The following is a 144,179-nucleotide window of genomic DNA, read 5'->3' as shown; positions in this document are numbered from 1 at the left end:
CCCTTTAACACAATAGGTAGCACATTTTATATACTGTTCAGAACCTTGATTTTATTTTCACTTGATAGTCTGTCTTGGAAATTTTCTGGTAACATTACACACAGTACCTATTTTCTGTGTTAGTCTGGGTCCTCTGAGGAGCAGATGCCAAGGCAGTATTCAACATGAAAACCCAGGTCAGAGGAAGTGGGAAGGGGCGGAGAGGGACAGGAAGAGTTCACAGACCTCAATACAAGTCTGACTCCAAGTGAGAGGAACGGAAGGGAAACTGTGTCTTAGACTGTGATCAAGTTTGGCAAGACCATTGGGGAGGTCTCTTCCACAGAGTCACCATCTGAGGAGTCAGAGAATCCCAGGAATGGGCCTGCATCAGTGTCCCTCCCCCACTGTGCTGGTCACTGGCTGGAAGCAGCCAGAGAGAATGGGCTCCTAGGGAAACTTGAGATGGATTTTAGAGTGCAACAGCAGGGGGAGGGGGCTCAGTGAACTGGTCCCTTGTACTGGAGATCTGCTAGGGAGGTAAGCCCACTTTTCCCCAGAAACCTTCCATTTACATCTTGCTGTCCTGAACTGAGTCAGAGGAAAGGTGCCTAGGATGCTGTGGAATTGAGCACTCTGTTTAGGGAAGAGGATATGATGTCACACACAAATCGGAGTACCATTAATTAGCAAGGAGCACAAAGCCAGTTGGTGTTGGTGACTGCCACACATTTTAGAAAAGTTTGTTGGATGAATTAATGAAGGTTTAGGGGCCTGAGCGTTAGAGCTCCACATACATTTAAGGCTCTTTCTTGGATAATGTATGTTCCTCACACCACCAGCCACCTCACTTTGTGTATTTCCTCCAAAACAAGACAACAAAACAAAACAACAAAACAAAACAAACACTAACAGTAATAACTTAAACAGGTTTAAAGCTAGCTTTCCTGAAGCATTTTATATTCATTGTCAATCATTTTCTATCTCTCTAGGTTTCCACATCAGAGACTTTGAACTACTGTTTACAGGAATCTGGTATTTCTAGTTTGCATTGATAAATTTAGGCAGTAGATACATATGTTTTGAAATAATAGGATAGGGTAAACATGAATCTAAACTCTCCAGAGTAGCTCTTGCCCCTTACTTTCCTACTTGCGATTCTGTTTCATCACAAATACATCCTGTTTTGAGGGCTTTGGAAACTGGTATCCCCACTGCCAGGAATAGTCTTGGGTTGTTGGGTGTTCTACAATTCAACTCAATTCTGACACTATCTACCAGGAGATAGCATCAGATCCTACAGGTTCAGGACTCAGTCCCACAAGATTGCCCTCCATTAGTGCTTGTGGTTGTAGACCTGAGGTTCCAACAAACCCTGTCATTGGTCTGATTAATTTGTCTGAGCAGTTTACAGAACTTAGATAAAATGTTTACTTACTAGATCACTGGTTTATTATAAAAGAACTAGAGGCCCAGTGCACAAAAATTCGTGCACTCAGAGGAGGGGGTCCCTCAGCCCAGCCTGCACCCTCTCACAATCCATGCCCCCTTGGGTAGTGTCCCTGGCCTGAGATCAGGGCCTATTGGGTCCTTCCTTCCCCCAGCTTCAGGCAGCTAGTCCCATCCCCACCACGACCACTGCTTGCTATCTGTGTAGCACTGCCAACCCCCCTACCCCTTCCTCTGCAACTGGTGGCCTCCCTTTGCAGGCAATAGGTGTGGGGTGTGATGGCTTGGCTGGCCTGGGCCTCCCTCTGGGTGATCGCTGGCCGGTGGCACACCTGCCACAGAGTTGCCACCAGTGGCCTGGGCCTCCCTCTTTCTTTATTGGGGGATGGGGTTGTCTGCCTACCTGATCACCCCTAACTGCTTGTAGTGGATGGGGCCAATCCTGTGAGGGGCCATCTGCCTACCTGACTGCCCCTAACCACTTGCTTGGGAATGGGGCCAGCCTGGAGAGGGGCTGTGGTGGTTCTGGTCTCTGGTTGTTCTGGTTGTTATACTTATGATGGTTGGCCTTTTATTATAAACGGAACAGCCAGGTAGAAGCAATGCATAGGGAAAGGTATGAGGGAGGGCTCAGAGCCTCCATGCCTTCCCCAAGGGTTGCCACTCTCCCAGCAGCTCTATGTGTTCACCAACCAGAAGCTCTTTGAACCCCATCTTCTTGGGTTTTTATGAAGGCTTCATTATATAGGTGCGGTTGATTAAATCATTTGCACTAGAGACTGATTCAACCTCCAGCTCTTCTTCCCATCTTGATGTCAGGGAAGTTGGATAGAAAGTTCCAATCTTCTAATCATATGATTGGTTCTTCTGGTGACCAATCCCCTTACTTAAGTAATCTAGGAGCTTTCCAAAGGTTACCGCATTAGCATAAAAGAACCTCATCATCCCCCTCTGTCATTTTTCCTTCTTATGTCTTTCTACCATTCCTTCTCCCTCTTCCCCCCCCCACACACACACTTATATATTTCACTAAGTAGCACTGGGTGCCTCTCAGAGATTTAGTAAAACCTTTTGAAAAAAGAAAAATAATTATTATCTTATTTCAGAAGGCTGAAATTCAGGTAGACTTTGAGGGGTCCAATATTGTACATTTAGATAGCAAAGTCTTATTAAATTTAATTAGTAGCATATGGAATGAAGAGCATGAACTTTGAGGTAATACTCGCAAGGTTGGATTCCAAGTTCTACCCCTTATTCACTGCATATCCTTGAATAAGCTAGCTTCTCAAGTCTCAGTTTTCTTTTTAAAAATGGAATGAATGACAGTACTCCCTCATTAAGATTTTGTGATAGCTAAGTACTGACATGCTATCTAGTGCCCATCCTGTGGTGACTACACAGGAAACATGAGCTGGTGTTATTAAGTGTTCTGCGAATGCAGGCCAAGTCTCTCCAGGATGCCCCAGCTCACTCAGACCAGGAGCACTGTGCCTTCATGTTGCTGCTGGTAGTGGAAGTAGGAGTAAGGCGTTAGATTAGTAAGGAGTGGAAGCTGTCTTGAAGCAAGATAGGGACAACAAATTGTCCTGGTCAGATGATTCAGCTCATTGGAGAATCATCCCTAATATTAAAATGTTGCAGGTTCAATCCTTGGTCAGAGCTCAAACCTAGGTTTCAGGATTATCCCAGTCGGGGTGGTCAGGATGCAAAGGAGAGGCAACTGATGGATGTTTCTCATTCTTCCTCACATTAGTGTTTCTCTTTCTCTCTCTTTCCCTTCCTCTCTCTCCAAAAATTGGTGAAAACGTATCTTTATGTGAGGATTACAAAAGAAAGAAAGAAAGAAAGGAAGGAAGGAAGGAAGGAAGGAAGGAAGGAAGGAAGGAAGGAAGGGAGGGAGGGAGGAAGGAAGGAAGGAAGGAAGGAAGGAAGGAAGGAACGAAGGAAGCCAACATGTGTAATTCATCAATTTCTGGGTTCTTTTGGGCAGAGGATTGAGTTACATTCTATTACAAACCCCAGGCCATATGAAGCCTTGCCTGATGACTTCTAACCCATGGCAAATGCAGAACGCTAGGGGTTGGACCAAGTTTAGGGTTATTTCCACCCTGAATGGGACCTATCATAACCAGTCAGTTCTGTTCAAACTTGGGCCACTTCCCAAGTAAAAGTGCCCCTGTGCAGGCAGGTGGGATATTTTCAAATACTCTGGAAAGGAGATTCCATCAGTTCCTTGAATAATCTCAAACACCTCTAGTAAGGAACCCATTATTTCCAATAAGGGGCCTCTGATTTTTCTATCACCTGCCTAGATGTTGTAGACCAGGTTAACCTGCTGAAGCTCTCTAGGTGATTTTTTATTATGATATGTAGGCTTAATGGGTAGTTTCTAATCTGAGTGTTGGATGTTAATGTTACCGGGAGAAGCAGTACAGTGTTTGCAACTTATATCTAGTGTGGCAGCAATTCTGAGAGGCACCTGCGGGTCGGTGACATTGATTTCTATGAATCACTTTATTCTTGTCAGAATTGATCCATCAGCCAGGAGCCACCTCATCCCTGGATGCGAGTTCATCATGTTTCCATCTTCTCACCTCTCCAGCCCCTCCAGCCTGTCAGGAGGAAACGGGTTACCTTGGAGACAGGACGTTTGGAAAAATGTATGAAACCACTGCCCCTGGTTCCGTTATTAGATATCTTATATAATTCTCTATGTGTAGTTTAAAACTGCTTTAGAAAGGATGAAAATGAATTTCAAATGGATAGTTATTTCTTTAGACATGGAGATATATATGTGTGTCCAAAGAAGTTTTTAAAAATCTTTTTTTTTTTCATTTTAAAAATAATAACGTAAATAATTGTCTGGGTTGCCCTGGAGATCCATTTTAGTGCAGAGAAGAGAGAAAGGATGAGAGAGCCTTTCAGGGTTCCTTTCAGCCCAAAGAGCCCAAGTAAGCAAGTTTATAATGGGCAGAAGCCTACGTGAGTTCAGGCTACTTTATTTCACTATTTTGAGAAACACTGCATTACTACAATTTTCTTTATCAGGCAAAAAATACATTTTCCTTAAGTTATAAAGCATTTGTTTTATTATTTTAGCTTCTGTATGCAAAATTACAAATATAAGGCTCTGATATGTATGTAATGTATGTATTAAACATGCATTTTTATTTACGCTATAGGGTGACATCACACTTTGGTTTTACACGTTTTTCCCTTTGTCCTCTCTCTCCTTCTAAAGGGTGACTTTTTTCTTTAGATCACTTGTACATTACCAACTGACCACGGGCCATTTTCCAGAATTAGGGACTTTTCGAGTAAAATGCTTATGGAACCGTTAACATCAGACAGTGGCTGCATTCCAATAATTTCCTGGTATGATAAAAGGAGGGTCATGCTTCCTTCTAAGACAGGGTTGTTTACACAGCCCAGGGAACGCCTATGTTAGCTGTGTTTCTGCAGAGGGATTGACCCTGCAGGCTGTAAACCATTAACCACAGTGTTCCTTGAACCACAAGGAACAAGCACGATCTCATTAGGGAGCTTTTGCACTTTAATTCTTGTCATTGAGTCTGCAATTGACCCTACTGCGTGTTCCATTCAGTGCCTCAAAGTAAGGTCATTAACAACCAAGGGTGAAGGGCTTGTGCCATGATCCCCTTAAATAAGTGGCTTGAGCTTAAATGCAGAGCCATGGGATCTTTTTCACCTACATTTTTAACGGATACTCTGGTGGAAAGGGAAGCCCTACTATCTTCTCTATAGCCTGCATCTTTGCTCATGCCAAGGGCATTTAATCTCTTTTTCAAAATTACTTTTACTGAGATGGAAAACAAAATGACTGCATCAGAAAGAGGAATTCAATTCTATCCAGTGAGTTCACATGATATACTTTCTACACAGACTTCATTGTTCTCACCGCTTAAAGGAGGAGAGAGGGCTGCACCATTCATGGAGCCTCAGTGTGTACCTGGTGGGCACTACACAGAGCATTTTACATGTCTCGTGATTTTGTCTACACAGAATATTTTCAGTTGAATTTTAATCGATCTATTTTATAGATGGATAAACAAAATTCTAGAATAGTTAACTTATCCATGTTGAAAGAATTTAAGTCAACCCGAGCCTATAGCCAAGCTCTTTCTACCAAAGCGCACTGCCTGCCATGGTTAGCATGCAGGGCTGCTGGTGTCCAAGACCTCATCTATCTTCCTCCCTTCTCTCCCCTCCTCTCCTTTTTCTTCTTCTTCTTTGTCTCTATTTTGTTTACCAAATATTTCAAGCATTTCAAAGATTAGAAAATAGTATATCAAATATCTGTGTTCTGCCCCAAACCAGAGTTTATATATGTTAGAATATTTCCTTTGGGTTTTAAAAAATATAATAAAAATATCATATATTTGATGAAAGGCACTTTTTCTCAAGTTTTGATCACATTCCTAATAAATGAACATTATTGCAAAGTTAGCATGTATACTTATAGTCCATTGTTATATCATCAAAACATATGCATTTATCCAAAAGAATCAAATATTTTTGCAATGTTTAGTATAATATGGTGATACTTAAAATTTTACATGTGGGTGCTATAAAGTATTTATGCTTTACTGAAACCTTTAAAATAAGTCAACATTATTATTTAGAGGTTTTTTACATGTAAATGTAGTTCCAGTTCATTTATAAGCATACAACAATTATGTAAGTATATAATTCATAAATGTTTAATTTATAAACATGCAGCAATTTATCCACTCTTTTATTGGCCTTCATTTAGATTGTTTACAGTATTTCCTTATTACCAGTAGTACATAATTTACATGATTCCTTATGCCCCTGTTTAAGTTCCTCTAGGACAGATGGCTTAAAGTCAATTTGGTGGATCATAGAAGTGCACATCTTTAACTTTACCAGGTATTGCCAATAGCCCTACAGAATGTTGTGTCGATGTTAATAGCCTCACTAGCAATGTATGAGAATCCCCATGTGCCCATATTCTAGTAAATTATCAGTATTATCAGGCTTCTTAATTGTTCCCAATCTCTAAGAGTTGAAATAGAATTTCATGTATTTAAATGTGTTTCTTTAAACATAAAAAAGGTTTAATATATTTTCTTAATGTTTTTATAGATTTTTAGAGAGGAAAGGAGGTGAGGGATAGAAAGATAGAAACATTGATGAGAGAGAAACATCATTGCTTGGCTGCTTCCTACATGGGAGCAGCCAATCAATGATGTTGGAGCCTGGAACCCAAGCATGTGCTCTGACATGGAATTAAACCATGACCTTTTGGTTCCTTGATCAATACTCAACCACTGAGCACACAGGCAAGATTTAACATCTTTTCATAAATATGGTGTCTTTTCTTCTATGTGTCTTACCAGTTGGTATATTTTATTATTTTTTTCTGAATTATTTACCTTTTTCTTATTGTTTTATAGGAGTTCTTTAAATATTTTGGACATTGATCTTTTATAGGGAATATATATGCAAATATCTCCTTTTCTGTTGCTTGTATTTTCACTTTGTTCATGATGTTTGTCTTACAGAAAATTTTAGTTTTAATATAGTCAAACATATCAAAACAACATTTTAGGTCTTCTGTGTTTTGCTTAGGAAATAATTCTTAAGCCCAATGTTATAAAGCTATTTTAATGTTTTCTTTTAAAATTTAAATTTTTGTCTTTCCTTATCTAGGGGATCAATTTATCTAAAAATGATTTTTTTAATAGAGTAAAATCAGGTTCTTTTCCCATATAATTCATCCTCAGTTCCAACAAGCTTCATTGAAGTTAACCTTTTTCATATTAATTTGTACTGCCATCTCTCTCCTGCATAAAGAGGGCTACTGCTCTGCACAGGTCTAGCAGGGCAACATTCACATCATATTCTGTGTGAATGGCACAACCTTGGGGCACATAGATTATAACACAAATGGTGTCCCTGGAGCTGTACAATGAGGCAGCCCTATATAAATCTCTAATATATGTGTCGGTTGGTATATTCCCTATCTGGGCTGCTAATACAAACTACCATAAACTCTGTGGCTTAAAATAATAGAAATGTATTGTCTCAGTTCTGGAGGTGAGAAGTCTAAAGTCAAGGTACTGGCAGGGCCATACTTTCTCTGAAAGTTCTCCAAAGGATATTTCTGTCTCTTCCTATGTTCTGGTGGCTGCCAGCAATCTTGGTGGGCCCTTGGTGGTCCCCCAGAGATTACAGTCCTGTGGATGCATGACTCCAATCTCTGCTTGCATCATCACACTCCCCCCTGAGTGTCTGATCCTCACATGCTCCTCGGATGGGAAACCAGTAATTGAATCAGGGCCCAGTCTACTCTAGTATGATCTCATCTTAACTATTTCCATTTGCTAACTATTTCCAGATAAGTTTACATTCTGAGGTTCTGGGTGGACATGGATTTGGGTGGGGAGAACAGTTCCAGGTGGTAAAGTTTGTTTTGGTGCAATTTCTGTGCTGTTGGCCTGTCAACTTCTGTGCCGAAGCCCCGTTTACTGCAGGTTTATGGTAAGTCTTTACATAAGGCAGAGTGAGTCCTCACCTGTCTCCAGTCTTACTCTTCTTCAAACCTGGCTTTTCTGTGCCTTCCATGGAACCATGGAATCTTATTCTGAAATTTTTGGTTGAATTTTGAGGTTAACTTGGAATTGAAAAGCATGTTTATGATACTATATATAAGTAGTTCCATTTATTTAGATCTATCTTCTTGACCTTTTATATAAGTTTCTCATTTTCTCTGTACATGTTTTTTTGTTGTTGTTTTTAAAATTTTCCTCCTACATAACTAATGGTTACTGTTTCTCTTGTAAGTGAAATACTTCCCAGTGTTATTTTCTCATTTAGCTGTTGCTGACATTCAGGAGCACAATTGTTCTATGTGCATTTATCTTGCATAATATCATTGTTAAATTATCTTATTGGTTCTAATCATTTTCCTCCAGATTCTCTCTGATTTCTTATTAGAAAATCATATTGTCTATGAATAATAATTGCTTTTCTTTTCATCCTAATAATTATTTCTATGTTCCCTCATCTTTTTGCATCACCTGGGACCTCCAGGAAATTTTGCATAGAAGCAATGGCAACAGGCATTGCTTGCCTATCACACATTTTTACAACAATATATTACTGCTCAGAGATTTTGTGTTGTCACAGTAATGATTCACAATCAAGTCTTAATATTGTTTACCCCTAAGTTTCTGCCTTTCTTAGCCCTTCTCAGCATCTCCAATTTACAGAATCAGTTATATTTAGTTCTCTACTACCAAATCCAGAAATTTATTCCAAGGCCCCTTTCCATCTGGGGACTTGGGATTAAATGTTTTCCTGAGCCTGTGGTGAAAGCCTCTGATCCTCAGTCTTTCTTTTAAAACCTTTGTTTCCTGAGAAACAAACAACTGCGAGATGATCCTGCCCGAGTGCTCTCATTCTGGGTTTGGTGTCCTGTTACTCTTTGCCAATTCCCATTTAGGGGTAGACTAAGGGTATTAACCTGCTTCACATCAGAAGGACTTTCTGTAACCTGGATGCTACTATCCATATCTCCCATCCGGCTACACATGTCTCCAGTGACATGTTAGTAATAACCAGCTTTAATTTTTCACCCCTAACATACCAGGATGTTAGGAACAGTGAATCACTATGATAATAAATAGCTACTGATGAATCGCTCCTGGCAGGGAGGCGGGTAGTTAGATGCTGTGATTGAGACTACATATCACTTCTCTGTTCCCCTCACTAAGCTTATTCTTGATGTAGCTGATCTCCTCTTGGATCTCTTGAGACATCAAAGATCTTGTGGCCAAGCTTCTGCAGGTGTTGGCAACAGCCAGATAAATCATTTGAAAGGTCTCCATTTGTAAAGAACTACACTGAAAATAATGATATGGAATTACAAGTGCTGCATTATAAATATCATTAAGTAATGACGAATTATTTTGCTTAGTAAATTCTTACTACCTTTAATACCTCTCTTGTTGCTATATTATCATATACTAGTATAAAGAAAAGCAGCTAGTTTGAAATTCAAGTTGGTGTTTTATATTTTTCAATGTATATGTCTTTATTATATAAAACTTGAGGTCCAGTGCACGAAATTCGTGCACAGAGGTGGTGGTGGGGGGAGGATGTCCCTCAGCCTGGTTTTGGCCTGCAAAAACCAGCATCCCCTCACTGGCCTCTAGCCAGAGGTTCCTCCCCTCCTTCCGCACAGCCTCTGGGAAGATGCTTGTCCTGGGGCCTCCTCAGGGCCCCTGCCCATGATACCCTGCAGCTGGGTACTCAGGTGCTTGGGCTTTTATGTCCAGCTTCCTTGCCTGGCTGGGCATCAGCTGCCATGGGAGCCTTGCCTCAGGAGTCGCCCCCTTGGACCATACTACTTGCCAGTGTGTGTGTGTGTGGGGGGGGGGGGGGGGGGGGCGGGGGGGGGGGGGGGGGGGGGGGGGGGGGCGGCCTCGGCAGCAGTGATTTGATGTCTGTAGTGTGCCTGTCGAACACACACCCCCTGCGGCACCGCACTGATCCTATCTGGACTGCTGCCAGGGGGCTTTCATCTGCAACTGGAGCTGCTAGCTGCAGGAGTAAGACCTTGGCACCCATAGGGTTCTTTCAGCATTTTATGGCCGGCCAAGCTGTGGACGCTGGGCTAGCGACCTCACAGTCCTCTTCCTTCCTGTAGCAAGGCAGGCCAGGCACCCCAGAGGTCCTTTCCCTCCTACAGCACAGCCGTGGCTCAGATGCTGAGCTGGAGCACTGGCGACAGGAACTCAGTCTCCTGCTCCCAGTCCTCTGACCAGAGACCCTTCCCCTCCCTCCATGGCCAAGGAGCAGATACTGGGCTCCTGTTGCCTGGGTGATGCTTCCAGCATCTGTTATGGGGGCCTCCATTTTTGTCGCAGAGTGATGGCTAATTTACATATAATTATTTTATTATATAAGATGCTTTCCTATGTTTTCACAGTTTCAGAACAATTATTAGTACAACAGATTCAATCATTATAACATAGATAAAATATTTTTATATGTGTGCATAGTCTCGAATAAATTTACACTAAAGCTATAGAGAAAACACTCTATTACTTAGCATGTATTCACTAATTAAATAAAAGTATTTTCATTAATTTTTTTCTTTTAATCAGTTTTTAGTTTATACTGTGAGTGTGATGACTTTATTGAGTAATGACTTTTGATTTTCTAAAAAGGATACGGCTCACTGGAATTTTACCTAAGGTAATATAAAAAGACAAAGAAACAGAAAGAGCAGGACAAATTTGATATTTCTGAATGATATTAAGATGTATTTCCATTGGCTCATTTATAAAGGTAACTGCCATAGTGACACCTACAGAGGCAGAATTCCTCCCTAATTGAAGATCACCCTCTTGTTTTTTAAGAATCACCCAGGTCTAGATTTCAGAGACGGTTCTGTAACTTACCAGCAGAGAAAGCCAAGATAATGTCTTTTCTCACTGTATCCCTTTCCTCACCGACACATTAGGACTGCTGAAATTTTATCTTAGTAGACTGTTATAAGGGCTAGAGATCACTTATGAAAAGATCTGCACACACAAGAGGCACTCGATTAATGATAGTGTTGTCTTCTAGCCTTTATTAAAGTATAATTCAGCTTTCATTTTCTTTTATTAAAGACTGAAATCTGAGTCAAATCCATGATACATTTGTTGCATGCCTGTGTGTCCAAGAAATTAGGCACTAAGGCAGTGAGCAAAGACATGTCAAATGTTGTCTCTTTCCTGATAGTTAACATCTAGTTGAAGAAGACAAAATCAGACACACAACAAGAAAACTGACAATCCAAACCCTTAAGTGAGTGCCTAATGAGTTCTTAGCACAACGTAATCCTCAATTAATATATACTGTTCTGAATAAATAAATGGTTAGGGGGAGAGAGGATAAGTTTATTCTCAGTTGGTCCTAGGGTTTTTACTGAAGAGGTGAAATTTTAAAGAGAAATCTTTAAATAGAATAGGTTTGATATACAGAGAAGAAAAAGAACATTCTTTCTAGTAAGTGTGCAAAATTTAAGTTCATTTCAAGAAGTTGAAAGCCAATCTATTCATCTGAATACAACAAAACAATGATTTTATTGACCTATTCATAAGAAGTGTGAAACATCTTTGAATGAATAGAAACCACATACATTGTCTGAGAAGCATTTAAACAATACCAGTGTCTTGAAATTCATATTTTCGAAAAAACAGATGCTAGATTAAAAAAAAATGTTTTGATCTAATAGATTAGCTTTCTTTCAGAATTTCCTCAAGTAAAAATGTATAAAGACTGGCTATAAATCATGTGACATTTATCTTTCTCTGTCTGGCTTATTTCACTTAGCATAATGCTCTCCAGGTTCATCTATGTTGTTGCAAATGTTAAGAACTCCTTCTTCTTTACATCAGTGTAGTATTCCATTGTGCAGATGTATCTCAGTTTTTTAATCCACTCATCTGCTGATGGGCACTTGGGCTGTTTCCACATCTTCTCACTCATTTATGGAAAATAATGAACAACATAAACTGATGAACAAAAACAGATCCAGAGACAGAGAAACATTGATCTGAACATCAAACCTCAGGGAAGGTAGGGGAGGGTGGGGATAAGGGGGAGAGATCAATCAAAGGACTTATATGCATGCATATAAGCCTAATCAATGGACACAGACAACAGGGGGGTAAGGACATGAATAGGGGTGTTGGGGGACAATGGGGGAATAAGGACAGGTATGTAATACCATAATCAATAAAGAAATTAAAAACACAACAAAATGAAACAAAACAAGACTGGCTAGAAAATGATTAGGAATCATGATGAAACCAACCTATAATTATACATTAAGATGATCATTAATTTGCAGTGCCCATTTCCAATCACTTGAAGACCCAAGTAGACCTACTGCTTGATTTTAGTACCTCCTACAAACCAAATGTCCCCTATTTATTATTTAGGTGAGTTCCCATATTGGTCCTTCATATTTGTTTACAACTGTCAACTTAGGGCTCTGTCATATTCTTCCACTATTACTAAATCTGCTTTTGGCCAAAGTCATCTTCTCTCAAAGCCAGCAGAAGAAGCTTTATTCTTGCCATTCCTGATATAGCATTCATGAGATCACTGGTGTCTGTGACAAGGAGACTATTCCTCTTTCAACCCCCCTCCCCCCTCTAAAAATGGTGCATACAGCTAAATTTTCTTTGGAGATGGGAGAACAGTCTTCTTCCTGGATCCGAGGCATATTTTGTTGCTTAGACTCCAAAGCAACATAGCTTATGTTTAGCAACTGAAAAAGATTCTTTCAGTATTTCCTCTTCTCTTTACCTCCTACATATAACTCTCCATTAATTCTGCCAACTAAAATAAATGCTTCTAGCAAACCTACAGACAGATAAACATATGCAAGCAGGCCAAAATCAGCCATACCAGTTGCATTGAATCAAATAACACTTTATACATGATACTTTCTCTATCCATATATAGACAAAGAAAATGCTGTGATGTTTTCTTTCAAGAATTTCTAGCCTCTTCCTACTACTCAACCCTCAAAGGGATAAAATATTAAGGAGTTTGTCCTGGCATGAATTTTTTGTGTGCACCTGCATTAAAAATAATTCAGTTAAAAAGAAACATTCAGCACATGCATAACTCAATGACTTATTCAAGGGAGTTTCCAAATGTAAAATATATATCTTAAAAGAAAAACAGTAAACATTTTAAAAGAATGCATGCTGTATTTTTCCCTAATGTCTAGCTTCAAAGTTTCCCAAAACATTAGAATCAAAGTTTTCATCAATGTAAATCAATGCGTTTATTTAAATTAGAAGTTTTTCCTGTGCAATATTTGGCTTACCCTTTTGGCTCCTAAACAAAAATTCTGGCAGACAATTGCAGAGGTGATACTACTTTATGATGCTAAGGAATTGAAGGCATTAATGAGGTTTCTAGTACTGCTAGGATCATGACTCTATTGTGGTAACATTTATTTATAATATCCAGCTTACTCCCCAAAAGTTATGTAAACACACTGAAAATGATCTGTAGCAATCTTAAAAAAAACACACAAAAAAACCCAAACACAAAAAAATAACAAGACAAAATAAAATAAAAACAAAACAAATGATTCAAAATTTATCATTCTCTCTCTCAAACAAAATCTACATTAAAGAGACCTGGGTCTTGAAACATCCTTTGGAATATTAAAAGGGTGATATGTGTTACTTGGTTTGATTGCAAGTTTCAGGAAGAAAGATCACTAAAAAGGAAGATGCTCACTGCTCATTGTTCTAGTAACAATAGACTCAAATGAATAATTGCATAGCAGGCGATAGGGTTTCATTTTATCATAGAAATGCTCTTAATTAGACTTGCTAAATCAGTGTATGTCTCAGCTGAATTGTCCATGTATTACTGATAAACTTTATTGGATTATTTTACATATCTTGCATTCATCTTGGTCTGATCAAGGCTCAGTTTGTATAGACATCTGCTGAGCATGGTTGGTTGGCTGGTGCACTGGAGTTCATCAGCCCATGATTCTAATTCAGGGTGTCACTGAGGTATGAATAGATTAGGTTATTCTGCAGCCCAGAGGTTGATCCTTTATTAGCTCCTTAGTATTTGATAATTACAATGAAGATCACAAAACTGCAAGATCTAATTAAGTTTGGAACTTTCCGAAATTGACTTTCTGTAGAAAATTTCATGCTGAATGAATGTGACAATCCAGAAAATTAAAGAAATAGCCTCTTGCATGACTATATTTCATTTGCCTCTTTATACACGGGAAGCAGAGAATCCTGGGGCTAAAACCAGGCTGAACAATTTCCTAAATTAAGAACAATTTTGTACATGGCCAAAATTTTAATGTCTATTCCCATCCAAGAAAAGTTTGTACATAATAATGCTTCTCATGGGTACACTTTAATTTCCCAAGTATTTTTACCTGTATTATTTTTACCTGCTTTATTTTCACATCTCTCTGAATGAGGTAGTAGGGATGTTATGACACTACCTCATGTAGCTGTGTGACTGTGCACTGAGGTAGTGACTATGGGTTCAATTAGTAGAAGCAGAACTTTTTGAGCCACCGCTTCTTCCTCTGAAAAGTGAGGATAATAACACTTTACAGGGTTCATGGGAGGATTAGAAATGGTCTCTAATGAGCCTGACCTTTCTGCTATCTGGTTGTGTCGATCCTTCCACCTATTGGGCCTTATTGTCTTTGAGCTGGAATCCTGCCCTAGGGAGTGTGCTTGTTTCCTGGCCTGTGTGCCTAATCCATCCTGCACTGTGGGATGAAGTCAATGTGAGCATCTCAACAACAATATTTGCTCTTAGGATTAGGTGTTGCAGCAAGCAATTTAGCTGTATTTTCTCTCATGAATACAAATGCAACCAAGAGTGCTAACTCATAGTCCTGAGATTTCATATAAAGTTTGTTCAGAAAACTGATGTAGTGGTTTATTTTACCCCTTTTTCTAATTGGTAGGCAAACAGTTTCTGATGGGGCACTGTATTTTTGATAGCTCTGCTTTAAATATGTCTTTTATTCTCTGCTTCTTAGCAGGCCTCATCCGAAATGTTTTGTAGGTTACATTCTGACTGCTCAGTTTCATTTTCCTCCTTTTCTCTTGATTTGATCATAGCCTAGATGCAGGATCCTCTGATCTAAGGGACCTGAATTATTACCAACACAGGGTGTTTTGAGAACCTAGGAAGAACTCCTTTGATAAGAAAGGCCTCCTTCGTGTTCAACCCTCACCCCCAGCCTTTCATCACTGATATGAACCAACTCAAGCAGAGATTGATTCTTTTGTCATCAACAAAAACTTGTTATCACTCATGTCTATTTTATCCTTGATGGTTTGTTAGATTCTCTGAATGGAGCAGAAAGTTGAGGAAAATCTCAGTGTAATACAGTGCAGAGCAGGTGGATTTTCATTGTGTGGAGAGAGTGGTAGACCACAGGAGGGTTTTGAATTCACCAAAGAAAAACAACCTCCATCAAGTACTGGGAGTGAGGTCCTGGTGGGTGGGGAATTCTGGTGTTCAGAGGGAGAGTGGGGCAACTCTACAATTCTGATGTCCTTCATTATGATGTACTTGGGCCACTCTTGCCATCAGGCTTTCTGGACACACACTTTCTACCTTGGGAAAACCTGGAGTCCCTTCCACTCACTTTCTCCCTCCATGTGCTGATTCTGCTCTGGTTTATGTCATTGTCTAAAATAGGCATTGGCTGACCGTGTGGGGAGCTGTATTCTATTCTTCCACTTTCCCTACTTCTCACTGTCCCAAGGTATTTGTTTTACTGTTATTCTGAGAGAATTGGGGAGGAAAGAAATTCAATGCCTTCCTTCAGCCTTCACACTTTTCTTTCTGCTCTGTGTTCATCTCTGCCTTGGGAACCCTCAGCTGTCACCCAAATTTAGCACAGCCTTTATTTTTATCTGAGAGACAGAAACACAATTCATTTTATAATTCCATACATTAGATAAGTATGTCCAGATGTCTAATTGTATTATGTTTGCCATTCATTTATTCAACAAATATTTATTAAACATCTACTCTGTGCCAGGCACTACTTAGGCGTTGAAGCTATATCAGTGAAAAAAATGCAAATAAAAGCCTTTTCCCTTGTGGCTCACATGTTCTGTATTTACATAGAACTTCTATACAACAGGGACTTTTCACAGACTTCACATCGCTGGTTGATTCAGTAATTATGGGTGGAAACTCTGATTTTCCTCATATTGCAGATGAGGAAGTTGAGGAAAGTGACATGCCCATTTCACAATGCTAGTAAGCAACAGGGCTAGGATTTCAAGCTGAGCAATATGAAGAATATTGAGAGTGAATGGTGTTTTCCTATTTTAGATATATTGTGATACTAAGGTGCTAATGGTTTTCCAATGATACATGGACATTTTCAGAGCAAATGTAGAAACCATTTAGTTTCCTTTTTCTATGTATCAAAGTGTTGAGCTCATAAAAGTGTCAAATGGAAGAGAAATAAAAGTCAAAAGTGTATGCTGTGATTTCAGATAGATTGGGACATAAAATGTCTAAGACTAAGTGATTTTCCTCATAATTAAATTAAAAAATTGAGAACCAGATAAATTCATGACAGCCATATTTTAAAGATTCCTTGATAACCTGTCAAACCTTATGAGCTGTTGACCAAGGCACCCAAAGTCTATCATGCAGTGGGTTATTCTCTTAGAAGTAAATAGCCAACCTGCTCCCAATATTTTGTGAATTGCTCTGCAAAAATAATTCTTACAAAAACCAAATATGTTAAAATATCCCTCAGATCAGAGAATAGTTCCTTAATTTCCACTTTTTGTAGTTTTTATTACCTAGTGGCCCAGTGCATGAAATTTATGCATGGTGTGTGTGTGTGTGTGTGTGTGTGTGTGTGTGTGCGCGCGCGCGCGCGCGTGTGTGTGTCCCTCAGCCTGGCCTGAACCCTCTCCAATTTAGGACATCACTCACACAATCTGGACCTGACTCCTAACTGCTTGCATGCCTGCCTGCCTGATTGCTCTTAACTACTTCTGCCTGCCAGCTAAATAGCCCCCAACTAACCTGGACTGCTGCAACCTACCTCCTCTGCCAGGACTTGCTTTCTCTGCACGAGGCAGCAGAGAAGCTGGGACCCGCCTCCTCTGTGCCACACAGAGCTGCAGGACCCCTCCAGGCCTTACTGTGTGGAGCAGCCACCAGGCCCCATCTCTGCTGTGCACATGGCCATCTTGTGGTGGCCATCTTGTGATGATGTTGCATGGGAGGGCCAAGTAGGTTTTTATGAGTATAGATGAGACTTTACTAAAAATAAAATATGTATTAGGAAGAGTTAGAACTGTTATCAGTGAATCATTTAATAGTAAATTATAAGGAAATTGGAAAAGCCAAAGAGCAGAATATGCTTAGAAGATATGTTAATCAAAGACTGAGGAGAAAATAAAGTTAGAAGAATGACAAGAGTGTTAACTTTCCATCTTGCCTTCAGACCTCACTGACAAAAGTTTTGTCTGCCTTCCCCCCAGAAGATAGAGCTCATGAGGCTGAGGCTTCCTTCTGCTGTATCTTTTGTGCGAAGCAGTGTAGGCACATAACAAATGCTCAATCAATAGCTGTTGAGTCAATGGCTCAGGGAACATCAACAGATTAAAGGAAATAGTATATAACTGCTGAATAAAGATTCCATTGACATGGTTGTGAATATTTAAGGAAGATGCCCTTTCATGATCAAGACAGTTACCACACCAGGTTTTAATAAAATGTAATGATTATCGTCTAAACCATGGGATTTTAAGCTCAGTAACAGGAGAAATGGTGTTTGTTTTCCTTTTTTTCTTAAACCCTTATTGATTGAATGAATAATAGATGAATTGGCAGACAAAAGCAGGAGAAACAGTGAATTAAGTGGTAAGAAATATGCATTATTGTTATAAGTGTCAGCCTAGCCATTTTATTTGGAGAATAGGAAAAAAAAATATAGAAATGTAGGAAGAAAAGTACATTATTTTAAAGCTCTATTTTAAATCTTTATTCCTCTGTGCTTTGGATTCACATCTGTACAATGGATTCCAGATAAATGCTCTTTGACTGCTTTATTGATTTCCATTCTTACTCCAAATCAGCAATCCTCACCAAAACAATGCCCCAATTTTAAATGGATAAAAAATAAACATTTGTTCAATTTTTTCAATATGCTTATCATTGAGACCCATCATTAGAACCAATATGCAAATTACCAAATTCATCTTGTTACCCTTCACACTCCTTCTCTGTCCAATTCATTTATTTCTCCATTTAGTCCTTTCTCTGTGCAGTAAATGTTTGTTGCACACTCATTATCAAATTGTCTGACATATGATGGGTTGTCAACAGACAATTCATTTTTAAATTTTTAGAAAAAGCAAGTATCTTTGCCCTTGGAAGATGAGTTGGAAGAATGTAAGGCAGGACGACCAGGTAAGTGTAATTGTCTTGAAAAACTTTTGATCATACCACATTAGAATAAGACTCTTGAGTCTACATATCCTCAAACTTGTTTGTATATGACTATGAATATAGGATATTGTACTCATATACCAGATACAACATCACACATACACAAAAACAGAAATAATAAAGGATGCCATAATGTTGAGAGAAAAACCCCCACTATTTTTCTGTCTTTCTATTTTCAACTCTAATGAACATACTTTGTAAAGATATGGGTATAATTTATAATTTCAAAAAGCCTTTATAACTTTGTGAATTTTTGTCAGGTATGATAGATATTCATTCTTTACACATCATAATGCAGCTGACAAAGGCCTTGTTCTAAAAATATTAAATGTTTTATTCTTCCATTTGCTTGAGGGTTGTTTGTGTTTACATTTTTAGGTTTAACCTTAATTTATATAGATTTTGTTTGTTTGTTTGTTTGCAATAATCCTTCTAAGCCCTGTGTCTGTGGTACAAGCTAATTTTGTTAAAATGAGATAATAAAATATGGAAACTCACTTGCTAAGAAATGTGATGCTGCCCTAACTGGTTTTGCTCAGTGGATGGAGTGTCTGCCTGTGGACTGAAGGACCCCAGGTTCGATTCTGGCAAAGGGCAAATGCCGGGGTTGTGGGCTGGATCCTCAATGTAGGGGCGTGCAGGAGGCAGCCAATCAATGATTCTCTCTCATCATTGATGTTTCTGTCTCTTCCTCTCCCTTCCTCCCTTCAATAAAAACATATTCAAAAATAAAATAAAATGGGTGAATAAAGAGAGACATGATTCCATTTAAAAAAAAAAAAAAGAAATGTGATGCTTAGGATAAGTTAAAAGAAAATAAAAATGTTAGTAAAATAATGTCAACCACTTATGTTATATTAGAATTCTCACTTTCTGTAAGATTCCTTTGCCAGTCTGGTGTGATACTTGAACATCTAATATGCAGACCAAGAAAGAATACGGAATAGTCATATTATTACCAAAAAGTAAAGCTGATTTTTTTCTTTAAGGTGAAAAATAGAACAATCTAGTATTTCTCCCCATTCCACAGGGAATCTTCAGAGGAACCTCTGAGGTTCATATGCTTATTTTTGAGGCCATTGCCCTAGGGCAGTGGTCTGCAAACTCATTCGTCAACAGAACAAAATATCAGCAGTATAACAATTGAAATTTCTTTTGAGAGCCAAATTTTTAAAATTTAAACTTCTTCTAACACCACTTCTTCAAAATAGACTCACCCAGGCCATGGTATTTTTGTGGAAGAGCCACACTCAAGGGGTCAAAGAGCCGCATGTGAATTACGAGCCTCAGTTTGCTGGCCATTGTCCTAGGGGATGCCAGAACAAAGCGGTAGAAAGGGGAGGTGTGAAAACAAAGAGGTGGGAGCAAGTGAATGTGGTACTAAAGTTAGTCTTTAATAATTCTTGTTCAATCTAGTTTGTTTGTTTTCTAGCTTTTACTACTATAACTCTTATTCTGGTCCACACTTTATATCTGAATTGCTGCAAGTGTAATTATCATTTCAGGTTATTTTAATTTTCTTATTTGTATTTACTTATATTTTATTTTTAAAAAATGTTATTAAGTTTGTTGGGATGACATTGGTTAACAGCATCATTAGGTTTCAAGTGTACATTTCTATGATACAGAATCTATATATTGCAAGTGTGTGTCTATCACCCAAAGTCAAACCTTCTTCCATCACCATATATTAGCTCCTCCAGCTCACATATATTAGCCCCTCCACCCGCCACCATTCCCTGCCCCCCCCCCCCCCCCCCCCCTGGTAATCACCACACTGCTATTTGTGTCCATGAGTTCTATTTTTATATTCTACACGTGAATGAAATCACCTGCTTCTTAGTTTTTTCTGACTGACTTATTTCATTTTGCACAGTCTCAAGGTTCATCCATGTTTTCTCAAATAGCAGTATTTTGTCTTTTCTTATGGCTGAGTAGTAATCCATTATACATATGTACCAAACCTTATTTATTTAATCCTCTATTGAAGAACTCTTTGGTTGTCTCCATGTCTTAGCCACTGTGAATAATGCTGCAATGAACATAGGGGTGCATATATCTTTCCGAATACATATTTTAGAATTGATACCCAGGAGAGGGATTGCTGGATCATATGGTAACTCTATTCTTAATTTTTTGAGTAACTGCCAGACTGTTTTCTATAGTAGATGCACCAGTTTACCTTCCACCAGTAGTAAATGAGGATTGCCCTTTCTTCACAACCTCTCCAATACTTACTACTTGTCTTGTTGATAATAGCCATCCTAATAGGTGAGAGGTGGTATCTCATTGTAGTTTTGATTTGCATTTTCCTAACAGCTAGTGAAGTTGAACATCCTTTTATATATCTGTTAGCTATTTGTATGTCCTCTTGGGAGAGATGTCTGTACAGGTCCTTTGCCCATTTTTAAATTGGTTTGTTTCTTGAGTTTTTATATACTTAAAAAAAAATCTTTATTGTTGAAAGTATTACATATGTTTCCTTTTCCCCATTGACCCTTTCTCACCTGCTCTGGCCACCTGCCCCAGGCCTTCACAACCCTATTACCTGTGTCCACGGGTTATGCAAATATGCACGTAAATTCTTTGGTTGATATTTTCCCCACCCACCTACCCTCCACTGCCTTCCCTCTGAGATTCAACAGTCTCTTCCATGCCTCTGTCTCTGGATCTATTTTGTTATTTATTTTGTTAATTAGATTCCACATATGTGATACTTGTCCTTTTCTGCCTGGCTTATTTCATTTAGCATGATACTCTCCAGGTTCCTCCATATGGTCTCAAAGGGTAAGAGATCATTCTTGATTACTGCTGCATAGTATTCCATGGTGTAAATGTACCACAGCTTTTGGATACTGAACATTTGTTGAAGCTGTTGTTTGCAAGTATTATCTACCATTTGATCCCTTACCTTTTTGTTTTGTTGTCAGTTTTTGTGTAGAAACTTTTTAGTTTGACATAGTCTCATTAATTTATTTTTGCCTTTATTTCCCTTGTCGTTGGGCTCAAATTTATAAATTGTTGTTTATGATCAAGGTTTATAAGTTTAATACCTATGTTTCCTTTATGTAATTTTTTTAGGTTTTTTATCCATTTTAAATTAATTTTTGTTCATGGGGTAAACTATAATATAGTTTTATCCTTTTGCATGTAGCTTTTCAATTTTCTAAGCACATTTATTAAAGAGGCTTTCTTTTCTTCATTGTGTGTTTCTAGCTCCTTTGTCTACAATTATCGACTCATATATATGTGGTTTTATTTCTGGGCTCTCAATTCTATTCCATTGATCTGTGGTCTATTTTTCTGCTAGTATCATGCTGTTTTGATTATTGTAGCTTCGTAGTATAATATGAAGTCAGGTAGTGTGATACCTCCAGCTTCATTCTTTTTTCTTAGGGTTGCTTTGGCTATTTGGGTTTTTCTGTGGTTCCATGCTGTTATTCTGTGAAATACATTGTGAGGTATAAACAATAAAAATTTAATCATAGCTGACAAAAATTCAGAAATATAACTTTTGTAATGCTATTTTTAAAGTAATAATATAAAGAACTTAAACACATGAAAAGTATTTTTTGAATGTTTTATATTTCTTTTCCTAAGATCTAGAAAAATACGTACTTTTGAATGTACACTTTTCTATTTTATAAATTAAAATACATGGCAATGTGTGCAGAATAGTGCTAAAGAATTTAAATTCTGCCTGAAGTTGTAAATAAACAATAAAATCCTGATAATTTATATTTATTTTATATATAGTGTTACACATACCACATTATACAATATGTGCTATATATTGTTATATGTATAGTTTGTGAATTATGTATCCCTTTTTGATTTCATTGTTCTTTATTCTGTTTATTGTTGTCATGTCTTCAATCACAAACATCTCAGCCAAAACCCAGATATAAGAAATAAAAAGATGCAACAATTTAATTCTAACTTACCCAGAAGCTATAATAGCAATAATGAAAATTTTAAAAACTAAAAAAAAATGTTGAAATCAAATTATGGAAAAGAAGCCATATACTGTATGATTTCAACCATGCATTCTAGCAAAGGCAAAACTATGGAAACAGTAAAAAAATCAGTGGTTGCCAGGAGCTCACGGGGAGGAGAAGGGATGGGGCACAGGGGATTTTTAGGGTGGTGAAGTTATTCTATTGTCATTGTAATGGTGGATACATGCCATTATACATTTGTAAAAACTCATAGAATGTACCATTACAAAAAAAGAATCCTAATGTAAAAACTATGGATTTTAGTTAATAATAATGTATCAATTTTGTCTCAAGGAAAACAAACATACCACCCTAGTGTAAGATGTTAATAGTAGGTGAAAATGAGTTGGGGGAAGTTAGAGGATATATAGAAATTCTCTGTTTTTTCTACTCTTTTTTCCCCCCTGTAAACCTAAATTGTTCTAAAAATAGTCTATTGATTTAAAACAATGCATTTTCCTGACAAAAATTCTTTTAATTTATGAAAGTGATTAGAACCTTAAGAAAATATTAGAGAAATATTTTGCAATTTAGAGATAAATTATTGGGTAACTAGGGTGCCCAGACCAATATTAGTTTATGCCTGATGTCCAGGCATAGTTATTAATAGCATCTTTTATCACTCTCAAAAAGTATCCCATTTAGACAATAAATTATGTGACTCTTCTGCTGAGAGCCCTACAAGCTTGACTATCAAGTATTGAGACACAGGTTTCTTTTTTCCTGAAACAGTTGAAGGGGTGGCTTATAGATGTTTATACCAAGTTTCCTCATTCTCCATTTAAGAAGCAGCCTGTGTTTCAGCATGATGATTACCTCTGGCTCTGGGCTCAGAAATGACAGTTAGGATTAATAACTTGGGGGGCAAGGCATAATTTATGCTAGGAGACAAGTGTGGTGTCAGTAGAGGTGTGTGTTAGAAAGCAACAGATCTTATTCACTGGAAAAAAGCACTGCAATATTTCTTCTTGATGTGAGGCATGTGGTTCTGACTCTTCTGCTCTGCTCTTTTCCATGCTCTGCTGGCTGCTCCTACACAAGAATAAGTGCACTTGAGCTTTGATACCAACTCTGCTATGTGGTCTGAGAGAAGCCACCTAATCTCCTGTGGCCTCAGTTTCCTCATCTGGGAAATGAGTTTCTTAAGTCAAATTATCTTTTTTCCCCTTTTAGTTTTAAAATTGTAAGGTTCTATATTCTATACATTTTATTTTATTTTACTTATTGATTTCAGAGAGGATGGGAGAGGGAGAGAGAGATAGAAGCATCAATGATTAGAGATAATCATTGGTTGGCTGTCTCCTGCACGCCCCACACTGGGGATCCCGCACGCAACCTGGGCATGTTTGGCGCATAGATTGATGCTCAATCACTGAGCAACACAGGCTGAGCTATATTCTACAAATTTTAGATATGCCACTAAAAGCTAACAATAATAAGAGATAAAGCTGGAAAAATAAATGAAGCAAAAATTGGAGGGTTCTGAGAAGTTCAGACTTGCGATTATACTTCCCACTGTGAGAGAGTCGCTGACATCAACCAAACATTCCCACTGAGAGGAACTAGAAAATCAGATAAAACACCATAAACAACTGTTTGAAGGCTTTAGAGAGAGGCAGCCAGTACTCGAGAGGTCAGGATTACAGAGAGAGAGAAGCCCATATTCTATCCTTTGCCTATATCTTCTGGAAGCTGATTCTTGGTACTAGGTGTGTGACTGAGACTCTGGGGAGAGCTCTTGCTCAGAGACAGAGGAGCCAGCAAAGCTTTGTGGACAGGCAAAGCTTGGATACAGGGTCCTCAAAGCAGCCAGGACCCCAGGGTTCAGGTTTCTGGAGTGAAGAGATGCATAAGGAAGTAAGCCTGAACTTCCCTGTTTTCCCCTTTTGGAACATGTGCAATTCTTAAACTGCTCAAGGTTAGAATTTAGGGAGGTAAGCAAAAGTGTGCTGAAAACAACGGGGAGGTTTCTGTAGTCTCGTGTTTCAAAGAGAGGAAAAAATAGGGTTCAGGATATTTCACAGAAGAGGGGCCCAGTAAATATCTCAGGCTCTCAGTCAGGGGATGTGGAGGGCTGTACTTTAGTATTGTGGGGGCAGTACTGAGGTAGACTGAAATGTCCTAAAACTTAAATCCACCTTCAGCTCAGTCCTGGATTAGAAGAAGGCATTCTGTTTTTACTCTAGTGGAATGGGGAAGATGACAATATTATTTTAAGATTGCATACATTTTTATACACAATGTATAATATTCAATTAAAAGAATGCATACACACATAAACATAAAAAATAGGTCTAGAAGTTGTATAAAATAGACAATAAAAAGTAATATATAAGATACAAATCATTACCATTTAGAGCCTCTGAGTTTAATTAAAAATGGCAGGATATAAACAGGACCAAGAAAAAGGGGGCGGGAAACTGTGAGGATAATTTACCCATATACCTCCAAGAGACAGTTATATAATTTTGGATACTTTGTGTTGTAAACAACAGAAACCCTATTTCTAATTCGACTAAACAATAAAGAGAATTCACTGGCTCATTAACTGAAAAGTCCAAAGATGAGCTAGGATTCTGGATGGATTTGTTTCTTGGATTCAACTCTGTCATCAAAGGAAGCTCTGCTTTCCATCCTTATAAACCATCCCTAGTAGCAGCAACTTGGCTGCAGGAATTCTAGACCTCACATGAGCACAGTTCTTCAGAAAACAGAAGAGGCCTGCTGTCTAGTAGCATCCTCAGAATTTTGAGAGACATTCTAGATCTGAAACCTCTCGGAAACATTTTTTTTCCTCAAAACTGGCACAAATTGGTTTCTCTGTCAATTACTGGACATATTCCTCTGACCAATAACTCAGACAAATGAAATAAAGATGCTTTAATTGGCTTAAAATAATCACAGCCCACTCTCAGAGCACAGCACTGTGCATTGCAAAAACAGAAGAAGAAGAATTGGGGAAGCACAATTAATGACTACAATAGGGGTTTTGAATAAAATGTATGCATAGTATTGTAAAAGAAACATGTAATTATTTAAAAAAAAAAAAAAACAACAACAACAGCAACTACAAACAAAGGGAAAAGCTAATCATTTCAGGTAAAGTGACCATCCTAGAAGAAAATGTGCTACAGAAAACAGAAAAAAAATTCTTACAGCAAATGCTGGGAACTCTCAAAATTTAAGTTGATGTTAAATACATGCAGGGAGAAATAAAAAAGACTAACAACTTGGAAAATAGTATAAATTAAAAGTAGATATCGAGAAGTCAAATAAAAAGCACTAGGTAAAACTACGCTACTTGATTAATCTACAAATTACAAACAGATTAGTGTAGAATCAATATGGGTTCCAATCAATCTGTAACATTGGGAGATTCTTAGAAAAATAACAGCAGAAAAAGTTAAAGAAGTATTGATAATATTTAAAAAGACTCTAATATAGATATATGGAGGCCACAAATTGAAGATTAAACATGTCAATATTGGTGTCCTCTGAAGTGGAGAATAACACAATTAAAATAACTATTTTCAATGATGTAATGAAAAAAAACTTCCCTGAAATAAAAGAAGATATCTGCCTGTGACAGGTCTATAAAGGGTGAATGGGTGGAGGAATTGAGTAAAAAAGAAAAATAAGGGAAAAAGAACTCATGGACATGGATAGCAGAGTGGTGATTGGGGGGGGGTCGGGGGATGTTGGAAAGGGGAGGGTGGAGGTGGAAGAGAGTATAGGGATAAATGGTGATGGAAAGGAGAAAAAGAAAAAAAGAAAAAGAGAGAAATCACCATACTAAATATAAATTAGGAAAGAAATAAAAAAAGATATAAACCTGTTCATCAAAAAGTCTTGCTCTAAACCATGAAAAACTGTTGGCAGATAACATATAAACACATGCTGGGGGAGATTATTGAATTTCAAGAACAGATTCCTGTTACTACACACACACACACACACACAATTCCTTGGTTTTAAATTCAGAAAATGGAAAACTCCCTCAAAGATAAAGTGTTAATTTGATCCATAGATTCAAAGCTGTTTTGCTACAGATCTCAAGTTTGTGTGGATGTAGATGTATATTTGTATACATTATATGTGCACACTCATGTATATATAGAATTTGTCAAGGACTTAAAAATTTATACCAAGGAACTGTGGGGGAGGAAGAAATTTTCTCTACCCTCAAAGGTTTTTTAACTGGTATAATGGTCAAATAGACATGAGACAGATTAACAAGAGAAAACAACCAAATTGAATACATGCAGGTGTATGGGAATCCCACATACATGAGAGATTCAGGGACCACATATGCAGGAGAGGTTCAAAGACAGAAAGGGAAGATGGGTATATAACACATTCTGAGCTAGTGATGAGATAAGATGCTTTGGGGGCTTCAGAGGGTCATTGAATGATGATAATAGGAGCAGATGTTTAACAAACAGAAGTCTGTCCTGTTCTACAGACAGGTTGAAACAGGTTATTTCTGATAATCTCCCATTATGGGCAAAGCCTCTATTATAAGTTCTTCCAGGAGTCAAGGAAAGAGCAAAAGTTTCTCCTGAGCATGAAGCTAATGTCGCTCTTAGCTTAAAACAATCCACTTATCACCTTGGAGTGGCTAGCTCTGAACCCCTACAGAACAAAGAGTGAATAATACCAGAACACTCCCGAAGAAGATGAGGGGACTTGCCTCACTAGCTGTATAATTATCTAGAATAATTATGACCATGTAGTATTGGTACAGGATGAACAAATACACACATTTAACATGATAGATAATCCCCAAATATGTCAACCTATATGACAAAACTTGATTTATGACAGACTTGGATGGCAGATCAGTAATGAAAAATGGACTTTTCACTCCATAGTGCAAGGATAATTAATTAGACATAAAATTAAAAAAAGAAATTGGACAACAGACTTATACGTATGCAAAAGTAAATTTCAAGTGGATTTCAGACCCACATATAAAGTGGCAAAACTATTAAAATTTAACAAGAAAATAGAAGAGAATCACTTAGTTATCTTAGGTAAAGAAGGAGTTCTTTAGACATAGAAAAGGCAGAATGGAAAGGGGGGGGGGGAGATGGGTAAAACCAGTGACTTCTGTTTATTACCAGATAACTTTAAAAAGTGTCGGTGAACTTTTAAAGCACTTAAAACTCATAGACATTGTTTGTGCGGCTACAGATCAGTACAGCTATGTTGGAAACAGTTTTCATTAGCTCATGAATAGTCCCAGCCACCTCCCTCCCTGGATGTGCCCCAGAGGAAATGAGGCATGTGAACTCCGGGACAAAGTGTGAGAACCTTTGCAGCAGAACACTTTGTAGAAGTGAGAACAAACAGACAAACCAACCCTGGAAATAACCCAAATATCATTCAGACACAGAATGAATGAATGCTTTGTGGATTTATTCCACTGAATGCTAGAAACTTTAAGAAATAAATTGCATCCGCTGCAAGAGTGTGGATAAGTCTCAAGAACGTATATCGAGGGGAACAAAGCCAGTCATGAGAAGATACATAGGATGTAAATGCAAAGTTTGAGATGATGAGATGATTTTTCAGACATTGAGCTGGAAAAAAAAAAATAGAGGCAGAAACATTGAATAAATATAAGAGTTGGATCTTTGAAAAATCAAAACCAAGCCATAAGCCGGATAAAGCTGCCTAATGTAATCAAGAAACAAAGTAGAAGAAACACAAATACACAGACACAATGAATAATGTATTCGGTTTCTATTGCTGCTCTAACAAATTACCACAAAGCAGTTTAAAAGAACACACACTTATGACCTCACGATACTGCAGGTTACAGGTGTCGGGGGGCTCAGCTGGTCATCTGGCTCCTTCGGCCCAGGACTCACAAGGACAATATCAGGGAGTCAGCCAAGCTGGGCCCTCAGCCTGAGGCTCTGGGGAAGAATCGGCTTTCAAGCCCTGTAAATGTTGGCAGAATTCATTCCTGGTGCGTGTAGGGCTGAGATTCCTGTCTCCTTGCTGGCGGTCAGCAAGGCTTCTCTCCCAGCTCCTTCAGGTTTCCTAATTCCTTTTCAACCTGCTCTTCCATCTTCAAACCAGCATCAGTGCGTCAAATCCTTCTCATACGTCCCATTTCTTTCCGGTTCTTTTTGCTACACTTTTTGATTCCAGTTGGAGAAAATTCTCTGCTTTTAAGGGTTCAGGTACTTTGATTGTGTCCACCAAGATAAACCAGAAAAATCTCTTCTCAAAGTCTAGCCTTAATCACATGTGCAAAGTCCTTTTGTCCTATAATGTAACATATTTACAAATTCTAGGGAGTAGGGCATGAGCATCCTGAGTGTCAGGGGACAAGGAAATAGCATTTATCTGTTTACTGTAACAAAATGAGATGGAAGAAATAGCCAATGATGCAGAAAAGCATAAAATCTATACTAATAATAGCTGAGGGCCATCACGACCAGACGGACTACTGGTCACCATGAGAGGACTCGCCTGGATCGGGGGTGGCCCGCCTGCAAACCACTGGCAGCCCCTAGACCAGGCTGGGGCAGCGCTGGGGGCCGGGTGTGTGCGGTGCAGTCTTTCAAAAAGGGCAGCTTCTGGAAGTGCAGTCACAGAGGTGCAGCTCTGTGCAGGCACACTGGGCCCACCGGCAGGCTCGGGAAAGTGGAGTCTGGGCTGGAGCAGCCCGAGTGCTTGTGGCCGGGAGGCCTTAAGGGTCGTGCAGATAACGGACCTTGCTGGACGGTGCGCAGAGGGCCTCAGAGCGGCGGAGCTGTCAGGGCCGTGGCCCATGGGATCAGCGAGGCTGGGGTGCCAGGGAGGCCTCAGGTCCTCAGGTGCAGCTGAGAGAGCATGGCCGTCCAGAGTGAGAAGAAAAGTCCTTCTTTCCGGAAGAACGCGGATGGTTTATTTATTTTTATTTTTTAAATTCTATTTTATTGATTTTTTTTTTTTTTTTTTTTTTTTTTTTTTTTTTTTTTTTTTTTTACAGAGAGGAAGGGAGAGGGATAGAGAATTAAAAAACATTCATGAGAGAGAATCATCGATCAGCTAGCTGCCTCCTGCACACCCCCCACTGGGGATGTGCCCGCAACCATGGTACCCTTGACCGGAATCAAACCCGGGACCTTTCAGTCCACAGGCCGACGCTCTATCCATTGAGCCAAACCGGTTTCGGCAGAACCCGGATGTTTTAAACATGCACAGAGAACCTGCGGCGGTACAGACATGACTGTGTCGTTCCCCAGCCGCCTGTTGTGCTGACCTGCGCAGGTTCACTGTGAGGTGTGGGCCCGGATGTGGCCTTGGCAGCCAGACTCACCCCCCGGCGTCGCCTCAGCATCACCACGTCACAGCATCACCTGCAGGTGGCCATCGCTGTGGTCTGTGGGCCCGTGAGCCGTCACCCGGCTGCTCGGGCAGCGCTCTGTGTTTCCGTGGAAAACACACCGTGTGATGGGGCTGTTCATTCCTCAAGACTGAACCGGGGAGCCGTGGACCTGCTTAGGACGCGACCCCTTCTCCGTGTTTTACCACCCAGTCTTCTGGGCTCAGGGGACCCGCACGGCAGATGCCACAGGGAGCACCGAAATGACAAAGCCCCGATGTACCCACCTGAAACAGGTTCACACACTGGAGCGGAAACAAGAAAACAGCGGCACCTGTTGGACCTCAGCTGGGACTGCGTGCGGGTCTGTCTGCAGGTTCCTGCACCCTGGCGGTGGCCCAGGGGCCGAGGAAGCCCTGCAAGCCTTGGTTCTAGAGTTACAGATGTTAGCAAGTAGGCAGGTGCACAAAGGTGGAGTCGAAAATAGCAAGTTTACACTATGTGAGTGTGCGCATTTACACACGTATCTGCCCGCTCCCCCAGCCTTTTTCTGAGCTGTTTGAGAGCATGCTCTACATATATCAGATGCCCAGATACTCCCCTGAGTATTTCCCAAAAGCAGACACTCCTACATAACACTTCTCCAACCGAACACGGGAGGAAATCTCTATTCAAATGGTATTAAGTTTCAATCCACAGACCCCATTTGAATTCTGACAACTGTTCAACAATATTCCCCGCCCCCCACCCCCAGGATCCCATCCACCTAGGAAGGGTCCTCTGTCAGTCCTGTCCCTGACAGTTTTTCAGTTTTAATTAAAAATCATAGACTTTTGCTGAAATTGGTTTGGCTCAGTGGATAGAGCATTGGTCTACGGACTCAAGGGTCCCAGGTTTGATTTCGGTCAAGGGCATGAACCTTGGTTGCGGGCACATCCCCAGTGGGGGGGTGTGCAGGAGGCAGCTAATTGATGTTTCTCTCTCATCGATGTTTCTAGCTCCCTAACCTTCTCCCTTCCTCTCTGTAATATATATTACTTTTGCCCTAAAATTTTTTAAATAAATAAAAATAAAGACCGCTGGCTCTCCGAGGCGCCTCCGGCACTGGCTGCCCCCACCCCACCCTGCACAGAGCCCTACGCTGAGGGGCTCCGGTGGGTGGGGGTGGAGAGGTTTGCATAGCAGCCGGTGTAGCGACGCTGGTGAACTTTGCTGGGGAGTGCGAATTGGACGGAATGGACTGCAGCTGGCGGTGCTGGCTGAGTTAAGCTCCAGGAAGACATTTTGTAAGAAGAGTGGGCAAGCCTATTCTCCCAGAAGAGTTCTGATCAGCTAGAATGATGTGAAGGGAGGCCTCCAGAAGTCTTACATGTTAGATGAGGAGAAGAAGAGCCTACGACTACATCTCTGCTCCTCATAAGTCAATGCGGGCTCAGACCCCAGCGCCTCCCTCTACTGGCTGGCACGCATGCTCCAAGGAGGAGAAGCCCCGCTGTATGTGGCAAGGAGGCTGGTGAGGTTCGCTAGGGAAGACATAGGTCTGACAGACCCATCTGCATTACCATAAGCAGTGGCTGCCCACCAGGGCTGTCACTTCATAGGTATGCCCGAATGTGAGGTGCTTTTGGCCGTGTGTAGTCTAATTTGCCAGAGCACCAAAATCTATTGTATACAGCGCCTACACAAACGTCAAAGCCTGCCTGCAGAACCACCAGGGACCCCTGCTCCTGTCCCGCTGCACCTGAGGAACACGCCAACTCAGGTCATGAAAGACCTGGGCTATGGCAAGGGCTACAAATACCACCCCATGTACAGAGAGCCTGTGGACCAGGAATACCTGCCTGAAGAATTTAGAGGATTGGATTTCTTCAAGCAGAGGCGATGCTGGCTCTTGAGGTTCTGACAGCAGAAGGATGTTTCTTTCCTTCCTTCCTTCCTTCCTTCCTTCCTTCCTTCCTTCCTTCCTTCCTTCCTTCCTTCCTTCCTCCCTCTCTCCCTTCCTCCTTCCCTCCCTCCCTCCCTCTCCTCCTTTTCCTCCCCCCTCCTCCTCCTCTTCTTCTTTTCTTCTTCCTCCTCTTCTTCTTCTCCTTCTTCTTCTTCTTCTTCTTCTTCTTCTTCTTCTTCTTCTTCTTCTGCTTCTGCTTCTGCTTCTGCTTCTGCTTCTTCTTCTTCTTCTTCTTCTTCTTCTTCTTCTTCTTCTTCTTCTTCTTCTTCTCTTTATAATTATGCAAATTACTTGGGAATGTGCCTGCAATCGAGGTATATGCCCTTGACTGGGACCCTTTAGTCAGCAGGCTGATGCTCTATCCATTGAGCCAAACCAGTTAGGACTGGAGTATTTTATATATATAATATATGCAAAGGTCTTATGAGCGAATAAAACTATTTCAAAGTAAAACAAACAAACAAACAAACAAACTAAAACCAAAACGAAAACACACACAACAAAAGCTTTGCTGGAGGCCAGCAGGGCTCTAGCGTGTTTGGGGGCAGCCTGTTTATGCCGGGACCCAGGTGCGTGGCCTCACACGTGTGTTGGGCATGTGCTGAGAGTGTGGCACAGACATTATATGGACATTTGTGCATGAAAAGGTGTGCACGTGCACGCACTTTTGTGTGCATAAATACATCTGTTTCTCAGAAGCGTACCTGGAAAGGTGCTTTATTTGTAATAGGCAGTTTTCAAAATGTAACCAGAGCAAGGGATCTGTAGTGAAAACACGTACACAAGAAAAGGTTTTTGATACTAAATACAAAGCTGTAATTGAAGTGTTTATGCCCAAATGTACTGTGAATCAAACATATGGAGATATTTAGCATCTGGTGGGTCTGTTTGAAATGTTTGGTCGATCACTTCTCATTTCACAAAAATAAAATAATGTAACTAAGTGATTACTAAATATATACTTCTAAGGCAAAGTAGTTTACCCACTTTGTGTACCTTTTGCACGTGTGTAGCACATCAAAGCTGTTTATAAAATATAACTTGGATGATGTGACATTATGGTTGAGGAAGGGGGTGTGGCTGGTTGTTTTTAAAAATTAGGCACCTCACAGTTTTTAAGACAAACATGTTAACCTAAAATCTTCAGAAGGCAGGGTCAGGGGTCTTTTAAGACCTTTGTATAGGCCTAAGACATAAAAAAACGAACAAACAAACAAAAACAAACTACCTTTTTAGGATGTGGCCTGAAAGAAACCTGTTATTTTCAGTTATTACTGTCTTCAAAGTAAAATAACATTTTTGTGGCCTTTTTATGTGAGGTGTTTGGTTTTTTTTTCATACTTTCATTACAATATTTGAAATAGGTGTTGTCATTATTTTAAAGCAATAGTTTTTTCCTCTCAATATCAGAGACCTAAATTTTCACACACACCCCAAAAATATTTATTTGAAGTAACTTATGCATCTGGACTCCACGTGACCTAATTCAACATTACATACTTAGCTGAAGTAGCTGTGTCTCCACTTAAGAAAGTCTCCAGGTGCCAGCAGGGAAGGGAAGGGCAGATAGGGGCTATCAGGCTGGCAGGCAGAAGCAGTTAGAGGCAATCAGGCAGGCCGGCAGGCAAGCTAGCGGTTAGAAGCCAGCGGTCCTGGATTGTGAGAGGGATATCCAACTGCCGGTTTAGGCCTAATCCCTGTGGGGTCCCAGATTGGAGAGGGTGCAGGCCGGGCTGAGGAACAACCCCTCTTCCCTGTGCAAGAATTTTGTGCACTGGGTCATCATTATAAAGCTCAAATGTATGCAAATAAGCATGAAAACCTACTGAAACAGATGTCTTTGCAAGGAAATATAATTTACTAAACTGTACATGAGAAGAGGCAGAAAAAAAATATCAATTCGGAGAAAAAAATTAAGAATATCAAATTTCCCTCAAAAGCACTGGTCCAAATGGTTTCACAGTTGGCTTTTTCAAATGGTCAAGGAATGGATAATCTCGATGTTATCTACATGATCCTAGAAAGCTGAGAAAGGGGTGTGCCAGGTATTATTTATTGGTATCCGGCCTCTTGTCTGACCATCTGGGTTCTCCTCTGTATTTCAAGGGTCTTTTGCTAGCAGGGCTTTTGCTAGCAGGGTTCTGGTGTTTTGCCAAGCGGAGACACTATTGCAAGATTAAGAAGGAAGAAGAAGGAAGGAGTCAAAGTCTGCTCTGGCAGTGGTGGCCAAGCAAAGGTAGGGACAGTTCTCTTTCTGGGGCTGCAGCTGCCTCCTGTATTTCCTGATTTCAGCTTGAAACAAACATCTTTTGGACTCTTCCAGCCCTTCCAAATAAATTGGGACCAACCTCCTATTTTAACCCCCCTCTCTGCTTGAAATGCCCTGAGTAGATTCTGTGCTTTCGATTGGAAACCCGACAGATACACAAGAAAAGCTTTTGAGCTATTCTTATAAAGCCCACCCAGAGTCATCACATAATTTGATATAGAGCATAAAAAGAAAATGACAAACTAGTTTTATTAATGACTGTCAATGCAAAACCTCTAAACAAAATGTTAAGTAAAATATTAAAATAAAACAGAGTTTAATGAATAATCTTATAAGTAATAAATCATTGGGGACTGGGGCTCATCTCAAAATCATTTATCATATTAATATGTCAAAGGAGGACAAGGGAATGAAATAACAGTGTAAACTTTCCAAAGAAGGAGACAAATTTGTTTCTGATGGTAATGTACCTATTTAGCACCAAAGAATAGGCTGAAATGCTATTAGAAGCATTCTGAATATTTGATAAAGTGACTGGTTACAAACTTAATTTATAAAATAAGTAGTTTAGCTTATATATTTTTTAAAAATAGTGACTGATATGAAAGAAAATATCTTAGTCACAAAGCCAAAAAGAAAGAGAAAAATAACCTTTCCAAAAAGTTTTTGAAAATATGTAAAAATACATGAAGAAAAATTTATAACACTGATGAGGGGAATAAAAATAACTCTGAAGAAATGAAAAGATATACATTGTTTTTTTAGTTAGAAAGCTCAACATTGCTAAGATGTACTCCCATCAAAATACCAAAGTGTTTTATTTTTCACTTTTTGAGTCTGACAAAATAATTCTAAAATATAAATTTGGATGAAGATGGAGAAAAAAAAAAAGTAATGTGGGCTGTCTAACTGTACCCAAAAATAAAATGTAGCATGAATGCTATGGTAATTAAAACAGTATGGCACTGATATAGAAATAGACTGCTGACAATGAGACAGTGCAGGAAGTCCAAAATAGACCCAACTACCTATGAGAAATTGGTATGTGAGGCAGCTGACTTTTCTAATCTGGAAACCTATACTTCTTACTATATAGTAATCAGATAATAAGCTACTTGCATAACACAGATTTAAATAAAAAGCAGATCCCTTTTTCTCTTATTTCAAAATAAATTCCAAATTAGTAAAAATATAATGAACAAGTAAAATTTATAAATATTAAAAGTGCATGTGATTGAATTACTTTTTATTTTTTCATGGAAATATTTTTTCTAGGAATATATACAGAAACTTTAAATGAAAATAACATATATTTTGAACATAAGTATTAATATTTTTCTTTTGGACAAAATAGATGAATGGATGGATGAGTAGATATTATCAAAAGGTTTTTTTAAATATAATCTTATTGATTTTTTACAGATTGAAAGGGAGAGAGAGAGAGAGAGAGAGAGAGAGAGAGAGAGAGAGAAAGTTAGAAACATTGATGAGAGAGAAACATTGATCAACTGCCTCATGCACACTCCCTACTGGGGATGTGCCCGCAACCAAGGTACATGCCCTTGACTGGAATCGAACCCAGGACATTTCAGTCTGCAGGCTGAGGCTCTATCCTCTGAGCCAAATCGGTTTCATCAAGATTTTTTTTTTTTTTTTTTTTTTTTTTTTTACTGACCAAATGTATTTGTAAAATATATGTTAAGCAAAAGGATTGAATTCTTAAATATACAGGAAAGTACATCAAAATAATTAACAAGTAATCATAACAATAAAAGGCCAAAAGGCATCATGACTGAAACGACCAAATGACCAGTCACCATGAGGTGCATGGAGTACCTCCAGACCCTCCCCTATGGCCCACAGGCTCCGATTGCAGCAAGGCTGGCGCTGGCGGGTGAGGCAGTGGATGGGTGGATGCACTGGGGGCCGGTGGGTGGGGCTGTGAGCAAGGCAGGGTGATGGGGCAGTGGACGGGTGGATGGGGCATGCCCTGCCGGGTTGGGTGGGCTCGAGATTTCACTCGCTGGCCCTCTAGTCTAATATAAAAATGTTCAAATGATACCATTTGATTTTAGCACACTAAAACTGATTTCAGATTCCAGAACTGTAAAAGAATAAATTCGTGTTTGTTATAATTTGTTACAGCTGCTGTAGGAAATGAATATACTAATCTTAGCTCCCAGATGCCCTAGTTCTGCTAATTTGTACAAGTAATATTTTTAATACTCTTTTCTCATCTCTAAAATGGGAATAAAAATATCTATTCCATAGAGTTGTTATAAAAAATTGTCAAACAATATAAACAGTTAAGGAAAAAAAATTACAAATGGTTAATAACCTTAGGAATATTCCTAGTATTCTTCAAAATCAATACAATTCAATTTAAAATAATGAAATACCTTCTCGTTAATCATATTAGGGAAATTAAACAAGTCTATAATTCAATTGTTGACAAAATAAAATACAGTAACTGATTTTTTAATTAGTTAAATAAATACTTGTATAAATACAAAATGGTACAATATTTTGAAGATAAATAAGCAATTTATATACCAATTTTAAATTCATATAGTCCATAAATAAAGTTGTGATTTTCCCTGCAGACTTTATTTATAACTTTAACACATGTTTATTGTAAACTTACTATGTGCCATTCTCTATGTTAAACCCCTGGGATTTAACAAATGCCTATGTTAAAGACCAAGAGAATTTTAGCTCTTATGTTACTAGTAATGTAAAATGTGGCATCACTTCTCCTATATAATAAAAGCCTAATATGCTAAGTGTCTGGTAGACCAGTTAGCCGTTCAACCAATCAAAGTGTAATATATTAATGATATGCTAAGACTGCTCAACCACTTGCTATGATGTGCACTGGCCACCAGGGAGAAGATGCTCTGACTGGTAAGTTAGCTTGCTACTGTGGTCCTGCATATCAAGACTGAGTGAAGCCGAAACCGGTTTGGCTCAGTGGTAGAGTGTCGGTCTGCGGACTGAAGGGTCCCAAGTTCGATTCCGGTCAAGGGCATGTATGTTGGTTGCGGGCACATCCCCGGTATGGGGTGTGCAAGAGGCGGCTGGTCGATGTTTCTCTCTCATCGACGTTTCTGGCTCTCTATCTCTCTCCCTTCCTCTCTGTAAAAAAATCAATAAAATATATATATATTTTTTTTAAAAAGCTGAGTGAAATGTGTGGGACATACCCTGGAGCCCTCCTGTGGTCCCTCCCAGGCTGGCCAACCTCCCTCTTCCCTCTTTGGCCCTGATTGTGCACCAGTGGCCTCAGCCTGGCCTGCACCCTCTTGTAATCTAGGACCTCTCAAGAGATGTCGGAGAGTCAGTTTTGGCCTGATTCTGCAGGCCAGGCTGAGGGACCTCACTGGTGCACAAATTTGTGCACCATGCCTCTAGTAATGATTAAAAAAAAAGAAACTAGATAGTGGGATAATTTTTTCAGTTGGTAATCCATACATGATAAAATGAAATTATTAAAGACAATGAAATAAATATAACTTTACTTTGTGGGAAAAGTTCATGAACTCTCTTGAAGCTGAAAAACAAGCCACAGAAAGTATGTATTGTAGCATTTTGTCCCCCTATCCCAACTTATGAACACACACACACACACACACACACACACAAATGCACTCATATATTCTATCTTTTAAAAATAAAACATCTAGGGGAAAACACACCTCATTCAAGATGTCACCTCTAGGAAGTTGCATGGAAAAGGTAGGGTATGTCAGATTGTTTCTCTTAGTTTCATGGAATTTTCAAATGGTTTGTTTCTCATAATCATATATTACTTTTGACTAAAAAAAAAATCCATTTTAGATTCTTTTAGAAAGAGTCTCTCAGAGGGTCTCCTGTATTTCTTCCCACAGCACATTGGGATCTGTTGTTGAACTCCAAGTTCCCGGCTCCCCCCCAGGGAATGGATCCCTGCTTAGTTAAGCAACTCAGCCAGCAGGGAGGATACAGGCAATCCTATTTGGAGCACCAGGACTTACGCTGAGGGCTGCACTCCTTAATTGTGTGGCAATCCATCTCAGCTGGAATTGATTTCATTCCTGTAGCTGAACACCTTCTAACATTATTGACTAAGTCTCCTCTCACCTATCTGGTTTCTCGTTCTAGAAGTCATCATTGCTGTTGCTTAGTGTTTGAAGGTGCCAAGGGGAGAGCTATTGTTCATTTTATAAATCCAAAGCAATCCTAAGGTGCTTATTTTAATATTGTTCCCTCTTTATTCATTGCCTGAGCAAAAAAGGGGGAAAATATGGCCTGGACACCTCATTTGGCAAATAAACCTTGTCTGGCATCCACGTTGGCTCCATGGCAGCAGGGTCATGGGCATCCTCAAAGAAAAAGTCTCCCACAGAAGAGGTTTACAATTCTGCAAAGGTTTTATCATGGCATTTAAGTAGTCTGATATTCTACAGTGCAGTCAGACCTACAAATATGATGGATTATATTTTAGGAACAATGATTGTTTTCAGTGTGGGGGGAAAGGCCTCCGCAGATGAATTGATAGTGAGCTCCATGCTGCCTCTTATGCATTAATCATGAAGTATCATGCTTATGCAAATGTGTAGAAGCCCAATTAGGCAGAGAGCACAGAGCCCTGGGAATAATGTTATGAGTGGTTGGGCCTTTGAAATAACACTCCTTGGCCAAATTTTCAAAAGCATAGCAGATTTTGAGATGCGTTTTTACTCTTGAAAACAGGTGTACAATTGTCTTCTGAGTGCTTATTCCATGCCTTCCACCTTAAAATAAAGTTTTCTTCCACTTGGCATGATTTTTCCCTCGTTGCTCAACAGGAGTGGTAGAAATTCTGAACCACTGACAAGAAAATAAAATGTTCATTCAAAATCTGGACGTGCTGAGAATATTGAGAATACATCAATATTTGGGGTTTTTGCCACACATTTAAATGTTTCACATATTCAGTTTTCCTCTGGCAAATTCTGCCATCTCTTATATTTTGTGTGATCAATCAAAATATTCTGGTTTCTATTTTGCAAACCCTCTGCACATAATGCAAATGTGAAGAGGAAACACAGAATTCTGGAAGACAAGCTCTCACTTTTATGTATTACTTCCCAGTTTCAAACTTTATTTTGCTAACTTGAAATTGCTGATGTCTTACCTCTGGCTCTTATTTTTGTTAGACCCTTGCTGAAGCTGCTCCAAAGATTTAAGAAGTCTGCTATCGCCTATTTATTCAGATTGGGACAAAAGTAGGTTCACTGTTGTTCCTATGGGAAATAATGTAATAATCAGTCTATAATAATAGAATAAACTGCCTTTCTTGTACTTGTGGTAGACCTACATTTGCCAATCCTGTATGTCTCTATCTAAGGTGGTCATTTTAAATATTGTTATGTCTACACTGCTGATTATTCATGTTTGGCAGGTAAATTGTCAAAGTGTTGCCATATAAGACAAGTCCATAGTTTAGGGGGAAAAAAGAGTAAAACACTTTTTTTTTGTAGTAATCTATACTGTAATTCTTACCCCTAGCTTTCTAAGTTAACCAAAGCTTCAGACATATATTTGAACATTTTCTTATTTGACTAGAAACCAGCTTAGGTTTTATTTACTTACATAAAATCCCACTATTCCAACAAGGTTACTCTAAGTAAATCAGTGATATTAAAGTAGCAAATACATCAGAACATTCTATAACTTATGACTTTATAGAAATGACTATTTTTGAAGTTATAATTATTGATAAAGCACTTGAATTTATGATCAGTGGCAGAGCATTTGACTGCAACTCAGGTTTTTAAAAGCCCATTTCCCTCATCAAAAATATCTAGGAAATATACCTGATTGATAGGTCATTTATGATACAACCTTTGCTTTTAATATTGCACTCACTGGTAGCAGAGGATTGGCAGGGGATGGAAAGAGAAAGGGGCAGAAAAGAGAGAGGTTGGATGGAAAGAAAAGGTAAGACTAGAGTGTCAAGGGGGAGAGAGAGAGAAAGAAGAAGACAATGTTTGGCAGTTGAAGTTAATGTCTGGAAAATTGTGTTTTGGGAAGAGAAAAGACTTCTTGACTTTTAAAAATGGTGTTAATCCACTGATCTTTTATTTTTTCTTTCTGAATGCCCCTGGCTATGTGAGCAGCACTTCCATTTAGATCTGGTTGAAGAGTTTGTACAGAAATCTAAAGACTTCCAAATGCATTTTATTATGTTAGACTGGTCAACAAAAGATTAGCTTCTCTTAGTCCAAACCATACTATGACCTTGGTAAGTTAGTCCAGTAGATCTTTCTTGATATAGCTTCTTAATCCCAGAAATAATATCATCTTTGCTTCTTTGCTTCTCTCTGTCTCTGTCTCTTTCTCTTACACACACACACACACACACACACACACACACACACACACTATTTTTTTATTTCTTTATTGATTAAGATATCACATATTTGTTCTCAACCCCCATTCCAGTCCCCCACCCCTCCCCACTCATCCCCCCACCCCCACTTTGTTCTTGACCACTGGTTAGGCTCATATGTATGCACACAAGTCCTTTGGTTGATCTCTCCCTTTTACACACACACTATTAATAATTTAAAAATTAAGTAACCATTGCTCTTCAATCTATGAAGACTGTAGAAACTAAATTTTGTGTAATCATTGCTTCAAAGCAAAACTCATTTCTAATTACATCATTAAAAAAATCACGACCAGAAAAAAGACTCTGTAGGAATGTATGATATCTCCTATGACTTTTGGGTGGCGATAGAAAGAGAGCTGCACCCACTTCCCCAAAGCAGGATCCATTATATAATGGGGAACCTACTCTCATCCCCAAGCAGAAAGCATTCCCCTCCCTGCTGTCACCCCTGAATTCAGAGGCCTTCAGAGAGAATAATCAAATAGCCAGAGAAAGGCCATGTTCCCAGGTAAATATCTGATTCCCATTTCCAGTAGGTTTATTTAGGTGTTTTCTGTTTCCATGGCAAACAATGAAGTAGCAACTGGAGAAATAAGGTGATAGAAAATTATTATGTCAAGTTGAAATTTGTCAAACAGAAACTAATAAAACTTGACAATACTCCAGAATTTTCTGTTCTATAAGAAAAAGTATATATATGAGTCTTTTGTGTTACTGTTTTGCTTGCTTTTTGTTGTTGTTTTGATTTTTGTGTTTACTATGCAAGGCAGGTGTCTCTTCCCAACATGGTTGGAACAAAGGGGCAAAGCGATGCTTAGAGCTGAGAGAGAAGTAAAATCATATCCTTGAGAATATATTCCATAACCTGCTAAATGAGATGCTTTCAGGCAGGAGTCTTTGCCAGGGAAAGGTGGCGATCATTCCTTGCAGAAATGCAGGGAAGAAAGGACAGATTAAATTCACCAGAGCACTCCACCATCCCATACCACCCATCCCTTCTATCAGATAAGTCCTCTAACACTGTTTATAGTGGGTCCCATGTTATGGTCACAAAATCAGTTCATTGCCAGCAAATTTGCTCTATATATAGCACAACCATGTCCCTTTTCATTTAGCTACAATAGAACATTCTACATTTACTATATCCTCTACTTTTGCTCACTCTATCTATCCTTGATTTCCTAGATAGAATAGCACCCATTCTCAAAATATGGTCAAAGGAGTCTTGGGAGAGTTCCAAGTCCATTTCAAGTTCAAAGCAATGTTTTTGTCATGTGATTGGTCTATTGTGCTCTTATTCTCTCACAAGTGTGCAGTAGGCCTGTATAGAAGCAACATGATGTGTGACATCACATCAGATTGAATGCAGAAGCAGATACAAAAATTCCAGCTGTCTCTTATTAACCAGACTTTAGGGAATTTATGACAAATATAAAACAATACCCTTCTTCTCACTAATTTTTTTTAAAAGATAGTGATTTTTCATTAAAAATATATTACTTGTATTACCATATAATGGGATTGTTTTTATTTTAAACTATGAATAAATATGTTTAAACTTTATGAGTTTTAATTTCTAATATGATTCATGCTGATAGATATAATCAACATAAAAAAGTTCTTTGGGATCCTCCATAATTTTCAAGAATGTTAAAGGATCATGAAACCAAGAAGTTTGAGACTCCTTGTCCTACAAAGCAAGCAGAGCAGAGCAGAGTTGCAGTAGGAAGTGACACCTTTGTCTTTAGTGCCACAAGGTACTTGCAGATGAAGTGCATGTGGGCATTGCATTACAATAATCAGGTGTATTAATATTAGACTTCACAAGGAAGGCAAATTATGTGGTGAAATTCAAACTATGAACAGGTTTTTATGAGATATGTTTAAGCGTACTATACTTTAATAATGCAAAACCATAGGTACATTTTCAACTTCTAAGGACAGCTTGCTGAACTCCCTGTTCCTGAATCTGGGTGGATTTAATGTAACATTCTTTAGATATGAGAAAAATAATCGTAATTTAATTGAGCTTTAAAGACAATGAAGATATGTAATCTGTATTCTGTAGTTAGCCTTTTTTTTGTTTTTGTTTTTTACAAAAAAAAAAAAATTAAAAGCCAGAATAAGAGATGAGGAAGTGAAAATGGGACTGGCTCTAGAAGAAAGAGATTAATATCCTTTTCAGAACCAATTGATTTTAGCATGAGGTTTTCTTTCTTTTTCTTTTTTTGGTAGAAATAAGAAGAGCAAAGAATTATGCTAGGAGAAACTAAATCATTCTGCAAGATTTGCAGCAGAGTGCTGCTATGTGAGGTATTATTAAAAAATCAGAGGAGGGAAACTCGATTAAAATTGGTTTGGGGCTGGGAAACCAAGGTAATCAAGGATAGAGAAATAGAAGCCCAGAGTGGAGTTAGGGGCCCTGCAGAGAGAGCTGTTCGACTGGAATTAACAAATGGGATTGTGGTCCAGAGAGGAAAGGCTGATCTTAAACGACACACGAGCCAACAACACTGACTGTCATAGGAGAAAAAGAAAATAAATAGTTAATAAACAAGTGAACAAATTGCATCTACTTAGTAACAAGAGCCTGGGGTGGCTCTGTGGCGTGGGTAGGGGGTGGGGGGGAAAGGGAGAGGGGAGGGTGTTGGTGCCCAGGTGTTCCGATCCTACAGCACATGCCCTTGATGACAGGGGGATTGCATTATTGATGGGCTCTGAAGGTGGTCTACCCTGAGTAGGAAGTAGGTATGTGATTTTTTTAATGTCTCTCCTTTGCAGAATAAGGAATGCACATATACTTCTCTGATTTCTGGACTGCAGTTCTTATCCACAGAGTGACCACACTCACCCTTGAGTCCTGTTCGTGACAGCTATTTAAAGTACCATGTTTTCAGCAAAAGCTACTAATTTTATTTGCAGCCATTTGGATCAGTTGACATTTGACTGGCTCTCGAGTTTACTATCAGAAGACAGCTTTTGCTTCTCCATAGTTATAATATATGCTGAACTAATTCTTATGAAATTTTTCAAAATGTCATCATCTTTAGCTGGGGAAAGGACAAGAAAGATCTTTTATCAAATAAGAGCTTTTTACAGAGTTCAGCATTAGCAGAACACAAAAGGTTAGAATGAAAAATTTGAGCCATCTGCATCATAGATGTGGCTGTAGTCTTCACTTAAATTTTCCATTTAATTTGTTCTACTTAATATATTTCACATCTATTGGAGCTACTTAAAATCAAATTACTTAAGGGCACTGAAACTTTTTATGATTAAGCCATGAGATAAAAAAAGAAAAAAAGCATCAATCTTTCTATTTACACACTATAGGGTTTCAAGCAATTTGGATAAATGATTTTCTAAGATGTAGTATCTAATCTGTCTATAATTCCTAAATTATCCAGGGATTTTACTCACTTAGAGCTCATACATACAAATGCTCACACATAAACACAAATTCTTCTGAATGCTTTTCAAGAAATATAGAAAAAAATTAAATGTGGAAACTACATGCTACAAACAGAACTTAAACTGAGAAGCTTGATCATCTGATAGTCCACTTAAGCAAGTGTAAAGAAGCAAGGTGCAAAAACATACAATCAGATCTTAAAGAGGAGATAAGCAAGATTCTGTGAAAAAACAAACCAGGACTGAGAAAAGTTAAGAGACAAAAACCACATATATAAAACGGGTCCTGTTTAATGAAAAAGTTTGAAGAAAATTTCAGGTTTCTTTATGTACTACAAAGCCATAAGAAGCCTATTCAGGTTAGAAATGCTAATGATGTCCTTTGTACCTACAGGTAGTGGTCAAGTCACCCTTCACAGAAGGTTTCCTCAAAAAGGATAATAAATCTGATGATTGGCACCCTGCAAAAGATACTTAAAATCACCTTACTTTTATTACCTACTTAGAGCCATGAGCATAAGGGAGCTACAGATAGCTTTCCTGATGAAGAATTGTGTGTCAGCTCTCCTTCTACTTACATAGCTGTCCTGGAGTCAAACTGTGTCCTAGATTTGTAGGCCTGTTCTGAGATTAAGGTCATAATTACAATATATTAGAAATGAGTAATTTATATATACACTAGAGGCCTGATGCATAAAAATTCATGCACTGGAGGGGGGGGGTGCCCCTCAGCCCAACCTGCCCCCTCTCACTGTCCAGGGCCTTCAGGGGCAGGAGGTGATGTGATGATCAGGGGAAGGTGATGCCCCATCACACCTCTGCTGCTGCCATTGCCAGCAGCACAAGCTTCAGCTGACTCTAATTGCCTGAGCCTCAGGCAGCTCTGGGTGGAAGGGAAGCCACCATCCAAGGTTTGCATGTGCCTTGGGCCTGCCCTGGGTGGCTGGGAAGCCACCATCCTAGGCTTGCCTGCACCTTGGATTGGCCCTGGATAGCTGGGAAACTAAAGGGACTGGAGACTCCAGAGATAGGCATGCTGAGACAAGCTCGCTCCTGCTACCCCTGTGGGGCTAAGAGGATTGGGAACCACCATCTTATAGCTTAGGTACTGCCATCTTTGAGGGAGTGGCAGTCAATTAGAATATTCCCTTCTTATTGGCTATGGGCAATGCTGTTTTTGTGATGGCATGAGGATCAATTAGCATATCCCCTTTTTATTAGATAGGATAAAAGTTTAAGCTACCATTACTGACTGAATGACCAGAATAACTGGTTGATCAGTCGCTATGACACACACTGGTCACAGGGGGCAGACACTCAACACAGGAGCTGCCCCCTGGTGGTCAGTGTGGTCCCACAGCCAACCTTTGATGGTCTCTCCCACTGTCCAGCAAGCCCCCAAGCCTCAGCCGGCAGCCGGTAGGCCCTGGCTGGCTCAGCCCCATTTGGGACTGGGTGAGACAGCCCTGATAGGCCCTGATATCCAGCCAGGCCTAGGGACCCCATCCATGCAGGAATTCCATGCACTGGGCCTCTAGTATCCAATAAAACTTTTTTTTAAATTAAATATATGTTATTGATTTTTTATAGAGAGGAAGGGAGGATAGAGAGCTAGAAACATTGATGAGAGAGAAACATCGACCAGCTGCCTCTTGCACACCCTCCACTGGGGATGTGCCCACAACCAATGTACATGCCCTTGACCAGAATCGAACCTGGGACCTTTCATTCCGCAGACCAAAGCTCTATCCACTGAGCCAAACTGGTTTCAATTCCAATAAAACTATTTAGAATAAGAAATGATTTTAAGAATATTTTACAAATGTGCAACAAGGAAAGAACATCCTGGGAGAGTGGTGAAATAAATGATAGAATTATTCAAATTACAATGTAAGACTCATACCCTAATAAAACAAAGAGTCTTCCTTTACCACTTAGGTAGTGAACATCATTGTCTAACGCTAGCTTTCTGTACGGTACCAGATAGAAGTTGGCTCCAGATCTTCATCTACACCAGAGGATCTTAAAAATGTTTTGTGTCATGGATCTCTTGAGATCTGGTGAAGCTTGTGGACTTTTTTTTTCTTTTCCTTTCCCCCCCCAGAATGATGCTTGTACAAAGGCAAACAATTATATTGAATAGGAAGCCCAATCTTCAGATATGGAAATATCTAAAATATATCCATATAATGAATATTTTCTAAAGCTGGGGGCCAGAGAATCTCCAGATGAGCTGGATTTGGCCTGAGAGAAGGAATGTTAAAAATGAGTCTAAACTTTTCTGACAGGACAAATAAGAGGATGGAGTGTCCATGACCTGAACACATAGAGAGACACAAGGAAAGCAATGGTGGCCTCTTGGTTTTGATAATTTCTGCTTGTCATTGGGCATTCACTAATTTTGGTGAAAGTCACTGGGCTATCTTTTTTTTTTTCTCCAGATGGAATTTATGATGAGCCCTAATGAGAAAGGAAACTAATGAAAAATGGCCATTTAAAAACTCATTCTTCAATGCAATGTGATTTATTTGTTCTAACTATACTTTCCTTTAATGACCATTAATTGAGTTATTAAATATTTTTCATCTGTATCTATGTCAGCTCTTTACATTGCTGCCACTCATGGTCAACTATTCCCTGCGTGGGACCACTCATGGCCAGCACTTGTGTGATGCTGCTTGGTAAAATGTAAATAATGCCGTGAAGCTGATGGAGAAAGTATCACAAGCACTCACTGGAGGTCTGCAGATTCAGGGTATCTCTGACATTGCCAGTACACCTTTATTTAGAATTCCATGTGTTTGGATTTATTTCTGAGTATACCTGATTATTGGTTTATGTGTTATTCTTTGGTGTAATTAATGAAATGTCCAAGGTCAACTTTCATCAAGGAACTGAGAAGTGTCGGCCTGACAGTCCTCCCCATTTATAGCCAGCTAGCAGATAATGAATGGCCCTGCTAGTGCACAGCAGTAGGATAGTGGGTCAAGCATGTAGCCAGGGCTTTGATGCCTGAGTCTAATTGTCTTAGATGGCTGGAATAAGAGGAGCTCTCGGTGTTTGCCTTGAAACGTTCCTTGTTTTACCTTTGAAACTGCTGGTTCTAGTGCCCAAATTTTCTGAGAAACCTAAATCATCTAGAAATATTAAAGCTGTATAAATTGAGAGGAAAAAATAGGGAGATAAGATATAAAGTTTAGACTAAGAGGAGAACATGACAATTTACACTTTGCCAGTATTTTTCGAATGTGTGTTACTTTTCTTTCAGTTTGGGGACTGGCTTTCAAATTTTGAAGTAGGTGAATACTTATAGCATTGCCTGATTTTTTTAAACAATAAATGTGAGTCATCCTTATATTAATGTGTGTGTGTGCGTGTGTGTGTGTGTGAAGGTAAAGTAATAAAAAATACATGTTTTTAGCAAGTGGTTTTGTGGATTTTGAAGTGGGACACAACAAAACGTCTATAGAATGAAGAAAAAGGATGAAGCAATAGAAGACAAGAAATAAAAAGGTACAGAATTTGGTTTCTTTTTCTATATTTATACAACTAGAGGCCTGGTGCATGGATTTGTGCACTGGGGGTGAGAGGGTGGTTCCTCAGCCCAGCCTGCGCCCTCTCACACTCCTCAAGGCTGGAGAGGCTCCCACCACCACTGCTGCACTCGCCAGTCATGAGCCCGGCTTCTCTCCTCCTATGGGAGCTCACTGACCACCAGGGGGCAGCTCCTGCATTGAGTGTCTGCTCTCTGGTAGTCAGTTTCATAGCGACTGGTTGTTCCATCATTTATTTGATTTGCACATTAGTGTTTTATTATATAGGATTCTGAAGTCATTGGAACCAAAATGAAGAAAACCACAGAGAACAATGAGTTCCCTTTTCATCATGAGCAGTGTGTAATTTGCTCTGTCATGAAAGGATATATAATACCTATGACCAACTCTGTGCAGAAGTATAATGTAAGTCAATTATTTTCAAAATATTTCTATTTCTCTTTCTTTGATCTTTAGTCTTTATTTGGGTTCAGTCATAATACATACATTGCCACTCAACTCAAACCTCCTGTAAATGTCCATGTGGGTGTGCTGAAACTTCTCCAAGATCCCTCAAAATATTCTTGTCCAGTATCCCAGACTTTTAGAGCCCCAAATGTAATAAGAGTTAGTGAAATCTTGAAGAAAAAATATCTAAATTACACGATTGAATTATGTTTAAACTAAATAATTTATACTAATAAAAGGGTAATATGCTAATTAGACCGGACATCTTTGGGACAATCTTCTGGATGTCCTTCTGGACAAAACCATGGGGGCAGGGCTGAGGCAGAGGCAGTTAGGGTGATCAGGCTGGCAGGGGAGAGCAGTTAGGGGAATCAGGCAAACAGAGAGGTTAGGGGCGATCAATCAGGCAGTCTCGTGAGCGGTTAAGAGCCAGTGGTCCCAGATTGCAAGTGGGATGTGTGACTGCCAGTTTAGGCCCAATCCCATGGTAGTGGGCCTAAACTGGCAGTCCAACATCCTCGGACGAATCCTGGATTGGAGAAGGTGTAGGCTGGGCTAAGAGACACTGGGCCTCTAGTTATCTAAATAATAGATGATAAGTGTTAGCTCTTAAGTCATTCTAGATTATATTTTCATTTTAACAAGATACTCTTCTTTTCTTATTCCAAAGAAATAATATCCATTTTTAGAAACTATATGAGAATGATAAGAAAGATGTATTTTGATGTGATGGTCCTTTCAGTGCCCTTTAAATCTGACATTTGTATGACCAGCTGTTCAGACCCAGGAAACCATATAGGCAAACAGTGGAAAGACTATAGTCTATAGTTGTGTAGACATAGACTATATTGTGCCCTCCAGATTTTTCGTCATTCAAATGATAAAATGATTGGCAAATTCCTTTGATGAAAGAAGTGAAAAGATTTTGAGTATGCTGGGAGGAATTTAGTTAAGATTTTTGAAAACTGTATGTGAAATTATAGACTACTTAATTATTTCATTTCATAGCATTAAAAGAAACAGTCTGTAATTGTAGTGAAAAAAAATTATTTAAGACCCACAGAAAACATTTTGCCACCTTTTAGAATCTTAAATTTAAAGAATTTGCAACTTCTGCCTCTTTGGATCTTCGTGATCTGGTAATTCTCTTGATTGGCTTATTTGTTTATTAACCTGACAGCATATTTAAGTTTCTCTCTAATAGTAGGATTGGGAACCAGTAGCTTCCCAGTATAGTTCTCTTCTTACACAATCCAGAGGCAGAAAAAATGGTGGTTCTTTTTCAGTTTGAGCTCCCTCAAGGACTATCAAGAATTTACTAAAATTTCTGCCTAATTGCAGAGAATAAATTCTCATGCTGCTTTCTTACAAATATTTCAAATTATTTGTCTAACAGTAAATTGAATCTGACATGTTAATTGGTTTAGGGAGCCATGCATGATGCTTGCTCATTTGTGACTAATATTCAATACATTAGTATTTTGGGGAAAAGCGTAGATCAAGTTGGAGAAAACTGGGTCTAGAGCTCAATCATCCTGCAACTTCCATTATCAGAGAGACCACAGACTAAAATTAGTGTGAAAAGTACATAAGTGGCTCACTCCAGGCCTGGCTGATGATTCATCTGACCTCAAACACATAATTTTACTTCACCTTTCCTGGGATTTTTCCTCCAGTAAAATAGATCTAATAATACCGCATAAGACATTCATAAGAAAATTGACAGAATTAATGAGATAATAAAAATAGTGGGGAGTAGTTGTTTAAAGGACCTCAGGGCCTTGTATTCATATGCCCCCCTACTGTGTGGAAACATCTGACCATCCATTCTTTCAGTGACTGTTGAGCTAGCCCTTGTATGGTCAGATGAAGAAGCTGCAACAGCCTCCCACTCAGGTCCTGATTGTTTCTTCCCTGACTTCATGATTGAATCATTTATCGCATTGAACCTAAATCTCTCTCTCTCTCTCTCTCTCTCTCTCTCTCTCTCTCTCTCTCTCTCTCTCTCTCTCTCTCTCTCTCTCTCTCTCTTTTGAGCGGATAGATACCATTGTCTATGCCTTTTTCAGTGAACATGGCATACAACCACATGCTTGTGAAACTCCATGGAATCATCTGGAAACAGTACATCTTGTGGGCATGTGTTTTTTTTTGTTTTGTTTTGTTTTTCCCCCCCTCAGTCTCATTTTCCTTAGGATTGGTTTCTGATGAATGATAGACTGGAGTTGGACACATCAAAAGGCAGTCTCTCTATGAACACCATCTACTTTCATTGGAATCACTATCAGTGATGAACAGAGACATTAGGTAGCTTTATAAGTTTTTATAGCCAGTTGTACATTAAAATATATTTTTAGCATGGAGTTGCAAGTAGAATAGAGCTTATCATGTAGTTAAGTAAGCTCTTGGCATTTAATAATTACTTTGAGAAGTTTACAGATTCAGACCATGAAATAAATTTTTAAAAAATGTATAAATACAAGATAAGCAAAGGTAGGTTTAGAGTTGTGAGTACACAGTTTATTCTTGTATTACTAGAGTCCCAGTGCATGAATTTGTGCATGGGTGGGGTCCGGCAGCCTGGCCCTAATCGGGGCAGATCTGGGCTGGGCATGTCAGAAGGAGGAGACAGCAGGAGTTTGGCCAGCCAGCCAGCTCCCATTGGGGCCCAATCAGGGTTGGTCCAGCCAGGAGGAAGGGGCCATAGAGGATTGGCTGGCAGGCCCTGTTCCCAATTGGTGGGGTGTGGGTGATTGGGAATAGGGCCAGCCATGGGGAGGGGCAATGGGCAGTAGCTGCCAGCCTTTGCACAGATCAGAGTGGGAAGGCTGATTGGGATCTAGCTGGCTGGGGGGAGGGGCTGAAGGCTGATTGGGGTGATGGGGGCTGATGGAGGTTGGGGCCAGCAATGGGGAGAGGCTGTGGGTGGTGGGCCAGTCAGCCCTGTTCCCAAATGGGACAAAGGGGGAAGATTGGGGGGCAGCAGCGGGGGGCAGGGGGAGAGGTAGAGAGTGGCCATAGGTGGTTGGCTGGCCAGCCCTACCCCCAACTGGTGTGAAGGGGTGATTGGGGTGGGGAAAGCTGTAGGAGGGGCTTCAGGAGGTTGGCCAGCCCGCCCCACCTCTGATCAGACAGGTTTGCTGGCCACAGTGGGGTCATGGTGATCCCTTGTGCCAGTTGTTACAACCTTCTGTTTGCTGTTGCTATTTTTATATGTATAGATCATTTATTAATCATTGTTTTATTTTCCATACTAACAACTGTAAACCTACCTTTGCCCCATGCTAAGATTATATATATATATATATATATATATATATATATATATATATATATATATAAAATGGGATTTTTATCTGTGAAAAACTAAAGGTAAATAATGTATTAACCTTATCAAACATTTCATTCTGACCTGATCAGCATGGTTCAGTGGTTGAGTGTTACCTACGAACCAGAAGGTCACAGTTTGATTCCTGGTCAGGGCACATGCCCTGGATTTGGGCTGGGTGTGCAGGAGGCAGCTGATCAATAATTCTTTCTCATCATTGATGTTTTTTTGTCTCTCTCTAATTCTTTCCTCTCTGAAATAATGTGTGTGTGTGTGTGTGTGTGTGTGTATGTATGTGTATATATATAAATTATTTTCACTCTGTTACAGTGAGGGAGCCAGGGAAAAAAGCTCACCCTTTATTTTAATTTCTAAATTACAGATGAGGAAATTGAGGCACAGGACAGAGCTGTAAAAAATGGCTATAGAACATGTAAAATGAAAGACATTAGCTGCTTGTGCTAGTTGGATAGATGCATTGTATACTCATTTTTAGGTTGAAAAGTGAGAAATATTTAAAAATTTATCTTTAGTGGAATTAAATGTTCTTGGCCGTTGGTGTTTTATTTTGTTTAGTCTAATTAATTCTTACTGCTCAAGTCTGTACCCTTGGGTGATTTTAAATGAGTAAATATGTAAAGAGTTTTCATTTGCTCCATTATGCTGACTCATTAACTGATCTTATAGTCTATTGTCTATCTTTTCAGCTAGGAGTAATTTATTTTCTCTCTTTATAAACAACACACACAGAAAGACCCAAAAAACACACTGATTATTATAAATCTATCTTACTAAAGTTTTTAAGTGCATTTTCTTCAAAAGTGTCATGTTTTCTGGGAAAAAATATCAGGAATGAATATGATAGTTTTGAAATGCTGCCATTTAAAAATACCCAGACAAAAACTATAGGAATGTAGCCCTTTTTCTTAGCATTTTAAGAACTTACTCTTAAGTGGCTATTGAAAATTCTAATAGCCATTTGAATTTAATGTCCTATTTTACAAATTCTGTTTACACCCAAATAGTCTTTTTATTATTACTTACTTAATTAATTAATTTCACTCTCTTTTTAATGTAGAAAAATCACTTTATAATGAAATCTGTACACAAAGTAAAAAAAAACAAAAAAAAACACGCAAAGTAGACAAAAAAATCACAAAAGTAGACTATATATCTTTTTACAATTATATTAAGATTGTCACCCTAGCCAGTTTTGCTCAGTGGTTAGAGTGGGGTTCTGTGTTTAATTCAGGTCAATAGCATGTGCCTTGGCTGCAGGCTTGATTCCCGGGAAGCATGAAGGAGACAACCAATCAATGTGTTTCTCTCACACTGAAGTTTCTCTCTGTTTGTCTCTCCCCATCCCTTTCACTCTCTCTAAAAACCAGTGAAGAAAATATCCTTAGTGAGGATTAACAACAACAAAATGTCTATGAAATACTGAGATCAATGACTAAACTCATAAATTTCAAATTGGACTTTCTTTTATGATAACTGTGTTCTTAACATCTTCCCTTAAACCTTGGATACTTATAAAAAATTACTCAAGTAAAAGGGAAGGAACTGGTATTCTGACTCAGTACAGTAAAAACAAAAACAAACAAACAAACAAAAAAGAGAAGAAATCACATTTTTAGCTGAAACTGGTTTGGCTCAGTGGATAGAGCGTCGACCTGCGGACTAAAAGGTCCTGGGTTCGATTCCGGTTAAGGGCATGTACCTTGGTTGCGGGCACATCCTCAGTAAGGGGTGTGTAAGAGGTAGCTGATCAATGATTCTCTCTCATCGATGTTTCTAACTCTCTATACCTCTCTCTTCCTCTCTGTAAAAATTTAATAAAATATATTTTAAAAATCACATTTTTAGAAATAACTATCAAAGCCCCAATAGGTCTAAACACATAATACCCAAATGGTCAACTGTATGGTGGCATCTGCATTTCTAACTTTCCTTCAAGAAGCTTTCACTTCTTAAATAACAGATGGGAGTCTCAAGCAGGTGGACTGTTTTGGGGGGCTTGTGCTGGCATGGTGTTTTGGCTCTTGAACTGAGAAATGAAGTGGAACAGAAAACAAAACAAAAAAAATAATAATGCAATTCCTTTTCTCTTCCTTTCTTACTCAATAGGATAAACTCTAACTAGCCATTATATCCTCAAATTTCTTGAAAAAGAGAAAGAAAAAAAATAATAGAAATGAAGAACAGAAAAAAGAAAAGCCAACACAAGAGAAAGTGAGTGGTGAATGAGGGAAGCTTGCAACAAACTAATAAAAAAAAAGAGTCCCCAAATACTACATATATGTGAATACTATTCTACTTTATTACAACTAAAGATGGCTTTGAAATATCAAATTATTTTTTTCAGGAACAAAATAAAGATATGGAAGTATTTCTGCCTTCTAATAATTGTGGCTAGTGATTTTCGCCTACAACTCAGACAGAGGTAGAGTATGAAGGCTTAAGGTTGGATGGGTCATGTGACAGATACCCAAGAGCCTGCAGAAAACAAGGATGGAAAAAAGTCAAGTGAGCATAAGGGAGTGGACCATAGCCACATCAAAGCATCACTTTATGATTACATACGAGTAATCACAGCCAGAGGTGAGAACCAAAGCAAGGATAGTGTTCTGTAAACAGTAGATAGTGGCCACCCTGGGAAAGACCAGATGATATTACCTATGCACTCTTGGAGATCTGTATGTCACCAGAATTCCCCTTCACCCTTGTTTGATGCCATTAACACTCATGGGGCACACACCATATCTTGCTCAACTAGTAGCTTGGGAAATGAAGCAGGGAATGAGGATATTTGTAAAATTTAGTTTTTGTTGTTGTTCAGGACTACTTTGATTATTGAATCAGACTAGGCTTAAATTATATATAATATTATATATTTGTATTTATACATATATGTATATTTATATATATTCTTCCTGCTACCTAGAGGATGTCATTATCTTGAAGAAAGTTACAAAAACAATCAAAGCAATATATATATTTTTTACATTTCTAACAGTATATTACATTTTGTAACACTGCTATATATAGTGGTGATAACATGAAAAGGAGAAATTATACTACTATTCACCAGGTCTCAATCTAGTAATACAAACATTTTCTTCTCATGCACTCCAGAAAACTATTTCTTCTTTGAAAGGGATGCTCTTCTGTGTGGTGGAGGTGGTGGGACCCTGCAGACATCTGTTTTAATTGTGACTATTTTGAAAAATTTCTGCACTTTCCAATCTGCTTGAAAGATTTCAAATCTGATGGTTCGTCTTTGCACATGAGGGTTACCTGAAGAGCTTTGAAAATTTACCCTGACCAATTAAGTCAGAGGGTCTCAAGACACTTGTAATGTTTAGCTAGTGTTGAGAAGCATTGGCCTAGTCCACTGGGAAAGATCTTGTGAACCACCCTTTTCTAAATTTGGGATAGTTTCTGCCCATTATCACTGCTGAATGGCTGCCAACTTTGTTTGGAACACTTAAGAAAGGTTGGCTTTCCAAAAGGTAAATCTTTTCAATTCTTTAACATCTATTTAAAGCTTCCCTTGCTGTGCTAATGATTTGGCATCCAATATAAAGCACTAGAGTTTTACTATGTTCTTATCCATGCCTATTAATTCCCACCTCTCACTCTGTAAGGCAATTGCAATTTAGGTAAATGAAGAAAACCTGGGAAAACATATTTCTCTGACCCATGGTTCTTCCAGCCAGTACAGACAGCATCCTCTTGGGTCCAACAGACAAATGAGGGCTGATGATTCCAGGTATTAATCATATGTGTCTGGTAAGTGGTATTTATTTCTTTAAATGGTGAACCATTTATAAAATGATGAACCCAGTGTTCAGAAAGTTAGGAGAATAATTAGGATTCATACCCAGAGCTCTGGTCAAGAGGATTTATCTAGGTTCTGAGGTTACCTCCCACCAAAGTGACTTTCCTTCAAATCCATTGGCATTGTTACTTATTAATCTGGATTTAACACATATTACTACCACTAAGTTCTTTTTCTTTGGAGCCCTGAACTTTGAACTTTCTCTTAACATATAGGTTTTGTAATGGAAATGCAACCACAGTTGATGTAACTCAGCAACTTTGAATTTGTTTAACTTTGACTAGTCATAAGAACACTCTGCAACACCCTTGTGCATTCAAATAGCCTTGCCTGAAAAGCTGAACCAACAAATCTTTAACAGTTACAAGAGTAATGTCTATTGAGAGGCAGTTACTGGATAAAAATTGGGTTCAAGATGATTTTCAATTGAGCTGATTCAAACAAAACCTGAGAAGTGCCATAAAAATATAATTTCACACACAAAGAGCACATTCAGGGGCTGATGGTGCGATATTAATGGACATTCTCCCCTTTCCTATTTTTCATCAAAAATTTAGCCATAGAAACCAAAGTGAGAGATTGTTATTGTGTTTGAAGGCTTGGTTGAGGATTTTAGGAGTAGCAGCTTAGGAACAACAACTTAGATAGTCAAAAATATTAAACCTGTCTCCTGCCATTGGATTTCAGAATAATAAATTACTAAATGTCTAGGGAATTTAATGAAATATGTATTAAAAAACTTTGAAGAAAAAATTTTAAAAACAATCTTAATATTAGAGAAATATATCAGAGTTGCATACATTTAGCAATATAAAACAACAGCCCACAGAAATCCAACCCTATAAACTTCCCCATATACAGAGATTTATTATATTCCTCTAGTCTAAAACAATTTGAAAGGCACTAAATTATGTTCCTTTTCAGCTTCCAAAAAAATAAAAACACAACAAGTAATAAAAGCAGAAAAGTTGACTCTGAAATTCATTTTCGTATAGATTTATAGGAAAACTGCTTTGATGTCTTTTCCATTCCCTTGCCAGTTGAGAGAGAGAGAGAGAGAGAGAGAGAGAGAGAGAGAGAGAGAGAGAGAAGAAATGTCTATTAAGTTTAATATAAAAAAATCCACTCTGCAAACCTCATTTATTATCTTTGATGAGCCCTGAGCAGAGTGCCATCATAACACTACGCACATTATAAGATTCTATAATCATTCAGAGACTCCTTCCCTTTCTTTCAATAGTCAGCTGTGTTGTGACTGGCCCTCCCGCTAGCACAGCTAGCAAGTCTAGGCTGACATGGTAAGCTGCGCAGGCTGCTGGGCACAAAAGGGAGCTGGAAGCGAATTTCAACCTGTCTCAGAGAGGAAAGCCTCATTTTCCCCTCAACACATGAGTTTCAGAAGCTTTCTTTGGTAGGTTAGGCACTAATGTCTTAATTAAGTGGGACTTCTCAGGGATCCAGGTGGTCCTACTGGTGTGAAGCAGAATCTGCCAATGCCCCTGGCTATTGATGGGAAATGGACGCCTGGGCTTTTTCTGAATGCTCAGTGTATGGGAACTGCTCAGACCTCACAGATGTAAGTTCCTGCTGAATCTGGGCTCTGATTGTTTCCTCTGAGCATCATGAAGCACAAACACGTAGGGCTCAAGTTGTCAACATGCTGGAGTGTATTTATGTCCCAAACCGAGTAGAACACTCAAAATGGATGGAGCTGGCACCTCCCAACCGTCATTCTCTCTCTTTTCATTTCTCTTTCCAGCCATTAGGATGAGAATACTTCCTTAACTAAAAACTATGGTTACCAGAGAACTAATCAAAGTATTTTTGGTACTACTTTTCTACAATAGTTTTACAAATGTAGAGAGAGAGAGAGAGAGAGAGAGAGAGAAAAGAAGAAATGCAATAGTCTCCCCATTATTGTGTTTCATTCATTTTGCTTTCTGTGGTCTTAGTGACCTGCAGTCTGAAAATATTAAATGGACAATTCCAGAAATAAACAATTAGTACATTTTAAATCGAGTGCCATTCTGAATAGCATGATGGGAATATTGCGCCGTTTTGCTCTGTCCCGCCCAGGACATGACTCAGCCCTTTTTCATGTGTGTCCAGGAGGCATATACTCGCCCTTTACTCATTGGTAGCCTTCATGTCTAGGTCATCAGATCTGCTGTCATGGAATTTCAGCATTTATGTTCAAGTAGCCCTTATTTTACTTAACAATGACCATACGGCATAAAATCAGTGTTGCTGGCAATTTGGAGATGCCAAAAAGAAGGCATAAAGTGCTTTCTTTAGTGAAAAGGCAAGCATAATACAGTAAGATACTTGAGAGAGCCCACATTCACATACGTTTTATTACAGCATATTGTTATAATTGTCCTATTTTATTATTAAGTATTGTGTTAACCTCTTACTCTGCCTAATTTATAAATTAAATTGTATCACAGGTACATATGTATGGGGAAAACAGAATATATAGGGTGTCCTACTATCCTCGGTTCCAGGCATTACTGGAAGTCTTGGAACATATCCTCCAGGATAACGGGAGATGGCCGAAATTCCTTTATCTAACAGCAAAATGTCAGATCTGTTTGGTGACACTAGATTTGATCAAGTCTGAAGCTTAATTTTATATTTAGCCACAGTGTTTACTGAAGGAAGTTCAGGTCAAAATATATATGCTATCTCTATTTACTCTCTTAAGGTTTTTTTCTTTTTCTTTCTTTTTTTTTTCTTTTCTTTCTTTTTCTTTTTTTAAATTCTCACCCGAAGATACTTTTTCCATTTCTTTTCAGATAAAGTGAGAAAGAGGGAGAGGGAAAAAGAGGAGAGAGAGAAAGAAAAAAAAAAACACATTGATGTGAGAGAGACACATTGATTGATTACTTTCCTCACATGCCCAGACCTGGCCAGGAATCCAGTCTGCAACCCAGGTATGTGCCCTTGACTGGGACTTGATATTTTTTGGTGCACAAGTGGACACTAACCACTGAGCAATGCTGGACAGGGCAAGGACTTTTTTTTTAAAAGAGAAATTACGTATCAATACTTGTAAATCTTTCTTAAAGACTTGCTGATGATACTGGAAAACAAAAACTTGCATAGAGGAGGATTGCAATGAACGAGTGCTCTTGGCAAAGGTAAACAGTCTCTCATAACAGGCTGCTTCTTTGTTTCAATTCCTGATTTGGAAACTTCTTAAACAGAAGTTTCCAAACTGCCTTGTTGTTTGTTCACTCAAATATATACAGCGTCCAGAAGTTGCTTTGTGAAAACAAATCTGTTACCATGACTGCTTATGCCAGTTAATACTATTACATAATGCTTAAGGACAGTGTGATGTATGAGAGATAGATAGAACAATTCCAGTGTGTTTTCTTTTTTTTTTTTCTGGACCTTACAACTTCATTGGCTTTCTATCCTCTCTTTATACAGTTTTTTCTGGACATATTGTGAAATTCTTTGCAGTTTTGTTTTGAAGATAGTTCTCAGTTTGAAGATGCCAAATATTGATAGCTGTGCAGTATAGTGCAATGACTTGACCAAGGCTACACACTAGTTCCTATTTCTTGCTCATCCTGATACATTGTATTTCATTTCAATTAGCACTATTTGGTTTTCAATATGAATTTCTTTAATTTGAAGAACCACCTATCATCTTCAGATCCCCGATGACTGGTACAGTCACAACTGAAGATCATTGCAATCATCCAGGTACATCTACTGCAAAGGCACCGAACTGAGAAATTTGGAACATCCAATTTGTTACATTTCATGTAGCAGGCATGCCCTCTAAACGAGGCTCTGGAGCACTACTTTGGCCCCACATTTCCTTGTAGAACAGCCTCTGAGGACTCTGAGGCATGTTTTTCAGGCTTTCTTCCAGTAAATTCAGGCTAGACTTCCCATCCTCAGCCTGTTTTATTTCTTGCAAGGGATAGCAACATCAGCATGTGAGCCACATTATAAGACGGATGTGAAACCTTGACAATTCCCTGAATTGAAACCAAGAGGATCTAATTATTTTTCTTGACATGTGTGTTGTGACTTACGCTATCAAAATGCACTGTAATTTTCTTTGCATGATTCTTGGAATCACCAATATTGTTAACACTTATAAAGGTGAAGTGATTTGGGGACTCTTCTCCAGATACACTTTCCCATTCTAGGTCTTTAGAGTTAACTAGAGGCCCGACGCACAAAATTCATGCATGAATAGGGTCCCTAGGCCTGGCTGGCAATCAGGGTTAATCTGTGGGGTGACCATTGGGGCAATTGGGGGGACCTCCACTGGCTGGGCTGGGGCCTGCCTTGGCTGGGCTGGGGCCTGCAGGCTGGGGGCAGCTCCTGCTTTAGGCATCTGCCCCCAGTGGTCAGTGTATGTCCTAGTGATCAGTCGTTTCACAGTTTGGTCAATTTGCAAATTAAGCTTCTATTCTATAGGACTAGAGGCCCGGTGCATGAAATTCGTGCATAGGGGAAAGGGTTGTCCCTCAGCCCAGCCTGTACCCTCTCCAATCTGGGACCCAATGAGGGATGTTCAATTGCCCATTTATGCCCGATCCCACCTAAACGGGCATTTGAACATCCCGCAGAGAGTCGGACATCCCTCTCAGAATCCAGGACTTTTGGCTCTCAATTGCTTGCGTGCCTGTCTTCCTGATTGCCCCTAATCACTTCTGCCTGCCAGCCTGATCACTCCTTAACCACTTCCATGCCAGCCTGATAGACGTCTAACTGCTCCTCTGCCAGCCTGTTTGCCCCCAACTGCCAGCCTGATCACCCTTAACTGCCCTCCTCTGCAGGCCTGGTCCCTCTCAACTGCACTCCTTTGCAGGCCTGGTGCTTCCCAACTGCCCTCCCTTTCTGGCCATATTGTGGTGGCCATCTTGTGTCCACATGGGGACAGGATCTTTGACCACATGGGGGCAGCCATATTGTGTATTAAAGTGATGGTCAATCTGCATATGACTCTTTTATTAGATAGGATTATTAGATAGGATAGAGGCTTGGTACATGGGTGGAGGCCAATTGGTTTGCCCTGCAGGGTGTCCTGGATCAGAGTGGGGATTCCCTTGGGGTGTTGGGCTGACTGGGCAAGGGGCCTGTGTGGTTTGTAGGTTGGCCACACTCCCTGGTAACCCAAAAGGAGGCCCTGGTATCTGGAATTTATTTACCTTCTACAATTGAAACTTGGTAGCCTGTAGCTGAGCCAAGCCTCCTGTTTGCTCCATGGCTGCCACCATTTCTGTTTGGATTTGTTTACCTTCTATAATTGAAACTTTATAGCCTTAAGTGGAGGCTTAGGCCAGGTAGGGCAGGCAGAAAGCATGGCTTCCTCAGTTGCCTGGGAAACCCAAGCCTTCTTACTGCTCTCTGTGGATGCAGCCATCTTGGTTGGGTTTATTTGTATACTCGCTCTGATTGGCTTGTGAGCATGGCTTGTGGGTGTGGCTGGTGAGTGTAGCAGACTGATGGCTAATTTGCATATTACTCTTTAATTAGATAGGATGACTTTTTAAAGGATAAGTTTAATCAGTATAAAACAGTCTAGTGTTAAAAAGATGTAGAGTTCAGTAAAATATGTTGGCTCAAGTGTAGGATCTGCCACTCCATCAACCTGATTTGGAGCAAATTGCTTATGTTCTTGATTTTTAGTATCTTGAATTTTTGAGTGGAAATGATTATCATTATCCTTTCTTAGAGGAATTTGTGAAAACAAAATAATACAGGTGATCATTATTTTTTAATGAGAAAGCACTCATATATGGATGTAAGATTCAATCTATCTCCCAAACCAAAATTCTAGAAGACAGACCATCAAAGATGGACTCTCATTTAATGAGACAAGGCCAAACACAGATATACTAAAATAAGTTAATTATTTCAATAGGAGCAGAATCACAGAGGTTAAAATCACAGTAGAGTTTATGTGAAAGTAGACTTGGTGATCCATGATAGCCAGTGCAGTTACAGGGCTGACATAAAACATACAGTTAATATCATTTTATGCTACATTAATAGTAGTCCAATGCCAAGATGATAATAGTCCCAGTGAATTCTGAAATGACCAGAGCACAGCTGATGTTTGGGATTCAGTGCCCAGCACCATGTTTTTAAGACAGGCATTTTCAAAATGCCATATGCCAGGAGGAAAACACCCAGATGGTAAAGCTCTCTAAAAGGGAAGTTGCATAAAGAATGGCTAAAGAAACTAGATCATACATAGCTCAGAAAAGAAAAAATTGGGGGACATAGTTGTGTTCAAATGTTGATGAGCTCTCAAACAGAAAAGGGTTTAGACCTAAAGGTGAGAATTTTCTTGAGACCAAAATATAATAAGAGTTTCCCAGGAAATAATTGGGTACTGCAACAATTATTTTTTACTACTTCATTTAACTATTAGGATACTAGGAGCCTGTTGCAGGAAGATCCCTGCAAGTAGCCACTGCAGCCATGCTCAAGCTGCTGCCACTGCCCCACCGCTGCAGCCCACCCCGCCCTGCCCCGCCTGTGCTCTCCCTCTGGCAGCCACCTGCTTTTTGCTTTTCCTCCCTCTTCCTTCTAAGCTATCTTCAGTCTTCACTCCTCCTTCTCTCAGTGTATGCAAATTAACTTGCCATCTTTGTTGGGTTAATTTGCATACTCGCTCTGATTGGCTCTGGGAATAGTGAAGGTATGGTTAATTAGCATTTTTTATCTTTTATTAGTGTAGATTCAGGGGTCCTCAAACTTTTTAAAGTGGGGGCCAGATCACGGTCCCTCAGAGAGCTGGAGGGCCAGACTATATGAACTACTAATTCCTACTGTAACACCTCGGCTGCGCTCACTGCCCAAAAAACCTGGCGGGCCGGATCAGACTCCTCTGCGGGCCGCATGTGGCCTGCAGGCCGTAGTTTGAAGACGCCTGGTAGATGATAGTTTGATTTGTAGGCAGAGTTGGTCTCCCTTCCTTCTCTTACTATATAAAATTTCTTACCTGGTTAGAGGTGAACACTTCCCTAGAAATAGTTGACTTCAGCAGAAACATGACTTCCTCGCTTAAATTTTTTTTTTATATGTACAATTGCATAAATACAAAAGCATAGTTGGACTGGTTACATAGGGAGGAAGGTAAAGGTAATTAGAAGGGATGGTGGTGGTTTGTGGTAATGTGTTTTTTTGTTTTTTTTTTCTAAGTCCTCACCTGAGGATATTTTTCCATTGATTTTCAGAGAGTGGAAGAGAGCAGGAAAGACAGAGAGAAATATCTCTGCAAGAGAAACACATCGATTGGTTGCCTCCTGCATGTGCCTTTAACAGGACCTGTGTCGGTGAGGAGCCTGCAACCAAGGTACATGCCCTTGATCGGAATCGAACCTAGGACCCTTCAGTTTGCAGGCCAATTCTCTATCCACTGAGCCAAACCAGCTAGGGCCGTGGTAATGTTTTATATCTTACCTTGGGTCGTATTTGATGGACATGATTACTTAGTGATATTTTACTGACCTATATTTATACTTATGACTTTTGCATTTTTATGTGTGTATATTATTATTAAAACATAAAGTTGATTTAAAATATATAAGTAACGTACTTTTAGGTATAAAACATACAGAAAACTTTTTAAATTTCTTTAAAGTTTTATAATACCAGGAGCCATTATATAAAGAACAAACTTAAAATTTTTCAATACTGCCGAAACCGGTTTGGCTCAATGGATAGAGCGTCGGCTTGGGGACTGAAAGGTCCCGGGTTCGATTTTGGTCAAGGGCATGTACCTTGGTTGCGGGCATATCCCCAGTAGGGGGTGTGCAAGAGGCAGCTGATTGATGACTCCCTCTCATCGATGTTTCTAACTATCTCTCTCCCTTCCTCTCTGTACAAAATCGATAAAATATATTTTAAAAATAAATAAATAAATAATTTTCAATACTATTGAATTTATCTATGTTCTCTCACTTTATCCATTTCTATCTTCTCTTCTTAGAAGTAACTATCATTTAGATTTGTATTTATATTGATTTTCCCTTTCTTAAAAAAAAATAGTTTGTATTCCAGTGTATAGAATCCTAAACAGAACTTGTTTTCTTTATTTTTTTTTAATTTTTATTTTTTTCTGGTTTTAGAGTCCTATCAAAAATGCTGTACATTGTGTGTAGTCTTCTGTGATTTGCTTTTTCCATGTTGTTACACAGATTATTTTTATTGATTTATTGGAATAGACCCTTATTGACTAAATGTGTTACAAATATTTTCTCCTAGTTTGTGGCTCATTGCTTTACTCTTTTAATTATGTCATTTGATGAATGGAGGTTTTAAAATTTTAGTGTGGTTGTAATTATTACCTTTTCTTTTATAGTTAACTAGAGGCCTGGTGTATGAAATTTGTGCATGGGTGCTGTGCCTAGGCCTGGCTGGCAAGCAAAGTGTGAGCGTCTGACATGGAAGGGCAGGTCCCAGCTGACATTTGGCCCTGGCCAGCACCTGGGCCCCTGCTCACACCAACCTTGGCCTGATGCCACCCACATGCCTGCTCCACCATCCCACTGTGGTCCTGCTCTTGTAGGGGCCTATCAGGGCCAGCTGTGCCTCTTCTCCCGCCATCTGCCAGCACAGTGTTGCCAATGTTCCACACTGTCCCCTGGTGGTCATCGCATGTCATAATCAGTGTTTGAACTCCCTGTCAAATTTTGCACATTAGGCTTTTATTATATAGTACTAGAGGCTCGGTACATAAAGTCGTGCACAGGGGGGTGTATCCCTCAGCCAAACCTGCACCTTCTGCAATTTGGGACCCCTCAGGGGATGTCCCACTGCCTGTTTAGGCCTGATCCTACCAGGCCAGAATTGGGACTAAATGGGCAGTGGGACATTCCTCTCACAATCCAGAACTGCTGGCTCCCAACTACTCACCTGCCTACCTTCCTGATTGCACCTAACTGCTTCTGCCTGCCAGCCTGATCACCCCCTAACCACTCCTCTACCAGCCTGATTGATGCCTAACTGCTCCCCTATCAGCCTGATTGCCCCTAACTGCCCTCCGTTGCTGGCCTGGTCCCTCCCAACTATCCTCCCCTGCTGGCCTAATCGCCCACAATTGCCCTTCCTTGCAAACCTGGTACCTCCCATCTGCCCTCCCGTGCTGGCCATATTGTTGTGGCCATCATGTGTTCACATAGAGGTAGCCATCTTTGACCACATGGGGGCAGCCATCTTGTATATTGGAATGATGGTCAATTTGCATATTATTTTTTTATTAGATAGGATAGAGGCCTGGTGTATGGGTGGGGGCCCTGGTTTGCCCTGAAGGGTCTCCTGGATCAGAGTGGGGTTTCCCTTGGGGTGTGGAGCAGCCTGGGCGAGGTGCCTGTGGTGGTTTTCAAGCCAGCCATTCCCCCGGACAACCTAAGCAGAAGCCCTGGTATCTAGGATTTATTTATCTTCTATAATTGAAACTTTGTAGCCTTTAGCAGAAGGCAGGGCCTGCCAGGGCAGGAAGCTTGGCTTCCTATATTGCCAGGGAAACCCAAGCCTCCTGCTCACGTTGTGGCCACAGCCATCTTGGCTGGGTTAATTTTCATACTCACTCCTGATTGGCTGGTGGGCATGGTTGGTGGGCATGATGGAGGTATGGGCAATTTGCATGCTTCTCTTTTATTAGATAGGACTAGAGGCCCAGTAAGCAAAATTCATACACTCGGCGAGAGGGTGGGGGTGAATGGTCTCACATCCCAGCCTGCACCCTCTTGCAGTCCAGGAGCCCATGGGGAATGTCAAACTTCTGGGAAGTGGGCCTAAGCTATCAGTTGAACATCCTTAGAGCTGTCTGGGAGGTGGGAGAGGCTCCCACCACCACCGCTGTGCTCATCAACAGTGAGCCTGGCTTCTGGCTGAGTGGAGTTCCCCGTGTGATGCTGAGTGGTGCTCTGTCCTGCGTTGAGCATCTACCCCCTGATGGTCAGTACATGTCATAGTGACTGGTCATTTCATCATTTGGTCAACTTGCATATTAGTCTTTAATTATATAGGATGATGATGGTTTCATAAGACATCATCTCTCCTTAGAAATTGCTCAGAACTAACAACAATTTTTAAAAAATTAAAAAAAAACCCACCACAATCTCTATCCTCACTAAAATTAAGGGCAGATATAATTTATATACACAAAAACACATACAAATAGCTTCCAAAACTAGATCAACAAACAGAAAAAATATTATGCAGAATTTTAAATAATATATTTTATTGATATTTTCCGAGAGGAAGGAAGAGCGATAGAGTACTAGAAACATCAATGAGAAAGAAACATAGATCAGTTGCCTCTTGCACACCCCCCACCCGGCATGTGCCCACAACCAAAATACATAACCTTTCAGTCTGCAGGCTGACACTGTTCACTGAGCCAAACCAGCTAGGTCTATGCAGAATTTTAAAAAAGAGTTTTAATGGATGAGAGAGAAAAAGGCATTCTATAAGACAGACAACATATATATAAATGGCCTGTAGTATCTGAAAAATCAAAAACAATGCAATAGAAAATAAGTTAAAAAGGCTTCCTTAAAATTAAAAAAATAAAATCCCAAACCTTGACTCTATATATTGTAAGGGTATACTTTATCCAGACTTCTCACTTCCTCTTCCTACAAAAATGTAAAACTGACCCATTTTGGGAACAAAATTAGTAAATGCACTTTCTTGGACTTTAAAGATAAAGAAGGAATCTTTTCAGCAGTGGTATAAAAAAGTTGGGGGGAAATCAAGCTGGACATAGATATCTCCACAGCAACAGAGAGGAAGAACTACAAAATGCTCAGGGGAAGAAATTGTGAGCCAAGGACATTTTTACTTGACCGAGATATTCTCAAGTGAAAATATCTCAGACAAACAATTTTGAACATGTGCAAAAACAAGGAAAACCATAAACCTTCCTTAAGAAAACTAGTGAAAAGCAAATTTAAACCAAGAGATGACCTGGGGAAATTGTGGTAAAATACTTGGTGACATTATTTTGTTGAGCATTAAACACATGCAACTATAAAATCAGGAATCAAACAAATGTGGGGTTTATGATACCAGAACAGAATGTAAAGGTTATGTAGAAATAAGTCATCTAACTAAAATTGGAAGGGAGGCAGAAACAATATAGGAAATAAGTTCACTATTTGCAAAGTTATTCTATTAGTTAAGTGTCAAAGGAATTTTCAAAGCTGAAAATTCAGTAATAAAATGATAAATGTATTTAAAATGTTGATAAATGTAATACTATTGACAAAAATTAGGAAGTAAAGAAAAGGAAATAAAGAGTAACACTATTTTTTATCATTATTCAAAGTAGGGATAATCACTGTCTAAAGGAGCAGATAAGTAGGGGTATTATGTCAAGCCATAATTATAAAGATAATGACTAGAACAAAAAGACAAGCCTTCATAAATACAGAAGAAGTACACATAAAAAATAAAATGAAGAAAAAAGAACACTAATTTGTCTATTTAGAAACCTGTAAAAAGAAAAACATAAAATTATATAATAGAAATAGGATGAAATATCCACATAAATAAATGTAAGTGAACTTAACTCACATATTTTACAAAGATTTTTGACAAAAAAATACTTTACATAAATATACTTTCTATATATCTATACATGATAAATAATTAAAACAAGTAATTTAGAAAGATTGAATAGAAAAGTGTGGCAAATTATACAAGACAAAGGCAAACAAACAGGAAGCTGGAATCATTATTCAAAACAGAATTCTGACCAAAAAGCATTAACTTTGACAAAAGATGCCCTGAAGTGCTATAAAGAGCATTCACAATGAAAAAGTGTTAGTGTTGAATATCTAAAAGCCAAAAGCCTCAACTTTATAAAATAAAAATGACAAGATAGAGAAATATACATGTAATAGAAGACTTTAACCTCTTAGCCTATGATAGTGGTTAATAATTAAAAATATTAAAGGATAAAATAATAATTTTGTAGGAAAGTATAATTTATAAAAAATAATCAATAAAGAGATAGAAAAACTAGAATAATTTCCATGAAAAAAATAAAGAAAGTTGTCAATTTATTATACTACCTCATATGACTTCATTCTTTTCGAAATCTTTAAAGAATTGAGGCCAATGTTATTTTAACTGTTCCAAAGAACGCACGTGTCAGCAAGCACATTTAGATATCATTTAGTTCACTAACATGCCCATGCAATGTCAAGATTATCAAGGTGCTCAGAGTCCAGATTATAGCAAAGAGCAGAAGAATTAACATAATTCAATATGTGCAATGAAAAGATACTGCTGACCCTTTCTGGTAAAATAAAATTGTTCTGATGGTTCTTTATAATTAGTATAGAAGAAAATTACACCACTAATTTCTGAATTGATTTGCTTCACATCTAGACCGTATCTGAAGTTCCCATGTATGAACAGCAGCTGCAATTAGAATCAGTGCATAATTAAATTTATCATAATCTACAGTTATTCTCCAGCACCCATCTGCCTTTTGTACAGATGGCAACATTGGGAGTTGGTAGGTATCATCATTGCTATGTATTTTCTAAGTTTTAATGATGATAGGAATGTTGGCAATTTCTATAAAAATGTTGAATGAGACACTATTCTGGTGTGTCTCATTCCATGGTCAAGAAATTCTATTTCAATTATATATTCTGAAACAAACAAACAACCCCATGTACATTGCACATGGTAAGGCAAATCCAGGTCTAATTTCTATATGTCACATAACATCATGAATTCCTGCTGTGACTGGTGTCACTGCAGTGAAATTTTGGATTCCTAAAGTTTTTCTAGATACACAGATTAATTATTTAATCCATTTTTCATTCCTAAAGATATGATAGTTATTTAACTAATATCAAGCATCCATATCAAAACAGGGATTCTTGTTTTATTGCCATTCTTTCCCTCTGCCTTTTACAGTAAGTGGACTATTTTTTCTCTGGCATTTGTCCTTTGCTATGTCAGATCCCCTGATTTCCATTGAAATGAAGGCACTCAGGTCAATGGGCTATCTCTGTTATCATCTGTAGCCTTCAGAGGACAGACACCACAGAGATTTTCAATGTGTTGGTTCTCCCCTCACTAGTACATTTTACACCGCCTAAGAAAAATAATGCCTTCTGGGCCCTCTTGAGAAACAATGGGAAATGAGATGAATCACATATAGCAAATCCACTCTAACATTTCTATCTGCTAAGTTTTTGGACTCCTCCTCTACATTATGCTAGGGGAGTTCTTTCATCTAAATATTGAGTAAAGGTCATTGAATATAAGTCATTTTGAGTCCTGGTTTAATCAGCTAACAAGGTTAACTATTGTAGCCATTTCTTGCTGCTCAAGCTAACCCATTCATTTCATTTTTTAGGTATATTCCTGAGTAAATTTACCCAAAGTAAAAAAATTTGGTTCAATGTAATATTTTATTCCATCCTACTTGGCCTAGTACCCTTAGAATATATTCCTGCCTATATTCTCCAGGTGTCCGCTGTTATAAATTAGAGCAATCTTGCAACTATTTTAGTATTTAAGATATATATTTCTTGGGTCAAGTTTTATATTTGCTCTCGTTAGGAAATATGTTATGGATAGAGAAGCAATGATGGGTGGTAGGGATATGGGGAGGGGGGAGAAGGGAAACTATCCTTCTATAAGGTAACTGCCTTGAGTAAGGTTATTACAGGAGCTTTAAGCAAGGGAAGATTAGTTTATTTGGTTAAGAAAAAGGGCATTTCTTTTACTTGGTCAGGGGTGCTCATATATCTCAGATTCTTCCATATCCACCTAAAAATTTCCATTTTAAGTCTCAGGGTCCCCAGTCTTTCCCATCAATGTCTTTACTTTCAAATAATACACTTTACAAGGGTCTGAGTTAAACTTATATTGTAATATAGCGTTTTGCATAACTAATTTTAAAATCTGATTTTTCAGCCATATGTGCCCTGGACTAAAATAAGAAAACAAGTAAATGATTCTTAAGGTATACTAAGAACATAGTTTGTTTCATTGTGAAATGGAAATAAAACATGATATAGGGCTTCAGGAAAACAAATAAATCTCTGGATATAACCAAGAGCTTATCTTCACTATCCATTGTAAACTACAAAGTTCAGAAGGTAGAGTTAATTACATCAGTGAAACCTATTAGGTCAAAAATTACTTCGCTCCTTCCTTTACCTCCCTCTCTTCCATCTCAGCTGCATCTCCCTAGACATTGTCCACAATGGCTATTTTTCCTGACACTTTCACACCTCCGCAGATCAGTCTCCTCCAACTTTCCCTTTCCTCCTTCCCCTTTCCTCATTGACCCAAGCTCTACTCAGTTGTTCTCACCTTTGTGAAACATTCCCACGTCATCTAGTGAATATCTAGAGTACTTGGTTCACACTATTTGTCTACCACTCGCTTATCACATGATGTTTTTAACTCTTCAGTACGAAAGTGGCATAATAAAAGATGTGGATTTTCCATGGTATGGTTTACTAAGTGAGCCTAACCAAACAGGGTTGTCAACATTGTAATCAATCTTGGATGCTTTTTATCTCCTCCATTAAATTATAAGCTCCACTCTGAATGCAAGAAATAAAGTAATTTGTATTTATTTTTCTAACATCTAGTTCAATGTTGGGTACATAGTGGGTTTCAACAAATGCTTAATGTAATTTAATTATATATCAGTGGAAGAATACCAAAGTCACATATTAAAATGCTTTTGGATGGTATGCATATTTCAATTTTTCTACCTGTTCTGGTCTGACAAGTACCAATTTTCTAACCTTTAAAAACATCTGACAAATATTACTTTTAAAAGTTAGTATTTCTTCCTGAGTTTATTTAACTACTTCTAGACATTTACATTTGAAATCCTGAAGAAGTATATATTATTCCAATTTTTATGAGCAGGAATTAATTTTACATGATTAGTGTCTGTTAAATTTGACCCAATTTTAATCTTAAATTTATCTTATGGATAATTTATGGTGAAAATATTGCAAGAAAATATTTCTTTAGGAAGCTAGCCTTTCCAAATGGGAGACATACATGGTCTCTGTTTTACCATATTCTCTATTTTATCATACTCTTTATATATATATATTGATTTTAGAGATTAAGAGATAGAGAGAAGTAAAAACATCAATAATGAGAGAGAAGCATTAATCAGCAGCCTCCTGCAAGCCCCCTACTGGGAATTGAGCCTGCAACCATGACTGGGAATTGAACCGTGATCTCCTCGTTCATAGGTCGACTCTCAACCACTGAGCCTCACCAGCTGGGCTTATCATACATACTCTTATTGTTCCATTTTGGAGGAAAGACTTTAAGATGACTCAGCCTAGGAGGCGTAGTCAGGAACTATACTAGCATTTTCAGTTACAACCCTGAGACAATCTTTATCCAAAGCTGTGGAATCATAAACAGGGCACTTTTCTGAGCCATGCTACATGTGTGAATCTGTTGTTACCTGCCATCTCAGGTCTCATTTTACAGTATGGAAACCTATAGAAGCTCCATACTAATTAAGATCTTTTATTGTCCTTGATTCCAAAGTATTTCTGTTCTTGATATCAAAGGCTCACAAGAGGAGAAAAAAAATACTTAATGAAAGTGAAATGCAGAGTTGGGGATTAGAGGGTTAAAATATTCATCTTTGGGAACCAGTATGTTAGAATTGTGAGCAAATGGACTTTCCGTCTGGGCCAAGGCCTGGCTGCCCTTCCCACTGACTCCCCCGGCACCCTAATGGATACCATGCTAATAGGGTCCAATTGTCTTTTTCTTACACTCATTTCTTTTCTCTGCATCTTGACACCATATCAGTTTGAGGCAAGCTGTGGCAGGCACATTTCCTAAAAGGATACCCATGTTGAAAAGCAGCAGCCGAAGGCTCAGTGCCAGGATTAGCCATTAGCAGTAGGGGGAAAATCCTTGTTGTAGTCTTGTTTGCTGGAAGGCTACCCACTGGCATTTGAAATAGTTCTCTCCTGTCAATCAAACAAATTGTTTCGCAGATCTGCTAGGTGTTTAGAGGATGCAGGGATAGAATTTTCAGATCTTTAGGAGTTTTTCCAGGAAAGCTATCTGCGTTCTGTAGCAATATCTGGGGGGAAATTTTTTTTCTTAAAGGATGGTTCTTCCTTCATCAACATTGTTGATCTACCCTTTCTGCCTAGAGATTATAGGAAATAATAGTTTTCAGAGGTCTTATTAAAATTGCCACCTTTTTGGAGGATATTAATGAAAATCTGGATATAGAAATATCTTTACTTTGGTCTACCAGTATGTCAAGGTTGCCTGGGTTATCAGAGCAAAAGATAATATTAGAGTTAGGAAAAATTGTGACAACTTGCTTCTTTAATCTTTAAATCACCTTTGCCCCTGAATCCCTACTTCCCATTTTCTCTTACCTGCTCTTTTTATAAAAGCATTAATTAAATTTAATTGATTAATTAATTTTAATTCTCATTCCTGAGAACATGCTGAGAGAGAGAGAGAGAGAGAGAGAGAGAGAGAGAGAGAGAGAGAGAGAGGGAGAAGAGAAATATCAATATCAATGGGTTGCCTTCTATAGTTGCCCCAATCAGGGATTGAACCCAGGAATCTGCTCTGACTGGGAATTGAACTGGCAACCTTTTGGTGCATAGGACAACACTCAACCAACTGATGACCACTCTGGCCAGGCTCTCTTATCTGCCTTTATTGGCAAAACAGGTGTCAGTATGCAGCTTGAACTGGGAATACTGCTTATGAAAGATGTACCATACATTTAAATTATGCAGAAAAGGAAAATGGTGAGACATGCAGTGAATAGTATTTGTAACACAAACACTCCTCTCTAGAACTGTTTCAACTGGAAATATTCAAACTTTATATCACTTATTTCTTTACACTTTTATGTAGAAGATGTAGCAGTTCTTCTCTCTCTTTTATTTAGGTCCACTTCTTATTAAGATTTCATCTAAAGGGGAGGTTGTTCTACTAAAAAACACATATCTTTTAAAAACACACACCTATCTACATTATATGATCCAGAATGAGTTAAACTATTCTCCAAAAAAATATTTGAATTAAGGATTACCATTTGAGTTGTTTATCCCAGTGGGAATTATCCTATCAAAGTCATAGACTCCTTTGGCATTTCTTATGAAAGTTCCTGAATCCTGCCAAAGCCATGTCCTCTCATTAATATTTACCAAACCTCCTTGGGCCATAAACACTTGAATATTCCTCACCTAAGGATTTTTTCCCATTTTTTTTTCTTCCAGAAAGAGTGGAAGGGATGGAGAGAGATAGATGTGAGAGACAAATAGGCTGATTGTCTTCTGCATGCATCCCCTGATGGGCATGGGGGAGAAGTGAGTGAACCTGCAACCCAGGTATGTATTCTTATCAAACCTGCAACCCTAGGGTTCATGGGTTAGTGCTCTAACCACTTAACACACCAGCCAAGGCTCTAGGTATATTTTTTCACTGCTTGTAAGTTGTTGAATTTCCTGGGTTTTTTTTTTTTTTTTTTGTTTTGTTTTTTTTTTCTTCTGATTATAGGAGTAAGGTATGATAATTGCAAAAAATTGGAAAACATAGTTTGGTGATTTTGTGTCAACATACTTGCTGTGGAACTCCCTTTCTCAGAATTACCTTATCTGTATGGCACAAGTTCAGGGTTGTCCACAAGATAAACTGGTGTAACATTTGGCATACGGGTATGAAATAGCAGTCATTTTACTCTACAGTTTAGTTGACAAACTGGCTTACAGGTTGGATCCAATATGCTATCTGTTTTTGTGAATACTAGTGGAGTTGTTTTGGAACACAGCCACCCTTGTTTGTATTGTTTGTGTAAATAAAAAACCTGCTGACCCCTGCCATGCAGGTTGGTACAGGGTTCCCAGTGCTGTTGCAGTGTTTCTGGCTGGTTCCCCTTGACTATGCAGGAGCTGGATCAGCCCTTCATGTTCTCTGAGTGCTGAGCAGGCATGTGCACAGCTCCGCAGAAATCTGTACCAGCTCTAGCTGAAGGCCACCTGCATTACTGAGGTTAGATATAGTGCGAGAGGAATATGGTTCGCAGTTCGTCTTTGTGGGTTCCAGTTGTCTTCAAATGTTAAATCTATGCTATGTGTCTGCTTTCCTTCCTGACTGCTTTCCTTGTGGATTGGCAGTGACTTTAAGCCAAGGCAACAACTTGTATCCAACTTTTTTTCCATCTTCGCTTTGTAGCCACTGGTTAGTGACATTTCTATGATAATCCAACTGTCCCCCTTCCTGACCTTATTTCCCCAGAAGTATCCCCACTAGTAGGGGATCCCTATAATAAAGCCCAGTTTAATGTCACTCATACTTGCTATGCTTTTCTTGATTGAACTCTAAATGTCATTGATGCTGGAAGTGGGTGCTGTCACTCTTTGTTCTAGGGTTGTGGATTAAGCAGTGGGCCTTATTTTCTGGGGAAAAAAAAATGACTTTAAAACCCTAACCAGTTTGGCTTAGTGAATAGAGCATCAATCTGTGGACTGAATGGTCCCAGGTTCGATTCTGGTCAAGGGCATGTACCTTGGTTGCAGACATATCCCCAGTATGGGATGTGCAGGAGGCAGCTGATCAATGTTTCTTTCTCATCGATGTTTCTGGTTCTCTATGCCTCTCCCTTTTTCTCTGTAAAAAAAAAAAAAAAAAAAAAAAAAAAAAAAAATCAATAAAATATATTTTAAAAATCTACCCTCTTTTTAAACTTTAATATCTTTTTATTGAATCAATTGCATATACTCCATTTTTATATTGCCTGAAATAGTCAACTTCCCCACTTTTCCCACAAACTTTATTTTCTTGAACTTCTGTTATCACTCATCTCCCCAATATCATATCATTTCCTTGATCAAGTCCACCCAAGTACTGTTAAAATGCCACCAATGACTTGCATGTTTCCTGATTCAGTGGTGTTTTCTCTTGTCCTCTGGTGTCTGGGTTGTCCTTCCTTGAGTTTTATAACCACTCATCTGCATTTGTCATATTGAGCACACCTCCTTTAAAAAAAATTTTCTCTTTGATTTTCTTATTCTATTATTTTATATTTTTCTTTCTATTTTATCACCTCTAATCCTTAATCTTTGTCAGCTCCTTCTCCTCTACCTAATATCATATTGTTGGGATTCTTTCTTTTCATTTGGCAGTATATCTCTAGGGTAACACAAATCCTCATAGATTAAAATGCCATAATTTGATGATTTCTTAGCTTCCTAATTTATATTCCAAGTCCAGATTGCTTTTCTAAGCACCAAGCTCAAGATACAGCCTTTTATTTAACATCTCCACTTGGATGTCCTTAGATGTCAAATTTTACATATGTTCTTTGGTTGGCTTCCCTCAAAGCAGGCCTTGAGATGATTTGGGAACAAGTGACTTTTTAAGGAATGTTCTCAGGAGAAGCCCACAAAGGAATGAGGGAGGCAAGATAGGGGTGGTGAAAAGGTTAAGCAAAGGTGTGGTTGAAAGTGAAGTCTAATCTCACCCTGGTCTCCCAGGAGCTTTGGACAATAATGAACTGCAGAATCTCTCCTGGGCTGAGACTTTATCACCAGCCACTATGTGCTAGTGGGTAAAACTACCTGGCATCCTTGGACATTGCAGACTCAACAGCTTAAATGCAGTCCTTATTCTTCTTCAGGAAAGGTTGTAGGTATGAGCCTTGCCAGAAACATCCCAAGTAACTAGGAAATGGTTATACTAGTTGGTAGAAATGTATAAGTATTTTGAAAAATGTTATTTTCATAAGAAATATATTACTTGTTAACAGGTAATAGGTTTATTATGCTTATTTTAAGTAAGGTAATAAACATATTTTAAAGAAAAATAAGAACATAAAAAATTATGTTACTTAGACATATTAGTCATAGTTACGATTTCCAGTGGCTACCATGTTGTACAATGCGGATAAAGCACTTGCTGGGCACTCTTTTTTTTGCATTGATATTGATTAAGGTAACCTCATCTATGCTGTTGATTATTTTTCTTCTGATGCACGTCATACAACCATGTGCAATACCTCAAACTATCCTATATCTAAAAGTTATCTTCTCCTTCCCCTCAGTTACTCCATGTTCAACCTAAAAAAATAATTACTTATTTTTCAAAAATCTTCTATCAATGAAATTTTTTGACTCTCCCTGCCTTGAAAGAATCAATTATTTCATCCTTTCTATTCTACTCTACTTCTATGGATTTTCAACCTAGAATTAGTCTTTGTACTTTATTTCATCTCTTCAGTTATACTGAAGGTTGATGGCAGAAATTGAGTTTTATTTGTCTTTGTATTATCCATATCTGGCACCTAGAAGTCATTCAGTAAATGCTGTTTAAAAAGGAAAAAATGGAAGGGTCTTCCTCATCTTCATATGTGTTCTTTCGATATCTATTACTTTTACCTTTCACATCTTCACCCCTCACCCAACTTCTCTTCCTTTGCTTTCCAACATACTAAAATTTTTTTCTATTAAAAAAATCATGTTTACTTAGCTTTCTTGAGGTCTTAATAGAGATTACATGATTGGATATACCAGTTTTTAGACATGTACGGCAGTAGTTAATAATCTAGAATTCTACATTACTTTATTCATAATTCCCAAAACTTACATGTTCTAAACATCAAAAGGTTTCCTTGTAACTCATTTGATAATATATGATAATAAATTCTGATTTGGTTTGCATGAACATGAGACTATTTATTGATCTCAGTTAATGTGAATATTTGAATGGTATTTGTGCCATATTACTTTTTTAAAATCAGAAACCTTCTGAGTTCTGAAATATGTCTGGGTTCAACATATTTCAATAAATAGACCTGTATTTCTTATGGCTATTAATACATAGCAAATATATAATATGTAGATTTATAGCAGTAATATAAAAACAATCAAAGAGTTTAATTAGTTTGTTCATAAAAATCATTCTATGATAAGTTATTGAAGTTATAAAACTTCAACAAAAATTCTGTTTGGTACTTAATAAACTAAACTGTTCTCAAGATTTTGAGACAATAAAAGTCAGGCTATGTCTTACCTTTTTTATTCTATTAATGACTGAATGACAACAAGCTTTAGTCTCGTTATGTTTTTAAGAAAGAGAACATACTTTTGCAGAGCCAAAGGTGGGTAGAGAGCCAGAAATTACAGAATAGTTCTGGAATTTTCTATAGTTCTGCTGTTTATATCTAAAGTTGCAGGATACTCTGTCTTCCTGATAGCTGTAGTTCTACCAGCCAGAATAAAATCATCTTGAAATGATATAGCAGACACTTGACAATTCAGTCACACACACACACACATGTTCACACTCCAAAAGCAATCAAGAAAACAAAGTGTGATTCATGCTCAAAGATTGTGAGTTTCCCTGAACTTGTGACTGCATTTCCAGTAAATAACCCAGCAGCTCTTCGGTAACCATGGTTCCAAAGGAAAGTTTAGCAATGAAAAGAAATGAAGTCTACAGTAGGGACCAGTCAACTCCATGTGAACAATTTGAGTGTGAATGCACTCACTTCATGGAACAAATCAGCAATGTTCTTATATTTCCCCCCGCAGTTTCAAGTTCATTTTGTGAGTTACTCTATCGTGTCAGTAAAAAATACCATCTTGTGAACCACTGGTGGGCCAACAAGCTGGAGAGCTCAGAAACATCTATTTCCAAACAGTGCCTGATCTGGGGAAGCAGTTCAGTGGATCTCTCTCAAGTTTCAGTGTCCGTGTCAGCTGTGAAGCTATTGTTTGGCAGCTTCAATCCAACTGACCATACGCAGCTTGAGGAGGCTGAGGCTGGGACTCTGTAAACTGCATTTCTGTTTTGCCACTGAACTCCCTGTTGCACTTGGCTTATAGGAGGCACCAGGAGGCTGGGTGATAAGGAAGGGACAGGCGCTTTCTTACTTATTTTCTATTCCTGATTTTATTTCTTGCTTCTGTCATTGCTACTCTAACAGTGTTTCCTTTTTCTAGCAGTAAAACCTTTTTTCTAGTAGTAGCAAGTATTACACTGTTTTTCTAATACACTCCAAACAGCCTCATTAGACCCTGTAGAGATACCAGCAACAGCTGGCTGGTGGCCCCTTCTCGAGTCTGGATTCCAGCTGTGCATGGTCTCTGAGTGTTAAAAATACCAGTACCAGTGGGTCAGAGAGAGAGAGAGAGAGAGAGAGAGAGAGAGAGAGAGAGAGACCTTTCCTCAGGGATTCTGCATCCCCATTCTCTGGTCTCCCTCATCCCCCAAGCTTCTAACTCACAATAATTCTAAGTTCATCCTCTTTCTGGCCAAGCCTAGGGTTTGAAACTAGTTCTAGCTACTACTATCTCCTTAATGCCTTAGCATTTTTAAAAAATATGTTTTTTTGATTTTTTACAGAAAGGGAGAAGGATAGAGAGTTAGAAACATCAATGAGAAAGAAACATCAATCAACTGCCTCCTACACACCTCTACTGGAGATGTGCCCACAACCAAGGTACATGCCCTTGACCGGAATCAAACCTGGGACCCTTCAGTCTGCAGGCCCATGCTCTATCCACTGAGCCAAACTGGTTAGGGCAGCATTTCTGTTTTGACTTCAGAGTTTGCCAATACCTAGACTAGAATTTCTTTATATTAAATCTCATAGTTAAAATAACTATGGTTTATACCTTAGAACTGGACCCTGACTGATACAGTGACATTGCCATAGGATTGTACTAAAATGAACTCAAACATAAGAATTCAACTCAGCTTCTAAATACTACTTCAAACTAGTTAATGCCTCAAACCAAATGTGCCACCTGCATTGTATTCACTACCATAGAACGCAGTGAGCCTCATTTGCAGGTTCTGAGTATTAATTCTTATAGAAAGGTTATGCATGTAAACTTTATCGGCTAAGACCCCACACCCATTTTTATCAATTATAGGTACCTGGTGTAGCAAGTAATTCATTTTTTTCTAATATTTAAACTAAATTCAAATTTATTGCTGAGAAAACATTACTCCTTACGTTGATATAATTAAGAAAATGCGGCTCCCTAAATTCCCAGGTGACCTTGAAGTCACATGATGAATATTACCTCTATTTTAAACAATGTCCAAAACACAAACATTTTTATAATGTAAAGGCTTTTTTTCTTTTATTTCATTTTTCCATCACCATTTACTTCCCTATACCTATACCCTCTTCCACCTCCACCCATCCTTCTCAATGACCGTCCCCTGGCAATCACCACACCATTGTCCATGTCCATGAATTCTTTCTCTCTTTTATTCTTTTTTGTTCAATCCCTCAACCCCTCCCCCAAATCCCTACACCAGAGCTGTCTGCCTGCTATCTATCTATGAGGCCGTCTCTATTTTGCTTATTAGTTCAATTTATTCATTAAGTTCCACCTATGAGTGAAATTATATGGTATTTATCTTTCTTTGGCTGGCTTCTGTTATAGTTTCTGTTCATTTGTTGTTTTGTCTTACTATTTCAAAATCAGATTGCATCCTGACCTGTGCTTTAGAGTAGATAACTAGAAACTTGCTTCCGCATTTTCAGTTTTTCTGAGGCATGGGATCAAGTTAATACCAATGACTGTTTCTATATAGCACTATTACACTTTTAAATCTGTTCTTAGAATTCCTTAGTGGAGATTTAGGGTGTGGAGAATGGCAGAAAGAGCATAGAAAACAAGCCCAAAGTCTTGGAGTCTTGCGGAAATCAGTTTTGGTAGGCTTTAGCATTCAGCTCCTTCTTTAACAGCTATTCCTAAATGCCCTGAAATGAGAAGTAAATCAGAACAAATCTCTTGGATTATTCTTACTGGTATCACATTATACACGTAAACACCGCTTTCCAGTTGGTAAGCATAAGTAAGACAGGTTCTGCCCAAGGAGTTTACCAGCTTACAGGGACACTACACAGGGGAGAAGAAGAGAAGAGATGTTTTGCTTTTGTTTGAAATTCACAACAGCTGTTGTATTCTTCTTGGCTGGTTCCAAATTTAATAAGGCTCAATAAATCTCCAAGAAAATAGCTCTGAGACACTGCTATTGTTTTTACTTTGGTGTTGAGCTCATAGTACAGAGTCTCTCTTTTTAGCACCCAATGTGGCTAATTAATTTAAGAGAAGATCATGCCAAACATCAATCCCAAACACTAGCCAAGAAAAGCACAGAAAAAATCACATCTCTGGCAATGGATGTCAACCAACAGAAAGCTCCCTATTAAACCAAATTCAGACTACCAGCATTTGCAAATCAGGTGTGTGTTAAATTGCTGATCTGGCTGGGCTCTGAGCCTTAAACACCCTTTTCAAACCATTGCTTCAAATTCCTGGCTATTGTTCTCTTATAAATATTTTTTTTGGAAATATCTTATTTTTCTCTCAAGCTTTTCTTATAAAAGCATGATGTAATTTTTCTGGCCTGCAAAGCACACCCTACACTGCTTCACTGAGATCACTGTCACAGAGATCACACGGCCAGTGTAAGAAGCTGAAAGGAACATACTACTGATGCGAGTAGGATATTTTCAATTTTTAATGAAGTGTTACTTGTCCATAACATTCTCTCTTTCAGGTTCCAGGCTGTGTGCCAATGATAAACTGCAGCATTTTATCTATTTTTAAGTGACCAGTCTTTAGAGGTAAATTCCCTGTTTTCCTTAGTGAATTGATAGGATGTTTGGCTACCATCACATGCTTTCCAAGTGTACGAGATATGATTTTTTAAATAGGGGAGGGGGACATAAATATATTTCCTCTTGTGTGCAAAAGTTTGTTACATGCACAGCTGAGCATGCACGATTGAGGCACACCTTGCAACGAGCTAGAGGCCCTTGGGATTTCTGCCTGAGGTGGGAGCAATTAAACATGGTACAAATGTGAGCAAGACTGCCTGCTAGGTAAGCAGGTAAACAGAATGAAGACCATCTCTTGTGCTTCAGATTATTTGTAAATAAGTGCAAGTAATACCACTTCCAGATAGGATGCGATAGAAAATCCAAAAAAGCTAGGCCAAATGAAAACATCTGCAAAGTTAGGAGAGAATGGAGACCGATGTTGAGTGGTTTGGATAGAAGGACATGGTTGAGGAGAAGGAAGGACAACTCTGAGGCACTGGCTCTATTCTTTAGACTCAGAGACTAGTAAGGTCATTTCCTAGGGGCTTGCAGAGGAAATGAGCAGGTGCTGAGGTCAATAGAGGCACACAAAGGTTGCAGCATCCAGTTTTGAAATGACTGGTTAACAGGTGAGTGTGGTGATCCTTAGGCACATGCCTGAGGTTTGCTGGAGAACTCAGTGAAATTCATAGAACCTGGAGATTACTAGCCCATGTGACTGATTCATATGATACTGTGAGAACTTTTCTCATTGATACATCTGGCAAATATGAAGTCCTGTTAGAAAGCTGAAGGTTAGCCGGGTCCGGTTTGGCTCAATGGATAGAGCGTCGGCTTGGGGACTGAAAGGTCCCGGGTTCGATTCCGGTCAAGGGCATGTACCTTGGTTGCGGGCATATCCCCAGTAGGGGGTGTGCAAGAGGCAGCTGATCGATGACTCTCTATCATCGATGTTTCTAGCTCTCTATCTCTCTCCCTTCCTCTCTGTACAAAATCAATAAAATACATATATATATATATATATATATATATATATATATATAAAGAAAGCTGAAAGTTAGAAAGAGGCAGACCGTACCTTAGTTTTCCTCTTTTTAAGCTGTGACTCTGGAAAATAAATAAGAAGAGTGCAAGGCTCAGTCTTTGATATGCTGAACTATCACTTAGGGTACCCGAACAACAGAATTAGAAAATGTTTTGTTTGTTCTGATCAAAATAAACGAGAATTTGAGAAGGCTTTAATGAAGACAGATAATTTGATGAAGCTGTAAAATTTACTATGTTTGACAATGGTTTTATTATGAAATAACAATGGGAGAGCAGAGTTTCACAGGGGGAAAAAAGAAATTCAAAAGATGCACTAATGACTTCTGACAGATGTAATAACTTTCCTTACCTGACTGTTATATTTTCCTGTTCGCCACCATATTCCCAAGTATAACAATGTAATCTAGTATGCAAATATCCAAGAACGGTTAAAAGGAATTTGCATTCCATTACCCCCTTCGACTGCTACATCTATAAAATAATAGCATTTGCCATCTCTTCTGTCATCTGGGGTTTCCCAGTCTTCATTTACCTTTACAGGTCTCCTTGTGCTCAGTCAGACACAGCCTCTAATTAGCTACCTGCAGAAAGTCGCTGTGCACTCACAAAGGGATTTGCAATTGGCTTAATTAGCACCAAAAGAGGCACGATTAAAATTAAAGTTTCATTCTGCGCTTCTGTGCACATATAAGCCCTTTCGGTATGGAAAAGGCTTGCATTTAGTCATTTTACACACACTGGATATAAATGAACAGTTTTACCATTTTCAGTATGTGGTCAGTGGAAAGTTCAGTGTATTTTTTTGCACTAATTACCTTGGCAGTTTCTCATTTCTGTCAAAGTTTTCTTAGCATCTACCAACTACAAGGTTGTTGAGTAATACTTAAGTCCTTGTTAGTAGGATTAGGATAGTAGATGCCATCAGTATGGCTATTTTGGCATAAAAAGATTCTGTTTCCTATAGAGCCCCTTCTGTGTTTTCCTTCCCTTTCCTCCCTCCCTCCCTCCCTCCCTCCCTCCCTCCCTCCCTCCCTCCCTCCCTCTCTTCTTTCCTTCCTTCCTTCCTTCCTTCCTTCCTTCCTTCCTTCCTTCCTTCCTTCCTTCCTTCCTTCCTTCCTTCCTTTTATCATTTCCTAGTTCAAATGCCACCAATTAGGAAATGATGGAACACCTGTAAGATTGCCCTCTCAGCCTGAGCCTGGGCAAGTTCCTCAACCATAAGTGTGTCAGAACTAGGTCGTCTCCCCAGCAAAGCAGGACACCTGCATGTGTTTCCAGATTTTGTGGGCTCCCAAGAGTTGTTTCACCTGGCCCATAACACAGCTGAGACACTCAGGCGGCACTGTGGCTTCTCCAGTGGAGCGTCTCTCTCCCTGCCCTCTGTTTGCTGGCACTGCTGTTCTGGACCTGGCCTGCAGTGACTTGTGAGAGCTGATTCCCGTTTTCAGGAATTGTGTGAGCTGGTTTCTGTTTTCTCTGTAGGAGCTCCAAATGGGCCATGGTTAGAGAAACCAGTAAGCACTACAAACCAGGAGCCTTCCCACCCCAAGAGCTGGGTGTTAAACATTTACCAGCACCACAGACATGGGAGGTGATAATTCTTTACTATGGCATCCAGGGCTTCTTAGAAGGATCATTTAACAATCCAGAGGGAAATTTTTTTGTTCCTTATTTATGAAAACAGCAAGTAGATGCACTAAAACAGCTAAAAGAGTCTCTTAGGCAAAAATTTCCTTTCCTCATGCCCAAACTCCCCACCTCCCTCCATTCAGAGTCTCCCTTTTCCAATCTCTGCCCTTTCAAGTTTGTGCCAGGTCAGAGCACTCCAAGGTTATTCCTGTTTGTGGTACTTTTACTAAATGATCATTGTGTTTGCTATTTGGTCTGTACCATGTGCCAAATGTGGAGCTTTATAATAAGGCTTTATGCTAGGGTTGCAGAGAAAATTTAAAGACTAATGGCTACAATTAATTTAATTCTAGATATGGACTCAAACTCAGGTTATGTGAACTCTCTTTTTATTCCCAATTCAGCTGAGTCACTATAAAGAGACAAGTCCTATAGCAGTAGTCGGTAAACTCATTAGTCAATAGAGCCAAATATCAACAGCCCAACAATTGAAATTTCTTTTGAGATCCAAATTTTTTTTTTTAAACTTAATCTTCTTCTAATGCCACTTCTTCAAAATAGACTCGCCCAAGCAGTGGCATTTTGTGGAAGAGCCACACTCAAGGGGCCAAAGAGCCGCATGTGGCTCGAGAGCCGCAGTTTGCCAAACATGATCCTATAGTAAGGAGCACTGCAGGCTTGTTGGGAAGGAGGAGGCTGGGGAACACTTTCTCTTGGAATTTCCTTCTCTGCAGAGGGGAACTCCACTAGGACAACTCTTCTGATTAGTTTTTGCCCCCTTCATACTATTCTCTAAGAGAGATGCGGTGACTTATCTTATTCATGAGTATCAAAGTGCCACTTCTCCCTTCTTCCTCTCTATAGGATTCAGTTGTAAAGGAAGGAGTCATTCTGTTCCCCCTACCCCACACCCCCATAGTGAGAACTCCAGCCAAGCCAGTTGTTTGAGACTGATAGACAAGTCTTTCTACAACTAATTTTAGGTTTCTGTATTGGGAAGCCCTTGATTCTTATACATCTACAAGAAGTCTGGTGCACAAAATTCATGCATGGGTAGAGTCCCTAGGCAGGGCCTATCTTCCCCTGCTGGCTCCCACCCACCTTGGCCTGGCCCCATCCATATCCACCACCACCACCACCACCACCACTGGTTCCCTAATCCCCATTGGGTGATTGGGGCCTGCCAGCCATTGGGGTGCGGGGAGGTAAAACTGAGAGGTTGGCTGGCAGGCCCGGATCTGGCAATCAGGGCTGTTGGGCTGGGGACAGCTCCTGCATTGAGTACCTACCCCCTGGTAGTCAGTGTGTGTCATAGCACTGTTTGTTCTACTGTCTGGTTAATTTGCACATTACGCTTATATATATATTTTAGATATGTTCTTCAGTTTAGTCTGACTAATAAGGATGACTTTCCAATCTCTGTTTTCAGACTCCTTTGTTTCTTAACAGTTCAGAACTCCAAAAGGATTTTTTTTTTTTTGTTCCTTCAAACACCAAAAGTAATTTTGGAAAAGTCACTTAAGTTCTATTTCTGCATTAATAAAAAAGATGAAAGTTACCAAATGTTGTAGGCTTCCTTTACTCACCCAGTATTTATTAAGGATCTATTATATTTAAGTGCCCAGTGTGTGTCAAGACTGTTCAAGTACGAGGAATATTATGTTCCAGACACTAGGAGGGCATCTATAGATGTGTGCAAAAAAGCCCAAACAACAACAGGAAAAGAATTCCTATTTGCTCAGACTTCATCATCTAGAGCACATGTGTCAAACACAAGGCCCGCGGGCCAAATCCGTCCCGCCAGGCCTTGCAATGTGGCCCGCACCGCGCTGTCATCACTGCACTCCGCTGCATTTCCATCACAATGACAGTTTATGACTGTTCAGTAAACCATTCGGCCCGCGATTTAGGCTGGATTTTAGATTTTGGCCCCTTCTCTGATTGAGTTCGACACCCCTAATCTAGAGGAAAGCTATAATACAATACTCTATGTGCAATAAATAATAGCAGCACACAGAAGAGAGCACCTGATTCTGCTCATGTAGAATTCAAGAAGAGAAAAAAAACAGGTATTTTTTCTTGCATTATATCCTTACAACAAATCTTTTTTTTTCTTTTTTAATAATTATCACCATAAGATATTTTTTCAAATGATTTTCAGAGAGAATGGAAGGTAGAAGGGAGGTGGAAGGGGGGTGGGGAGAGAGAGAGAGAGAGAGAGAGAGAGAGAGAGAGAGAGAGAGAGAGAGAGAGAGAGAGAGAGAGAGAATTGGTTGTTATCTGCATGTGCCTGAACTGGGGATGGGGATCAAATCTGCAACCAAGGTACATGCACTTGACCAGGAATGGAACTCTTGACCTTTTGGTGTGCAGGCCAATGCTCTAACCACTTAGAGACTTAGTCCAGGGCTCAATAAATCCTTTTACCAAACTAATTTTTATTTTAATTCCTATTCATAATTTCTGGGAGATACCTTAATAAAAGATAAATGGGGAAAAATAAAAGAAGCTAGTTAACATATATTAAGAATGGAGAAAAAATAAAAATCCTCTTTAACTTATGGATTATCATTGATCCTTAAAACTCAAGATTTAACCACACTGACATTTTCCAAACTATATTAATTTGGTAGGGCTGGCATAACAAAGTATCACAAACTGGGTTGCTAAAACAACAGAAATTTATTTCTCCACAATTTGGGGGTCTTGGAAGTTCAAGATGAAGATATTAGCAGACTTGGTTTTATTTTTTAAATCAATCCTTGGTCATCTTTTCTTTATATCTTCATATGGTCTTCCCTCTGTGGATGCTTGTGTCCTAATATCCTTTTCTTATCTTATTTTATAAAAATGTTTTTTAATCCTTACCAGAGGATATGTTTTTATTGATTTTAGAGATAGAGGGAGAGAAACATTGATGTGAAAGAGAAACACTGTTCAGTTGCCTCCCGGAGACACCCGGATCAACCAGGGATCAAACCCACAACCTGGTGGGTATGTGCCCACGACCTTCAGTGTACAGGACCATGCTCCAAGAAACTGAGCCACAGCATCCAGGGTTCCTCTTCTTATCTATAATAATAGAAGCCTAAGTGACCATCACAACTGAATGGACGACCTGCATGGAGTTACTAGGTTGGGGGCGGGGGGGTAGTGAAAGGTGACCAAACGACTGAACAAGCAGGCCATGTGGGGCATCCAGGCCGGCAGAGGGGGGCAGTGATGGGTGAACAGGCTAGGGGGGGGCAGTTGGTGGCACCCAAGCTGGCATGGGGGGCAGTAAGGGGTGACCAGGCTGGTGGGGCAGCACTTAGGGGCAACCAGGCTGGCGGGGGAGGGAGTAGTAAGGGGCAACCAGGCCAGTGGGGGAGGTAGTTAGGGGCAACCAGACCTCTGGAGAGGGCAGTTGGGGGTGATTAGGCTGGCAGGGCGTGACCAGGACAGTAGTGGGGGCAGTTAGGGGCAATCAGGCAGGCAGGCTGGCAGATGAGCAGTTAGGAGCCACTGGTCCCAGATTGTGAGAAGGATATCCAACTCCCCTGAAGGGTCCCAGATTGGAAAGGTTGCAGGCTGAGCTGAGGGGACCCCCTTGTCCCATGCACAAAATTTTGTGCACTAGGCCTCTATTTTTTATAAGAACACCAGTCATATTGGATTAGGCTTTCCCCAGAGACCTCATTTACTTGATTACCTTTTTTAGAGATCCTATTAAGATCTCTAGCTGCAATCATATCCTAGGTTACTGGGGTAAGAACTTTGACATATGAATTTTAGGAGGATACAGTCCAGTGCATAAGAGTCCCTTCTATGAAGCTTCTCTAGCAACGGTGAGGAATTTAGCCATCATCTTGATAATTAAGTGCTCTGGGTACCCTTTTCCAGATATCCTTAGCAAGTACATCCTTTTCTTGACCTATAAATTCTATCCTTTCCTTGGGACCTGCTGGTAATAGTGCCCCACTTCAGGTGGTTTTTATGTATACGAAACTGCAATTTTGAAATGGTTAAAAAATGGCGACATTAAAATGATCTTCTATTTACTTTTATTGTTGTGTACCACACTTCTTAATCTCTTTTGTTTACTTTTTCTTATTTTTTGTAAAACTAAGAATTGCTGCAGGGCAAAAAATGAAGGAATAGAAAATCAATAAAAAAGAACTAAATCCATGCAGCTGTTTTCATCTTGTGTAGTTCTCTGTTTATATATTTTAAGAGAATTATAGAAACTGTTAAGAGACAGTCTTGCAAAAATGAAAAGTTTAGCAGATAATTTGCTGTGGGTAAGAGACCTTGTTGGAATCATACCTTGTGTCATAAATGATCTAAACTTGAGTATAGAGTTTAATGCATATTAGAATTCATTGATTAGAAATCTGCCTTATCTTTTGCCATTTCTGTTTCATGTCTGCAGATGGGTTTGGACTTTTACCACCAGCCTGTGAAATATGTATTGAATCTGGAACAAAATGTCTTTATTCTTAGGCCTTGGGCTTCCTGATTCTATTTTATTATATTCTACCTTTCTGCCTTTATTCTAAAATGTATTTTCTTTGTTATTCTCTCTCTCTGCATTTTATTTTCCTATTTCATATCTCAATGGATTCCCTTTAGAAGTTCTGGAGAGTTTTTAAGAAAGTAATTCAGGCAGGAATCCTGAGGAAATAAGAGTCCAGATTGCAAACACTAAATTTTGTGGGCAAATGTGACCAAAGCAGCCATTCATTTGGAGACCCAATGTAGTATTTTATAGTTTACCAGGTGAAAGGTCTTTATCCAAAAATATCTTCAATCTAATAAAAATTTAATGGTGAGGGCTTTTTTCCCCTTTGCTTTATTATTATTTTTTTTATTTTATAAGATGTTGATTTTAGAGAGAAAGAGAATGGGAGAGGGAAAGTGAGAGTAACATTGACTGGTTGCCTCCCCTATGGGATATTGGGTATATGCCCTGACCAGAAATCAAACTAGTGACCTCTGAGTGCACTGGATGATGTTTAACCAACTGAGCTATTCAAGCCATGGCTTCTTTACTCTTGATAATACTTAAGTGTTCAGTCCTTTGAATTTGGGAGATAGTCCATCATTGTATGTCTGTTAGTCTCATGAGACACACAGTTTTTCAAAGAACTTAAATGTTAGTGCCACATTAATTGATTTGTAATTTTTTTTTTTAAAAAAATAGCTTTGTTGAGTTTCAACAGCTTTACTCTATTTATACAACATAATTAAATTGGGAACTATTGTATTAGTAAAAGTAGTTGCTAGGCAAATTTATTTCACACATTCCAATTCCAGGTTGTTTTGTCCTTCTCACCATGGTCTCTGAAGTGATGAAAAAGTTATAAACTGGTGAAGAATAAGAGGAATCAAAATAGACTATATACTTATCACCCCTTTTCTTTAGAAAAACATTATTTTGTTAATCATATCAGTAATAGTAACGATAAGCCAAAACTGGTTTGGCTCATTGGATAGAGCATTGGCTTGAAGACTGAAAGGTCCCAAGTTCAATTCAGGTCAAGGACATGTACCTTGGTTGTGGGCACATCCCCAGTGTGGTGTGCAGGAGGCAGCTATTGATGTTTCTCTCTCATTGATGTTTCTTGCTCTCTATCCCTCTCCCTTCCCCTCTGTAAGAAAATCAATAAAATATATTAAAAATAATAGTAACAATAAAACTAATAGTAATAGTTATATTAACATCTAGCACTTATTGTGAATGTATTGGTTTTCAAGTACCACATGTTATTGCTTCTTTAAACTTGAAAATGAGAGTATACTATTATTATACTCATTTTACAAAAACCAAAAACAAACAAACAAACAAAAACTAAAACATTAGAGAGACCTGGAGTTATATAACTACTAAAGGGCAAAACCAAATATTACTTTTTTTTCTTCCAAGCATTTCTCATCATTGTTAACCATTCTGATATAATAGCCACTAGACACATCTATATCTATTCATTTGAAAAGAAAATGTGTGATTGAGTATAAAAAAAATTTAGTCTCAACTCCACTTCTCTGAAACTTTTTCCAATAAATATTTAAAGAAAGATATTTTACACCATTTTATAAAAATGTAAATTGACTTAGAAAAAAAATTAATGTATTTTTCAGATGCAGGTAATAAGGGAAATGGGAATTAGGAAGGCTGAAAGAAGAAAAATTGTGTTAGAATATTAAAATTTTAATAATGCTCTGCTTCTTGCCACAGATGTAATACTCATGTTTAAAACTTGGAATAAGCCTTGGGAGTTTCATTCCGAGTTGGCAAAGATATTTTCTTTCAACTTGGGCTTTCTTGTTTTCTAGACTTCAACTATTTTGTTTATCTGATTTTTAAAAATTCTTTATTCTCTTATGTCTTTTTTTCTTTCTGAGTCCTGCTTTCCTCTTTCATTTTCTTAGCTCTCTTCCCAGAAGATTTCCTTGCAGAATAGAAGCATATTTTTAAGAAAATGGCTTAGGGAGTGGGCTCCCCAGAGCTCATGTCTCAAGAAATGAAATGGCTCAATATAAATAAAACAAAAATTCAGTTCCAGACCTGGTAGAAACATCAGAGAGAGATACTGCATCCTTGGTCTGCCATTTCATAACTTCTTTATACCAATGAACACTTCATTTGTGTGAAAGTATAAGAAACCTTTTGGAATGTGAGGGTAATTAAGATTTTTAAGATAATTGGGTGTTTGGTTTATATGACCCAATCCCAAGAAATTTTCTTTAAAATACTTTAAGTCCTGATGTGGCAGTGTCACACATTATCAAGCTATATTCTGGAAGAAAGCTAAGCCAGCACATGGTCCTATGTAGAAATGAGTCTATCGTCAAGATTAATTAGTAGAAATCTCCCAAAGGGAAAAAAAAATGATCAAATGAAATAGCATCCAGGACTTTAGTATAATTCATATATTTTAAATAACCATGTAATTAATATCGATATGTATTTACTGATGGATCATTTATTGAATATTTCAGAGTTGCAAAATTTTTGAAAAATAAATCAATCGGCCTATGTATTATGATGATACTGTGACCACAGAGATGCTTCTTCCTGTAAAGAGTTTTCTCAAAGTAGCACAGTTCTAGTACTAAAGGGTGGGATAAATTGGCAAGATTAAAATAAAGCCTCTGACTTCGGACCCCTGAACGTCATGGTTTAATGTGATTCCTTGAGTTACCATGGCAACTACTGCTACCTGGGAGAAGTCCTCAAAAGGGGTTTCCTGGCAAATTTGCTTCCTGGCAAATTTTCCTCACCTGGCCAACCAGCTTCTTACATACGGTCAAGTCTGATGTTGGTGCCCATTAACTTTATTATAGGCATGAGAAAAGTTCGAGTTTGATGATGTATAGGAAAGAATTAATATAAAATATCTTCAGTTTTTTAAAAATTTTTTCAGTTGTTGATACGTCTCCGTAAGGGTGTTTTGACTTTGTGATCTAGTGTCGACTTTGTTTCTCTCTGCCATGGTTTATGTTCTATTTTATGACACTGAAATATAATCTCTCTGTGTGTCTGATATAATTCTTGGGTAACTGGTTTATTTTTGTTTAAAGCAGTGATTTTCAACAAGTGTGTCACAAGCATTTTTTCAAACATGTAATTCCTGGCTATTTAGTCAGGAGCACTAACCTCTTTTTTCCTTAGATTGTCAAATTTAAAAAATGAGAACAGCCAACACAATAATAGCCGTCAGATGTGAAGAAATTAAAATTATACCTATTTTTTGGTTAGATCAACAAAAAAAATATTTTGGTGTGCCGAAGAATTTTAGTAATTAGTTTATGTATGCCATGAAATGAAAAAGGTTTAGAATTGCTGGCTTGAGCATCAGTCCAGGCCAGACAGGAGCCCACTTACCGACAACACAACATTTCTGTTGCTTTGTTGGCTTTTTCTCCAGACCCTTTGGTGATTTCTCCAGACTCAAAAAATCACTGGCCCCCAGGGCTCCATTTTTTTTTTTTTTTTTATCCCAGGTCATAACTTGAAATATCTGCTTGTTTGTATTCTCTGTCCTGCTCAAAATCTTAGTATTTGTGACATACTTTGTTATGGATAAAACAGATTTTTCACTGCATTGCCACCTTTTTTTTTTTTTTCCCCCAAGGACTGAACTCTTCCTACTTCTGCTAAACTTGAATATTTAGTAGAAAATATCTGACTTTGTTAAAAATCTCTCAGTAGCTATAACTAAAGCTTCTTGAATGTAAGGGGCTAGAATGTGATCTCACAAATTGTAAAATATACTTATGCAGGGTGGGGCAAAAGCAACTTTGCAATTATGAGTACCAAAAACACAAAGTTTATTCTCTATTAATTATTGTATTATTTCTCATATGAACAATTGTAAAACTACTTTTAGCCCACACTATATTCTTATCTGTGTATATACACACAATATAATTAAGTGCATATAGAATAAATATATGCTTATTCTTTTAAACCTAAACAAATTCTAGGGTAAGGCTTTAAGTCTTTTGGGGAATTAGTTAGCTGGGTGATCTTATCTTAACTTCTATAAATTTTCAGGACCCATACTTACCTTGATGCTTGTACCAAAACTGTTTTGTTACAATAGTAAATATTCTAAAAGGATGTTAATCCATATATATGGTTATAGATATCGTTGCTTATCAGTGGAAAATATTTATCTAAGAATTCAGCTCTCAATCTGTATTTATAATGAGGAAAAATATCATGATTACTGCCTCCTACCTCTATCCCTGTTGCCACCCAGAATCAATTTATTTCCTTACCTAACTCTTATCTGTAGCTTTGGATTGTGCTATGGTGCAAAAAAATATTGTGCAGTTTTGAGTTTGCCTCATACATAGTCAATCTAAATAAGTGGTCTGGAATTTTGAATAGCATTTAAAGTATTTTGAATGTTTTAGACTTATTTTTTTTTTCTTACAGCCAAAGAGACAATGAGACTAAAAAAGTCAGCTTAGTTAGGGGAAATTGTCATTTCTAGATTATCAGAATATTGGATAAAATGCTTTCAGCCCTGACCCATAACTAAATGTTCTTAGAAAAAATATTGTGCAATTTAAAAATCTCCATTCGATAAAGGATGTTGAAATATAATACATTTGTACAAAAGAAAGTGGATTGGATTTTTTAAATTATTATTTTTGGATTGATATCTCATTGTGGAAAAGTCATATGACTCAAAATTTAATAATAATAGAATGAGTATAATTTGATGTATCTTAATTGCTGAGAATTGTTGCCCTTTGCAAAATGTTAGGAAGCAACAGGATTATTAAATGGGTTGGAGAGGGTAAATTACTAGTAATTAGATTGTGAGACGGAAACTAGATATAGACAAGCTAAAGAATGCTATAATTTAGTATAGGCATCTCATAAAGTATTCCACAGATTTACTTGTTAATGAAGTGTAAAACAAATGGATTTCACTTCTCATTTTAAATATTTTAAGTTGCTCCAACAAAATGGAGATGCTAGTGGTTGTTGATATTATGGCATTCTTTTCCTTAGGTATCAATTAAACAAGTCATTTAAAATACTTTATTGAACAGTTATTATGCTGATGTAATCTTTCCAACAGCTGGAGCCTTTATAAAGTGGAGAGCTAGAAGGAGCTTGAAAGAATCCTGGAGATTGCACTTAATAATCTTTTTAACAAATGAGAAAATAAAACTAATGTAATGTCCGATCATTGATCTGAAAGAGCTTGTAATCTACATGGGTAAATAAAGACTTGTTTTAATGAAAAATTATATAAAATATTAAGCTTGTATATGACAGTGATTTAAAAAATGGGGATTGTGAATTTTAGTCTGCTTCTTTCTAGCTGTGTGATCTTTGGCAATCTATTATAGATAGTCCCTAAAGACTTTAGTTTCATCATCTGTACAGGCTATTTTTCAAGGAGGTTTCTTTTGGTAATTAGATGTGATCAGGTTTTTATATTATAAGAGTTTAGACACATCCTGCATGTGATTAGTGCTCAATAAATGGTAACTATTATTACTACTGAGCTAAAACTGATTGCAAGAACCATACTAGTATTGTAGAAAATAATTGCCATAGGAATTTGAGTCTAAGAAGGCAGTGTCAAAGGGAACTCAATTTTCCCCTTGTTCTCTTCTTTTCCTTTTTTATTTTATCCTCACCCAACCCAAGGATATGTTTATTGATGAGAAGAGAGAGAGAGAGAGAGAGAGAGAGAGAGAGAGAGAGAGAGAGAGAGAGAGAGAGAGAGAGAACACCTGCAACCTTTGGGCATACGGATGATGGATGGATGAATGATGCTCCAACCAACTGAACCAGCTGGCCAGAGCTTTCCCTTTTCTTTTTCCTTCCCTTCCTTTGCCCCAATAAAATGGCAACCTAAAATAACTTAAAACCACACTTTTCCTTTGTCTTATATCCCACCAGTGTCCTTTGCAGACCGCCACACACATATCAACTAAATGTTTATTATCTTCGAAGCACAGCTCTCAGGCTATGGTGACAGTTTCTTTATAGACTATGATGGCTTAGCCACTTTGGTTGAGTCTGTCAGGACACTAGCATGATAATTCAAATCTTCAGCAATATGCAGCCAACTAATAGTAGCTGTCACTTCCCTTTTAGAAAAGCTTCAATTTCTTAAACTCTGGTGTTTTTCCAAAACATGCTTTTAAAATAAGTAGTTATAAAATAATTTTTCAACAAGATTCAATTCCTGAGGACAAGTGTTCCTGCCCTGTAGACATGGGAATGAGATCATTGCTCAGAAACACTACCCCTGCTGCAAAATCATGAGGTACATCATGCCAGTTTCTGATTTCTATGTATAAATTCTTTTAATACTATTCTTCCTCATTTTATTTCATTTTTTTTCTGCATGGCCTATCCCTTGCTACCCTTTTTGCTTGAGGTTTTGATTGCCTTGCTGTATTATTTTTCAACCTTTTTACATATTTATTGTTTCATAAACCTAGATGTTGATTTTCTTTCATACTTGATTTAATTTATTTAGTGAGTTTTGGTTCAATTTATGGATTTTGAAATAAATCTCTCTCATTGGTTCTTTACACTATAGACTGCATAAAATCTGATTTATAAAAGTTCACTTTGTTTTAGATATAAAAGCAAATATCACATTTGATTTGGCCTCAGTCACATGGGGTTATTAAGGAGGGGAAATGTTTTTGATACTAGTAAAATTAGCCCTTTTGATTTTCAATTGAAGCAAAGAAGAGGGAAATTGACATTTGCTTGAGTTTGATATTTGAGTTGACTCTGATCTTTGATTATTTTTAAATGTTTATGTAAATCTGGGTCCTGTCATAGCAATCTACTGTTAGCAGCAACTAAAACAGAGCCAGATGCTTTTAAAACTAAAGGCACTTTCATACTTTTGAGAACTCACCCCTCCTGCCTCCACTTGATAACATAAAAATAGTGGTAATCAAATAATTTCCTTTTGGGTCTATGAAACTTTCAAAAATGAACTAGGTGGTTTCCTAGGACCTATTTCTGTACCAGTCCTGGAAACCTGCTTTTTATCTGTGAGGTCCTTCCAAATTAAATTTTGTGAGATGTATAAATGGGTAATGAGTAGCATCAAATGTAATGTATACTTAAAGGAACTTCCCAGAAAATAGCAATTGGTCTGTAAGAGACATGTAGATTTATTTTTTTGTGACTATTGCAGGGTTCATAGTTGAGGATACTATTCTCCTGGGTCTTGTTGGTACTCAGCAAACTTTGTTTTATCAGTTTCAAAACTTTTGTTAACAAGTATTATTTTTGAGAGGGTTTTCTCTTTACTATTTTATCATGAATTCTTATGGATGCAGACTTTCTATTTCCTTTCCTAAGGATTTTAAAAAGTGTGACCTGTATTATCTTAAAAATAAATGAAGAAACTATGGAAAAGCAATTAGTATCAAATGAATCCTTCTACCTAAACAATTAAAAACTGTGTAAAATACAAAGAAAAAAAGCACTCATTATAAAATAATTTAAATAATGTTATAATTATTAAAGAAATTTAGTTCATAGATTTAAAACTCCAGAAAAAAAATATCTCACATATACCCAGATGAATTCACTGTAGAATTCTACCAACTATTCGAAGGTTTAATACCAATTATACACAATTATTTTCAGAGAAGGGAATAGTTTTCATTCATTTTATTAGATCAGTATTAGCCTGATACCAAATAAGAAAAAGACATTACAAAAAAGAAAAATACAGGCCGAGCTGGTTTGGCTCAGTGAATAGAGTGTTGGCTTGTGTACTGAAGGGTCCTGGGATTGATTCTGGTCAAGGGCATATGCCTAGGTTGTAGATTCGATTCCTAGTGTGGTGTTGAAAGAAGGCAACTGATTAATGTTTCTCTCTCACCATTGATGTTTCTATCTCTCCATCTCCTGTCTTCCCTGAAATCAATCAAAATATATTTAAAAAAAGAAAAATACATATAAATATCCCTCATAAACACTGAATCAAAATACTCAACAAATGTTAGCAAATTGAATCCAGCAATACGTAGAAATGATTTTATGCCACAACCAGGTGCATACTTGGCTAAAACACTTAATAACAGTTAAGGTAATCTACCACATCAATAGGCTAAAGTGTTCAATGATTATATCAATACAGAAAAAACAAACAAACATTTGATAAAATTCAACACTCACTTACTAGTATGTTAAGTAGGAATAGAAAGGAACTTTCTAAACTTGATAAAGAGCATCTTTAAAATATCTACAGCTAACTAGCTTACATCATGCTTAATGGTGAAAGACTGAGTGCTTTGCTCCTAAGATCTAGATCAACTCAGGATTTCTACTCTTATTACTCTTATTCAACACTAGAGGCCTGGTGCACAAATTCATGCATGAATGGGGTCCGGCCAGCACTATTGGGGCCTATTGGTTTGGGCAAGCTGGGGGGAGGGGGCTCAGGCAATTGGCTGGTCAGCCCCTCCCCCTGGTCAAACTCCTGGTTGAATGGACATTTTGCATATTAGCCTTTTATTATATAGGATAATATTTTTGGGAGACCTAGCTAGCCCAATAAAACAAAAAGGAAAAAAGGCAAACAGTTTCATCTCACATTATAAACATTAAACATTAAAATATTTTACTTAAGATATTCCTTTCAATGTAATAAACTATTTATAATTTTATTTTAATAACTTGACATTAACCATTATAGAACACCATTTTAATAGCCATATGAACTATTATCCAACTTGCAGGTATCACTTATTAATCATTTATCAGAGATTAATAGAAAATCTTTAAAGCCATTTTGATCTCAACAATGATACTCAGGGTCTTTATCTTCAAAAAATGTTTCTTTATACACTTTGTTCAGAGGGAGAAACTGAGTCACTTGAATGCTTAAGCGATTCCCAGCAATGCTTTGGAAAACAGTAGCATAGCTCAGGGAAGCATAAGAACATCAAATACAAATCTCTAAATATAAAGTGCTTTGCCACTTTAAGAACTCCTGTAACTGAATTCTATAATAAACATTGCAGATAATTAAAAAATGTATGGAGTTTTTTCATAACTAAGGATGTATAGAGATGTCAATGAACAAGACATGGGAGGAAATGACATTATGTCATTTGTCAGAAAAATACATTTCAGTCATTTTTAATATGTAATTGGGTAGAAGAAATAGAGTCACTGACTTTGTTTCCCAGACAGACCTGCTCTGGAATCTGTGGCAAATTGTTAAATTAATCCAGGCAGGTGTCCTGGAGCAAGTGCACCTTCATGGTTACAGGCCTATATGTGCAGGTGTATGTGTGTGTGTGTGTGTGTGTGTGTGCGTGTGTGTGTATTTGTGTACCTTAACCAAAGTTGATGAAAATTTATTTTTGTCATATTGCCTCTCCCTTTTATTTTTTTACTTTTTATTTATTTATTTTTAAATATTTTTTATTGATTTCAAAGAGGAAGGGAGAGGAAGAGAGAGAAAGGAACATCAATGATGAAAGAGAATCATTGATTGTCTGTCTCCTGCACACCCCCCACTGGGGATCGAGCCCACAACCGAGGCATATGTGCCCTTGACCGGAATTGAACACCGGGACCCTTCAGCCCTCAGACCAATGCTCTATCTACTGGGCAAAATCAGCTAGGGCTTGCTTCTCCCTTTTAGAAAAAACAAAAATAAAAACAATTCTCTCAGCCTAACCCTTTACTTGATAGATCAAACTCTTAATGTTTAATGTCTGAATTGTCACATCCAAAAGAGGCCTTATAAATCCAAACTTTGCTGTTTATATTTTTACAGCGAGATTTCTCAATTGACACTCCATTGCATTTACGGTATCTAAATTGCTCCACCAGATGAAATTTTTTTCAGGGGTCATTGATGTCGGCTTCATAAGGTCACTCTATAAAGCCTACTTTGCAGTTCCTTTTGAAAAGGGGGGCTTTCTAGGCAATGGCGAATGCACATTGGCCCTTGGCTCTCTGCAGAACACAATGACGTTTGCCTCCAAGCTTGCTGTTCAGAAGGAAACAGTGTTTGTTAGGGAGAAAAGATAGGATGCTGCTTCCACCTTGGAGGGGGAGGGGAGGGAAGGAAGAAATAGCATTTTCTCACTATAAGCTTCTGTGATAACACCAAAATGTGAAACTTTATGAATGCTGTTTGAGAGATTCTATTTTTTGATAACTCAGAAATTGCACTTTTGGCAGGGCGGTTTCAAAAAGGGAACGCTGGGGCTTTGATTTGGTCCTCTGTTTTTTATCTGCAACTTTAATCTATATACGGGGAAGGTTTTCTTTGACATTTGTAGCAGCATTTCTGAGATTGATGCTGCTGCCTATTATTATACAGGAGAACATTTGATACTAAAGGTTCCCACAGCTCCCATCAGCTTTCTATGGCAGGTCTGCTCTCCTGACATTTAATGTCCCTTAAGCCTGATATGGTCTGATAACTTCAACATGCAGCTGCTTTGGGGAGAAATAACAAACTGTGGTATCCTTGATTCTTCGTATGGATTGTCACTACCTACATCACCAGTCACCCATCACCCTTTTCCCTTAATATGTGTGAATTCAAGTCTCAGAAAAGTACACACACTGAGTTTGTGTGTGCATGTAGCAAACAAACCAAGATTAAGCCGATTAGAAGAAATGTAGACTTCTTATAAATACCGCCAAAGGATCCACCATCTGTCATTTGTGAGGTGTCCAAGATTATTTTTTTTGAAGCTGACCTTTGAGTGAGCCCAGTTAAAAGGAAAAGGTTCCTGTGCCTCAACTATCAATTTTTCACAATCACGCTTTAGTTCATATGTCTAGAAAGAAGTGTCTTTGCAGTAAATGCTTTAGCTAACAAGAGTTAGGATTCCCTCACTAACCTAATTCAGGATCTAGATTGGCTCCTGGTGATACAAACTGGTACATCCACACAATAGATGAACAGCCAATGAAATAATATAGCACTATAATAAGAATGTGCATTGTTTCTATATCCTGGTCCAGATTATGCTATCAAGTTGAAAAATCAAAGTTCAAAAATTGTCTACAGTAAGCTACTTTTTGTTTAAGAAAAAAATAAACTATTGATATTCTCTTATTTCAGATAAGAAACCTCTCGAAGATATTTCAGAAACTATCTAAGATGTTAACCAGTATAGAGTAAGGCAGGGGGAAAGGAGTGGCTAGTGACAGGGATAGGAATAGAGCTCTTGATTTATATCTTGTTATCTTATTTTAATTGAATTTTTTAAGCATATGAATGTATTACCTTTTCAAAAATTTGTAAATTAATTTAAAAAATAGTATAGCCTTTGTTTTCATTTGAGTGTTGTTTAATATCAGACAGACATAACCAGACTCTAGGAGAACTGGTAATTGCATTTGGTTAAGTCACTGATCTCTAAGTTGTACCGCCGAGTTCACAGAACGATTCTAACTAAATTTTGGAATTTGTGTGTCATCATTCATGTGCCCCTTTAATTTGGCCCATCATAAATTCATAAATACATAGAGGGTAGGCACCGTATCTCTGGTGACAGTGCTGAGGACACCACCAAATAACGTTTCCAGGAGATGTAGGATATGTTTGAAATAAGAGAAGAATGATGACCCACTTTCTCAGCAGTAAAGACTGATTATTTTTTAAATTTATGGTATGCTATGTCCAAGATAATATTTTACAAGAACACTGTTTTTCAGTCCATTGCTCATGGAGAAAATTAACCTTTCTCATTTTAGTCATCCCTAGAATTACTGAATTCCAATACAAATGAAAGAACAAAATATGAATTTTCTGAAGTTATCTTCTTAGCATAATCCTCCTAAAAATTAAAAATAAAAACAGAAAGGAATTGTTACACTGTAGTCAACATGCAACAAATGCAAAACATGGAAATTTAAAAAATCTTAGCATGTTAAGACAGCTTTGTTAAACTGGTAGTGGAAAATGAAGTTAACTCCTTGATGTCTCTCCAAAACTAATGTACCTAAGCAACACTGTACTGTGATATAATTTAAATAACAAAATATCCTGGAACTCAACTCAAATAATTAACAAGGTCTCAGCTATTAGCCAGGAATAACAGTTGTTCAGAGAGAACATGGTACAAAAGATATTGTAAGTACTAAAGAGGTGATAAAGTCAGGAATGAGTCCAGAAAGATAACTGAATTTACTAGGAGAAACAAAATTAGATGTTTTCTCATGAAATGTAAGCAAACCACATCATGACTAGACAATATAACCTGAAATGCTTAGTCACAAGAAATTAAAAAGCAAACATCTGGATCAAGGAGGGCTTTGAGAAGAAGAATAAGAGAATGTCTACAGATCAGTTCACTGTGACGTGAACAATTGATTTATAATCTGAACTCAAAAGTGAAAGAGAAATACCACATGACCTCATTTATTTATGGATGATAAAGAACATTATAAACTGAAGAACCAAAAGATAGATATAGAGACAGTAAAACTGTCAAATTACAGCGTGGAGGTTAGGGAGATCTGGGGGAGATAAGAGATCAACCGAAGGACTTGTATACATGCATATAAGTATCGATACAACCAATGGACACAAAACTCTGGGGAGGGAGGGCATGTATGGAAGGGGGGGCAATGGTATATGTACAAAGATAATAATTTAATAAAAAAAAAAGTGATCATTTTTTGTGTGTGAATTTTTGGAAATTGTAGAGAAAGGGTAAAGCTTAGTAATAATTTGCTTTTTATTTTGAACGTCAGTGATGATATGACAGGTTTTTAACATGTCGGCATTAACATTGAGAGAGAGAAAAAAGAGGAGAGACTAATGCTGTTGATATGGGAATGTGTTGAAGGAAGAGAGGAATAAATAGTTCCTTCCTGCTCTCATCCCTAACCTTGAGGTCAGATCCTTTCAGTTCTTCAAAACTACGTTTCTGTGGAATAAAGGGTAGACAGCCTGTGTTCTGCAGGGAAGAATACTGCCTGGAGTTTTCTGTTCTCCCTTTCTCTGAAAGCAGAGCTCTGATCAGCTCACTGGTAGCCTGGCCCCCTTGCTGTGGACTGAACATTTAGAAGGGAAGGCAGGGGAGAGGCAGGAGCAAGATTGTGATCCTTCTGGTTTCCTGTGCTGCCTGAGTAGGACATGTCCGCACTCTACCTTGTCAATTTATGGATGAATATTTGGTAGCCAATTAATGGGCAGGGCTCTGATCTAATTCTGTGCTTGCAACAACCTCTGATTTTCAGGGAATCCTAATGAAGAAATACTTTGGGGAGGATAGGGGAGTTTACAAGTTCCACAACTATGTAAATAATTTAGCAACCTCTAAAATGAATTTGCATTAATATAGCCAGAGCTCCCAGAGTGTCTATAATAGATTTTACTTTCTACTGGCTCCAAATTTCTTCATTCATTACTGCATAGAGATGGTCTTATAAACTTAGTAGAAACCACAACGATTTTCTAAAATCTTCTGCTTGGGTCTATCCAAAACTGTTTTTATTATCCAACCTATATATTTCTTTAGCTGGGAATTTCTGCAAGGCTCATGGTTTTGTTGCTCAGATTGGCCTTCAGGGACTCCCCAAGAGAGCGATAGTGCCTCCGGAGGTCTTCTGTCATGACCTGCACATTTTTAGTGTTTTTTTTTTTCGAGAGAGAGTCTGCAGATGGGGTAATTATTGTCTCTGAAAGCCCTGGGTAGTGGCCTGGCTTCCCAGGAATTTGCCCAAGTTGCTTTGTGATGGTTGTCTGACTCTGCCCCTTGCTTGTGGGGGTTTCACAGGAATGATAGGATTTTGCTTTTAAGGTAGCAGGCAGGTTTCTTGGCAAAGAATCTACTTACTGAGAGGATGTACTCCCCTTCCCATTCCCTCACCGGCGCTAGGAACCTTTGATTTAGAGCACTACAGCTGCTGCAGTTCATTACTGTACATTTTAGAGTCAAGTTCGGCTATATCAGTGGGTTACCCCCCAATGTGCTATACTCATTGTGATAATAGCCGAGGATATTACAGACAGGAGGAGTGCACACTGCCTTTGGAGCACCACTATTCTCAGCCTTAAGTGGGCTTCCACATAAGAGGCAGAGTGCTACCTGACAAGCTAGCTGTGCCCTCTCACAGCGACTCTGAATTGTGGCCATTCCACCCAACTCAGGCTTCTAGGAGTCTAGGTGAGGGCAAGGGCTTGTAACCATGACTGCTTCATCTGGAAGTGACTATGGGGCTCTAAGAGCCCTACTAGGAGGAGCAATGGCTGAGGAGCACCAGGCGATTCAACACATCAGTAATCTCTCTGGAGAGCTCTTTGTCTCCCAAGTCATGGTTCCTCTTTAGTCAAATCACAATACTGTGGGTTTTATATGCAGAGTTAGTAGGCTTCTGGGCCCAGGAATGTCCGTTTGAATCACTTGGATGAGGAAGAGTATGGACACCATATCCACAGAATAAGGAATTGTAAGGAGGCAGTATGGTCCAGTGGATTTAGCACTAACATAGGAGTCAGTGACCATGGGTCTCTGGTCTTGTCTTTTTTCTTTTTTTTTTTTTTTCTTAAAATAGTTAAGGTTTATTAAAACCACAGATCAAAAGACTCCAATGACTTAGAAAGAAAGCTATTCCGGTTATTTACATTTTCACATTAGATCTTTACATTTCTTATTTTTTTATTTTTTTATTTTTTAAAATCAATCTTTATTGTTCATATTATTACAAAGGTTCCTCATTTCTTCCGCCTTCCACCAGGTTCCCACCCCACCCTCCGCCCCCTCCCCACCCCCCATTGTCCTCATCCATAGGTGCACAGTTTATGTTCAGTCTCTTCCTCCCTCCCTTCCCCGCTCCCTCCCATATCACCGACTCTACTACAATGAACCACTATTATTGTTCATCAGGTTTTTCAATCTCCTTTTGTTGTTGTTGTTGGTTTTTTTTTTTTCATTAATAAACTTTTACACTTCTAAGAATAAATTTTAAAATCTAATAATTTTAAACCTTGTTTTTTTTTTTTTTCTGCCCTGGGAATTGAGAGCAAACTTGTTTACATGTAAACTTGCCCTTAGGCTATCAAAAGGTGTAGCCATTCAAGTGTAAATGGACACATTGTTTAAAAGATAGCTGCTGGTTGGAATTGGATTACCTGTTCTGGGAGGGAAGGGCTTGTCATTCCCTTTCTCCATTAAAATTAAGGTGTTAGCTTTAAAACCTCTTTCTGGCAAGAGACCTTAACCTTTCAGTATTCTAAATTTTTCAGATAGTAAATCAGTTACTTAGCATTTTCTCAAATCAATAGTACCTCCATATGCCCAGGGATACACTTCACACAAAAGACATTTCCAAATAGATCATCCAACCTCATCCAGGCCCCACACAAGGCACTCACAGATCAACACCCCAGCGCTATACTAACTCAACACATCCAGATCTAAGCCTTCATCACTTGATTCAGCAGACCCTCAAGTTTCCCCAAAAGTTTCCAGCCATGTCTGAGAGGCAGCCTTGGGGCGGAGGCAGGTGAGGAGCGAGCTGTTCCGGGCCTGGATGCTCCGGGCCTGGCCTCTGTTGCTCTGGTCTGTTCCACAACCAGCTGCTCTGGGTCTGGCCACTGCCGCTCCCGACCTGGCTTCTCCGGGTGTGGCTGCTGCTGCTCCAGGCCCGGCAGCTCCCAGTCTGGCAGCTGGTGCTCCGGGCCTGGCCACACCCAACCCGGCTGCTCCGGGCCTGGCTGCTCTGAGCCTGGCTTCTCCAAGCCTGGCCGCTCCTGACCTTTCTGCTCCAAGTATGGTTGCTGCTGCTCTGTGCCTGGCTGCTCCCAACCCGGCTGCTCTGGGCTTGGCTGCCCCGGGCCCGGCCACTCTGGGCCTGGGTGATCCTGGACTGGCCACCCTGGGCTTGGCCACCTCTGCCTCAGGCCTGGCTGTTGCTGCTCTGGTTCTGACTGCTGCTGCTCTGGGGCCTGGCTGTTGCTGCTCCAGATCTGGCTGCCACTGCTTTGTGCCTGGCCACTCCAGGCCTGGCTGACGCGGTTCCAACATTCTGTCCTTTTTTTTTTTTTTTTCTTTAAACGCATTTATGTTGCAATGTTGGCTGCTGAGTTGAGTTCTGACTTAGTCTTCGATTTTTCAAGATCTTCTTTATATTCTTTCTTAAGTAATTTTACTATCTTTTGCTCTCACTTGATTTCTTCACATTGCAAACTTCTTCGGTTTCTTCCTCCTTGTCCTGGAAGCTCAGCAGGTTGACCTGTGGCACCCCTTTGCTCTCCGTGGGCTCCTGTGCTGCTTCAGCCTGTTGCAGGGGCCGGTGCCATCCAGGAAGCAGCCCCCGGCCTCGGCTCCATGGCCTGCACTCAGCGGTCGAAGGCCCAGGGGCAACCCCTCCCTGGCGCCTCCCCCCCCCCCGCACCCTCCCCCCCCCCTGCCCCCCCCCCCCCCTCCCCCCGTCACCCGACTCCTTGCTGGAGCCTGGCTAGAAGGTGTCCGGCAGGGGCTCCTGCTCCTCATCGCATTCCTCCAATCTGGAGCTTTTTTCTCCTTCCTGCTAGGGGGCGTCTAGCATCAGAGTCAACAGACTGTCCTCTGCGCACAATGTGCGCGACTCTGGGGACTCGCTTTTCGCGGCTCCCCCAGGACTCCACCTCACAGCCCCGTCTCCCTCTGCTTGAGCCTGGGTTTCCAGGGATTGGCCTAGAACTGGGGTTCAGAGCAGTTGGGAGTGGGGCTCAGCACCGCCAGAGGTTTTGTTTCTTCCCGCCAGGGGAATCCAGCATCAGAGTCAACATTCCGTCCTCTGCGTGCAATGTGCGCGACTCTGGGGGCTCTGCTTTTCTCCGCTCCCCTGGGATTCCGCCTCACAACCCCGTCTCCCCCTGCCTGTGCCTGGGTCCCCAGGGTCTGGTCTATAACTGGGGTTCAGAGCAGTCAAAACTGGGGCCCAGCACGGCCGGAGCTCCTGTTTCCTTCTCTCCAGGGCAATCCCGCATCAGAGTCAACATTCCTTCCCTTGCGTGCAAAGTGCCCGACTCTGGGGGCTTGGTCTTTCGCTGCTCTCCCAGGACTCCACCTCACAGCCCCGTCTCCCTCTGCTTGAGCCTGGGTCCCCAGGGTCTGGCCCATAACTGGGGTTCAGTGCTGCCGGTTCTGGGGTTCAGCCCAGGCCGGGGTTTTTATTTCCTTCCTGGTAGGGAACGCCAGGCATGCACCCAGCCTTCTCCTCTCTCTGGCTGCGTCTTCTCCGGGCCCGCGCGTACCTTAGGATTTTTCAGCTCCTGTGATTTTCCTCCTGGTTTTCTCTTTCCTTCTTGTTGTAGAATTTTCAGTCAGTCGACTACCTGTAGCTCTGGGCAATGTCCACTCTACATTTTAGTTGTATTCCATTGAAATTGTTGTGTGTTGCTGTGGTTAAGTGTCTACCTGAGTAGCCATCTTGGATCCTCCTCTCTCTGGTCTTGTCTTTACTGTTGAGTTGTTCTGTGACTTTATGCAAAGCCTCGTTGTGTTTTTTTTGTGTGTCCTTGACTGGACAATTATACTTGCTGGATGGTGAGCCTCCTAGGACTGTATTTTTCAGAGAGGTAACGTCAAGAGGAATTGAGAGCCTTCTTCCTCTCATCTACCCAGCCCACTTTGTCCCTGTTTAGCATTAGCTCTATGTGCTTCTATAGCTAACCATGTCTTTAAAACTTGTAAAGTATTTACATGATAACAGTCTTCTAAATACTGCTACCTTTCTGCTTAGACATATAAATGAAGTAGTAGTAGATATGTTAGGCTGCCAAATAACATAGAAACCTTCTTTAAACAATCCATAATATAGTTGGCAACACTGTGTAGTAATACGTACAAATATCATAATTTATATAATTAGCTTTTATTTTCTAATATATGCTGGGTACTCCTTCAAGAATCTCACATTACACCAATCTTCACAAAAGCTGTTCAGGATAGGACTTATTATTCCCATTTTACATGTGGTAAAACTGAGGTTCAGATTTTATGCAGTTTACACAATTCATCCAGAACAGATCCCTTCACCTTTATTCAAAAAACACTGCTTTTTGTACTGTCTTTTTGCTGTAGTTTTACACCAATTCATCCAAATTTAGTGAGGACTTTCACATCTAGATTATGCTACTATTTCTTTTCTAAAAATATATATATTTTATTAATTTTATTGAGAGAGGGAGGGAGAGAGAGAGAAACATTGATGTGAGAGTGAAACATCTATTAACTGCCTCCTGCATACCCCCTACCAGGGATTAAGCCCACTACCCAGGCATGTGCCCTGACTGGGAATCTAAGTGGCAGCTTTTCAGTGCATGTGGATGACACCCAACCAGTTGAGCTACATCAGCCAAGGCCCTGTTATTTCCAACAGTTTAGCTAAACCATTAGTAGATATTCATCCACCTGATGACTTCATTCACCCAACCCATCTTTCTGGACATATCCTTATCTTTCATTGTTGTATGTTTGAAAGCTACTCTCCCACACCAGTCACATTTTTACTTTTTCACACTCCATATGCTATCTCTTTACTAAGACTAATTCATATTCTCTTGATAGTTCAGTCACTCCTTGATCCATTTTGTCTGCCATTTTTGACACTCTAAACTAGGGGTGTCGAACTCAATCAGAGAAGGGGCCAAAATCTAAAATCCAGCCTAAATCTCGGGCCGAATGGTTTACTGAACAGTCATAAACTGTCATTGTGATGGAAACGTAGCGGAGTGCAGTGATGACAGCGCAGTGCGGGCCACATTGCAAGGTCTGGCGGGACAGACCTTGGCCCTCGGGCCTTGTGTTTGACACATGTGCTCTAAACAATTCCCTTCATTCTCCTATCTTTTGTTTTCCTGTCATACCCACCTTAAAAACCTCTAATTTTGTGTTATCTCTCTTTCAATCACACTTTGTCTCATTAACATCCACTCATCCTTCAGATCTCTCCTCAAAGATTATATCCTCAGGGTTTATTCTCACCCTCAGGTGTTTGGATTACTGTGTTTCCTGCTATCTCAGTGGCCAGTACTGTTTCTTCCTAGCACTTATTAGAGTTGGTAAGTATATACTTCTTTATTCAATTATTAGATTTATATCTTTATTCCTCACTAGTCTATAAGCTCTACAAAGGCAGATTCCAGGATTGTTTTACTTAGTTCTTGATACTCTTTAATTTCAGACTCTCCAACTCTCTGGAAAAACAAGATAAAATAAAAAAATCAAAACAAATCTGCTTCTCTCTTTGATGTGCATGCCATATGGCTACCTTCCTTATTCATTCCTCTCTTCCTCGTGCAGTCCAGATCTGGGACATTTCTTTCTTCACTTGAAACTTTTGATCCTGGCTCAGTTATTCTGTCTCCAACCATTGCTATTAGCCTCATAATTCCAAGTTGTCAGTGAATGATCATCTTTTCCTCTGTATATTTCCAACTTTCTTTAAAACACTGTATCTCAGCCACCCACTCCTTTATCACACTCTGCATCTTGTCATCATGAGAAATTGAACCACCGCTAAAGTTGAATATCAAACATCCAAGTCTGGCACCACCACCTTAGAGCCTTCCAGCTCCCTTGTTTAAGTTGTCTTGCTGCAACTTGAACATACTTCCAATTCATTGACCCTGTTAACATTTTTCTGCTTTCATCTCCTTTTTACTACCAGCATTATAAAGACTTCCTTATGGATACCCTCAACCCTGTCATCCTCCCTTTCTACTGTACTCATCTTTTCACCTACAGCCCTGAATATACTTAACTATCTTCCCCTCTATACCCCTACCTAATCAGGAAAATTATCTGCTGATAAGTTTCACTCTAGATTCATGTTCACAATACTTAAAATAGTCACTCAACCACCTGGAATCCCAATTATGTTTCCCTAGTAGGTTTACTATCCTACTCTCAGAAATAACTTCTACAATATATCTTTTCTCCTCAAGGCTCCTGTATGCTATACCTTCTCATTCTCACGTGACACTTAAGTGAGAAATTAGAAGTCATTAGATGTAAATGCCTCCATTTTTCTATCACCAAACAGCTTTCACGTGCCACTGCCATTTCCTTCCAAGTTTCTTGCCACATGCACCCTGTTGAAGAGCAATTCCTACACTTGTGTTCTGAGCCCCATTCTGTCTCATCTGCTCAAGGAACTGCAAAATGACTTCTAACTCATCAAGTTTTCCTTCCCTATAGAATAGATTATTACTAAAATGTATAAAAACACGATCTAACATATTTCATCTTTATAACCTCCTTTGATATCCTATCTCCTTTGAGTTACTTCCCATTTCTCTACTTCCCTTCATGGACAGATGTTATTTGGAAAATGAAAAAAGAGTTACATAACCATCTCTCTCTTTACTGCCAACAATACCTTTTGAAAACTCTTTCTATACATATTATTGGGGAAGTACATTTTTTTCTTCTACCCATCTAGGTCCTTTGGTTGGCCTAATAATTAAACAAATATGACAGATTAACTGGATAAAAATTAATTAATAACATATACATGGGGTTTCAAAAAAATATGAGACCCACAGGGAGTCAGGCAATTGAGGCTTATATGTCATCCTGAACTAAGGAGAAGGAGGTAAGTGTCTGCAGCTTTAAATGGAAGGAAAACAATTTACAAGGAGATGGGAAGAGAAAATGTTAGCTAAACAAATGTTTGCCATACCATGCAGAGATGATGGGACACAAAGAGGAATTTGATCTGCAGGCTCTGATAAACTCCACTCAACCTTACGACAGTTACCTCATATTCTGTGTAGTTATCTCTGGTGTTAGCCCTCTGTATAAATTATTTTAGGAGTTAAAAGAAAGATAAAAGTTTTTCTTTAATCTGTTGGATCTTGATTACCTTCAATTTAAAATGATACACATGTCAAAGTCATATATTTAGGGGGTCTCATATTGAACCCCTTCAAAAATGATCTCCACTATACCCATTTTAGAGGCCTTTCTTTCTGCATTTTCATTGATCTCTAACTTCCTCATCACAACACTTCCTCTAGCTCATCTGGTCATTCTCTACAGAGCAACTGGGAAAACTGCATTTTCATTATACACATTGGCTCATATTATCCCTTGTTGACTACAGTTAGTGATTTTCACTTTACTTAAAAGACAGATTGTAATATTTCTTTCTTTTTCTTAATTTTCAAAAATTGATCTTAGAAAAAAAGAGAGAGAAGAGAAAGAGAGAGAAAGAGGAAGAGAAAGAGAGAGAGAGAGAGAGAGAGAGAGAGAGAGAGAGAGAGAGAGAGAGAGAGAGAGAGAGAGAGAGAGAGAGGGAGAGAGAGAGAGAGGGAGAGAGAGAGAGAGAGATTTGTTGTTCTACTTACTTATCTAGTCACTGGTTGATTTTTATGTGTGCCCTGGCCAGGGATCAAACCCACAACTTTGGCATATCAGGACAATGCTCTAACCAACTGAGCTACTTGGCCAGGGTCAGATTATTACATTTCTAATAGAAACAGTTATTAGCGTAGGAGGAAATTACTAAATGGAGAAGCAAATCAGACATAATTTCCTTACTCATAGGACTTACAGTGTATTGGGAGACATGCTGGTCTGCAACAAATACTCACAAAGATAATTGCCATTGTTAACAGTGTGATAAAGGAAGAGTACAGAGTGCTATAAGAACTTAATGATAACAGCTTCTTCCCTATTAAAATAACCTTTATTCTGGGATCTTAAGGAAGAATGTGAGTAATAAAGTGTTAAGGTGGATAGAAAGAATAGTATGTACAAATGTCCCGAGGCAGGGAGAAGCATGGAGCTTTTGAGTCACTGAAGTGTATCCAATGTGACTGAGACATTAAGACTGGAAGCGGGAGGTTACATGAGTTTGGGCTGGTGAGGTGAACATGAGCTAGTTCCTGCAGAACCTTGTATATCCCTTAAAATATTTGGACTTATCCCAAGACCAAATGATGTCTTTTAAGTATTTTAAAAGATACTTGACATAAGTTTTATTTTTTTGACAAGGAAATTCTGGTACTATATGGTGAATATATGCAGATGAAAAACAGATGTAGTTAATTGCTAATTCTTATAAATTTCCAGGAAAAAGATCATTGTGGTTTAGACTACAGTGCTGTTAGTTAAAATAAGCACAGGTTTAAGATACTTTGGAAGTTGGATAGAAAGGGCTTAGTAAATGATTGGATTGTGGAGGTTAATGGATGTGTCATGGATAGACCAAGTTTGCAGCATGAGTAAATGGTCCTTGAGTACTTTAGGACACATTTTTTAATGCTAAAATAGAGAAGCCAATTCCTGAGAATGGTAATGCAGAAAGAAGAGTTGGTTTGGGAATAAAGATAATACATTAGAGTTTAAACCTTAAAATTTAGGTTTTTGTAATAAACTTAAGTACTATTGGATATTTGAGATTAAAACTAGAATATATTACTTATTTAGATTTTTCCTAAACTGCACACAATTTATCAAATGTATCTCTAATTTAAAAAATTATCATAATCCAATAATTTCTCACAATCTCTAAAACTTTGTCATCAATCTGAACTATCATAATTCATCTTCTAGGTTATTATTTTTTAACTAGAGGTCTGGTACATGAAATTCATGCACTGGGGTGGAAGAGGGGGCTCCCTCAGCTGGGCTATGCCCTTTTGCAGTCTGGGAGCCCTCAGGGAATGTCCTTAGCCATCAGTGAGATATCTTTAGCGCTGCTGTGGAGGTAGGAGAGGATCCTGCCACTGCTGTTGTGCTCACCAGCCATAAGCCTGGCATCTGGCTGAGCTGAGCTCCCTTTGTGGGAGTGCCCTGACCACCTGTGTTGAGCATCTATCCCTTGGTGGTCAGTATGCATCATAGAGACCAGTCATTCTGCCTTTGAGCCTAAACCAGCTCTCCAAAGCCCCCAAAGGGTCCTATATTGCAAGAGGGATCATGCAAGGCCAAGAGACCCCACCAGTGTCTGATCTGGGCTGGGAAGGGACATGGGAGGTTGGTCAGCCAGTGAGGGAACATGGTAGGGTGCTAGGGCATATCCAGCCCACCTTGTTCAGGATTGGTTGGACCCTAGCAGCAAGCTAAACTACTGGTTGGAGCATCTGCCCCCGATGGCCAGTTCATGTCATAGCAAGTGGTTGAATAGCCTTAGCATATCATTAGCATATAAGGCTTTGATCGGTTGAATGGCTGACCAGCCTACTGGACACTTAGAATATTAGGCATTTATTATATAGGATTGCTTCTCTGCTGCTTTTCTTGTAATATCCTATCTAATAAAGAGGGAATATGCTAAATTGACCTCCATGCACTCAAAGATAGAAGTCAATTAGCATATGCGCCTGCCTCCAAAATCCTCCAGTCCCCTCAGCTCCCCAGCCACCCAGGGCCACTCAAGGCTCAGGTAACCAAAGCTTGCTGAGGCTTGCGTTGCTGGCAGTGGCAGCAGCAGAAGTGTGATGGGGGTATCATCTTCCCCTGTTCGCTAGGTTGCCTCCCACCCCTGAGGGCTCCCAGACTGTGAGAGGGGGCAGGCTGGTCTGAGGGATCCCCCCTCCAGTGCATGAATTTCCATGCACCAGGTCTCTAGTATTCTCTACAAAGCAGCAAGAATGATCTTTTCAAAATGCAAATTGCACCATACCACACATACGATGTATATTTATATTGAAATACTATATCCTTACATTTGCCAAACAACCCTAAAGTAACCAGCTCGTGTCTTCTATTCCAAACTTTCATTCTATCCTTCTCTCCAAGATATACTATGGTGGACACACTGATCATCTTTCTGTGTTGTTATTTTTTGTTTTTGTTGTTTTTGTTTTTTTTTAGATTACCCCCATTCCAGGGCCTTCTTGCTTTATGTTTATTTTACTTAGAATTCTTTTCTTGCCCAGCTTGTGTGTTCAGTGATGGAGAATCAATCTATAAACCAGGAGGTCACGGTTCGGTTCCTGGTCAGGGAACATGTCCAGGTTTCCAGCTCAATCTCCAATTGAAGGCATTCAGAAGGCAGTCTATCAATGATTCTCTCTCATCATTGATGTTCTATCTCTCTCTCTCTCTACCTTCCTCTCTGATTTCAATAAAAATACATAAAAAAAATTAAATAGAATTCTTATTTTCTGAGTTTCGATTAAAATGTTATCTGCACATTCTATATAAAATAGGCTACTCTTCTAGGCCTACAAATTTATTGTTGAATGATGCCACTGAGTTTCAGAACAGGAATCATTTCTTGGCATATGTGTATGACATAAGAGGAAGATGTGCTCAATGATTTTTTAATTTTTTTTACTGTTCACACAAGATAATATATTTTTAATTTTTTTAAAGATTATTTTATAGCCTATGGTCTGTAAAAGGTACACAGGGAGGATGTTGTTGTATGAATAAAAGTGCTTTACTGCTTTATTCTCAGAAAACAGCTGCTGGTTAACATATGTCTCCCAATCTTGACCAATTGAGGAATAAAATAATGAAATTTGTGACTAAGATTACTTTAGAATGCTGTGTGACAAAATGGCTATCATAGAAAAGACCTTGCTTTACCACACTGCAGATTTCTGGATCTTAGGATAAAAGGCAGTCAATTCAAGACTTTACCATGATTGAGATTAACATGACCCTAGTAATAACAGGGTTACATAATTCTTTAGACTTCTCATGTGATTTTATCTTAAAACATCATCTGGACCTTGAGTACTCTGAACCTATTACTTTAGGACACATTTTTAATGCTAAAAATAAAGGTCCAAATAAAATAGAGCAGCATGAATAAAAAATAGAGATACAATAAATATTTTTGAGCTAAAATCTATGTATTTTTGATTGACTAGAAGTAGGGATTTGAGAGACAGACAGAAATCTAAAGTAAATCCATAGTTTTCAGTGTATGAATGTTGAGAAATTATCTTTATAATGTCAATAAAAAGATCCAATTTGGACAGAAATAATATACTTATCTTAGACATATTAGAATGAGTTGCTTTAATGAAGTCTGTATGGAAATGTCTGTTAAGTAGCAGAAAATATGGATCCAGTACTCATTAAAAAATGGATGGCAATATAATCACTGTTGAAGCCAGGAAAATGTAGATGATCCCCTTAGGAGAACATGTCAAGGGAAAATAAGGGAATGATGAAAAAGATTGGAATTTGGTAAACAACATATAAAGAGTTAAGGGAGGCAGACAATATGAAGAATCCTGAGACACATGTCAGGAAAAACAAGATAATGAATAACAAGCAATATTCAGAGGAAGTGAACAAAAGAGTTCAAACAACAAAGATATCAACTTGTTTAGGGAATGAAAAGAGGCCAATGATTTTTGTCAGTTATACTTAAGTAACCATAATATAAATGGATTAATGTGAATGAGAACTGTACCTCCTTAAAGAGTGAGGACAACATTCCTGGAAGCTTCCTAATATACTTCTATTAATGTGTCTTTGGCCAGAATTGTGGGACATGACCATGACTAAACCTCTCCTTGGCAAGAAGAATTTGAATTACCATGGCATATAGTAATTATGATTTACTTACTGAGGTTGCAGAGCATGCATGCCTCCCAAGCCTGAGACTGTGTAACACCTGAAAAAATGTGGGTTCTATGCAGCATGCAAAAGGTGGAGGCTAGTGCTTAAATATTTAAGTAACTAATAAAGTTTACCATGAGAAGGAAGCAGTGTGTGTGTGTGTGTGTGTGTGAGAGAGAGAGAGAGAGAGAGAGAGAGAGAGAGAGAGAGAGAGAGAGAGAGAGAGAGAGAGAGAGAGGGAGAGGGAGAGAGAGAGGGAGGGAGGGAGAGAGAAATACAGAGACAGAGATTTTTATTTTCTCAGAAACAGGTGGCAAGGTGCTCTGCATTGGTTTGTTATGATTTCAAATCTACTTGTTCATTACTTCAGTGACATTATTTTGATCCAGGGTGAATTTGTTTATATTGAAGAGGCTGTGTCAATAAAATGGCATTACAATTGTTGTGCTACTGAGCACTTATCAATATGAACATAAGGAAGATCAACTATGATGTAATCTACATTTGAACTTTAAATATCAAGAGTTTGTGAGGACTTAGTGAGAGTGTTCAACTGGGCAAGGTTACTCTTTGCTGATCTAAATTGCTCTCTGAAAACTTTAGGACATAAGCTCTGCTTGAGCAAGGCTTTCTTTGCTGGCAGTAGTGAAAAAAAACCATGCGCCACTCCTGAAGGAAATCATTTTACCTGCAAACTCCAGTGCCTTCATCCCACTAGTATCATGCTCTAGCCACAAGGGACTTCTAGTTACTGCTGGCACCTGAATGTCAGCTCTTGGTTAGCTAACTTGCCTTTTGTGAATAAATCTCAACTAAATTTAAACTTATTTTTTTTTATCTCCCTTTACCTAGAACAATAGTGTAATCCATTTATCCGCAAACTCATTAGTCAACAGAGCCACATATCAATAGTACAACGATTGAAATTTCATTTGAGAGCCTAATTTTTTTAAACTTAAACTTCTTCTAATACCACTTCTTTAAAATAGGCTGTGGTATTTGGTGGAAGAGCCACTCTCAAGTGGCCAAAGAGCTGCATGTGGCTCTTGAGCCGCAGTTTGCCGATCACGGTTGTAATCTATTATTGATTTGGAATATGTTATTTCTTTTTCTTTTTCTTTTTTAAAAAAAATATATTTTATTGATTTTTCACAGAGTGGAAGGGAGAGAGATAGAGAGATAGAAACATCAATGAGAGAGAAACATTGACCAGCTGCCTCTTGCACACCTCCTACCGGGGTTGTGCCTGCAATCAACATACATGCCCTTGTCCGGAATTGAACCTGGGACCTTTCAGTCCGCAGACCGATGCTCTACCGCTGAGCCAAACCGGTTTTGGCATGGAGTATGTTATTTCTTTATTGGATTATTAAGAGACATTCTGTATGTTGTTGGCTTGTGAAATATTAGTACTATACATTTTAATTCCTGCAAAAAATCTGTGCTAAATAAATTACTGGCAAAGGCAATCTCAGTTTCAACATCATTTTGCCCTCAACAAAACACAAGGTTAACTGTGAGAGTAAAGGTAAAACAGAGGGGGTGCTTAAAGCTTTAGGAGGGTGATAAACACTGGACCAGCATTGATGGGGGTTGGGAAAAGAGGTGTATGTGTCCAAGAGTACTCTACCTGCCAGGAGATGTGGAAAAACACTGTCATCAAGGCAAGCATCATTTGATTTTTTTTTAATTGACTTAATTTGGAGTCAAATACATTAGAGGTGGAAATGATCCACTTGACCATCCTGTCCTTTTCATGCAGATGCAGAACTGCTCTCACAGCAGATGTTTTATTGCTTTGTTCAAACTCACCTTAAATGTCCTGATTGATGACATTTCCACAGCTTCCCTTGGGAGTCTCCTCCATCATCCAGTCGCTCTGTCATGCAACATTCCCTGTGGTTCCATGTCTTCCTTCTTTATCTCCTCCTTCTGCCAAATGATTCCCCTTCTTCTATGGAGCTTTTACATTCAAGCTCTTGTCATACCTCTCAGTCACCATTTATGCTCTTATATGTGCTTCAGTTTTTATTCTTTCCTCATTCATCAGTTCTACACCCTTTAATAATGAGTGATTCTTTCCCTCATAAAATCATAAATTCTTGAGATCTTTAAAATTGGATGTTTCTTATGTCAACTATTATATAAAAGGTGGGATATTCTCATAAAATATACTCCTGGTTATGTAATCCTTTGCTGTTAACCAGTTTGAATTATTCCCACATTCCTAAGGGGACCCTCAGACTACAGGGAAATACCCATTATTTTAGGGAAACATCTACTATAGACTGAATGTTTGTATCCCATCCAAATTTTGTATACTAATATTTAATCCTCAATATGATTATTTTGGAGGTAGGTCCAGGCTTCAGGAGGTGATTAAGTTATGAGGACTCTACCTTATAAAAGATACCTCAGAGAACTCCCTTGCCCCTTTATGCCATCCGAGGCTATATTATAGCAAAATGACAACCATCAGCAAGTTTTTACTAGACACTGAATCTTGATCTTGAACTTCCCAGTATTCCAAACTGTGAGAATTAAGTTTCTGTTGTTTGTAAGCCACCAAGTCTACAGTATTTTGTTACCATAGTCCCAAATGGACTAAGTCAGAAATGTCTATCGAAAGTGGGGTGCTGTTGTAACAAACACCTAAAAATGTGGAAGCATCCTTGAAACTTGAGTAAATGGTTGGAATAGTTTTGAGGTGCATGCTAGAGAAAACCTACATTGTGGAGAATGGACCATTAAGGTTCATTCTGGTGAGAGTTCAGAAAGAAAAGAGAGACACTGTAGAGAAAGCCTCAATCTTTTTAGATTACCTCAGTAATTCTGAATAGAATGTCTGTAGAACTATGGATGGTAAAGGGCATTCTGACAAGGTCTCAGATAGAAATAAAAAACATGTATTGAAAATGGGAGGAAAAGCTATTGTTGGTATAAAGTGGCAAAGAACTTGACTAAACTGTTTTTGTGTCCTAGTGTTTTGTGTAAGGTGTAACTTGTGAAATTGGATATTTGGCTGAAGCAACTTCTAAGTAAAATGTTAAGGAAGCAACCTAGTTTCTCCTGGATGCTTATAGTAAATTGCAAGAAGAAAGAACTGATTTAAAGACATTATTGATCAAAAGAGAAGCACAATTTCAATATTTTGAAAATTCTCAGTCTATCCTTATAAAAAAGAATAAGAACTGTTTGAGAGGGAGCACTAAGGGTGTAGCCATATGAACATTTAATAAGGAGGTTGGTTAATCAACCTTTTGGACAGAAGCCAGAAGCTATTGTCCAAGACAATGGAAGAATGATCTAGAAGGCAGTTCAGAGACCATCTGAGTTGCCCTCTCATCACAGGTATGAGTGCCTATCTAAGTGCTTCTTATCTAGTGCCACCTCACATCAGGGTCTCCTCTTCCTTGCACTCCTTTGCCACCTTCCTTGGTCACTTCACTTGTGACTCTGGTGGGCCCAGGTGCAGCATAGGCTGTGCTCAACAGGGCTGCTGCCTTCATCAAGATTTCAAAAGGCAAAGTCTCTTGGCAGAGCCACGGGTTCAGGACTCCAACCCCAGAGAGTTGTGGGCCCAGGCAAAGAACTGCTACAGGGCCATCCAAAGATATGGGGACAGGACTTCCTAGAAAACCAGTGAAGGAAACACTTATCACCCTCTTGGGTCCTGAATGCAGGACCCACACCCCAGTACATCTGGAAGGCCGAATCCCTATTAGAGTGGACCTGGAAGGCACAGCATGGAGTTAAGGAGACTTACAGACTTAAGGAAATTGCCCCATTGGGGTTAGGACTTTTTTGCAGGGGAGAGGGAGTGAGGGGAGTGGTGGATGTCATTCCTTTCTTCCTTTCTATTTCTCCCTCTGGAGTAGGAATGTCTATCCTATGCCTGCCCCACCATTGTGTTTTGGAAGCATATAACATGCTTGCTTTTACAGATTCACAGCTAGAGAGAAATTTGCTTCAAGATCAATCAAACTGTGAATTCACCCATATCTAATTTAGATGATCTTCAGATGAAACTTTACACTTGGATCTATGAGCTGATGACAAGAGAGATGGACATGCATTTTGAAGGACAGGGGCAAACTACTATAGAATGAATGTTTATGTCCTCTCAACATCTATATGTTAAAATCTAATACCAAATGTGATGGTATTTGGAAGTCGATCCTTTGGATGGATGATCAGGCAGCTCATGAGGGGGGAGGCCTCATGAATGGGATTAGTGCAGTTATAAAAGAGACCCCAGGGAACTCCTTTGTCCCTCCTACCATATGAGGTTACAGTAAAAAAATATCCATCTATACACCAGGAAGTGGGCTCTCACCAGATATTGAATCTGCCAGTGCTGAATCTTGGGCTTCCGCATCTCTATAACTGTGAGAAGTAAATACACTATACCACTCAGCCTTCACTATTTTGTTCGAGCAGCTCAAACAGGCTATAATAATATCTCAATAGTCTCCTAATAGATGCCTTTGCTTCTAATCTCTTTCTTCTTTAATACGTATTGTAGACTATTGCCAAATTAATCTTTCTCCAAATTCTATTTTCATGTTCATTCCCTTCTCAAAATTTTAAATTCCTACCCATGACCTAGATGCCAAGGCATACATTCTTTAACCCATTATTTCTTTTATAGTCTATGTCTAAATTTCTTTTGCAAATTCTCCTTCAACATTATAAATTTGTTCAGAATGTCAGAATGCTCACAGATTTTCCCTTAAATGAAAAGCTTCTTAGCACTTATCTGCTTATCCAGTTCTCAGTAGTTTCTGCCAATTGTCCCTAACTCCCACCTTTTCCATAAAATATCTCTTGATCTTCCTGCCTGTGAAATCTTATGATGTTAACTTCATGTTAATCATTCATAGTGAAACATTTCCTGGTGGCACATTTTTACTATTTGTGGGGTACCTAACCCCCATCCCTCATTTTTACTATTTGTATTGCTAACTCATTGTGAGGTTTCTTAAAGTCAGACTGCATTTCTTACCAACTATCATAGTTAAACAACTTTGGTCAAGCCACTTAATTTCTCTAAACTGCAAATTTCTCATTTGTGAAATGACAGCCATTTCACTGTATTTTTTTTGTGTGTGTGTGTGTGTGTGTGTGTGTGTGTGTGTGTGTTTTGTCTTAAAAATAAACAATGCTTAACTATTAAGTACTATTAAGTAGTTATAAGAAGTTATACTTTTGTTTGCATTCTTCATATACTTCAGATGCTTAAAAATTATGTTGAGTTTTAACAGGTGCTCAATAAAACATTTGGTGAAATGAACCATTATTCACTTCTGGTGAGTGACTTTTCTATAAAGTTTTTCCTTTTCTTTCCTGAGATCCAACAGATTCTGAATCAATTTGATTTGGTACCATTTTCCTTAGAAAATAATGAACTGGGCTGCAAGTGAATAAACACTCATAGTTGTTCAACTTTGTTGTTTTATAGAAACTGATTTAGTTCTGACATAGCCTTCACAAAAGGAATATGAAATATTGGGTATCCCCTCAAGAATGTATCCATACACTTTGAATAATGATAAAGGCAATATTTATTAAAATGCATTTCATTTTCAAAATTGAGCTCTCAGCTATTAAAGTTTTATACATTTGGGGGGCACACCCTATAATTTGGTTGTTTCTTCAGAGATATTATCTTCATTGGCAATCCAGGAAAGATTATATCAAAGTTATCCATTTGTTTGCCCTAAGAATGTTGTGGGCATGGAGATTTCTAGGGTTTATTCAAAGAACTGTTATATTTGTTTTAATTTTCATGGTGGTACTATAACTCAGGGTGAAGGAAGTGAGGACATACCATTGAGCACAACAGAGAAAACTAGAGAGGGAGAGTGATATCTAGAGTGAGAAAGAGAAAGAGAGATTGGTTCAGAGTAGCCATCCACATATTTTCAAGAGAGGTCTATTAGTTTTATTAACCCTGAACACCTTTGCACTTTAACATTACTGAGATCCACCTGTACTGTCTGCTCACTCTCGCTCCTCCTTAGTTTATAAAGAATATCATTTCTTAGGGAGGAAAAATATTATATATGCCCCTGAAAATTTTACCAGATTAATTTTTCAGAGATAAAGTTAAAATGTAGCACCAAAATTGTTGTTTAGGCTTCTGTTAACTGTTGACATTAAAAAACATTGGTACTGACTAAAGGAATTACCATGTAACTGTGCTTATAAGACTCAGACCTAAAACACTATTCTGAACTGAACAATTCACCTCTACATTTCCCGAACATTTTGCTTGAATGGAAGAATACTGAACTATCTCAGGTACAATATTGTTTTCTTTTCTTTTTAGCAGTAAAACCATGCTATGACAATTGTTTTTTTTATTCTGAAGGCCTTTTCCCCCCAGCATTTTAAGGTGGCTGAATTTATGGTGTCTGAGAACTTATTAGCCAACCAACCCAAGCAATGGAATTCTAACTGTCCGCAGCCAAAGAGCTCCAATTAACAGACTTTTGGGGAACTTCAAACAGAGCCTTTGAATCTAAGCCATTCCCCAAGGCAGCATCTACTCGGCATCAAGTGAAAGAGAGATCTGGCAGTTATTCTCTTGATTTGATCAGAGTAGTTAGTCAGGGATATATCTCCCTCCTGAATTAGTTGGTTTGGCTGCCTACACAGATCAAATCAGAGGGATAACTGTCCACCCTTGCATTTTGTATCCTATAAACAGAACTTAGAATAAACAAAACCAACTAAATGCAATAACTAGTCTTCCTGCTTTTTAAGGACTATTATCACACTATTACTAGACTAATTGCCCCAGGTCAGAATATTCTGTTGGCTTGTTTTTTTGTTTTGTATTGTGCTTTTGTTTTGTATTGCACCCACTGTAAACCAAATTAGCCTATTCAGAGTCTTTTAACATTGGTTGAAGTCATAGCATTGTGCTCTACCTCAATTATGAATAAAAACAAAGTTTAAAATGGAAAATATGACTTATAAGCAATGTACTGTTAAAGAAAAAAAACATTGAAACCTGTAAATAATTTTTTTGTGAGTTTATTTGAGCCAAAATTGTCGACACGTGCCGGGAAGCAGAACCTCAAGGGATTGAGATAATGCTCCGGAGAATGGCGGGTTACATTTCTATATTTATACATTGCAATCAAAGGAAAGGGACGTAGGTGAGTTACATGAAATTCATTGGTGATAGATTAGGGAGGTGGGACAGAGCGAAAAGGGGAAACCTCTGGGATAGGGTAAAAGGTTAAATGATGGACATGAGCTTCTTTCACAGAGATGGATACAGGATACTCTAACGTAATTAACAGTTGACAATTAACTTGATAACAATAACAATGAGGAATGTCTTGAGGCCATTTGTTGTGCCCTGAGGGGTCCGGGGTAAAAGGAAGTTACCAGTTACCCAAACATCTCACAGATATGTTATCTTAGATGCAGGAAGGCAGAGGGGCTCAGTAAAAGATCAAAGTTGATCTTTGTCAGGTGAATCTCTGGGACATGTCTACCTACTATAACCTGTTAGATATTTAATTTTCAAACCATCTCTTGTGGTTATCTTAGGTCTCTGGGTTTGCAAGACTGCCACACAGGCCTTCCCTGAGCTTGTCAGGTTAGCTTGTGGCTCTTTTCTTTCACAGTACTACCTGGATGTCTATTATCTAAAACACAGCTGCTGTTTTCTCCAGTTCATTGAGCAGCTCTGTTCCAAAAACCAGCACATAACGATAGTCATACTAAAGTAGCATTAATAATTTAGACTTGGTTTTGCATCATTAGATACTGAGGCCACTGATATTTTAATACTTATCATTCAACCCAGGGCATTTGCTAGGACTAGTCTCCCATTTTTAATGATGGCACTAAGCCTAAAAGAGATGATCAAATTGTTATTTTTCTTCTATGAATGGTGACTCATAGCCCATTCACACCCTGGTCGGTTTGGCTCAGTAGATAGAGCTTTGGCCTGGGAACTGAAGGGTCCTGGGTTTGATTCCAATCAAGGGCACTTGCCCAGGGTTGTGGACTCAATCCCCAGTAGGGGGCATGCAGAAGACAGATGATCAATGTTTCTCTCTCATCATTGATGTTTCTATCTCTCCTTCTTCCTTCCTCTCTAAAATCAATAAATTTAATTTAAAAAAAAGACCATTGACAAGTTTTATTGCATTCCTCTTTGGTGCCCCCTTAGATGGTAGCTTTAATAAAAAGTATAAGCACTCTCTTTGGTGAGTCTAATGTGAATGGGAGAAGCCTATTAAGTGGTTTTCCCCAATACAAACCAGTGACTTTTGTGTTTCCTATTCCCTAATAAACAAGAAGAGAAAAGAGAAACAGGCCTTGCCTTGGAAAAGTTGTTTTCAAAGAGAGAAAACTGGTCTCAGTTCCCTCAAATGGTGGCTCCTTCTACTGGCTTGTTGGCTGGTGGTGCCCATTGGATTCTGAGTACAAACTAAATGCCTGCCCTTGTATAAAACAGTGCTGGTCTCTAGTCTGTCCCATGATATCCTTGTTTTCCATGTCTTCTCAGATTTCCTCCTATGGATGTCCTACTCTGAATATCCCCTCTCAACTCTTCTTCCAGCCTTCCTTTCTCCATTCATAACTCCATGCCCTTTCCCAACTCTTTCCATATTCCTGTTTCCCAGCCTCTTAGTCAGACCATTAAACTTAACACATCATATATTCCTTAAATTTATTAAAATGTGGCATTTTCCAGAAAAGGAAAAGAAAAAATAAGTGATAGATTATGTCACAGCATAGCACAAGAGAAGGATGAGATTTTCTTTTTGATCTAATAGTAATTCTCTAACTTGAAGCCACCAAAAGTATGATTATGAGTGAATATGTTATCATCCAGATAAATATATAATGTGTACTGGGAAAAATATATGAAGAAGCAGTAGGGCACAGTGGTTACCAGACTGGCAACAGCATTCCTGGGTTGGAATCCTAGCTCACTCACTAGCTATATGATTTTGGGTAACTAAATCTGCTAGTGTCTCAATTTCCTCATATGTGAAAAGAAAATAATAATAGTTCAATCCTTAGAAGATGAAGTATACAATAAATATTAGCTATTATAGTCATGCAATTGGAATTAAAGCTAACCATACAATGCCATTCTTAACCGTATTGCAACCCCCCCTCCCCCCAGCAAGATGCATTCTTTGTCTTTGGTCTCCTGTGTTTTTTTGTTTGTTTGTTTGTTTGTTTGTTTTTTTATCCATTTAACTACTAGACTATTTATGATTTTAAGAAGGTACTGTATGTATCTTAATAAGACATTTAATATGACAAACTGATTTTAAATCAAATATATTGTATATACCAACTTTTATTGCATGAGATATGCCAAATACAGTAGTTAAATATTTAGCCCTATTATTTATTATTCTACACTGCATACAAGAAAACTGAAGCCCAGAGGAGTGACCCCCAGGTGCCCCAGCTAATAAGAGCCAGAGCCAGGACTTAAACCCAAGTCCACTCACTCTGTCCTCTCTCTCTTATATAAAAGCTCTGTGGGAATGTATGGAGTGACAGTCTAATAAATACACACAAGGTTCTACCATATTCTATGAATAAGATTTCTTGAAATGGGAGAATCTGCCTGAATCAATATTATTTAAGAAAAAATAAGAAAATACTCAGATCATCCTCTTTACTGCCATTGTTCTGTTCTGTGTGTATGTTTTGGTGTATGTGTGTGTGTGTGTGTGTGTGTGTGTGTGTATGTAATGTTAATATCACCTGGCTAAAAGGCAACTTGTCAATTGTATAGAAAATAACAGGTCAGCCCTAACCAGTTTGGCTCAGTGGACAGAGTGTCGGCCTATAGATTGAAGGGTCCCAGGTTTGATTCCAGTCAAGGGCATGTACCCTGGTTGTGGGCACATCCCCAGTAAAGGGTGTGCAGGAGGCAGCTGGCCAATGTTTCTCTCTCATTGATATTTCTGGCTCTCTATCCTTCTCCCTTCCTTCTGTAAAAAAAAATCAATAAAATATATATTTAAAATAACAGATCAATTGATGATGCATTCATGTAGCCAACTTAAGATGCAAATTATTTAAGATCCTATTAATACTAATTTAAAGAGAATAGAGAAAACCCTGTGATAAGGATCTGTTTCGTTAGGCTCAACATTTCACTGGATTACAGGAACTTCTACCCAGTGTATGAATCCAAACTGAAGCTTTAGCAGTAATGGCAGTTGACTTGTAGTCTGGGGTCCCACAGCCATGTGGGGCTTTCTCCTGGCAGAACAGTGGGGAATAGTCCTCACAGCATGCAGTAGGGGCAGCAGAGACAAGTTCTGCTCTCTGCTGTGTTCATCTAGTCTAGGCAACAGCTCAAGCCCCTCCATTCATTCTCCTTGCAGTGCCTGCCAAGCCTTTCTTGAACACTACAAACTAATTGCATAGCACCTAAACTATCAAATGGCCTCAACAACTTTAAACTTTCAATAGATTTTTTAAAAAGCCTTTGCTGTTGTCATTCTGTTCTGGGTGCCTTTAATACAATTCATCAACAGACAGTTTTCTTCTCCAGGTTGAATGAAAAAAAATAAAATAAAATAAAATCACTCTAGGTTTCTTCTGGTTCTACACTAAAACATCCCACAGGGTATAAACTCAAGATTGCTTCACAAATCCTACACAATTTTATGGATGATGAACAACCCTGTGGAAAATAAATTATGATAGTCAGCTAGGAAATGGAAAATGTCTAAAAATTTCTAAAAATAATGATTACATTTCTTCGCTGTTTGACACATAACCATTTTTGCAGAAGCACACAGAGTCAGGGTTAGGAAGGGCTGTTGTGAAGCTGTTCTTTGTGCTCTTCTCTCACCTGAGACACAGGGAAAAAGTAGCCTTCAATTTCATATCCTGCAATAGTTCATCTTGCCTCCTTTCTCCCAAATCAATCTCTCATGATTTCTCTGTCATGGCAACAAAAATACCATTACCACCCATTGCTCTTCCTTCCTGCAAAAACTAGATCATGTTTCTGCATATTTAAATATGTGAGGTTTAGCTCTGGCTGGTGTGGCATCAGCCCATGGACCAAATTGTCACGGGTTTGATTCCCCTCTCAGGTCAAGGGCACATAGCTGGGTTGCAGGTTTGATCCCTGGCACTGGTGTGGGCCTGTGGAGGAGGCAACCAATTGATGTGTCTCTCTTACATCAATGTCTATTATTCCCCCCTCCCTCATTCACTTCCACTCTTTCTGACAATCAATGAAAAAAATATCCTCAGGTAATTCTGAGGTTTAATGTATTGCTTTCCTCAAAAAAATAGTGTGCCTATTAAGATGCTTTATTGAAAATACTAGAGGCCTGGTGCATGAAAGTCATGCACTGGGAGTGGGGGGGTGTCCCTCAGCCTAGCCTGCATCCTCTTCAATCTGGGACCCCTTGGGCGATGTCCAACTGCTGATTTAGGCCTGATCCCACAGGCAGTTGGACATCCCTCTCACAATCCGGGACTGCTGGCTCCCAACCGCTTACCTGCCTGCCTGCCTGATTACCCCTTAACCACTCCCCTGCTGGCCTGGTCCCCCTGCAATGCCCCCCCTGGCTTGGTCACCCCTAACTTCCCTCCCCTTATGGCCTGGTTGCCCCCAACTGCCCTCCCCTGCAGGACTGGTTCCTCCCAACTGCTCTCCCTTCCCTGCCAGCCTCACAGTAAGGTGAAGCACATTAATGCACACTGAAAAGTTTTTGAAAATACTGAAAATGTAAACACTTTATTATGTTTTAAAATAGGACTTGAATTTTTCTTGTTTAACTCTTGTTTAATTGATACTATTTTTGTACTGTGTTTTCTCTTTATTTTACACCTCTTCTGAGGTATCTTGTACCCAAAGAATAATTTCTTATGAAAAATAATTCTGTATACTGTGTACAAAAATGACTTCTTTTCCCAAATTATCTTACTTCTGCCTGTTATCTATCTTGTACACTCCCAGTGTTTATATAAGTAAAGATATCTCCTATTAGTTACCAGTGATTTTCAACCTTTTTTATCTCATGGAACATAAAAACTAATTACTAAAATTCTGTGGCAGCGCCAAAAAATATATTTTTGCTAATCTGACAAAAAAAATAGGTATAGTTTTGATTCATTCACACCAGACAGCTGCTGTCAGCGGGTGCGAGTAGCAGCTGCTGGCCCCGAAAGCCCCTCAGGGCTTCTCCAACTCCCTCTGGTCCTGAGGAGAGATTGGGGCCAGCAGCTGCCTCTCTCACCCACTGCCGGTGCCTGCCTTGCTCACACTTGCAGCCAGTGCCAGAAATGCCACTCATACACACTGCTTGCAGCCATTGCTGGCACTGGCCCCAATCACTCCGCATCATCAGCAGGTGCAAGTGGGGCTGGTGCCATCAGCTTGTGGGGATCAGTGGTGGTGGGAGTGGGGCTGCCATTAGCTAGGGGACCAGGGCCATGGTGGGAGGGGTGGATGGGGGTGTGAAGGATGGGTGGAGACCTGCCCCTGTGCCCACTGCAGTCTTGTCTTATGGCTCACAATTTCTTTCAAGGTGCACAAATTCATGCACTGGGCCCCTAGTCTTAATATATAAAAAAGCAAGCCCCTTTACTTCATTCTCCTCTACCTTGCCTCTTCCTCTCCCTATTCTTCTCTTTAGAAAATTCTGGCCATTCATGGACCTTTGTTATTTCACAGAAATGTTAAAATTAGAATAATAAATACCTTGGAAATGCTACTGGAAGTTGATTAAATTGCCTCAGATCTATAAGATCCATTTGGAGATAAATTATATCTTTAAATATTGAGGTATTCTTATCTACAAACTTGTTATATCTCACCATTTACATATTTTATTATAAGATTCATTGGTACTTTATATTTGTGGATATCATAGAACATTTTGTACATTTGTATATATAATAATCTATTCAACAATTTCTAATTGAGTCCCCACAATGTGTCAGTTATTATTTTAAATGCACAGAACAGAGTAGTTTAAAAAAAATAAGAAAGTAAACACACTTTTGATAATATTAGAAGACCTACCTTTGGCCTCTATGGTTACTTTTAAAAAATATATATATTTTTTATTGATTTTTTTAAAGAGAGAAATGGAGAGAGATAGAGAGTTAGAAATATCAATGAGAGAGGAACATCGATCAGCCGCCTCCTGCACACACCTTACTGGGGATGTGCCCACAACCAAGGTACATGTCCTTGACCGTAATCGAACCTGGGACCTTTCAGTCCACAGGCTGACGCTCTATCCACTGAGCCATACTGGTTTTGGCTCTATGATTACTTTCTTAGAGGTATGTTATTATTTGAACTGTCTATTTTTGTAGATTATTGTTAATTTACCTTCTCTGTGTCTTCAATTTCACTACAACATCTACACTTTTTTTCTAAAATTATTTCTTGGTACATTCTGTGCTTTTTGTGTATGTTATTATATCTCTGATGAGCTCTAAAAATTTCTAGCCATTATTCTATTCTAATGGCTGCTTGTAGTCAATTTAGCCAACAATCTATAATAACAAAAGGATAATATGCTAGGGCCAGAGGGAAGCCAGCCCAGGCCCTGGGTGCCTGTGGGCAGCTGGAGTGAAGCCCAGGTCCTGGGTGCCTGCCAGCTGCTGAAGGGAAGCTCCCCAGGTTTCAGCTGCCTGTTGGTGGCCAGAGGAATCTGCTTGGGTCCTGGGTGACAGAGGAAAGATGGTGCTGGTTGCTGGGGGAAGGAAGGCCTACTCTTGCATGAATTTTCATGCATTGGGCTCTAGTCTATATAATAAAAGGCTAATATGAAAATCGTCTGAATGGTGGAATGACCGGTTGCTATGATGCACAATGATCACCAGGGGGCAGACACTCAATGCAGGAGCTGCCCTCTGATGGATAATGCACTCCCACAATGCAATACCACTCAGCCAGAAGCTGGGCTCATGGCTGGCTAGCTCAAGGGCAGTGGCGGGAGCCTCTCCTATCTCTGCAGCAGTGCTACAGATATCTGACTGATGGGAAGTGGGCCTAAGCCATCAGCAAGACATCCCCTGAGGGCTCCTGGACTGCAAGAGGATGCAGGCTAGGCTGGGGGATCGCGCCCCCCCCCCGCCCCAAGTGCATGAATTTTGTGCACCAGACCTCTAATATTAATATAAATCTTATTACCTTTACTTCAACAAAGGAAAAAATTGAGATAGAAAATAAATAACTTGCCAAAATCCACATTGAAAGGAATTTTTAGGGGTGAAATAGGCAGGCCTAGAAAATTTTAGGAATGTAGGGGTCCATGGAAATAAACATAGGGCTATAGAGTTGCAAAAGGGTAAATTTCCATAAGACAAGGGAGCTGAAAGTGGCAGAAGTTACATCTCCCTAAGATAAGGGAACTGAGAGTAGCAAAAGGTACACAATTTCAGAATGAAGGAAAGGAAACCCCCCCATTCAAAGAAAGAGGAAGAAAAGCTCAGAGAAAATAGGAGAACAATAAGAGAGAAGAAGGAGGGAATCTCATGGAGTAGTTTCCATGAGACTTGAGCTTAGTAGTTGCTATAGTGACCAAATCAAAGGGAAATAGTGATCATCAGAGGGGATATTGAGGCACAAAAAGCTGAAGCCTTTTGAACTGTAGGGAAAAGGGCCTCAGTGGGACTCTTTCCCCCTGCCCATGTGGGAGTCTGTACTTGTTCTTCAATAAATTTCCATCTTTGCTATACCATCTTCCATCTGTGGTTTTACTTTTTTGATCCCAATTGGACAAAGATCCCAGGAGACCATTCTCCCCAGGGGAACACCATGCAGTTCCAGTTAGAATTCCCATTTCAAAATCATCATAAAATGTCAGTGATTCAAATCTCTCCACATATAAATCTGATTATGTATAATGTGGACCTTCTTTATCTTATGCTTTGTGTTTCTTAACCTCTTTCTCATATTTTCTTTATTCCTATTCTACTTTCTGTGTTATTTTTACAAATCTACTTGCATTTAACTATCTATCTAATCTGTTATTTAATTCAAGTAAGGTATTTCAATATTTATATATTGTAATTTCTAAAGGTTCAAAAGGTTCTATTTAATTTTTTTAAATAAATTTTTATAATCTCTCTTTTATTCTCCTTTTTTGTTCTATATTAGAGGCCTGGTGCACAAAATTTGTGCACTAGGAGCAGGGGTTGGGGGTCCCTCAATCCAGCCTGCATCCTCTTCAATCTGGGACCCCTCAGGGGATATACAACTGCCAGTTTAGACCAGATCCTACAGGCAGTCGGACATCCTTCTTATAATCTGGGACTGCTGGTTCCCAACCACTCGCCTGCCTGCCTGCCTAATTGCCCCTAACCGCTTCTGCCTGCCAGCCTGATCACCTCCTACCCACTTTTCTGCTAGCCTGGTCATCCCTAACTGCCCTCCCCTGCAGGCCTGGTCCCCCCGCCCCAAACCTCCTCCCTTCAGGCTTGGTCACCCCCAACTGCCCTCCCCTGATGGCCTGTTCACCCCCAACTGCCTTCCTTTTCCAGCCATCTTGTGGTGGCCATCTTGTGACGACATGGATGTGGCCATCTTTTGACCACATGGGGGCGGCCATCTTATGCAAAGGTGTGATGGTCAATTTGCATATTACCTCTTTATTATATAGGCTTTTTATTTCTTTAAATATTTTGCATATATAAAATTTATTTTCCATATTTGGTAATTCCAGATTCTGAATTAATTGGTTGGTTATTAATATTTATTTCTATTGATGCTCATTTATGGTTGCTTATTTCTATATTTTCTTCTTGAATTTTCATTGTTGATTTATATCTTATTGAACCACATCTGAAAGAATACTGAGGACATAAATGGGAGACTTTTTTACTCTACAGAAATCTTATATTCTGCAAGTTCCAGATTTGTCCTGACCTGAGACCACTGAGCTCCCTTTAATTGTATTATTTTATGATCAATGCAATAGTTTCAATTTTTGCCCAAATCTTGCCAAGGCCCAGAGGCATAACCCCTGGCTAGCAGTACTGATAAAGGCATCTACTTCAACATAAATCTCCCTTAAAATGTCTTGCTCCATTTCTCCTGTATTTACTGCATTCTACTCATTTCAAATGGGTACTTTTTCTCTTTTTAGAAATTTCCCTTATATTTAGAAAACACAGCGACTTATTAAAAATACATATTTGCTATACCTAATACTAAGCTCTGGTTACTTTATAGAAGGATGAAGAATTCACATTCTGACCATTCTTTTGATTTTCTGCTAGTTCCTTAAGACTCAATTTATTCAATTTTCAAATGTCAATATAGGTAATAGTTCTTGTAAATTAATTAAGAGTAAAAAACTCTACATGTAATGCACAACAAAATTATACCATATTAATCCAATTGGGCATTATATTGATCACTTAAATTTCTTTAAAAATTAAGCCAACATATTTTTAAAAACTATTAGAAATACAGATATTAACAATACAAATAATTTTCTATAATCATGAGTACAGAATTTTGAATGTAATAATCTGATTTTGAAGGTTTATTTGCATTCCAAGAGAGACACTGAGAATATATACAAATCAACAGTACATTGTTCCTGACATATATTAGTTTCTCTTTTCATTAATTCTATCTGTTTATTATTCAGAATATTACTTTTGGGGGGGAGCAGAATTAACTAGGATTCAAAATCCATTTTAAAGACTGATTTGAAAATTTCAAATTTTTTTATCTGACTATAAAAGAGTTACTGTTTTAGTTGTATCTTTAGAGTATTTGTTGTTTAGTTTTATTTAAAGGCAAATTAAATTTTCATGATTTTTATACGCAAGATAAATGTGTCAGTATGAGAGCCAGGAAAAATAATGTTTGAAAACAATGACTGTCAACAAATGACCATTTTAAATATAATTATAATTAATCTGATGTAAATAATCTAATGTAACAGTGCCCTTCTTGTATGCATACTGTGCATATGCATAGTACCTTAACTACAGTCAAAATGTTCTAACAGTTTAATATAATAGAAATAATTATTGAGAAGCCTTTCACTTGTTCCTGTGCCCAAAATATCTCCAAATAAGAATTGAGCAATATCAACTATCTAAAAAACTTCTAGGCCAATGCATTTGTTTTACCCATGACCAATTTTTGTTTAAGAGATAAAACTGCATTGTATGAATAGGTGAAAGGTTCATTTGCTTTTAGAAGGAATTTAGATATCTTGCATAAAAGAAATAAGAATTAGTATACATGATAGATTACTTTGAGAGCTCACTATAAAATATGACTTTCAGTCACTGCCACCATGCTATGCTTTCCAGAGCCAGACAGACAGATGGGCTTTTATGATTTTCTTGACTCTTTATATTTGTTGATAATTCTTGTAATTAATTTTTAATCTGAAGACTTGTATAGCAATACTTATGGATTTAACAAACTAAACTTACATTAATGAAGTACAAATGGTCCAAATATTCTTCCTCCATCAAACTTCACTGAGCAGTAATAAATATTTTTCCTGCTCAAGGGCTAATTCCAAAGCATCTTGGAAACAACATCCTTCACAATAATCACCAAATATAAAGAGTGATAGAATTCAATGTATTAAATCAACATTTAAAAACTCTCTTTCTTAAAACAGAAGTACTATTAATGAAAGGATACTTATTAAATACTGAGTCCTAATTCCACCTTATAATAAATTATTAAGAAACCCACTAGAAATGACAATATTTCATAATATTAGACCATCTTCATACCTATCTTCCCATATACACTGTGTATTCTGGCCTCCCTTCTCCAGTCAGAAACAGAAATTTTGGTCTGGCTGGGTAGCTCACTCAGTTGGAGCATCAATCCAGTCACTAAAAGGTTGCAGGTTTGATTCCTAGTTAGGACACATACCTAGATTGTGGGTTTGATCCTGGGTTGGGAAGCAATCAATTTATGTTCCTTTCTCATCTCTCTCTCTCTCTCTCTCTCTCTCTCTCTCTCTCTCTCTCTCTCTCTCTCATCAATAAAAACATATCAGGTGATGATTAAAAACATTTCTTAGAAATTAGAAATTCCATAGTTTTTTTTTCTAATGTCATGAATAATTGGTGTTCAAAATATAAACCTGCGATTATGCTTCCTACACTCATAATTCATGATCAAGTTCCTTTTGAGAAGATACTTGTCATGTTAATTTAAAAAATAACTATAATGAAGGACCTCACCTCCAACATGGATGCCCCGGGAGGTCTCTCTCCCTGGAGGTTCTGATCAGGTGGCCTAAGGGGGCACAGGGCTCTTTCTGTGATGTACTGTCCCTTTCCACAACATGGCGTGAAAGCTGAACCTTGAGCCTGCACCTGCATTTTCCTACAGCTTCTCAGAGTTCTGTGGACAATGGCCAAGGAGACAAACCATGCAGGAAACATCTAGGAGAAAATAAAAAAGGACACCACCTACTTATGACTATGTGCTAAAGACTGCTCAAACATGATCTCATTTAATGCTTACAGCACACTAAATTACCTTTATTTTACAAAGGAGAAAATTAAGACATAAAGAAGATATGCATATTTTAAAAATATATATTTTATTGCTTTTTAGAGAGAGGAAGAGAGAGAGACAGAAACCTCAATCAGCCACCTCCTGCACACCTACTGGGGATGTGCCCGCAACCAAGGTACATGCCCTTGATTGGAATCGAACATGGGATTCCAGTCCACAGACTGGTGCTCTATACACTGAGCAAAACCAGTTAGGGCGAGGATACACATCTTGCCAAAACTGACATCATCAGAAAATGTCAGAAACAGAACTAAAACTTCAGCGTGTGATACACAAGCCCTATCTCTCTCAGAGCCTATGTGTGAACACGGCTTAACATGTAGTACATTGGCAAATGTAATACACACTCCCAAAGAGTATGAGGTATATATGCTCTCCAACCAGTTAGTTCACAGTTTAAGTTACATTTATCATATACTGAAAGACACCTATGGGGCAGGGTAGGAGGCTCATTTTGTGACAGATACAATAATGTGAGTGGATTTCAGTTGTTTCCTGAACGTTGAAGAGAGCTTGGGAAAATGGGATAGATATGATTTGTCAGATGGACAATGAGAGATCCAAGGGGTAAAGAGAAACCATTCACCCTAGCCACCTTTTTATTTCTTTTCTCTTATTCTTGTCAAAGAATGGCTCTACTTTTTTGCTCAAAATAGCCTTCTAATCCTTGTCTACAAAGCCACATGCATTCCCTTATCAAAAACTTGACTGCCCGCCAGCCTCCCTGCGGAGCCCTTCTCGGCAATAGGTCAGATGAATGCATCCTCTGCAGCTTCTCTGGCAATGGCATTCCCCAAACACCTTTTTTTTTTTTTTTTTTTTAGAATTTTAAACTTTTGCCCCCAAAACAAAAAGAGGAACGTTATACCTGATTTGTCACTTTTTTGTGTGGGTGGGATTGCAAATTCAGACACTCTTTTGGCTCTTTCGTAGTACATGAAGGTCAAGGAATATTTAATGTATTAAGTGGCCAATTTGCCTGGTGGAATACAGCCTGGGGTATTTAGAAATAGCTCGTGAAAGGGATCAAGTGCACAGTTATGAGAACACAAGTAATTCCCTCATCTGTAATTGACAGGACACCTGGGCTGCGGTGTGCTGTTGCTGGTAAGCCGTCCTGGAGAGGATTCGCAGTTTCCCAGGGGAGAGCCTGTAGAGGAGGGGGGGTGGGCAGGCATCTCTTCACCTCAGAAAGGCCTGGAGGGGAACCGGAGCTTCTGTGGTGGAGAAAATGACAGTAATTTAAAAAAGGGGGTGGGAGAGGTCACATTCCTTTTTTTTTTTTTTTTCTTTCCTTAATATTTTAGGTTTCTCTATCTTTTGCTCTGCGCATTCACAGGGAAACCGAAGAGAATGAAACATATGAAGAACATGGCACTATGGAGAACATGGCACTGCCTGAGGATCCCAGGATGATGCAAAGTGGAATCGTCCTTAGGACATGTGGGTAGGAATTTTGGGGGGAGCACTAAGTGACATGAGGAGACAGGCTGGAAAGATGACCATCCAGAGATGAAAAAAAAAAAAAAAAATTGAGACTGAAAATTCGTGATAATCATTTACCAGAGGATGTATTACTATTCTTTAAAAAAAAATTCCTTTTTGATTAAGGTATCACATATTTGCCCTCAACCCCCCATTCCAACCCTCCCTCCCCCACTCATGCCCCCAACCCCCTATAGTCCTTGACCACTGGTTAGGCTCATATGTGTGCACATAAGTCCTTTGGTTGATCTCTCCCTTTTATCCCCACCCTCCCTTTGAGGTCCAACAGGGAGGGTGTATTACTATTCTTAGATAGTAATGCCTAACAATTTTTAAACTTCCTAATGCAACCTGATGTCATGAAAGGAAGTACATGTGCAATACCCAGAGCTGGAAGGGGAGAAGACCATCACAGCTTTTTGAATCACAGAAAGTCTCAAGAATACGGTAAGATAAGGGGGAGATTTGCACATAACATACACAGGTTCCTTGGTTGTGGCAATAACTAGAAAGTTACAGAGATTGCTTAAATAAATTAGCTTCTTTTAGAAATTGCTCAGCATTTTGCTTCTGACAGTTGCTTCTGACACACAGGCATTGATCTCAGCAGCTTTGGAACATACCCTGTTGGTCTGAGAGAGGCAGGCCCCATCCATCACTGTTAGAGGATGAATGTATTCTCTGTGGAATCCTTCAAAGAGCTGCGAGTTCACTTCCTCCCATTGGTGGCAGAGTGGGTTGCATTTGTCTGGTAATTGAATGTGACTCCCCACCAAGTCAGGAGGTGTGTTTAGCACACCCAACAGTGTGCATACAAAGAAAGATCAAGTTGGCGTGCCCCTCTCTCCTGAGCTTCAAGCTCACTGATCTCAGTAGAGGGTCACTGTCCCCTTTATGACAGCCTCTCGTATCCCAGGCCTGCTGAGTTTTCAGACGGATTCCTATTGTATGTGTACACAGACTGATGATAAGTTCACCACTTCCTTCCACCTTTTTTGTGCAGGGTATTATCTATGACAGATGAGTGCAATAAAGTGAATCCATTTCTTTTCCCCTCTTGCAGGCAGCACAGTGAGTTCTAACCAACAAAGGCACATTGAGGTAAATCTTTAACGGTGTCACCACATTGACTTTCATCATTTTCACCTTTCCTTTCACTGATTTTTATCCCCGGGGTTGTAAAACATAGCTTCACATTGTGACTGTCCTCTAGTCTTCAGTAGAATTAGTTACACTGACAAGAACATAGACACTCCATCACAGCTCAGCCTTCGTTGCCTCTCTCTCCCCCACAAATTGTATTTTATAGATAAAAGCTCAGAGTTTCAAAGGATAAAAAGTTTTTAAAAAGTTGAACTTTCATTTAAAAATGAAAATACAGTACTAGAACACTACTGAAAAAAATTTGATGAAATATTTAATAGAAAAGGAAAATGTTTCCCAGATCTTGTAGTAAGAAAAAAAAAAAAATCCTAACGGTATTATATGTGATTTTTTAAAATTTTGATTTTATTAGCACTATACTATATACACTGAATGGCCAGATTATTATGATCTCTGAACGCATAATAATCTGGCCATTCAGTGTATGTACTATATAATAAAAGGCTAATATGCAAATTGTCCCCTCAACCAGGAGTTTGACCAGCAGGCAGGCCAGCTGGTCCCCTCTCCCAAGCCAGGCTAGCAGGACCCCACTCATACACAAATTCATGCACAAATTCATGCACCCCCCCCTCCCACACACACACACACTGAGTGGCCAGATTATTATGTGTTCAGAGATCATAATAATCTGGCCACTCAGTGTATATGTGTAAAAATATGTGATTGCTTGCTTTTCAGTTTTCTTTTTTATTTACTTGTGAATATATTCGATTTTATAAGATTTAAGATTTATAAAGGCAAAAGGAAAGCAAACAGAAAATAGGAAATAACAAATCCCACAAGGTTTTTGTTTCAGACTGGTTAGCTTACATAAACAAACTTGTTTTTTTGTTTAATTATTCATTGCAAAAATAAAAATAGAATTTCAAAGAGGAGGAGGCATGCAAGAAACCACTACTGTGAAGCCACAGTCAATTCTATTCAATACCACTGTCCTTGCTCTCATTCAAATCTTCCTGTGAGATTTCCTTTTCTTTGTGCTCAGTGACTCACAATCTCTGTAAGAGAACCAGTTAAGGAAGAAATAAGCTAGGATGGTTGTTGGTAAGGACCAAAGGACAGTGTGGAAAGCCCCTGAATTGAAACGAAAGGGAACCATTGTGCATTATAAAGACAATCTGGGAAGTGATGTGTTTTCTTAGAGAAAGAAACAAACATGCCAAGACAAATATGTCACATGAGGAAAAAATTATTTTTTTAGAGAAAATTTGAACTCCAAATAGAACCAAATATTTAATTCATTAGAAAAAAAAACCACTATAAAATACAAGGATGTTTGCCTAAAGCTAGCTTGTGCCTCTGGGAATCTTGTACTTAAGATCCAATCAATTTGTGCTTGAACTAGTCAAGATCACATCCTGATACTAGGACTAGAACTAGGATATTAGTATCTTTGTATAACCCATGGATACAGACAATAGGGTGGGAAAGGCCTGGGGTGGGACCTGGGGGGAGAGCCAGGGCAGGCTAAAGGGGTCAATGAGGGGGAAAAGGAACACATATACTTTTAACAATAAAGACATAAAAATGAAAAATAAATAAATTATACATTAAAAAATAAATAGACATTATCTATCTTTGATAGATAGCATTTTTCATTAGATGCAAGAAGACTATCAGACCTATTCTGAATACATATTTGAGAATGAAAACAATATTTGTGAGACAGTTGATCTATATAATAAAAAGTAATTATAATAAATAGAAGTTAGTAAGATTGCCAGATATAGCAAATAAAAATATAGAACTGGCTCAGCCAGTGTGGCTCAACAATTGAGTGTCATCTCATGAACCAAGAGTTCAATTCCTGGTCAGGCACAAGCCTGGGTTTCAGGCTTGATCCCCACTAGGGTTGTACACTAGGCAGCCAATTGATGTTTCTGTCTCTTCTTTCTTTTTTGTTTAAAATCAATAAAAATATTTAAAAAAATATAGAACTGTCCATTAATTTGAATTTCACACAGAAAACAATTAACTTTTTAGTAAAAATACTTCTCATGCGAAAATACTACTCATTATATATCTGAAATTCAAATTTAACTGAACTTCTTGTATTTTGACAACTCTTAAAAGTAGGAAAAGAATTAGAGTAAGATTACAAATTGATATTATTGTACTTTTATTGGAAAATGGAAGGAAGAAAGGAAAGGAGAAAGAGAATGGAGGAAGAAAAATTGAAAAAAGGTAGGAAGAACAGAGGGAAGGAAGGAGAAAGAAAATCTTTTGATGTTCCCAGGAAAGGTGGTATGTTATCTTCCTACTTCTCTGAGAAGGTAAATGTAAAAGGCTGAAATATAGGAAGACAAATGCTAGACTGTTTTATAATGTGGCATATCTTTCCCACAATTGCTTCAAGAATAGGACTAAAAAATTTAATTCACGTGGTTGCATTGAAACAAGATTTAGAGTTCGATTATATTGTGAATACCATTTCCCCTTTGTTTGCTATTATGAAATATTTCAGACATATAGAAAAATACAGAGAGCAATGTAACAAATAGACATGCAGATGAAAAAAAAAAAAAAAAGGGCTCTGCAATCAATCTGAAAAGTAACCTCACAGGGTGGCCTGATTATACATTTCTAACTGGTCAGGTCATGGTGGATAGTTGTGCTCCAGGCCTATAAGAAGATTTTATTTATTTTTTTAAAGCAAGCCCTGTCCAATGTTCTTGTGCAACTAGCTTAACTCATGTTTGAAATGCTAGGGGTGGTCCTCTGTTTTTATACCCCTCAGTGGTATAGCCACCCTCAAGGGAGCACATAATCTTGTTAACTATTCTGTACCTTGCTTTCTCCTACCTTTGTATATTCTTCCTCCTTAAAATGTATAAAATACCATGGAAAACTATTATTCTCCAAAGCCCCTGAGGTTTTGTTTTCTAGCAAGTCCTTAGTTTGTCTTAAATAAACTCAAAACAATTCTGTGCAGGTTTGGATATCTCTTATGTCAACACATGTATCTCACCCCAGATTTAACAAGTTCTTACCATTTTCCATGATGCTTCTGATTGTTTTTGTTGTTGTTGTTAATTCTTACCCAAGGATATTTTTCCCATTGATTTTTAAAGAGAGTGGAAGGGTGGGGGAGAGACAGAGAGAGAGAGAGAGAGAGAGAAAGAGAGAGAGAGAGAGAGAGAGAGAGAGAAGCATCAATGTGAGAGAGACATATCGACTGGTTACCTATCTCATGTGCCCAGTCCAGGAATGAAGCCTGCATCTGAGATACATGCCATTGACTTAAAACAAACCTGTGACCCTTTAGTCCCCAGGCCTAGGCTCTAAGCATTGAGCACCAGGTAAGTCTTAAATCTTTCTTTCTTTCACCCTTCCTCCCTTCCTTCCTTCCTTCCTTCCTTCCTTCCTTCCTTCCTTCCTTCCTTCCTTCCTTCCTTCCACTTTAACTAGAGGCCCAGTGCACAAATTCATACATGGCCTGCCTGCCCCTATCAGGACCAATTAGGCGGGGCCAGCTGGGAAGTGGAGCCATGGGCTGTTGGCAAGGCTGGTCCCTGATCAGGGTGGTTGGGGGCTGACCAGGTGTGGGGCTCGCTGAGGGAAGGGCCATGGGCAGTTGGCTGGATGGCCCCACCCTCTTGTCAAACTCCTGGTTGAACTCCCAGTTGAGGGGACAATTTGCATATTAGCCTTTTATTATATAGGATCTTGTAATGTAACAAATTATATTAACACATTTTCTAATGTTAATGTATTTCTTGGATTAAAACTTATTTGGTCACAAAATGTGGTTTATTTGGTTGTGCACAATTTTCTCAGTGGTTAGAGCAGAGGCCTGTGTACTGAAGGTTTTGATTCCCTGTCAAGTTCAATCAGGGGCCCTGACTGAAGCACATGTGAGAAGCAACCAATCAATGTTTCTCTCTCACAACAATGATTCTCTCTTTCCCTCCCTCTCTACCTTCTACATCATAAAAATCAATGGAAAGCCTGGCTGGTTGCTCAGTGGATGGGCAGAAACCTATAAATCAGAAGGTCACAGTTCATTCTGTGGTCAGGGCACATGCCTGGTTGCAGGCTTAATCCCCAGTAGAGGGTATGCAGGAGGCAGCCGATCAATGATTCTCTCTCATCATTGATGTTTCTCTCTTTCCCTCTCCCTTTCTCTATGAAATCAATAAAAACGTATTTTTTTTAAAAAATCAATGGAAAATTCTTCTTGAGTAAGGATTAACAAAAGAACAAAAAAACATTTGTTTGTTTGCAGTAAACAAAAACTTTCTGAATCTGAATTTGGCTTGCTAATAACTTAAGAAGTTTGGAGCCATGTTTATAAATGAGATTGCCATATAAGTTTTCTTTCTTGTGCTGTTTTTTGTTTTAATTTCAAGGTTATTATAGTCACATACATAAATGGGAAACTTTTTGTCTCTCCATTCTTTTATATACATATTTATCTATTTTTTACTGATTTCAATGAGGAAGAGAGAGGGAGAGAAAGAGATAGAAACATCAATGATGAGAGAGAATAATTCATCAGCTGCCTCCTGCACGTCTCCCACTGGGGATCGAGCCTACAACCTGGGCAAGGGCCTTGATTGGGATTAGACTCATGACTTCCTTGTTCATAGGTTAATGCTCAATCAGTGAGCCACACCCATCTGGGCTGTCTTCATTCTTTAAATATATGTTCAATTCAAGATAGAAATGGTCTATTTCATGGTTGTAAATGATCTTGTGTACTTGAAAAGAATAAATATTCCCTACTTGTTAGAAAAAGATCATTACTCATATCATTCAAATTTTCTATATCCTTGATATTTCTTTTTTCCTCTTAAACTCTTGGGTCTGAGAGAGTCACGATAATATTTCAAACTGTAGTTGTTAGTTTAAAAATTTTTTTTGAAAATTCTGTCAATTAATGCTTTATATATTGTGTAGTCATAATGTAAGCTGCATACAGTTCAAAATTGATATATGTTCCTGGTGAATTGTTCCTTTCATTATTAAGTAATGACACCTTCACACCTTAGAGTAATTTTTTTTATGTTAAAGCCTATTTTTCTCCAATATTAATACTGCCACATCATCTTTCTTCTTGAGTACTGTTCTTGTTATATCTTTTGTCTTGTTCTTTACTCTCAATCTTTTTTGTCATTTATTGCATGTGTCTATTATAAAATTCACATAGCTTAATATTAATATTTTATTCAAATTGAGAATGTATTAACAGACACATTTAATGTTAATATGCATTATGCTTACTGATGTACTTGAAATATTTCTACTATTTCATCTTAATTTATATATTTTTTCACATTGTCACGCTTGAGATTTTTTTCCTTCTTTTCTCCATTTCTCATGTCTTCATTTAGGTTTGATTTCTTTATGTCTTATTTTTTCCTCTATTGTTTCAGAAACTAGATATTATGTTTCTATTCTTTTTGTGGTTATCCTTAAATATGTAAATTATCATTACTTTAAGCATTCTAAAATTCTTATCTCTAGATTGTTCCCAAGAAATTAAAATTACTTAAATTTTTCTCTTATCTCCCATCCCCATCTTTCATAACATTTTATCAAATTAGTCATTATTGGAGTAGCATTTACATATAGTAACTATTTAGATAACAATGCATTTGTAAATGTATTACTTCCTTTGCTTCTTGTACCCATCCATCCTTCTAGTTTATATTCTCTATTAAATATTATATTTCATCAAGGTTTTATAAGAAAAATCTCTCAGCCTATTTTTGAATATCTAAAAATGTTTTTTTCTTATTGAGTAGTTGTTAAAAGTATTGGATTTTATATTGCCAGTTATTTTATTCTGCACTTGAGGATATTATCTCAAGGTTTTCTGATTACTTATTTAGGTATTCTGCATTTTTCACTGGTTGCTTTTAAGATTTTTACCTTTATCTTTGAGATTTGGTTATTGTTTTTTATAATACTATATCTAGGTATTTGTTTTACTTTTTCTAGTTTGTACTTATGTTAAACTTTTTCTTTTGAAAACTTAGATCTTACTTTAACTCCAGAAATTTTAAAATAAATTTTCCTTTAAATTTTGCCTCTCCACAATTCTCTAATTCCCCCCTCCCCCAATATTGAATTAATATATGTTGGACTTTATTATCTTCCATTTCTCCTGACAGTTCTGTTATATTTTTCATTTTTTATTGCTTTATCCTACTTACCAAATATTTTATAGGATCTACCTTTAGCTTTGACTAATTTGTTGTTTAATCTGTGTGTGTGTGTGTGTGTGTGTGTGTGTATGTGTGTGTGTGTGTGTGTTTCACTGGCTAGATTTTTCATTTCAGGTTTTCCTTTTGGGGGTACAGAAACTCTAGTTTGAAATAATATTGTTATTTTCTCCCATTATCTCTTCTAATTTGTCTTTAAACTTTATAATAATTAAAAGTTCAAATTTTATTGATTCTTTGTTATTGTAGTACTGGAGGCCCAGTGCATACATTTGTGCAAGGGTAGGGTTTCTAACAGCTGCTGGCTGCCAGCCAGTGCCTCCCTTTACACTCACCTTGGCCTATGGCCACCTACTCACCTGCTCCACCATCCTGCTGCCTTGTTCCTCACTGTCCCCTGGTGGTCAGCACATGTCTAACTCCCAGTTGGTCAAACTTTGGCCTGTAGGAACAATTTGCATATTAGGCATTTATTATACAGGATAGTTTTATATCTTGGAGAGCTAAATCTCCTGTTTGTTTTGTCTGCTGATCTTCTCACCTAGTGGACAATTCTTTTGCATTAAGTGAATGTGGAGGGGTGGGTTTATTTATTTATTTAATTTTGAAAACACCATCAGATGGGTGTACATTATGTGCACATGCAAATTATTTATGTTCAGAACAGTGAACACTTTGTAAATCAGTGCCACTGTGCTTTTGAGATAGGTCTTAGAACAATTTTCATATAAATTTTCCAGTTTGGTAATCCAATATAAAATCTTGCAAACTGATTTTGCTGCTATTAATGGGGATCCAAGATATAAAGCTTAATTTCTTTAAATACAATTAGTTTGCTAGTAAGCTTACAGTAATGGCTGTACATCTTTTCTACTTTCATATATTTTATTGATTTTAGAGAGGTAGGAAGAGGCAGAAAGATATAGAAGCATCAATGATGAGAAAGAATCGCTGATTCACTGATCGGTTGCCTCCTGCATGCCCTCCACTGGGGATCCAGCCTGCAACCCGGGCATGTGCCCTGACCTAGAATTGAACCATTACCTCCTGATTCACAGGTCAACACTCAACCACTGAGCAACACCGACTGGGCAATGGCTGTACATCTTGATGAAGTTCTTAGGGACTCAGATTGATTGTCTCTCTAATTCTTCACCTTTAATACATAGCTTATATTCTTTGGCCATTAGAGATCAAACTATTGCATCTTTCCTCAAGAGAGGAATTTGGAAAAAGTGGGAGAAAAAAAATACTTACCTGCCATTTAACTCCCAAGACATCTAACTATAAATAATTAGCCAGAACTTTTCCAGAAACTACAATATACCAAGTTGGGAGGTAATGCACATGCCCCAAATAGTAATTTCAATGTACATTCTCAACTCCACAGCAAGAAATTCTCTTAGTAAGAAAGAGGGGGAAATGAATATGTGATAGATACCTAGCAGTTTCTAGCAAACCCAATCAAGCTAGTATAATAAATTGAGATCTCATACTCATCTGTACTGCTGGTCTGCAATTTTAACACTTTATATGTGATATTTCTTCCACCTATGGTTCTAGGCAAGCTTACCTGGAGTATCTCAGGTTATAAGTGAGTTTTTTTTTTTTAAATTCCCTTTTCCACAGATACAGTGATTCTTCAATGTTTTGCTTTACAGACAAGAGATTCAATTACAGCCCTAACTGGTTTGGTTCAGTGGATACAGTGTTGGCCTGCAGATTGAAGGGTCCCAGGTTCAATTCCGGTCAAGGGCATGTGCCTTGGTTGCAGGCACAGCACCAGTATGAGGTGTGCAGGAGTCTCTATCCCTTTCCCTTCCTCTCTGTAAAAAAATCAATAAAAAATATATTTTTTAAAGTTTCGATTACAATTCTAGATTTCTTAGAATTGTATCTATTTATTTGATTTATTTGTGTTTCTTTGATTATAGAGAGAAAGCAAGGTTTTTGATATTGTATTTTAACTAGGTTTTCTATTAATTTGTGCTGAGAAGTGTGGCTATCCATATTAGCAAAAATGTAGTCAAATTACAAAAGTAGACTTTACCTGTGGACACTTGTCTTCATGCATCTATTCCATATTTCTAAGTAAATAGGTTATATCTATCTCAACAGAGAGTATGTGTGGTTGAAACAAATTACTTTTCAAACATAAATTCTTGTAAATTAAAAACAAGTTATCTCTCTAATCAAATAGTTTGTGGAACTGAACAGGCAGGAAGGGGGATTGGCAAATTGGCAAAAATAAATAAAAATTAGAGACTCAAAATATATTTGTAATACTCTTAATCCTGGTAAAGGAATTAAATAACTCTAATAATGGAACTCATCTAAAATTATATGTGGCTATACAGTGAGTTAAGAAAAAAATTCACCAAAATATTAAAAAATAAAAATTCCACATGTAAGTGAGATCAGGTGATATACTGGTATATATATTTTTTTCTGACTAGCTTATTTTGCTTAACATAATCATCTCTAGGTGCCTCCATGCTGTCTCAAAGGGTAAGAGATCCTTCTTTTTTACAGCCACATAGTATTATATTGTGTAAATATGTCACAAATTTTTAATCCATTAATTTACTGATGGGCACTTGGGCTGTTTCCAGGTCTTACCTATTGTAAATAATAATGCTATGAACATAGAGGTGCATATATTCTTTCTGAGGCTATCATTTTAGTCCTCAAATTTGTCCCTTTGTAGACATAGATCTTCAATTCTGGGCAACATCTAGTGAAAGAACAGAGAGATAATTATTGTTACGATCAACCTGAGTCATAGGAGAAAATATTCCCCAGAATCATCTCAGCAGACTTTTCCTTACATCTTATTGGGAAGAATTGGATCACATGCCCAAGTGACAAAGTACACTGTGATTGTCTTAGTTCAATCAAGACACACTGTCTTGGGCACCTGGCACTGCTAGCAGGGACATAAAGAAAATGCGTATTGAGAAGGCAATCAACAGTGTCTACTGTTGGCAATAAACACTGCTACCCAGAGCTCTGTGAAGCATTTCTCTCTCCAACCCACATCATGCTGACTAAATCATGTACAGACAGACACATGACCTGAAGTGGTCCATCTGTAGCTTGTGCATCCCTCTAAAGGGAAACACATAAAACAAGAATAAAAAACCTGAATCATATTTCAAGAAATTTGGAACAGGACATCAAGAACTGCTTCATTTGGTTGCAAATGAAATAAGTCAACATATGAGAAGCACCAGAGATAAACTAACAGTGAAGCATAGAAGTGAAAAATCTATGATTCTTGTTGTTGAGGTCCACTAGACTTCCTTGATGCTCACTTCCTAAAATCTGAGTACTGAGAATTTCCTGGATTCCATGATAAATCTGGTCTCTATCTCTACAATAATTCCTTTCCTCCAATAACTATGTCCACACATTTGCTACATTTTTATTGAAGCTAGTTTTGAATTTTGTTTCTATTTCCTACAACACATTTTCTTTACCAATAGCTGAAATAGATACCTTAGACTTCCATGGAGAAATTGGGTATTGATCAGGGTTATAAGAATAATGAGACTCCCTCCCATATTCCAGAATAAGAAGATAATCCATGATATGCAGGACAAAGCTGCCCAATAGGCAAATTATGGAGGTGATGGCTGCGGTTGGTGAGGAAGTGGTGGCGAGTGAATAAACACCCTAGTCTTAGGATGACTAGTTTTAGATGCATTTAGAAACATACGTAACCTTGACACAGAGCATCTTTCTTCAGCCAACATGCTAAAGTTCCTTAAAGACAAGGTTAGAAAATGAACTTGGGAGACATCAAATTGCAGCAATCATTTATTTCCCAGCAGTGCCAGATTTCTGTGATAAAGGTTTAAACACAGACTAACAAAGATTCTGACAACTAAAATGAGAATATATTTTTTTTTTAAATAAGATGTTCAGAGGAGATGACAACATTGTTGTTCTTGTCATGCAGCATTCAGTCTCTTGTTTTTTTGGTAACAGTACCTTGATTTCCTTTTGGGTATAATAATCAGGTATTATACTTAATATTCCCCTTGCAAGGGGAATGACTTAAGCTATACTGATCAAACTTTTCAACTTGTCCTTATATCTTGAATAGAGTAGCAGGAGGTAAGGAAAAATTGATTGCAATAATAATCCAAGACCAAAGATTATCCACTAATGCCTGCTGCTTAAATCTCAGAACTTCATGTCATTTCTCAACTAATATCTTATAGCTTTTCCTTTGATTTTGGGAGGTGAGCCACAGCCTCTGATAAATTACCTATTTGCTTAAATTGATTTACTTTAGCTCAAATGAGATAAAGTTATTTGGACTATGTGGAGAGAAATGGATGAAGTCTTGGTATTTTTAAAGTGTAATCTATAGCATTCTATGATTGGTTAGATTTGGAAGTGGAGAGAAAGAGTTCAATACCTACTTCCAGGCTTGAGCAAATGTGAAGATGGTAGTGACGTTTATTGAGACAGGCAATAAGAGATGAAAAACAAGTTACTGAAAAAAAAAATCATGAGTTT

At 38.6% G+C, this 144,179-nt stretch overlaps 1 non-coding gene across 1 annotated transcript; it reads left to right on the top strand.

Annotated features, from left to right (window-relative positions):
- Window positions 1–130,495: 130,495 nt before the first annotated feature.
- LOC118710283 lies at window positions 130,496–130,699 on the top strand. The gene has a single exon (XR_004985368.1). It is a non-coding gene; the product is annotated as a small nucleolar RNA SNORA73 family (small nucleolar RNA).
- Window positions 130,700–144,179: the final 13,480 nt, after the last annotated feature.

This window comes from Pipistrellus kuhlii, unplaced genomic scaffold (assembly GCF_014108245.1).
Source record: "Pipistrellus kuhlii isolate mPipKuh1 unplaced genomic scaffold, mPipKuh1.p scaffold_m20_p_1, whole genome shotgun sequence".
NCBI classification, from domain to species: domain Eukaryota; kingdom Metazoa; phylum Chordata; class Mammalia; order Chiroptera; family Vespertilionidae; genus Pipistrellus; species Pipistrellus kuhlii.
This window is presented reverse-complemented; position numbering and strand designations above follow the sequence as displayed.